We start from the raw sequence: 131,097 nt of genomic DNA on the forward strand, positions 1-131,097 counted from the left end.
AACTGTCTCTAAAGGCGAAAAGCATGAGGCTGACCTGGCTGACATGTTCACCTAGAGTGTTCAAAGCCTCAATAAAAATTAGATTAAAAAAAAAAAAAAAAAAAGGCGAAAAGGGATTTTAAGTCTCACAGGGGTGTTTACGCCACCCCATTTCGCTGAGTGCATTGCATGCAGTCGGTGTACCTACCTACAACCCATTATCGAGCGTGTGTTGTATTGGCGACATAAGTAGTAGTCTCAGTACGTGCCTTCGGAGCTTAGCGTTGCCGCGGAATACAGGCTTACCTAAAATTTAATACAAGTTTTACAAGGCTATAGCCACGTATGGTGCGTGTTGTGTTGTGTGGGCTAGGTTGTATTGTAAGGGGATGTCGACGACTGCGATGGGCCGCCGCCGCCGCGGTAGGCGCTCGGCGTTCGACGTTCGGAGTACGGCGGTCGGCGTTCGGCGCTCGGCGCGTGGTTGGGCTCCGCGCCGCGGTCGCCGCCAACAGTTCAACACGACTCATTCCACTTGGCGCGCTCAGACGAACGGCGCGCCCCTCCATTCATTGCCGATCTGTACGCAACACTGGCACGACGTTGCCACCGCGTTTATTCTCTAACTTTTTATTTCCAGTAACTTTACTTTTATTTCAAGTGAAAGTCTCGAATATTCATATTGAAATCTCGAGCACAGTTTTAAACCTTTAAATTTGCACTTTAACAAACAAAGCTCGGAATGGTAGACACGCGAAATTGTTGAAACAGCTCACGGTTGCAGTAATTTCATATTCTTCGTACATAGGGATTTATGAGAGATCGTGAAGATTGCAACATCACTTTCAAATAGAAGACGACGTCAAAGGAACGAAAATGTCGAAAAAACATCTCCACAATCAAGCCGCTATACCGTTAGCTCCTGCAGTATTCAAGGTAAGAGTTATGTATAAGTTTGTTAATTGCGAATTAAGATTTTTTTTCTCTTTGGTTTTTTAAAACAATGTTTATTGTTTGTAAAACACCCATATAAATCAATTTATCATGGAACCTGTAAAATCAGTAGGTACAGTCAGCCAAGAAAGTGGTCTACCACTTTTCGACTCTATCATTGATTTTGATATTTTGATTGAGTCGAAAAGTGGTAGACCACTTTCTTGGCTGACCGTACCTTCATACCTACAAAATTTTGCACTAATCATAACCAGTTAGCAATAAGCACAGTCAACAGCTTTGCGATAATTATTTAGTAAAATAAGTTTGCCAAGGTACATTGTAATATGATTTTGAACAATGGCAGTAAAATAATTACACTCACTCGGGTAAAACTGAGAGTTTTGAACTCTATTGAAAATTAAATGAGTAACTATATATTATAGTGAGCCCGATTTTACTAGGCAAATCGGGCACTAAATCAGAAAAAATATTAACCGTATATTTAGTATAATTTTACTTAATTACTTTACATTACACGAATAATTAAAACCTAACAGCGCGTGATTTTTCCTTGAATGTGATTTGAAACTACAGCCGTAAGCGGAAAATAATGTATTTCTTGCGTACTGTAACGCTGACGTACTCTACTGATTCGATTACGTTGGCATATAAACTATAATATTTATTGTATTTAGTTATGAACTGTAAGTAGAAATATAAATAGGACACGGGATTCCTGTGCTGTGGGTATGTACGTAAGAACCTAGGTACCGAGTGTAATTTTCAAAATTCTCATAAGGTCAAGTGAGGTAAATGCAACTATGGGGTTATTGCGTCTCTCCGTTCTTTCTCGAATACGATTGGTCGAAACGCCCTCTACTATGCAACGTTTCATTTCCAAGTAGCTCAGGCTTTATTACTAGTATAATAGAGGGCGTTTCGACCAATCGTATTCGAGAAAGAACGGAGAGACGCAATAACCCCATAGTTGCATTTACCTCACTTGACCTTACCTCTACTTGGTTATGGTACTTAACGTTGAAAGAACCATAAAGATAAGGTGAACGTCCCAATATTTGAAGCCCTAATTCCAATAATTGCCACCTTGTTATTATTCATCCCGTTTGCTAAATAGTGGGGCAGTGCGAGTAGGTTAGGTACCATTACTGGGACATTTGCCTTGTATATTTACAAAGGTACCTACCTACCTACACTAAACACTTAATAACAGGCAGTTTTCAAACCATGCTAAGCGATTGTTGGGCAATGTCTACAGATTATGGGCCATGTATGTACCTACTATAAGTAATGAGTGTCTCATAATATGGTATTAATTTTTCACAAAAATAAAGTACCGTGGTCTACTTTGCGCTTACTAAACATTTCAAAGCAGGTATCTACTTTCAATTATCAGTTTGATTACTCATGCTCTTAACTAATTTATGACTATACATACCTACACTGTATAACTGCCATTCGAGTAGGTGCAATTTTATTATAGCACAATTCTAAATTACAATCAATACTTACTGATTAATTTTTACAATAATCGTAAAACAGTAAATTATTGTCTTGACAAAGTTACGTCAGGTCACACGTGTTATAAAGGCTAGGCATTTACTTGCATCACATTGTTTTCTAGCAATTTATCAGGAATTACGTTATGTTATACATATTACATGCCTACATAGTATTAAATATTTCCTTCTTTTTTGGGTCTTAATGTTACTAGAAAGTGCGGAACAACATTGGGTCGACCGTTTTAGGTACGACGTACGTAGGTATGTAAGCAGCGCTTACACCACAATAAAATGAATTCATAGAATAACTAGGTATAACAGTAAATCAATTTAGCAATAATTATCCATTGTATTTTATACATATATGTACTTACCTATTACCTACTTTCAAACCTTTACCGAGACCTAAGTAGTTTGAAACTTCTGACGATTATTTTAAAACTTCCCACTCAACAATTCAACATTATCAAAATAAAAATATCAAGGTTTCCAAACTTTTTTATTCGAGGACCACAATCCACAGTGCATCTTAGATAAACTTGGCTCTCTTACTTTCTTCTTCCTTCTTCGAAAGGCTCTCCCGGGTCTGACGCGGCCCGGAGCCGTATTTTGGGAAACTCCTTTTTAGGGTTCCGTACCCAAAGGGTAAAAACGGGACCCTATTACTAAGACTCCGCTGTCCGTCCGTCCGTCCGTCCGTCTGTCACCAGGCTGTATCTCACGAACCGTGATAGCTAGACAGTTGAAATTTTCACAGATGATGTATTTCTGTTGCCGCTATAACAACAAATACTAAAAACAGAATAAAATAAAGATTTAAGTGGGGCTCCCATACAACAAACGTGATTTTTGACCGAAGTTAAGCAACGTCGGGCGGGGTCAGTACTTGGATGGGTGACCGTTTTTTTGCTTGTTTTCCTCTATTTTTTGCTGATGGTGCGGAACCCTCCGTGCGCGAGTCCGACTCGCACTTGGCCGGTTTTTTTTGCTTGTTTTGCTCTATTTTTTGTTGATGGTGCGGAACCCTCCGTGCGCGAGTCCGACTCGCACTTGGCCGGTTTTTTAACATGTATCTGGATTAAAATAAAAACCCGACAGAGAGTTTACTAATAGCTTGATAGGTAATACTAATATACCTACATCATGTATATTATGAAATATATATCATTTTCTTTGTTTAAAAAATTGTAACTTAAAAAATATAGATATAATATATTATAATGTTTATATAAAAATCTATAGACTGTGTTTTCAGCAAGAACTATAAAGATTGGTAAATTGGATAAAATTTTGTTAGGTGCCAACTAGGTATGTTTATACTATACTACTATGAGTACGACCCAATGTTTACTTTAATGATCACATGTTCAACAATATCCATTTTGGCGATCCATCATAAACTAGATACCTGCATGTGATGTACCTACACTACCTACCTAACCAACGCGCAACACAAATAGCTCAGCATGCCGCGGCGTAGTAGTGAAATTTCTCATGTTTCACGAATACAGCTACCTATGAGTTTAATACTAAATAAATGTCATACTGGGGGCCGATTTTTGAATTTCGACCACTCGATTTCGTGCATTTCATTCAATAATATCTCAACTACTAGGCATTTAAATTCTACTAATACATAGAATGAAATCGAGTGGTCGATACCACTAGATTCTAAATTTCTATCGCTCGTATTTCAAAAATCAGCATTTTACGGTTTTCCACCGATTTTCGAGTGACGAAATCGAGCGATAGAAATTCAAAAATCGACCCCCTGAACATTGTTTTTGTTCTGAACACGTATAATGAAAATACCTACGTATCTGCGACTATGATGATGCAAAATTTGTTCGTTGTCAAACCTTCTTACTTAGAAATTGTAGTTCAATAATTTTTAAGAAAAAAAAACCGACTTCTATGCGGCCCGGTGAAAGATTATTGTAGATGGTGCGCTATGTAGAAAAGGAAGCATTTCGTGTCTGTAAGGCTCGCAGTTCTAACCTAACCTAACCCACTTTTGTTCGGTTCTGTGAGGATAGCAGTTAAAACCTAACCTAACCCACTTAACGGCGCATGCGGTGCGGTGTACGGGGATTTGAGCGGGAGGGGTTTGGCCTCATCATACTTTATACCTACATTTTATGGTAGGTAATCATAGTGGTTTATTTAGTTTAGGTATCATAGTGGTTTTCCTGGTCAAGGTCCGGGTCTGTGTCCGAGTCCGGGTCCGAGTCCGGGTCTAGTCCAGGTCCGAGTCCGAATCCGAGTCCAGGTCCGGGTCCGGGTCCGAACCGGATCCGGGTACGAGTCCGGATCTGGATCCGAGTCCGGGTCCCAGTCCAAGTCAAAATCAAAATTCGAAATCACCAAACATGTACTATGCGTCGTTGAAGAGTTCTGTTCTGATCATCATCAGCAGTTCCAGTTCATCAAATGCGACAGTTTTTAATGTTAATGCTTTATTTTATGATGAAAATACAGAAAATTCTATACGTGTGCCTTTAAGATTTGAGGAGTTCCCTCGATTTCTCATGGATCCCATGTTCAGAACTTGAGCTTGACATAAATATGGCTTAAAAACCTAACTTGCTTAACAAACATAACGAAAAGAAAAAATCGCCAAACGCGAGCTATGCGTCGTTAAAGAGTTTCGTTCTGGTCATCATCAGCAGTACACTTCCTCAAATGTTACTTTTTAAATGTATATGCTTGATTTGTTGATTAAAACACAACAATCACTATATGTATGCCTTTAAGATTTGAGGAGTTCCCTCGATTCCTTATGGATCTCATCATCAGAACTCGAGCTTGACAAAAATGTGGCTTAAAAACTTAACTTGCTTAACAGACATAACGAAGAGGACAAATCGCCAAACATGAACTATGCGTCGTTGAAGAGTTCTGTTCTGATCATCATCAGCAGTTCCACTTCATCAAATGTTACGTTTTTGAATGTATATGCTTGATTTGTTGATAAAAACACAAAAATCACTATATGTATGCCTTTAAGATTTGAGGAGTTCCCTCGATTCCTCATGGATCCCATCATCAGAACTGGGTTTTGACAAAAACGGGACCAATCTGTATGCATATACTTACAATCAAAAAAAAAAATTTCAAAATCGGTCCAGCAATGACGGAGATATGGAGTAACAAACATAAAAAAAAATAAAAAAAAAATAAAATAAATAAAAAAAATAAAAATAAAAAAAAACATACAACCGAATTGATAACCTCCTCCTTTTAGATTTGGAAGTCGGTTAAAAATAAGTTTTTGTCACAAGCTTTTATCGCTGACTTCACTTTTCTTACCACTGTTTCCACAGGCGACTAATATTCGTCTAGACAATTCTAACCACCCCAAACACAATTGGTTTGCGTTGTTTTATCACTGAGTTTCCATGGCCATCTCCTGTCTCCATCATCAGATCAGCTCCATGTCAACATAATATTGCATTCATTCATCAGATTTAGACGTATTATATGCAAAATCGCAATTGCAATCGTTAATAGGGAAGTGGGTCAAATTTATCTTCCAAGATTTGACCCACACTAACAAAATAACATCAAATACTAAGAGCAAGTTAAATAAAAGCTTGTAAAACTGCACTGAAAAGACTATATTTACGTACAGTTACGAAATTGCGGATCGTTTTCTACCTCAAAATCAAAAAAGTGCTCGACATATGTATCTGTGCATGAATATTTATAATCCAGGAGATAGAGTAGCAATACGAATTACGAAAAAAAGAAAAGTCCTCCGAAGAGTAAAAATAAAAACTATCATAGATAGGAATAGGATTATAATGGGTATTAATAGTATTTTATACAATCGTGATATAATGGAGAGCTTTTCAGTCGAGTACCGTGTTTAGGCAACGAAGCTTGCTGAGTTGCCTAAGGAAGGTACGAGATTGAAAAGCTTGATTATATCACTATTGTATACAATACTTTTTCTACGAGTCAACAAAAAAATACTTAAAACTAGTAGAAGAATCATATATGTAGGTAAAAAAACCAAAGTATACAGCTAAGATGCGCGAGCAGCCGCGATACCTTCATACTCGTACGCGACCCGGCCCCCGCGCCCCGCGCCCCCGGCCGGTTGGTCAACGACACCTTCTCGTAACTCATGAGAGTCATGAGGCCCTGGTACTTGCTCCGCGCTTTCGATTGGTCAATTTCATTATAGTTGACTAAACTGTATCGAAATGAATATTATAGTTGCCTAAACAGTATCGAAATGAATATTATAGTTGAGTTGGGTTCCCATAGTAAAAAAGTATGCGATTTCACTTTGGTATACGAAGTCTTAATTCAAGCATTGCAGTCGACGAGTAGAAAAATTAATTTTAGCTTGCGGATAGAGCACATGTATATTTATTAGATACTTACCATTTTAGTACCAATATCCAATATGGTCTTCAATCGTCTTGGACCGGAGGAGAAAACGAGCATACATACCTACACCACTACATAGTATAACACAAAGTCGCTTCCCTATGTCTGTCTGTCTGTATGTATATCTTTAAAACTGAGCAACGGATTTTGATGCGGTTTTTTTTAATAGATAGAGTGATTCAAGAGGAAGGTTTATGTATTATTTGTTAACCCGTGCGAAGCCTGGGCGGTTCGCTAGTTATACATATTATAATGTATTCTTCTAAACAAAACTTGATGCGAAATGAAACGTCTGTATGAAATAAGGTACATTAAGAATTCAGGAGGTACCTACCAAGGCTCGGAACCGGTATTTTCTTCATACCAAATACCGGTATTATTTCGTTCCTTGGTTTATTATTTCATCTTAATGGGACAATCTAATAATACGAAGTTGTTACCTAAATATGTACATGGTCCATGTATGTAACATCTATTCTATGGAATGCAAATAAAGATCTCTATCTCTATCTCTATGATTTAGTCCCACGTAAAGAGCATAAAATAATTAAAAATACTGGGCTATTTTGGGTTAAATAAAACCGGTTCCGAGTCCTGGTACCTACATACTTTTTGAGTTGTTGGAGTGATAATTTTTTATTCAATTAATTAATTATCAACCGGAAGTTGGCTGCCTGCTTCTCAATGTACATATAAGTATGTATGTATAACATTTGTAGAGTCTGTGCGGAAAAAGAAGAGTCGGGGGATTTGAGGGCGCGCCTGTGCTATTTTATTGTTTTTGCTATGCTGACAACACTGGTCACGTGATTATAGTACGACACTAAAGGCCATCCCAATAAAACAAAGTCCCCCGCCGCGTCTCTCTGTTTGTGTGTATGTATGGTATGTTCGCGATAAACTCAAAAACTATAGAACGGACTTTCATGCGGTTTTCACCCTACCTATCAATCAATACAGTCATTCTTGAGGAAGGTTTAGGTGTATAATTTGTTAAGGTTTTGTGTAACCCGTGCGAAGTCGGGGCGGGTCGCTAGTACTAGGTATATAATTAACTAAAAATACATGCTTTTAGGTATGTCCCTAAATACTTAAGTATGAATTATATCTAAATCCAAGTATATTTAATAAAGTAGTTCCATCCTTGAAAGATCAAGTAAATTGTAATTAAATAGTGCAGGAGTGATTGAGCGTGGTTAATTATACCGACCGCGTGATACCCGTCGGCGGCTGCACAGGTACACTACACTTCACGTGTCCATTCTGTCGCGGCGGCGCGTCGGGTGGCGCATTGTTCATGCGATACACGACCACGAGTATGTTATTGTTCAGGTAACATTATTGCCGTACTTACGAGGGGTGTTCAAAATATTCTCGGTATGAGAATGAAAACAAACAAGTACGAAAAGTTTGATATTTTTATTTTTCAATATACTCCCCCCCTATGTTCATACACTTAAAAGATCGATCAATTATTTTTTTTAATCCCTCGTAAAAATATTTTTTATCTTTCGTGTAAAAATGCTCCTCCACTGCCGCCTTCAATGCTTCATCGTCAGAAAATTAATTTCCACGCAGATCCTTTTTAAGATTGGGGAGCAAAAAGAAGTCGCTGGGGGCTAAGTCCGGACTATACGGTGGGTGAGTAACAGTTTTAAACCCGCATTCAACAATAGCTGCCTTGGCAATATGAGCAGTATGGACGGGGGCGTTGTCATGCAGAAGCAGAATACCTTTGGTTAACTTTCCTCGCCTCTTTTCTTTAATTACATCCTTTAATTGACGTAGAATGTTAGCGTAGTACTGTCCTGTGATATTTACACCTTTTTCTTTATAATCGATTAGTAATACTCCTTCACAATCCCAAAATATCGTGGCCATGACCTTGCCAGCTGAAGGGATGACCTTGAACTTCTTGGGATGAGCTGAACCCTTAATGTGCCACTGCATGGACTCTTGTTTACTCTCTGGGTCATAATGATGAACCCAGGTTTCATCTCCAGTAACTATTCTTTGCAGCACCTCATCAGGATTTTCACCGCACAGGTCAATAAAATCGGAACAAGCTACACGCATGTCTTTTTGAAGCCGAGTCAGCATTCGCGGAACCCATCTTGCACTTACTTTTGACATATTAAGATGGTCATGTATAATATCATGTACGGTACCAATAGAGAGATTGGTTACTTGTGCTATAGATTTTACCTTCACTCGACCATCTTCCAATATAAGTTTTTCCACTTTATCAATATTTTCTTGTGAAGTAGCTACTACAGGCCGGCCAGGTCTAGGGTCATCTTCAATACTCTCCCTTCCGCGTTTAAACTCGCTTGACCACTTTTGAATGGTAGATAAAGAAGGAGCAGACTCACGGTAAACACAATCCATTTCCTCTTTTATGGTTTTTTGATTTTTACCCTGTTTTGTCAATAATTTTATCACGCATCGATGTTCTAATTTAGTTAACATTGTCAATTCGCACAGGATGTTCATGTTTGTTCAGCAATTGCAGAAAAACAAAAGACTATCTCGGTTCGAATTATACTTTTTTTTAATGTCAATGAATAAACCTTAGCGGCCAGTAACGAAAGAAATTTTAGAAGAGGTCGTAAGATATCAATACCGAGAATATTTTGAACGCCCCTCGTAGGTACTATGTCTGTGGAAAATCTATAATAAACTACACAGCTGAAGAAAGATACCTTTCATTTTAGTTAATGATGCTCTTATTAAGCGGCCAGATACAAACACAACTTACAGTACTGTACATTACGATACAAGAGCGAAAAATAGGAAATTTCGCAACGAGCGGCGATAGATTAAAACACGACCGAAGGGACGAGTATTAACGTTTTACAGACATACCAACTCATGGTCCTTTAAAATTTTCGACATACTATAGTTACCGCACTTGGGCGGTAAATTAGCGCCATATGTACTGTAAATTATTACAGTAAATATGGTGTTACTAGTTCGGGAATGAGCACTTTCCGTGCCTACATATGTCGAAAGTTTAAAGCGCCATGTGCTGTATTTAAAACATTGTACGATACACGTGCGGAATTCATTCACACGGCGAAGAGCAGGGTTGCTAAAAGGTGGTCCGTAGATGACAATAATAGCTGTCGGCAATTATTATTCATATTATGCCAATCAAGCCAACGATAGGTGACCTCTTTAAATGTTCTGCTGTGCTGCTTTTAGGTATTTTAAACCAACCTGAAAATTACGGAGAAAGAACTTCTCGATTCGTTGAGATTGAGATTATTGTTATTATTCAATTATTGTTTTTTAAGAGCCCGTTAACGATTTTAGAGCCAAAATGTAAAATTGATAGATTTATTTACCTTAGACGAGGCCTCTTAAGTAGTATGTCAAGTCAACCCAATTCCTCAAAGGCGGCTACACCGAATTAGAGTAAGGTCTTAGTTACTCTGCTTATTTGTAATCCTTACAGGATTTAACGATTCTGGAGAAATCGAGCGAGCTCTTAAGGCCCAGTAAGTTGTGTTCTTCTCTCACTCTCACTGACCGTAATGTATCAGGTGATTGATGACATGATGATTGTTTCATTAATTAAACAATAAAAAGCCTTGTTATTTAATTTTAATTAAGTTTAAATAGGTACTTACTTTTTTTAAAAGTAACCGATATGATACAAGGAACGTAAGCGTGATATGATATTGCCAGCTATTTTAGCAGTAATTTTCATACCTATTTTAGCTTTTGTGGATAACTTGTTACAAATTATTAAAGCACCGTTTAGTTTAGACCTATGTTCGTGTTTTTTTCCTCGAGAAAGGCCTCAACCAAGATTGCTAATTGCTAATGAAAATTATGGCAGCTGTATTGTGATCCAAAAGTAGCAAGAAGGTATTTCGTTACAGGGGAAATGGTCCTGTAGCATTGGTTTGAAATCCATCTAGGAGAAGGATACTCTAAAATAAAACCCGGAATGGAGTTTCCGTAAGGCGCGAGTAGGGTCCAACCTGAAATAAGCGGCAGATTCCTGCAGCCGACCTGTCTCCACACGTATTGGCTCGCCTTTCCTGTGGGATAAGACAGTGAAGCCGAGAGGGTAATGCAGGTGCTGGGCATCCCTGCGTTTCCTTAATTCCATCCCAGGCGGTGTAATAGGATATATCTCCGGTTTTACACCATAAATCGTCTGCAATAGACGCTATAAGGCCAATGATGATTGTGATCCAAAAAAGCGGTACGACTTTTTAAAAACTCCGTTTTCTGAACCGCTGTACTAATAGTTTTATATTAAGAACAATTTGGTAAAATGGAACAGCTGATGAAGACCTTAAAATGGTGGCAGTTTTGATTAGGTACATTTTTGGTCTTCATTGTTGTTTATAACAATTTTAGCTTCTTGTTGGTTCTTCCTCTTCTCCTTGCATAGTATTCTGTAAACTTTTGGCATTTGATAAATTACCATAAACCATGAAACACAATGGTTTAATTATGGCGATAATGGCTATAATAAACAGCAATAACTTTGCAAGGTCAGTTGTGTCTGTCTACAAAGAAAGGAAGTTTCAAATGGCAGACTCGTTTAAAAAACTCGTGTGCCAAAAAGAGCGGTGCGGCGCGGTGGTTCGCCAAGGAGTTCTTACAAGGGGAGCAAGTACTGTCAAAGAAGTCAATAAATAAAATGTGCTCTATATCTTTTAAGTTAAAGCTTAATTTCGATCCGCTCGGCAAAGAGGAAAGAGGACAATGTGCCGAGCGAGAGGTACGAGGGGTACCTCTGTCCCTTTCTTAAGTATTTTGCATGTAAGTTAAAGACAACCCATATATTAATAAAATAAATTAACCTGTGAACTGTAGACCTCGCGAACATAACTTAAAACTGAAGAAATGGCTCAGCCATTTTGAATCTTTTCCAAAAACTAATTCGACAAGAAAAACTGTTAGTCATCGAACGCTCACAGAATTTCACGAGAAATACGAAAGCATTTTTGCCCAAGTTTAAATGGAGACTTTCGCTAACGCTCGGTCAATAAAAATATGTAGTAACCTATGTTCTGTTTAGCTGTAGCCACATTAATTCAATTGTCACTTGCCCTAAAGAAATAATAGGACAGGACAGCAGAGGTTTCCCTCAAGCTACATACCACGCAGGGCACGTTTTTTGAAGACGAGAGCGCCTGGCAGCCGGCGCGCGGCGGCCGGCCTTGCGCGGCGCGTGAGAGCGGAGGAGGCGGTCGCGGCCGCGAATCGCTCGCTTACTCACCGACATAACCCGCTTTACACATATTGACATTGATGACAAACCAAACTAAAACATTTGTCTAATAAACCAGTAGACAACACTTGTCTTTTTTCAGATATTTTCTTTTTCACGTTTCATCATTTCAAAAAAGCTCTTTGGAGAAAAAATTAAAGTGTTTGCATCTCTAACTAGTTAAGTCTCCTTTATTTGTAAACAAGAAAGGCGGATTTTTTTTATTTATTTGCTATAACCGAATCTGAAAGTTATTCTTTCTTGGAACCGTATTCTCGCGTTAGCAAACCGGTTTAGCAATGTACACGCGGTTTTATTCGTGCGAGCGTCGCGCTTGGCCAACGGAAATTTCCACAGCGCTCGGGTCGTCGCGGGCGCCGCGTGCGCCCTCTCCCCTCGCCCCGCAACCCGTCTCGCCACTCCGCGGTTCTTCGGAATACCATTCTTATGGCGTTCTCCCCACTAGTCGCCAGATTTAAATTTTGAATGAAGAATGAACTCGACTTTACAGCAGGGGCGATTGTCTCCGCTCTAGTTTGTAAACCGCACCCATAATCTGTAGCGCTGGCGGAAATCATAGTAGGTAAATATGTACCTACATCGATAAACAACCGAATTTCTTGAAACTGATAACCAGTTTCATGAAATAAGTATCATGTGAAAACAAGTGGGAACTTGCTTGGTTCTAGATCAATTATGATAAAAAAACGAAAATAAAATGCGAACTATTGAAATGCGGCTTTTGTATTCACTGCTACCTGAGACCCCAATTACATTCCTGGTATTATAACAATACCCAGAGGATTTAGTTTCTCAGAATCGTACCTACTACCTATTAGCACTTTATTTGTAAAAAACTGTGTTTTGATAAAGCGGTAGATGTAAGCCACTCAGTAATCAGAATATTCCGCCGAGAAGCTTATCACTTGACCAGTTGGTAGAGCCGAATCATAAATATTGTAATCTGATTAGGTATATTAAAACGTACTCTACTTAATTCATTCAGAATCATTTTATCGTTAAATCGTCGTTCATTTAACTAAGCCCAAACGATGAAGTCGTTAATACTATACTGGGTCAACCAAATCTTGTCAGTAAATAGGAACAAAAAAAAAACTATACTCATCCTTTTCTTTTGGGTGCTAGTACTAGTGTTAGACAAAGATAGTATGATTCTCTCTATCTATGTTTGAAATCAAACAGACCTTTGACACACTATATGTATGTTTGTATGGCACTGGATATTATATTATACAGTAGGCATTATTACATTTATTCCTTCCACCAATAGGCCCTGTATTCAGAAACACCCCTTTATGTAAATTCGAGTGACATTTCAAATGTGTCTTACTTTATTGACGGTGCTGCGTTATGTTATAGTTTAGGATTGCGTGTACCTCCCTGAAGGGTGATAACTGGAACTCTATTACTGAGGGGCTACCGCGGAAACCGAATTTCGCAAATTGCGGGCATTTTTCTGTCACTCTAATTACGCCTTCATTGGAGTAAAAGAAAAAGACCCACGCAATTTCCGATATTCGGTTTTCGCGGTAGCCTCTCTGAGCTATCATTGTGTTTCCGTCCGGCCAGCTATCTGTATGTCTTTGGGCTCTATTAACGTATAATATAACTAACCGGTAGACAAGGTACACAAATTTAAATTTGTATGGTTCTATTGAAGCTACAATAATACAACAATGTAAAACGAATTATTAAGGTACCCATACAATAAAAGCATATTTGTGCCATTCTCTATCAAAAGGGTACTTATTGTCGCTTGTCAATATTAAGGTACTTGGTATTTCCATAAAGATTGCATTTGTAATCAACATTATCGACAACCGACAACGTGGTACCTTTTAGTTGAACCGTCACATTTGTTTTTTTATCTTAATAACGGTTAAACTTACAAAAGACAAACTCGGTTGATAATAATGAAAAATATTCTGCTTGCAACAACAAACTTGAACGCGTAGGGAACCCACGGAATATTTACATATCAAACTAAACTTAAAATACTGCAAGTCTCGAAGCCAAAAAAGTTAAAGAACTTATTGTAAGTATAATCGAGTGCTTAATTATTGAAGGGAGGCTCATTAATTATTACCTTATTAGTTTACTAACAACATGTTATTCTGACATTATCAACTTTAAACATTTTTATTTTTAAATAAATAGAACAACTTGTTAGTTGGACAGTTAGTGTTCACTATAATGGGGTTCCATTCGTTACCCTTTATGTACGGAAAGTACATACCTACTCTTTTATTTTTCCCAATATAGTTTAAATATTAAATAAATAAATAAATAATGTCAATATCGCCGCAGTAATGCAGCTGCATTTGCCATCCGAACGTCATCTTAAGTAAACAGGCTTACATTTAACTACATATTTAAAAAAAAAACTACCTACCTACATATTAAAAGTGCGTTGATGTCTTTTATTTATGCTATCTTATTTGTAGTAAAAGTTTCGTTTACTTTATGTAGGTACATAGTCTATTCTTTTTAACCCTGCAACTCCCCGCTAGTATTTCACAAACCGCTTCAGTTATCTCTGTTTCTCTAGATCCGCCCAGAATATAATTCTTTCTGTCCCCTCTTCCGCTTCTAAAATAATAATTCCTATACTTTTCAAGCTGTTCGACTTTGGAATTCTCTGCCTCTTGACTTAAGATGCGCTCAGTCTCTCCTAACTCTTTCAATAGACTACTTGAAACTCCATTTCTTATCTCTTCCTTCATACTTTTTAACCGACTTCCAAATCTCAAAGAAGGAGGTTATCAATTCGGTTGTATGTTTTTTTTTTTTTTAACCGACTTCCAAATCTCAAAGAAGGAGGTTATCAATTCGGTTGTATGTTCTTTTTTTTTTTTTTTATTTTTTTTTTTATGTTTGTTACTCCATATCTCCGTCATTACTGGAGCGATTTTGAAAATTCTTTTTTGATTGGATGTATATGCATACAGATTGGTCCCGTTTTTGTCAAAACCCAGTTCTGATGATGGGATCCATGAGGAATCGAGGGAACTCCTCAAATCTTAAAGGCATACATATAGTGATTTTTGTGTTTTTATCAACAAATCAAGCATATACATTCAGAAACGTGACATTTGATGAAGTGGAACTGCTGATAATGATCAGAACAGAACTCTTCAACGACGCATAGTTCACGTTTGGCGATTTGTCCTCTTCGTTATGTTTGTTAAGCAAGTTAAGTTTTTAAGCCACATTTTTGTCAAGCTCGAGTTCTGATGATGGGATCCATGAGGAATCGAGGGAACTCCTCAAATCTTAAAGGCGTGCGTATAGAGATTTTTGTATTTTCATCAGAAAATCAAGCATTTTTATTAAAAACTGTCGCATTTGATGAAGTAGAACTGCTGATGATGATCAGAACAGAACTCTTCAACGACCCATAGTTCACGTTTGGCGATTTGTCCTCTTCGTTATGTTTGTTAAGCAAGTTTAGTTTTTAAGCCACATTTCTGTCAAGCTCGAGTTCTGATGATGAGATCCATAAGGAATCGAGGGAACTCCTCAAATCTTAAAGGCATACATATAGTAATTGTTGTGTTTTAATCAACAAATCAAGCATATACATTTAAAAAGTAACATTTGAGGAAGTGTAACTGCTGATGATGACCAGAACGAAACTCTTTAACGACGCATAGCTCGCGTTTGGCTATTTTTTCTTTTCGTTATGTTTGTTAAGCAAGTTAGGTTTTTAAGCCATATTTATGTCAAGCTCAAGTTCTGAACATGGGATCCATGAGAAATCGAGGGAACTCCTCAAATCTTAAAGGCACACGTATAGAATTTTCTGTATTTTCATCATAAAATAAAGCATTAACATTAAAAACTGTCGCATTTGATGAACTGCTGATGGTGATTTCGAATTTCGACTTTGACTTGGACTGGGACCCGGACTCGGATCCAGATCCGGACTCGTACCCGGACCTGGACTCGGATTCGGACTCGGACCTGGACTAGACCCACACTCGGACCCGGACTCGGACACAGACCCGGACCTTGACCCGGAAAACCACTATGATACCTAAACTAAATAAACCACTATGATTACCTACCATAAAATGTAGGTATAAAGTATGATGAGGCCAAACCCCTCCCGCTCAAACCCCCGTACACCGCACCGCATGCGCCGTTAAGTGGGTTAGGTTAGGTTTGAACTAGGGTTTGCTCCCGGGAAATACCGGTACCGAAAGTACCGGGAATTCCCGGGATTTAGAGCCAAGCAAAGAACCGGGATTTCAAAATTATAATCCCGGTACTCCCGGGATTTTCGGGACTAAAATTTCCGGTACAATATTTGACTGCTTTCTGTTACTTAGCATGAAATATCATGTTTTATAAAGAAAATAAATATATTTTATCCATCTAAGGCATAATATGATGGTAATACTTTTACGGCTGACCACTACATTAAAATAAATAAAAAAAAAGTCAATGGGTTTGGCAATGCCGACAATATAAAATTGCCTAATTTGATACTTTAAGGAGTTTAAGGGCATAAATGTTTGTACGATTAATAATTTTATACAAACAATTAGTTATTTCATATTTGTATACTAACTAGAAGCAAAAATAGAGACAATTTTGTACTTTTAATTCAAATTAAAACACGGTACTTATAAGAAACTCACAAATGATAATGATATTTTAAATTAATTTAATAATTCTGGCTGAATAATTTGTTGATTTGTCGTATTGATAGTTCTGTTATTATATGTTCGAAGGTCCACAGCCCATTTTGAACGCATGCGAAAATTATCAATTTTTTAATCCTTTTTCACAAAACTTCTTACATATTAAAAAAATGATGATATTACTAAGCCACAATTCAGTTTTTGCCAATCAACAAAGATAGTAAAAATATCATGTAGTTTAGGAAAAAAAAACAAATTGACTTAATGAGTGACTTAAAGACACATATTATGGTACAAAAGAAGTGTGTACCTTCACTGTGCTACTTTTTTATTGTTTTAAGAAAGATTCGTGGTCGTTTTACCCCTTTTTTTTACTGAAAATTGATGTGAAAACTGATTTTTGAAGGCAGTCCCGAAAGTACCGAAAATATCGGGAAATCCCGGTTCCATTCTTGCCCGGTACCGAAAATCCCGGTTCTTTTAAACAGTACCGGTTCTGCAATCCCTAGTTTGAACTGCTATCCTCACAGAAACGAACAAAAAATATGGGTTAGGTTAGGTTAGAACTGCGAGCCTTACAGAAACGAAATGCTTCCTTTTCTACATAGCGCACCATCTACAATAATCTTTCACCGGGCCGCATAGAAGTCGGTTTTTTTTCTTAAAAATTATATCTGGTTACCAGGGATCGGATACCGGTATTTTTTGTATGGGAACGGAAACGGTATTTTTTCGTTCTTTGCTAATTACTTCATTTCTAATTAGGCAATCTAATAATACGAAGTCGTAACCTAAAAACACAACTGAGTCCTACATTTTGAGTATAAAATAATTCGAAAAATATGGTTACTTCTAAGTTTTTGCAAAAAACCGGTTCCGATCCCTGCTGGTTACGCTTTCTCTATGGCTGGCAATGTTATTCACGTATTTATATATTTTTTATTTTTATTTTATTGGTATTCAGGACAACAACAGCCGTAAATATAACTAAGACATATTAATGCTTACATAAAAATAAGGCCAATAACAGTCATCCATTGAATTACATTGTATAACGATTAAAAATAGCAAAGATAAGAAAACAACGAGAATGTACAATACACACAAATGCTCGATACGCTAGAAATACTATAAACCGGTTATACAAAGTTTAAGTAATGTAGTTAAAAAATGTAGTTAAAAATACCTACTTCTGATACAAAACCATGACATTGCATCAGTTGTAAATCAGACACCAGCAGACATTAAAGAGATATTGTAATAAGATGTACATATTTACTTTTTAGGGTTCCGTAGCCAAATGGCAAAAAACGGAACCCTTATAGATTCGTCATGTCTGTCTGTCTGTCCGTCTGTCCGTCTGTCCGTCCGTATGTCACAGCCACTTTTCTCCGAAACTATAAGAACTATACTGTTGAAACTTGGTAAGTAGATGTATTCTGTGAACCGCATTAAGATTTTCACACAAAAATAGAAAAAAAACAATAAATTTTTGGGGTTCCCCATACTTCGAACTGAAACTCAAAAATTTTTTTTTCATCAACCCCATACGTGTGGGGTATCTATGGATAGGTCTTCAAAAATGATATTGAGGTTTCTAATATAATTTTTTTCTAAACTGAATAGTTTGCGCGAGAGACACTTCCAAAGTGGTAAAATGTGTGTCCCCCCCCCCCCTGCAACTTCCAAAATAAGAGAATGATAAAACTAAAAAAAATATATGATGTACATTACCATGTAAACTTCTACCGAAAATTGGTTTGAACGAGATCTAGTAAGTAGTTTTTTTTTATACGTCTTAAATCGCCTAAATACGGAACCCTTCATGGGCGAGTCCGACTCGCACTTGGCCGCTTTTTATTTATTTAAGGAGCAATTATTACCAGTACTGAAATTAAATGTAAAATTAAAAAATGTAAAATTACAATAATAATAATAATAAAAACAGAAACTGATTTTATATTAATTTTCTTTGTACAAAATGGAATATATTGATTTTTTGAATTTATTTTTTGACCCTACAAAAGGATCAGCAGTGCAGAATTTGGTGTTATACAAGTGAGGGATCCGTGATAACACGGCGTTAGAAGCAGAGATGGGCATTAATCGATTAATTTTTTAGTTAACTAATCAATCGATTAAAAATATCAATCGTCATTTTTTAATCGCGATTAATTTAGTTGCGATTAAATTAGTTGTGAGAATGTACAACTAACAACTAAATTAGTTTTAGTTTCAATCGACTAAATTTCACGGTTAAATCTATATTAAAACTATGTCATCGCTGGTTTTTGTATTTTTTATTTAACTTGCAATATGTAACTAAAAGTTGGTATGTATGTACATTGGAGGTACTCGTATGTTGTACCTGTGTTGGTTTGGGTAGAATCTTGCAGCTTTTTTCGAAGCAGATACCTTCAACCGATTGAGCTAAAATTATGTATACACGTTTAATTTGAAATGCTTGAATGACAATGTAATATTATGGGCAATAATATAACGATATATGTGTAGTATATATCGTTATATTATGGATACAGTAACGATAAATAGCGAAAAACTGCAATGTTTACAAGTCGCAAACAATAATGTAGATTGGTGCATTAAGTTGCATACTTAAGTTGTACACGATATTGAGTAAATCTTAGACAAAAAAATTATCAATATTCTGCTGTCGCTGTCAATAATAAAACTCTTTTTAGTGTCACGCGGCGACAAAACAATGGGATAATCCTACTTACCTGGAAGTTGTTTATTGCATTTTGAAGCAAGTGCCGACGCATTTTCTAAAAAAACCACGTTCTATTTATTGCATGAGACATCTGCATGTTGTTTATTATCTATGCGGTCTAATTTGTTTTCAAAGTGTGGTCATTAAAAATATTTCAACCTCTTTGTAAAGAACTCTCAGCGTTAACTATTGTACATTTTCCTTGCGTCATTCTACATTCAAATATATAAATCAACATACATATTTTATTTATTAGGGCTATTGCCAATATATTGAAGCGGTAGCAAATTGATCGATCAGGCTACTCGATGTAAGACTCATACTCATAAATTCATACTCATAGATGGTTTGAGGTCTCTAGGTCATATTATATTATATATTGAACATGTTGTCATGAATTATTTTAGATTCTAGGTGCTTATTACTTATTACGGAAATTCTATTTACCCTTAGATAAGAGAAATTTTACACTCCATAAAAATGGTCAAAATATCGCAAGTAACACATGTGCTATTTCATTTTTATACATGCGTTAAGATGTCCTAATCTGCTGGCTGTCAACATAGCCATACCGAGGTTTTCCATTTAATTTGCTTCTAACATTAGTCGTGGAAAAAATAGTCTAACTAATTAGTCGATTACAAAAATTAGTTGTCCGTAATCAATCGGCAACTAATTTAGTTGCCAACTAAATTAGTTGCACTCTATTACAACTACGATTGATCAGTCATCGTTTTCAATCGTCAGTCGCAATTAATTCTTTTAGTCTTAATCGTTAATCGTTAGTCGATTACATTTTGCCTATCTCTGGTTAGAAGTTAGAACCATAGTTAGTGGAGTGGAAGGGTACATGAAACAGAGTTGTGTGCCGAGTTCGACGTCTTGGAACTCGATACGATAGGCCAGATAATAATTCAGGGCAGTCTAAACGATTTCTAGTTATGTCGAAAAGTAGACTCATATCAGCCAATTTGCGCCTAGCCTCAAGTGAAAGGAGGTTATATTTGCGGCAATTACCTTCGTACCCAACAGATGCTTTCTTAAATTTAAAATTTAAATGAGCTATAATTTTTTTTTGAATTTTTTCGATGCGGTCTTTATGAACAGCGTAACAAACTGACCAGATAGTTGATGCATATTCAAGGATGGATCTCACATATGCGTAATATATTACTTTTAGACATGACAAGCTATGAAAAGGTTTGCAGGTCCTCATGTCGAAGCCTAAACTGCGATATGATCTGTTAACAATGGAGTCAACGTGATTTCTCATTGTCATTTTGGAGTCTAGAATTACACCCAGGTCACGCACAACATCGACTCTGTTCACCGCCACGCCATTAAAGTGGTATGAGTAATTGAATGGCTTAAGACTTCGAGTAAAACTTATACACTGACACTTATTAAAACTTATTGTTATCTTGTTACGGGAGTAATACTCGACTAAGTTATTAAGATCATTTTGCAGGAGTTCGCAGTCTGCTAAAGATTTAACACGCGTGAAAACTTTTTTATCATCTGCATATAGTAAATGGCGTTCGGTTACGAAACACGTATTAATATCGTATATATAAGCATTATAAAAGAGAGGACCGAGATGGGAGCCTTGGGGCACGCCAGAGGGAATATTGATGTAATCAGACCTGTAGCCGCCAAGAACTACAGCTTGGGAACGATTAGTGAGGTAAGATTTGACCCATCTGAGCAAGTCGCCATGAATTCCTAGTGCTTCAAGCTTCATGAGAAGTATAGCATGGTTGACACGATCAAACGCTTTTTCAAAGTCTGTGTATATCACGTCAACTTGACCGCCTCCTTCCATTTCTGTTAAAACATGATTCGTGAAGCAAGCTAGGTTCGAAACTGTAGAACGTCCCTTTAAAAAACCGTGCTGTTTATCCGAGATCCCACAATACACAAGGGGGTAAATTTGTTTAAAAATTATGGATTCAAAAAGCTTTCCTATGGTATTGAGGATGGAGATAGGTCGATAATTCCCGATATTGGACTTTGAACCTTTTTTATATATAGGAATAATATGTGCCCTTTTCCAGATGGAGGGGAAAATACAGTCTTTTAAAGATCGTTGAAATAGAATGGATAGTGGGCATGCAAGGATCTCAGCACAAGAAGATAAATAGATAGGTGGAACACCGTCACAACCAGATCCCTTAGTTTTATCTAGGCTTTCGCAAGTTACATCGATTCCGGACATTGCATCGCACTGATTGCTGCCTATAGAACTATTGTTAGGATTATAAGAGGAGTTTGTAGTGTCAAATACACTCTCAAAAAATGTATTAAACGCATTACAGATATCCACGCCACTGTTGTAGTGATTACTACCTAAATTGAAACAATTAGGGTAATTAGAGCCTCCCCGTTTAGATTTTACATATTTCCAAAAGAATTTAGGAGAACGCTTGATGTAAGATTCGGTGTTGTTAGTAAAACGCTGAAAGCATTCTCTCTGTACATGTTTTTGCCTAGCTCTAAGCATAGAAAATTCGTCATAATCACGTGGGTTTAAAAACTTTTTCCACCTTAAATGAACTTTGTTTTTTTCTTTTATTATCTTTATGAGCGAGGAGCTGTACCAAATAGGGTAAGAGTCATTTTTTGGATATGATATAGGTACAAATTTAACAAAACAATCATTTAGCGTGTTATAAAAAATGTCAACAGCTTTGTTTACGTCGCTTGTGCTTAAAATTGTATTCCAGTCTATACTACTTAAGTATGCATTTATTTTAACATAATCACATTTGAAAAAGTTAAAGCGAGATGTCGTATTATGTTTTAAGGGTACTATAAACAGATTTAAAATATCAATTAAGAGTGGCGGGTGATAAACATCTAACTTAGAAATTGGTTGACATTGGGACACTGGGGACATATGTACCTATATGGTGTATTTATATGTATTTTTATTTTGTTAATATTTATTTGCATTGTAATTTGTCTGTTTTCTGTGTATTCTGTGACACTCGTAGGTTTCTTTAATTGCATTTTCAACACCTTCTGACATGTGTAAATAAACCTAAAGGTTGTCTGGAAGAGATCGCATTTTAGCGATAAGACCGCCTATTGTTTACCCCTGCTTGAGTTTCTATTTTCTTTTGTATTGTTTTCTTTTATTGAGGTGTGCAATAAAGAGTATGTACTTATGATAGATAGATAGATAGATGATTTATTTCATGAAAGACAATTACTAAATAAGTTTGCATACCTACATTATAACTCATTTTTTAAATCATAATACCTACCAACAAAATAATAAATCGTTCAAAAATATCTTCGCATTGACGTGACGACCCTATTGCAATGACAATAGGACCAGTGTCAAGATTGATATATTTGAGTAGATATGAATGCTATTATTATCGTAGCTGACTGTATGCATTAGGTACAATTGGTACGAAGTATAATATTATACGAACATTGAATGAAGTGAAGAGCGCAGCGCATCGTGGGTGGGACGCAGGCGCACTGGCTGCGTTCTCCGGCTTTCACTGACCATTGTTCCGACGTACTTGAAATACCAATTAAATCTGAGCAAAATACATAATATTTTTATAATCTCAACAAACATTCTTTCTTCATTTCGTTTTGAAAACCGCAAGTAGAAACCGTGCAACATATGTAGGTACCTAATGGCAAAAATTATAAAGATTAGGTAATAATATGTTTCTTTTGATCGAAGCTTTAGCGAAGGTCTCCGTTTAAACTCGGGCATTTTGCTTTCGTATGAACCGATGTTCTTATACAGGTCGCAATTCTTAATTAATAGTTTTTTTGTCGATCCAGTTTTTTTTTAATGCGGAAATTGGCATAAAGGACTTAGCACTGATAGCATCTATGACGCTTAAGACCATTGTGAGTTTACTGTGATAACGACTCAACGAACTATTTTTCACTTTTATATTTTCTAAGCTTAACGCGAGGTCTGCAGCTCACAGAGTCACTAGTATTAAACGGCGTCCTATCAATTTTATTGACTATAACTACTTGATCGCAAATATGCACCAAAACAAAATGTACTTAGGTATAATTAACAGAACCAGAATAGTCAAACATTCTAGTCAGTCCCCGTGAACAGTAACATGTCCTCGTCGAGAGTTGAATCAACCACGTAAAGTCTATTTTTTTTTTATTCGGTAGACTGAAATGACAGTTCATAATATGAACATAAAACGTCATTTCATACTATGAAGTGTCATTTTAGTCTACCGAATAAAAAAATAGACTTTAGATACAGCCAAGGTAAATAATAAATACTTATACATATCTTAGATGCAATACCTATGTATTAAGGCAAAATGGTGGCGTAAGTACCTACACAAATAGGCAATCCGAATAGGTCGCACCGATATTTTAACCGTGGACTGTCCTTAATACATTCACGTGACGTCACGATGTTGCGAATAATGGAGCAATGTCTGACATAATCAGATAAAAGATGGCTTTGAATTATGCTACGCCGAGCCAAGCGCTTCTGGGTGCGTATCCAACGTGCAATAGTTAACGCGTCGTAGCGAACGATACGCAAACTGTCACTGTCGCACCTCGCACTAGGGCGGAAGAGTGATATAGACAGAGCTGGGCACCGTTAATCAAAAAGTTAACTTCGTTAAACGTTACTTTTCAAAAGTTTTAACGGACGTTAAAGTTAATCGTTAACTCGAAATCGTAAATATTATACGCAATAGGAAATAAAACTAGTAGAAATAATCATATCGTCGTGTCGTGTGACCGCTCGGTCTCGAATAGTAAGTAAGTTGTCATATTTGTCTCGCTCGCACCCGTGTATCTTATATGATAACTGCTCAGGTTGTCGCGATCGACTCTGTCATACTCTCGTAATAACAAAATTAATACGGCGCACGGGGTAAGCAATATCAGACTCTTAGTCAGTAGTACGATTCGCGCTATGTAAAGTTCCACTGCATACAAACCTAACGCAAAGTAGTCGGAACGTAATCGGCGCGGCGCGGCAGCGCGCGGCCTTGGTGTGAGTAGGTACTTAGGTATTAACGATTAACGGACTTAAGGAAAGTTAACGGAAGTTAACAAGTCCGTTACAGGTTTTTAAAGTTAACTTAAAAGTTAATCCGTTACTCGAAAACTTAACTGCGGTAATTAACGATAACGGATTAACGGACTTCTGCCCAGCTATGGATATAGACTATAGAGAGATAACTACGACATGCTTAAAAAATTATGCCTATGCTAATATTTAACTATGTACTACGCAAGTTTTGAATACTAATTAGGTATATAAAATGTTTTCACAGCAATCAAGACATGAAAACTAGAGCACAAACTTATTTTTGCGATTTCAATTATTTTGAAACCAACAAAAACTGAGCACACATTATAAAAACCTCAGGTGAGGTAAGGTGAAGTGTAAGTAAGTAAGTACCTACTGTAAAATCAGGTAACTTTAGTCCACAACTTATAAGTCTTATAACTATGGTCCAAATTAAACTTCCAGTAAAATATATATAAGTATTTTTCAAATTATGTTGAGTACCTATATAATATAGAAAGAGCATTAGTGTATCTAATCTCCAAAATAAATGTAACGAGTATAGTCGCCATTAGAGGCATCAGCTATAGGCGGAGCGGCTAATAAGATGTTCACAATATCTGTACACGCACTGTAACGCCTTGACAATAGAGCCGTGTTATATTGTTGAGCACCTTGAGTCTTGACCGCTCCAATATATCTGATGGCGACTGCACAAATCATAAGGGCTCGATAAGAATCATCGTTAAATTCGTTAATAATAATAATAATAACTACATAACTACAAGTATTCACCTGTGCCAGTTCTTGAGAATGGTCGTGCCACGCTCTATTGGGATCGATCTATTATCACTGACAGGACTATTGTAGCCAATAAGCCTGATATTGTGATAATAGATCGAGCGCAACGCCGGGCCGTACTCGTTGACATCACCATCCCCCATGATGAGAATCTCGTGAAAGCCGAGAAGGACAAGTCCAGTAAGTACCTAGACTTGGCTCACGAGATAACCGCCATGTGGGATGTTGATTCGACGATCATTGTCCCGATAGTTGTTTCAGCGAACGGTCTAATAGCGAAGAGTCTCGACCAACATCTTGGGAGACTCTCGCTAGGTGGTTGGATCAAGGGCCAGATGCAGAAGGCGGTGATCTTGGACACGGCGCGGATAGTCCGCCGGTTCCTCTCTCTGCGGCCCTGACCACCGGTAGCTTGGGCCCTGCCCCGCTGCCGGCGGCATTCTAGGTTAGGTTTTTTATAATGTGTTTATATGTATTTTTTATTGTTTTGTAAGTGTTTTTATATTTTACTTTTATATTCATATTATAAATAACCTAACGTAAGAGGAAAGATAAATAAAGGAATAATAATAATAATTTAATAATAATATTAATCTCGTGAAAGCCGAGAAGGACAAGTCCAGTAAGTACCTAGACTTGGCTCACGAGATAACCGCCATGTGGGATGTTGATTCGACGATCATTGTCCCGATAGTTGTTTCAGCGAACGGTCTAATATAGCGAAGAGTCTCGACCAACATCTTGAGAGACTCTCGCTAGGTGGCTGGATCAAGGGCCAGATGCAGAAGGCGGTGATCTTGGACACGGCGCGGATAGTCCGCCGGTTCCTCTCTCTGCGGCCCTGACCACCGGCAGCTTGGGCCTTGCTCCGCTGCTGGCGGGACCCTAGGTTAGGTTTTTTATAATATGTTTATAAGTATTTTGTATTGTTTTTGTAAGTGTTTTTGTAATTTATTTTTATATCCATATTATAAATAACCTAATCTGAGAAATTAAATGAATAAAGGAAATAATAATTTATTTATTTCGGACAAACAAAAGTACCCATAGAGTGTTAGTAATACAAGCAAATATCTTAATCTAGTGTTAGTATTTTTACATTATATACAACTGTTATTGAAACTGTATTTGTTATTAAAAACTGGACCATAGTTGTACTTAAGGACTATACAGTGTGTAAGTCCAATACGGGCAATAAATTAAACCAGATATAAGAATTTACCCGTCTAATCATTAATTAAGAAGTTTTTTAAAGTTACACTTAATATGACTCCGTAATGATTTTTTTTCACATGTACCAAGCAGCAATGTACTGCAAACATTAAGAAACAGAAGATGACATGACATTACGAGATACGAGCTTTTTATTGTAACTACTAACAAACGTTGACAGTTACTTTAAAAAGCTCGTATCCCGTAACGTGTGGTGTATTACATTGCGGGCCGAATTATTTTGTATGGTTAAAATTTTCATTGCATTTCTAAGTAAAATGTATCTCAATATACTTTTTAGGTCCTATGCTAACCACCGTTTAAATATTCGCCCGTATTGGATTTACACACTGTATAAGTGTATAGTCACCTGAGTTACGGTACCTGATATGATTGGTTAGGAAACTAGCCAATTTATTTATTAGTCTCAAACCCTTTTGTTCTTTCGACTATTTAATTGTTAGTATCTATCCGATTGAGTTAAAATTTGACATAATTAGTTACAAAAGGCCGGGGAAAATGCAATTATTATGATGACAGCTTCGACCTCATGGAGATTTGGTTATACGTTATAGTTATACGATGGCCCTTGAAAGAAAAGTACGGTCAGAGCGTTAAAAGCTTGAACTTTACAAATCATTTTTGAAGAATATTATATTACTAGCGACCTGCCCCGGCTTCGCACGGGTTAACAAATTATGCATAAAACTCCCTCTTGAATCACTCTATCTGTTAAAAAAAATCGTATCAAAATCCGTTGCGTAGTTTTTAGATCTAAGCATACATAGGGACAGATAGACAGCGGGATGGACCCCCGTCATCCTCACGTAACGACGAAAGGGGTAGGGTAGATGGATCTAAAATATTATACATATCATACTTAACTGTCTGCATGGATCAAAAAATCCGTACTGACATGGCTTTAATACCATCGATTAAACCGCACACGCACCGTATAAGTTACTGATAAGATAAGAAAAACCGCGTCCTTGACGCTGCTTTGCTCGTTTATGCCCGGTCGCAGTTATGATTTGTTCCTGTATGCATGCAAGGTAAAATAAATAAATAAAAATGAGGTTTATTTATTTTTATTTAAAAGCTAAATCATTAATTAACTGACACTTAACAAAATAGTTTCATTGATTTGGTGTTTATAATTATATATACCATCTATTAGCTACGAGCACGACTGTGGGCCACCTGGCAGCATTAGATAGTTATTAATAAAATTGTTAATTTTAGTAGCTTCGTTTGGTAAATGAAAGTTCAGGTTTATGTCGTACGTTCTTCAGAAATTGTTCAGGAATAATTCAACTAGATCGGGTTAACAAAGTAAAGGCACCTAAATATACTACGATATTAACCTAAGGTCAGGTTTTTGTATTTTTATATCATTTTGTCAGTGTCTATTACAATAGGTAGGTATTTTTGAGTGCATATGTATCATAAGATTCATAAGTAACATATTTTTACAACAGTCGAATTTAAATACAAGTAGTAGTTTTGTAGGTGCCAATAGTTTTGATTTGATGGACAGGTTACTGAGGTTTGGCTGTCGTGTTTTATGATAGTTAAAATGCTATTCCAAATGGCGCAGCTCACCGCACCCAGCTGCCGAGCCTATACGTTGATTTTGGCTGCTGAAAAACCATTTAGTATGTGTGGTTTCTGTTAAATGATTTATTAGGTACATTATTACTGATATATTCCCTAATGTATAAATCATTACACACGTAAAGGTGGAACATATGTATTACGAGAACTAAGCTGTTGTAGGTAGAGCTTCGTAGGTTGAATTTACAATGAGTTATGATAATTTTCCTTATTCATCGTTTTTCGAGATCATGTGTGTCATCATGTGATAATTTAATTAGGACATTAGTGCAGACACATATTAAGTTTAAAATAATACAAACATGCTCTTGAGCTATTGTAGTCATAGGCAAACAATGATGTAGACTTTAAAAAATATTGGCTTCAATGTCGCAGACAAAGATGATGTCACAGAAAATTACTTGCAAACAATAAAAAATTGGTTAATAACGCAAAAAACATACGGTTTTTGTGTTAATTGTCATTTGTAAGAAGTTTGCAGTTAATTCATTAATACACCCCGTTATCTAATGCTCAGTTTGGGGGCAAGAGATGGGGCAGTTGCGATACTCAATATCGATAAATAAAATAAGTTGATTTACTCACTTAATATAGTAGTTTATGCAACAGTGATATAATAAGGGTTCTTAAAATTCAAGGGTCGAAGTTACAAAACGAGACGTAGTCGAGTTTTGTAAAAAAAGACCCGAGAATTTTAAGAACCAATTATGAGCTGTTGCATACATTACTTTTTCTATGACAGCTGCAGCAAAAAAAAAAAAAAAAAAGTTATTATTAAAAAAAAAATTGAGTTATTATTTAAAAAAAAAAGAGTTATTATTGTAAATGAAAACATACCTCTTTCAATCAAGATGATCGGAACTTGTATCTTTAAAAAAAATAAAGCAGTTGTATTATACTCATAAGATGACTGCTAGCAGTCATCTTATGAGCCTATAGACAAAGCATTCAAATGACATTGCTTTAGATATCACTGTCAGTCATTTAATTGACACATTTAAGTGCTGGAGTAGAAAAACATATAAATAGATCTGATTCATACTTAACAGAGCTCTGCTATAGTGTTTTTAAAAAATTGTTATGAAATAATAAACTTTTATTTAATTTTTATTTATTATACGTTTATTATACGTTTCATAAAATATTGTTAATTTATTATGATAATCATAATAAATTAATAATATTTTTTCCATATTGCATGACGTCAAACTTCGTCGCCTGCTTGTGAAAATCCATTTCAAAAATGAAAATGATTTTTCGACCTCGACAGATGTAACTGGAAAAAACTGTAATTTATTTAGTTTTTTTTTCGTGTTCCGTACCCCAAATGTCCTTAAGTGTTTTATTTACAAGAATTTTATTTTGACAAACAACCCTTTATAGATAAATATGAATCGACTAATAATGTGAAGCAACATTACTATTTGCCCCCAAACTGAGTGTATCATTAAAATGGCAGCCGAATTATCTTTTTAAGCGTTCATATCGTTATTATTCAGGATTTACCTAATACTCGTAACACAGAATATCGACAAAAAAGTTATACGGTTATTACGAGTTTTCTAAGCGTAGCAGAGATGAGCACAGCATTACCCGAAATTTTTAGGGTTCCGTAGTCAACTAGGAACCCTTACCTATAGTTTCGCCATGTCCGTCCGTCTGTCTGTCTGTCCGAGGCGTTGCACCGTGATCGTTAGTGCTAGAAAGCTGCAATTTGGCGTGGATATATAAACCAATAAATCCAACAAAGTCTTACAATAAAATTTAGAAAAAAAAATTTTTAGGGTACCTCACGTAAAGCGGGGGTGTAATTTTTTTTTCGCTTCTGCCCTACAATGGAGGATATCGTTGTATAGGCCTTTAAAAACGAATACGGGTCTTCAACAACCACTTTTTGATAAAGTGAATATTTTCGGAAATAATCGCTCCGAAAGAAAAAAAATATGCCCCCCCTCTAAGTTTTGAACCAAGGGTTCAAAAATATGAAAAAATTGTCGAACCAGAGCTTCAGAAAGAATAAAAAATTTAATGAACACTAGGTATAGCGAACACGATCACTTTAGCCGTTTTTGAGTTATTACAAAAAGTCTTCTCTTCTTAGTAAAAATTCGTACAAAGCGCTGCGAAAGTACTTGATACTTACTTTTGCTTGTAATGTGCATGATACTTACTAATAGCCCCCGTTTCCTATTCTGACAGAATGGTAACTACGAAACCCTACACTGAGCATGACCCGACATGCTCTTGACCAATTATTTATTTTAGAACACGTATTTTCCCGAACAATCTGATAAAATATAATATCATAGAATTTATCGATAAATTTAATTGCGGAAATATGTTTGACGACAATGAGTAGATGACTCAATACTGTGAACGTTATTGTCTAGATTGCTAATAATTGATATCATAGGTACAGAACTAAGAACATTCTGCCTGCCATGCGACTGTATCCAGAATCAATTTATAGGGTCCAAGTTCACTTTATAACTGTTTGTGTGCTGTTCATGGACGTTTAATTAGGTACCTTCTTCTTTTTATTGAAATGCTTGATATAAAGAACACGATGTATGTATAATTTTTGAAGTGAAAACTTCTTTAGCGGCGCTGGGCACTTTTTGAGGTGGGGAAAAAATGATAAACTCGAGACAGCGTAAGGCGATCACGTGACCGTAAGGGGCGTAAGGTTTACATGGCCACTCATGATTTAGATGGCATTTAAATCAATATGTTATTTGACATTTATGTTGCGGACTCCTTTTCAAGACTCTTTACCTATGTTCAAATAATTTGACGTTGTCATGGCAGTATGTAAATAAACATGTCAATGAAAAAGTGTGATCTTATTTGAGAATGATAATAATATATAATAAATAAATAGAATACCTCCGTTAAACGTATGTATCGTGTTCCCTGAGTGCAACCGTTGTTGCTTGTTTTTTAAATGTTATAAACACTACAATTTTCAACTATGCAATATACATACATTTTCTACATTTGACTGTTTTATGGCAACCCGTGACATGGCAAATCGTGATATGACCGCTAAATAAATATGTATCGAGTTCGTCCACGCTAACTCACCCTTCTTATGGCTCGGGCAGGAGTGCCAAGTGCGCTCAAACTAGCGTGGTTGGAGTCTACTTATGTTGAATCCTTTACTTTACTGTCCGTTGACACTGAGTCGGTGACATCACTACATAAACTACCTAAGGAGTCACAAGCTGTCAAAAAACTAAATCGAATAATATGTATATAGTAAGTATCACATAAAAATTAAAGTTAAAAGCTCGGTGTGTTCTCGGGATTCCCATGAAAATTAAGCCATTGATATTTAAACCATGGTCAATATTGAACGAAACACATATTAAATAAGGAAACAGTGAACATGTGTATCAAACATTAATGAATAATGCTGTAACAGCACTTCGCTCACCGGTTTGAAGCGGTTGTAGACCGCAATATGTGTCAACATGCGCCGCTGACGATTTATAAACACACCGCGTTGTAGCAGTGAGAGCGCACGGACTGGGCGGCTAACACTTCCCAAGTTCCCACCTTCTTTTATGCTCAATTGGTAAAACTTCGATTAAATATAATCAGTATTGTATTTAGACTACCAAGAATAAGTCTGCAACGCTTTTGATAGCATACGCAGTGCACTACTTTATGACATTCATAGACCGACAAAGACAAAGATATTGCCGTCTTGTAACTTGGAAACTTGGACCAAAAAAACTACATCAATACAGGAAAAAAGGTTAGTTGTAGGGTCGTTTAGTTAAATATACCTATATCAATTATGAGGTTGTGTAGGAATTTTGAAATATGTATTCCTACGTGTTCAGTTCGTATTAATACATAAGTAGATATCTATTAAATATACTGTAATTGTTTCTAGAGCGCGCGGGCTAATTATGGTATTACGGTAGTTTGTTCACAAAGATCTGACCATTGACGCTCCGGAAGGTGATGTTACATCGCTATGTAACATCACCTTCCGGATTTTTCCTAGACAGGTATTTCAAGGAAATAAATACTCTACCTAGAAAAACAATAGATGTTTGTGGCTTAGCTAATAAATAACACACGTAATAATAGTTAATAACAATAGAACCGTTACTTACAATCAGTACGCAAAGATCTGTAGTTTTCTATCAGTCATCATATACTCGTATACGCGAGTATCAATGCGTCATAATTCATAATTAACTACTTGAACGAACACTTTCGCGCTCTTGAATTGCAAAGATAAATAAACCCCTTCACGCATCAAGGGAAGTCTAATCACGAGGCCCTTCTCTACGAGCAGAATATGATCATCTAACTAATTCAGAGTGACATCTAATAATGATGGATCTTAATCTCAGTTTCTGCTACAGAAACCCGTGTCTTTACACGGGTTTCTGTAGCAGAAACTGAGATTCACTCAACTCGACACTTCCCCACTCCGGTACCTAACAGAAAGATTTGTATGATATTAACCATTATTATTTTTGTTACCAAAGACAATTTACAAAAAAAAAATTAACAACGTAAGTAAAGTCCGAAAATGATTTCGGAAAGTAAAAAGGAAAAAGGAAAAAGTATGAACTTTTTGGATGGTTTATTGAAGCTTGAATATAGGTGGAACAAGTGTATAGAGTTAAAAGGAGACTATGAAGAAAAATAAATGCATATAAACAAAAACAACTGATTATTTTTTTCATAAACGGGTACTTATCAAACAGCCCTCGTACATATAGGTATTATAGTTTTTGTACTAGTACCGGTTAAACTGTTTCAATATTTTTGGTCACTTTTAAGGCAGTTTACTAAAACACTAATCAACTTATAATTATTTATTAAATCACTCTATATTTATACCATAGGTACTATTTATACTGTTTTTATTACAGTATTTAACACTAACAAAATTTTGGTGGTAACTACTGGGAATATTTTTTTCCCAGTAGTTACCAGTGGTAAAAGGTGGGAAAAAAATTCCCAGTAGTTACCACTGGTAACAACTTGGTGGTAACTAGTGGGAATAACCCGCGCCGACAGCAACGCCACGTAGGTACCCCCCCCCACCGCCGCCGGCGCGCGCGCATGCGCCGAGCACGTGCTCGCTGCGTGCTCCGCGCTCCTGGCCCCGAAACACTTTCCGAACTGTGCGGAAGACACATACTCTAGCTGCTATCTAGCGCTAGCGGCCTGCTTAGGACTCTATTATTGTATGTGTTTTTAATACCCGAGCACATACCGAGATAATCAAGAGCAAACAATCAAATAGAAATTGGTATTGAAATATTGCCGCTGAGTGCATGCTTTCTTTCAATGGGAAATGCTGTGAAATAATTTTATACACATACAATATATACCTACTACATATTGGCATTAGAGTTGATAAATTTGTTGCCAAAATATTGCGGATGATACCTAACTGATAAAAAGTAATTTAATTAGCAATATAAGTGCATAGGGATATCTAGGTAGTTAAGGTTCTTCAGGTTAATAGTTAATAGGTACTCGAAATTTCAAGTCTCTGACGTTGACGTTAACTACTGTTGACTATTATTTTTTGATACACGGTTTTACTGCTGACTGTACTTTCTCTCCTATCCATTTATAACAATTCCTCCTCACCTTTCTAAACTGAAAATCGTAATTAGATTCCAAAAAAAGTAAGACAATGTTGCCACTTTTTACTAGCGCGTCTTGTATTTATGTAAAAATAAGTAAATAAAACTACTTTTTTAAATTGCAGGTGTAAAATTAGCAATAAATAAATTATCTTAGCGTGTTTATTTAAAAAAAGGAATTTACTATTTTACAAACAAATTATTGCAGTGGTAACATTGTCTTACTTTTTTCGGAATCTAATTACGATTTTCAGTTTAATGAGCCTAAACTCAATGTGTGAGTGTTTTTCCATCGAGTTCCATGTATATTACTGTATCATAACATTCATAACATCTACATAGGTGTAGGTATTATTGCATTGTTGTCATCGGATTAATGGAAGGACTGGGTTAGGTACTGGAAAAAGGTTCCTTAACTTAAGGTCAATGTATCTAATCTAATTCCGTCATAGGGGCTATTCCGTCCACAAGCGTGATTTTCAATTGTAGGAAAAAAAACATCTACTTTTGATTGCTGCAACTTAAAGCTGCTTTGTCGATGAAATTATCAATTTTAATTTAATTTTTTACAAGCAGAAACGTCTGCGACCGATGCTATTAAGCTTAGAATAAATTTAAAAGTGGAAAAATTACTGTCTTGGGTGAGACTTGAACTTACGGCCTCTGGATCGATATTCCAGCGCTCTGCCATCTGAGCCAAGACCTCATCCATAGCCAGCAATCTTTCCACCATATGGTGGGCTATGGCATATGGATATCATGGTGGTAAGACAGTAATTTTTCCACTTTTAAATGTATTCTAAGCTTATTATTAAAAGAACACTTCACTAAAACTCCGAATTAGTTTACAATTGTTTATTTTTGAGTTTTAAATAATTAATAACAATACAAATCTCTTATCCCATCGCTTGAGTTTTTCCTCTAAATCGTCATCTCCTGTCAATGTCATTATTCCTCAAAACCGCGGCAAACCTATCTGTCACCTGTCATACATTTAAAAATAAAACTGAAAGATATAGTTTGTCAAAGGACTGTCTCATTTCAAACATAGACAGAGATAATCATACCTACTATCTTTGTCTTACACTAGTACTAGCACCTAAAAGAAAAGGATGAGTATAGTTTTCCTGGTTCTTACTGACTGACTATCCACAACATCTTACATTCGGCCAACCTGACAATCTAGGGGTTTGTCCTCAAACCAATCTAGTATTTAACTTTTTACAACCTTATTTTCCAATGTACCACATGAGTCTTTTTACTTATTTATATATTTATTTACATATTGCCAAAATGCCAGATGCGAACAGTATTTACTACTTCTAGAACCTTATCTAGAGATCTACAAAAACGGCCCCTATTACAGAGCTATTCAAATTTACAATAAAATTCCCGCCTATTTAAAAAAACATCATACAACCAATTTGCAACAAATCTAAAAAAAAAGTAAGCTGGTCGAAAAATATTCAATAGTACAAGTTATCCTCCGCTAACTATGTAGAACGAAATTATTATACACAAAAACAAAACTGTTCAATTTAATACAACTCTACCCATACTGCACCTGCATGCTTATCAATAGACTACTAACGTAGCATATACACTCGCAACTAATATTAGAGTCTTTGTCTACTGAAATATTACCTACACAAATTTTTGGTAGTAAACAAGTTAAATATACGTTGACGTGCACTCAAAGTCAGCTCACATAATTTCTAACAGTATGTAAAGTACAGTCAACGACAAACACATATGTTTACACTTTCTCACCATATACCATTTTATATCAAATTACTACTGACCAGTCACTCCACTGATTTCTTCTAAATGTTGGCTTTTCTAGCTCCTTACATTCCAATATATAATTAATAATATAATTATAATTTGCCAGAACTTCTAGTTTATCAGTATCACATACTTGTCCTGTTTTTGCGATCAGGTATTAATAAATTCACGTACTTAATCAAAGTTATAGGCAAATGTTACAACTAGTGCTAAGAGTATCAAAATATTAATAGGACCATCCTACTAAATTGTTTACGACTTGTAAACATTTCAGTTTTTCGTTATACAACGCTACACGTCGACTTCGCACATTGTCGTAATTATTTACGAGCTTAAATAATAGTTTGCGTGCCTCACTCGGTATAGTCATTATTAATATTATCTAAAATCAACCTCTTATAAACCGCGAACAATTTGAACGAAATGACACAAACTGACAACAGATTTTAACAATATCTGGTTAGAAATGTATAACAATCTACCAAAATATTTAAAATAAACTTCAAACAGAAAGCATGTTTAAAACCAAGGTAAAATAATTTGTATACCTTGTGACAAATTGGACAAATTGCCTTTAGTTGCGGCTGGGCAAGCGAGAAATGTGCACGTGCTAACGAGCTCTCGCACACCGAAAGAGACGACCTTATGTTTAACAATGAGTGTGACAAAAATGGATGTCATGAGAAAATTAATCAAAAATAACAGATTTCTTCGTAGGCACAGAAATAAATATGGAAGTATTTTTTTTGTGTTCCTCAAGTATGAGTATAACCTATCTATCGTTATATAATATCATTGCTCACTAGTAATCACTCAGAATATTAAAGTTATAGCCCGAAGTGACATTCCATTCCGTACCACATTAGTCTCTAATGCGGCCTTCTGAACTTACTCATTCAATGTATAACATCAACAATCTACCACATTAGTCTCTACTTGCGGTCGTGCGGACCTACCCACTCAGTCTAGAACATTAAGAACATTCACCCGACGTGACATTCCACTCCGTACCACATTAGTCACTAATGCGGCCGTGTGAACCTACCCACTCGGTCTAGAATATTAATAATATTCACCCGATGTGACATTCCACTCCGAACCACAGTAGTCTCTACTTGCGGCCTTCTGAACTTACTCATTCAGTGTATAACATCAACAATCTACCACATTAGTCTCTACTTGCGGTCGTGTGAACCTACCCACTCAGTCTAGAATATAAATAATATTCGCCTGATGTGACATTCCACTCCGAACCACAGTAGTCTCTACTTGCGGCCTTCTGAATTTACTCATTCAGTGTATAACATCAACAATTCTACCACATTAGTCTCTACTTGCGGTCGTGTGAACCTACCCACTCAGTCTAGAATATAAATAATATTAGCCTGATGTGACATTCCACTCCGAACCACAGTAGTCTCTACTTGCGGCGTTTGAACTTACTCATTCAGTGTATAACATTAACAACATACCACATTAGTCTCTATTAGCGGCCTTTTGAACTTGCCCATTGTCTATAACATTCACCATATCACCTGAGGTGACAATTAGTCTATCCATATCACCTGAGGTGACAATTAGTCTATCCATGTTTCCAACAAATAACACCCTCAGCAGCAACAAGGCAATACTAACCTTTAGTATTCATCTAAAGGCAGTAAATCATACTTAACATCTGTTCACATAAATAAACATGACACTTTCATAAACAACAATAATTATCTTTACTAATTAGTACATCGAGTTACTTTGGTGGAATAGCTTCATTATCAACGAAATCATTCTATTTTATCAACTATTCTTGCTATCTGTTACTTTGTTTCAGATAAATCAACATATCATATTATTTCATCAAAAAGTCCACCATATTTTAATTTATCTACTGTACCTGAATCATTAACATATATTAATCATCACAATCTTGTACATGAGATATCATATCTAAATATGGATATCTATTCATCGAAAGGCAGTAAATCATACTTAACATCTTTTCACATAAATAAACATGACACTTTCATAAACAACAATAATTTTCTTTACTAATTAGTACATCGAGTTACTTTGGTGGAATAGCTTCTTTATCAACGAAATCATTCTATTTTATTAACTATTCTTGCTATCTGTTACTTTGTTTCAGATAAATCAACATATCATATTATTTCATCAAAAAGTCCACCATATTTTTTTTAATTTATCTACTGAACCTGAATCATTAACATATATTAATCATCACAATCTTGTACATTAGATATGCATGACTATGCAATCAATATCCTAGACATTTTTACATTTTCATATATTGGTCTTATACTTATACCCATTCTCATTTTTATTTTTATTCCTGAGATGTCACAAGTGTATAGTAATGTAAGAAGAAACACCATACATCATTAAATAACGGATTTACCTAATACATAAAAACGGAAAACAATCACAGCTTAAGTAGACCATATCATGACACCGGCAATGCTCTGGCCACGCCAGTAGTAATCTGACCCTCTACAACATCGAACATAGGACTGCACTCAAACAAGCCTCATAATCAGATATCCGTTCAGCCTCATGATGAAAAGCCTTCGCCACGCATGAAAGGTCAGCAAACAGCACCGCAGAACTTCTGCACCTCAATGCGCCTTCCAAGTCGCATGAGAAGACTTGTGTGCTCAGTGACACCTCGCCTTGATGACCATGCGCCTGCTGCTCATGTGCGCAGACTTTTACCAGTACATTCTGCAAACATAATTCAGGGCAATAACTGTGTTCGTCATAACATAGCATGTTCGGATTCAACATTTGAAAATTACGGTTAAACTATCCTTGACTCACTATTTTCTAATAATTTATCAAAATATTGATTGATCTGAAAGAATTAAATATGACCTTGCAGCGGAGACATATGCCCAGCAGTGGGACATTGTCTGGTATTGCACATGCACTAAGATGCACACTTAAAAGTCAAGTCACATACTCTCTCCAGATTCTTGATGAAGTACCTATTGACAGTAACTTACTCATTTGCATATTCACTGACTCATTGGCATTCTTTATCCCTCATATTAAAAAAAATATAGGTTTTTTTTTTTTTTTTAAACATTCAGTAATATCAATAAAATATGTGATCAAAATATTGACCTAATCTGTAGGTCCAATATGGTATTTGACTGTATTTAAAATAAATTATTTCACACCCTGCATGAAATAAAGCGCCAGAAAGTTAATCGAGAAACATAGCAGTTATTTTTAGACAATATTTCCAATTTAAAATTCATATAAAACTATAAAGAGTAAGTGATTAATTTGATTGTGACATCACATGCCAGTGTTTCATATAAATTCCATAGTAGCAAAATCGTTTTGACAGAAAAAAAAAGAAACTGATTTGACTAGTAGTCAAATACCCTATACTGTAACATGATCTATAGCAAGCTATCTTTCAATGTTAATTTTCCACACACAATGTTAATACACTAATAATTTATCTCATTTCAACTTGTGTACTACCTATGTAGAGTCAATATATTAATAACATTAAGTACTTCAAAACATTGTCAGATTTTCCAACAAAACGAGATGTAGTAGTCTATGATTTTTTTGTATGAAACAACCAAATACTTAATTGAATTAAAACAAAGAACTTGTGTAGAGAATACTTAACTTTTGTCTTAGTCGGTAATGCAGTATCCACTTGGTAACTTTTGACATAATACCGTCAGTCATCTCTCACTGCAGATACCTTTTGCTGAAAAGAATTCCTTGTGCCATCCAATTTATTGAAGACTCCCATCGAACAGTTTCAGTAACCATGGAATTTACTTTGAGACATTTCTCATTCAATCAATATATGTCATATCAATCCTTTTATATACAGCACATTCGAGCGCAATCATTCTTCAACAATTTGGCTTTTGTGGGAATGTACGCACCCAAATCATCATCATCTGTACATGTAGTTCTCAATCTTGTTACGTTTCATCTTGGAACGTTTACAATATTTAGGAGCATGCAGTATTACAATACAATACAATTAGCCTTTATTCACTTTTATTGCCTCCAACTTAGGTTTTCTTTTTGATTGTTGTCACGTTGTCAGTCTCCATCTTTCATTTAGGTATTCTTATTCCTAGCATGCTTCTTTCCATGCCGTGTTGACGAACCGCAATCTTTGTATGTTTTTGCCTATGTCCATTCACATCCGCATATCAAGCATTCCAGTAGACAGGTGTTGTAGAGTTTGAATTTGGTTTTCATTACACTTTTGTTTTTCATTATCTCTTTCCTAGATATGAAGCATTGACTATAGCATTTAAAACTTGAACTCGGAACACGATGACTTGTCGTCCCGGCTTCGCTTTTTTTTTATTTTTGTTCTTTGACATCTACGGCCCATTCTTTAACGTTCTTTCCACTTCTGATAAAAGAACACTTCACTAAAACTCCGAATTAGTTTACAATTGTTTATTTTTGAGTTTTAAATAATTAATAACAATACAAATCTCTTATCCCATCGCTTGAGTTTTTCCTCTAAATCGTCATCTCCTGTCAATGTCATTATTCCTCAAAACCGCGGCAAACCTATCTGTCACCTGTCATACATTTAAAAATAAAACTGAAAGATATAGTTTGTCAAAGGACTGTCTCATTTCAAACATAGACAGAGATAATCATACCTACTATCTTTGTCTTACACTAGTACTAGCACCTAAAAGAAAAGGATGAGTATAGTTTTCCTGGTTCTTACTGACTGACTATCCACAACATCTTACATTATCAATTTTGTTCGTTTTTCGAGAAAAACGCTAGTAGACGGAATGCTAGCTAGGTATAATTCCACAAACACTCGCGCGAACCACAAACGCGAACGCACTGAAAAATATATTCAAGTCGATAATAATATCGCTAAAAAGCGTTACCTTCCCTACAATCTGTCAGTAGCCGCACCCAAAATTCCGGGCCCTAAATTAATTACACATTAAAACACTTGTGTAATCTTACTATGAAACCCACCCTCGTATTTTTTTTATGCCAGTCACATATAAGTAAACTACTATTTTAAATTTTGTTTTATTTCATATTCAGATATTTTTTTCATAATGACCACAAGTTTCACTGAATGATTGTTTTGTATCAATAAAACACATCAACTACCCTTGTATAACAGCAGCGCACATTATAATCGTACCGCGGGATTGGCATGCCGGGCTGGCGCCAGGGGGGGGGGGGCACGTAGCCTGCAGACGGTGACGTCACGGGGAAAAACGGCCAGTCCTCTCCCTCACCTACATATTGGAATGGACGACTCATCTGACCCGCCGCGTAAGGTTTCCTTAATCCTAGACCAACATTTAAAGCATAAATATGAATAACAAAAAGTAGAGTCTAAACTTAATCTAAGTACCTACCTAATAGTAGGGGAGCCCAAGAGGGGATTTTTGTGGTTACTCGAGCGTGTCCGATAATAGTTATTTGTTTTATTTTATTACAAGGGGGCAAAGTTGTTGTTTAACCGCTCGTATCTTTTCACCATACCAGTTGGTGTGGTGAAAAGATGTGAGTTACCTTGCTATGTACCTGTGGAGTCTACTCGTACTTAACGATTTTTAACCCCCCACCAATCAACGGACCAACATAGACGGCTAAAAGTCGTTATGGTAGACTCAACAGGTAGCAAGGTACATACTTAACTCATATCATTTCCCTCAATTGTAACCGTCTCAGATTAAGGAAATGCCTGTTTTTCGAAATTATTACCAAGTTATCACACATTGCAAAGTTTTGGTATAAGTACTAAGCATTCTTACGTTGTCATACTTTAGTTATAAAGTTATGCAGAATTTTATCTGCACTTTAGTATGTACATACCTACTCTCAACCTAGCCATAAGTATTAATCTTGTTGATATGCGACAGGAGTCTAATAATCTGGAAGTCACCGAGCGAAGCAAATCAAAGCACTTGGAACCGATTGCGTAAATAAACAGAATAATTAGACGCTTTGCGTCGTTCCAGATCAGTTCCACGTATAGGTAGGTGCGCATAAGTAATTTGTCAGCTCACATTCCCAGTATGAGATGATGAGAGGGGACTGACATCCGCACTGATTGGATTGGCCTTGGTCGTGGTATGATCGGGAAGAGTCTACTGCTTGACTGACGCTGTTAGAGTAACGCGCGCTGTTCTCTAGTAAGAACCGTGTGAAAATTGTACGGTATGCAATTAAAATCGTTTCGCTTTCGATTAGTTAAAAATTATCTAACGCACTGTATATACATTGTAGTGAAACATATACATATACTTAACAGGAGGCTGAATGTTTCAAAATTATAGGTAACTTTGTTGTTATGGGCTTGACATATTCCCTAACATGTAAGAATTGCTATTTAAATATGCTTCTAGCGTCTCTTTTCGGAGAATCGTCTGGCAGCAGCCAGACGCAGTGGAATTAATGTAAAAATCTGTCGCAGCTGTAGGTAAGTATCAACTTCCGGCAAAACAAGGCCGCGTTATTCAGCTACCGTGACGCGCCATTGTGCCCTCGGGCTCAATCATGATTCACGGCCCACAAACAGTTCGATCTACTAAACGTACGTATCCCTCTTCACTCACATCCACTTAAATGAACCCGTACCCCATACCATTTAAAGTGAAACTCGCTTGCGTACACACATTTTAATCTAGGTATTTCTTACATACAAATGGATTGCATATTGTGTCTATATAATATTATTATTTTGGGGAATTGTACTCTCAATTCTTCATTAGGGCCAAATAGTTCAAGATATATTTTATACAAAAAATTTAATGGTAGGTATCTACGTGTTTATCATAACTGATAGTAAGTACTATCACACTGAACTCAACAAATACTCATCCAACCCTTAAGCGACACATACTAACTAGGATATTTTTAGTATTGGCAGCATCACGTGCACGTGCGTTTGTGATCGGCGCGGTGCGTGCTAGTATAGCGTCCGTCGGTTGGCAAGTCGACCAACTTCATATCGCACCGCTCGGCTCTCGACTGGGCCGCGCTGGTGAGCAAATGCGATTAGGCACCAGCTTATTGCCCCCATCCGTAGTCGTCCTTAGTGTAGGGCCCGTCTTTACGAAGTAATATATACTTAAGTCATGGTCTGATAGGTACTATATGTATAGGAGCTAGCAGCAAGCTGAGCATTACGTAGGTACTCGTGTTTTGAAAACACAACATTTTGCAATAGGCATTAGTTATTTTTCGGAGTAGCCTACACGTTACCAAAGATTTATGGCATTATTTACATTACCACCATACCCGAAACACTATCACCATACTATCGTCGCGCGTCGTGAAGTTTCTTATTTCGTTATTTTCCTTGCTTCATCAGTCGACTGTATTATATAATTTGCAGGAAATTTTAGTTTAGATTAATAGTTGTATGCCAACTCAATTGACGAGACATCTCAAATCTTTATTGCTCATGATGTATGTGTAAGATGTCTGATCGTCAGACATCGATAAAGGACTGTATTCAGTTCGCAGTTATTTTTTATAATATTTATGGAAACATGATTGTAGTTTAAATGTGTTTATCAACAGTGGTAACCCATCGTAACCTCTATCTACTCTACTCGTCGACTTTAATGGTTGAATTAACTACCTTACACTGTACTCGACTTAAAAGCTCTCTATCTAATACCTTTAAACGAGCAATTCTTGTTTATGTATTTATATATATATATATATATTTCGGGGATCTCGGAAACGGCTCTAACGATTTCGATGAAATTTGCTATACGGGGGTTTTCGGGGGCGAAAAATCGATCTAGCTAGGTCTTATCTCTGGGAAAACGCGCATTTTCGAGTTTTTATATGTTTTCCGAGCGAAGCTCGGTCACCCAGATATTTACATACATATATCACGATTGTATGAAATACTAGTTCTGATGTTTGATTGTTTATTACGCCTTATTTTAAAAGTCGACGAATTATTAAAACGGTCTCCGATCTAACCCAACCTAACGGCTAATTCAGGATGTCTTTTTCAAAAGTTTAATGAAAATTTCGCAAATCAACCAAAGGACCAACATTTTTCGAAAGTTACTCCGGGCAACCCCGGGTTAAGGATAGGTTACCCAAGGCTTCAGTCACAATAGACAGTGAGCTATTTTATCTGTAGGGGCTCCATAGTTATCTATTTTGTCATCTTAAATGGCTTTGCCCTTCATCAATTAAACCCCTCAAACAAGCCAGTCAACTCGTCGAGTAAATAACGTAGGATTCGTTTTTAGGGTTCCGTACCCAAAGGGTAAAAACGGGACCCTATTACTAAGACTCCGCTGTCCGTCCGTCCGTCCGTCCGTCCGTCTGTCACCAGGCTGTATCTCACGAACCGTGATAGCTAGACAGTTGAAATTTTCACAGATGATGTATTTCTTGTGCCGCTATAACAACAAATACTAAAAACAGAATAAAATAAAGATTTAAGTGGGGCTCCCATACAACAAACGTGATTTTTGACCGAAGTTAAGCAACGTCGGGCGGGGTCAGTACTTGGATGGGTGACCGTTTTTTTGTTTGTTTGTTTTTGCTTCTTTTGCTCTATTTTTTGTTGATGGCGCGGAACCCTCCGTGCGCGAGTCCGACTCGCACTTGGCCGGTTTTTGACATCTTCCTTTTAGGTATTTTTTGTTGACTTCAAACCGAATGACTAGTGACCATCGATAACCCAGCGCTAATAGTCAGTGACGCTACATTGCGCTACATTCATATAGCAAAGATATAGAGGCAGATTGTCAAAGTAAATTTTGTAGTCACACTAAAAGTTTTAATCGTGTGTCGAAAGATGGCAGTAAATTTACTGTGGCTACTAAATTCACTTTGACAATACGCCTCTATTTCAAATTCTCTTATATAGTAGGCAAACAAATCGCCCGCATATATGTTGTTAGAGTTGTCACAAACTTTGCGCCGCAGTCTGAAACCTAAGTGCTAAATCATTCTAATCCGGGTAGATCAGTTTCGCGTAACAACATTTTAAGATGGGGTCTTCCTGATTCGCTAATCGAGGATGTACCTCAGTAGTTATAGTTCACGTAATACAGGGGTAACTACGTAGGTACTTATTTATACATATGTATAACGTCTTTATTATTGGTTATGAGGATTTCAGTTCAGTCTTTACCATATGCGCTTTTTAGTGTCAATTTATTACTGCTTAATCGAAAGTGCGAGCGAAGCGAAGTTCTTAGGGTGTTCCCACACCAATCAACATGGAACAGTCAACTTCCACTGATAGTTTCTACCTAGACAAATTGATCGATCGACGTCGATCGATTCCCTCGATCGATTGGTGTGGTAACACCCTTACATTCAACATGTAACGAAGTGTCAAGCATTTGCAATTTAAAGATTTTGTACTGTTTGATAAATTTGTTCTTTTTGTTTGTTTCGCGCTTGCAATGAACAGAAATATATCTGATTCTTTGTATATCCTGACTAATATTTAGACACTAAGAAGTTGGGTATTTGTATTTAAGACAGAAAATAGTTATTATCTTACAGTTAAAAACGGATTGGCCCGTTAATGACTCGAGCTTGACCGATTCTGCTGCTCATCTGTGATCATTAGCGAGGGTTGTATGTCGAGCGTGAATTTATGCAAATTAGAGCAAATTATGCATAGAGAATATAAATGATTTAATTTTAGATTTGTTTTAAAGTAAGTAGGTACCTAAAAAAAATATTACTAACAAGGACCCAGTAAGTTATCTGAAAATAAATAAAGTTATTTTATTATTATTTCAATTTGTAAAATAAATCACATACCTATAGGTACGGTGCGAAGGCTGGCCATCGCCATCCAACGTGGTAAAACGCGGCAAGTGTGATGGGCTGGGCCGGCTGGGTACCTTTTCACCCGGTACAGGTCACGAAGGTCTTTTAGAAAAAAATGTTTTATTTAGCTTTGTAGTTTATTAATTAATTTAAGTTATTTTTTATGATTGTATATAGGTACCATTAACTTTACTTCATCTGCTGAATAAAATGTATTATTGTCACACTAGGTATAAATTAAAGAAAAAATTACCACGCCCTCCAGTGGCCGAGATGGCTTTATTTCTGTTAAGATGTGTACTTATAAAATGTCCTTAATCTCCTTATAATGGAAGCTATGGTTGGTGTGAAGAAGGAGGTAGGTATAGTAGTATTATAGTACCTATGGTTGATAACACTCAGATTAATAACTATGTATGTATTATCACAAAGTTTTAGTTCGTTTTTAACGTTTCCTTTATGTATAAGTAGAGTTAAATATAGAAAGTTGATTTTGAGCCTGAATATTAATCTTCATTTTTGATGGCATGAAAATAACACGCAAAAATATATCTGAAATTTTGCCAAGAAAACACTAACTTATTAAAAACCTGGTCAAGTGCCAATATAGACATATTAGTTGCGTAAAGGTACCATAATATTTAAATTTTAGGGTAAACGTCAATACAATAGTTCACGAAATATTTTTGAAGTGAAAACTTCTTTAGCGGCGCTGTGCACTTTTTGTGATGGGGAAAAAATGTTAAGTATTAAGTACGTAGGTAAGGAAGTAAATAATTCGCGATAAAGATAATGCAATTTCGGTGATTTTACTACTACTTACTAGGCTAGGTGGCTGTTAAGACGAAACAGCAGCTGAAATTTAAATATTTTAGGTAAATATACCCGTCTCGCTAACGGAAGCGGCTCCTAAAACTAGTGCGATAAGGACAAGGCGAAAAATCCTGCGTAAAAATATCAAAAATCGAGGTTTCGTATTCGACTGTTTCCTCCTCCAAAACTTAACCAATCGTAACCAAATTTGGAAATCTAAATGATTATGAAATTATCTGTGTCGGACAGTTTTGATTTTTTAGCTAATTGATATCAGTTTTGAATACCACGCCTCTCATTGCGGCATAGTCAATTAGGCAATTTTGGCCATTTTTGAAGGGCTCTAGCGCCTTAAAAAACAAAAATAACAAAAAAAGCTAAACGGTCCGACCAGATATTGACAATATTAATCTGTGTTGAAAAAAAATCATTGCTCTAGCTTCAAAACCCACGGAGGAAACAGTCTAGTACGTTTGTATGGAGAAATGACCACTCCTGTTGGCTCTTAATATTTAATTATTTCGTCGCTTCGAAATGCAAGTAAAAAGGTTTGTCTTTCAGTCGCACGTTGATAATGGGTAGGTATTAGGTATATGTATGACGTTCGGTTGATCGCGTGGATAACCGCGTCCATCATACGCTTACTGGCCCATCCGTGGCGAAAACGTTAAACATTTTTTTTTAACTATCTAATTAACAGAAATAACCGCCCTTCAGCAGAGGCTTAACTTTGAAATCAAAGCTGGTTTTAAAGTGTAAATTTCAATGGCAATGTTTTCCTAATAATCATAGGAACAAGGTTAAAATGTCCTGATTACATTATAAATAATTATGATTAAATATATCATAGTCACGACGCTCAATTGTCGTGACTATTAGGTATGTGATAACTACAAAATGATATACCACACAGTTTATTTTTGTTGTCGAGATGACGGGAGGCGTGTCACTCATCGACAAATAGTTTGCACACTAGTTCTTCAGCTACAGCGACCTTCACAATTGATTTAGACAAACTGCGCACATTGACTGCCCGCCTAACGTGTGTCGTCATACTTCTTGACTATATTTCTTATTAGCGCTCGTGACGATAAGCCTTGTTGTTATTGAAATTGCCAACATATGTAGATACCCACCAGCAATATAGTCTCCGTTTGAGCATGATGCTTGTTTCACCTCTGGGAGTCGAGTTATACCAACTAGAATTGGTCTAAAATTGACTCTGGGCTTGTGCTGAATAGAGATATTATGCTGATGTCGTGCTTTCGATTATGGACATTAGCGTCACCTATTTGTAGCAAATATTGACATAGCCACGATGATAACTTGACCACAGGCGTGACAACAATACCTAGGATAAATGCTATAATTCGTAATTGCACTAAATAAGGTAGGTATACTTACCTAAGCATTCAACTGTTTTTTGTTCACTTCAAAGTTTGAGAGCCTTTGTACAGAGCCTACAGTGACTGAAGTGTTCTAAAACCGTAGTTTAAAATGTTTCGATTAGAGATTATTAAACGCCAACAACAGGAAAAGCATAGAATTATTACATGTAGCTATACAATACATATATCGAATATTCGTAATTTATCCTGTTCAAGATGGGTTCCTAATGGTGCTAATGGTTAACAATGTTAATATTAATGTATCGAAGGGAAATGATTCAAGGAGAACTCTTTTGTATCTGTATTGATGTCCAATCGAGCATCTTCGTGTATCCAGAATGTAACGTAATAAAACAGCTTTAGAGTTCAAACTTTGTTGTTTAATGGCGCCATCACCATCGACGAGTTTTCAATTACAACTCATCAGATGAATTGATATATTAGGCATTGCCAATTGATGAAATATCCAAGTTTAGTTTTCATTTTTAGGTTTCCGTTGTCAACTAGGAACCCTTATAGTTTCGCCATGTCCGTATGTCTGTCCGTCCGCAGCTTTGCTTCGTGATCGTTAAAGGTGATAATTTGGCATGGATACATAAATTATACGTGGCGAAAGAACGGTAGGTTTACAAAATGAGCTTTTATTAAAAAAAAATAGGCTTTAACCTTAACCCAATGGTCAACAAACATTTTTTGATTAAGTGAATATTATTAAAATAATTCTTGTTTTCGGAAATAATCGCTCCGAAACTACAAAAGAATAAAAATATGTGTCCCTCCTTCTATTACTTTTGAACCATGGGTCAAAAAATAAGACAAATATCATATAACATATCACAAAAGCTTAACAAATACATACTTTCAATGAAAACTATAGCGAACATGAGGTTATGTAGCATAATTTCTAAAATCAAAGGGTCTAGCAGGCTAAGCTAACAAGATTGGCCCCCGCAAGGGATTTGGTTGTAATTTGAGGTGCAGTAGTGGCAGGTGCCGTGGAGTCTGTAGTAGGTATAACATCCTCTTTCGTTCATTATGAAATAATTAATTGACATTGGTCAATGACGTACATATGTCATACATTTACAACTACACATTTTCTAGCTATTTCTTATGTAGTTTCTTATAATAATGTCTGGAAGCAGGTGTAAACGTCATTGATCAATGTCAATTAATTATTTCATAGTGAACGAAAGAGGATGTTATGTTATAGGTACTACAGACTATTTACCACTACTACTCTATTGATATGATATGATATAATAGTAAACATACGTTCGTAATTGTTTTTTTTTGACATTACGCACCATGATTTTTCAAAATGTATACGTAGTTAAGAATTGCGGCTTATCGAGTAATTTTTTTGATAGTTGTGTCTCCGCGAGAAGTGGCACAAAAAGGAAGCGAAATTAATCAACCTACTATTTAAATGTCTAAAGTACAATACTGCTAGTGCACGAAAATACTAACGATCTTTTTTCCTACGTTCAGTTGACCTAAGTTTAAAATGTATAAACTGCGAAATTTCTAACGACAGTTGTCCTACGTTTAGCTGACCTTAGCTTAAAGAGTCAAACGTACGCAATTTTATTTCCAAAAAACTTCCTTTACAACTTAACTAGACGGAGCCCCGCTTCGCAGGGCTCCTATTTCTGGGTGGTTTGCCCTTCGGGCATCTGAAGCTACCTAACGAACCTAACCTACCTACCTCCCTACGCTTTTTCCTCCAAAGTGTATTGTTTTCACGGACGTCACACTAAACTAAATCAATAGGTAGGTAGGTTATGCCCGAAGGGCAACCCGCCCAGAAATAGCAGCCCCGCGTAGCGGGGCTCCGTCAACTTAGGGTAAGAAGGAAATGTTCTCGGAAATATTGATTTTCAATATATTGTCATTAGGCTTTTTGAACGTAGCTATTTCGAGCACTAGACATATTGACTTTCAAAGTATTGTTCTTAGGTATTGTGTACAAAGGAATATTGATTTTCGAAAACGAGATCGTTCGATTAAAAGTGTATTAGGACATGCGTCTTTAGGAATTTCGTACATTTGACATTTTGATTTTCGATGTTCTGTTTTAGGAATGTCGTACTTAGGAAATGTGATTTTAGAAATTATAACCGAATATATCTATATAACCGAACATGATGGGTACAGCCGTTTTGAGATATTGCTTAGTAAAACCGGACAAGTGCGAGTCGGACTCGCCAACCGAGGGTTCCGTACTTTTTAGTATTTGTTGTTATAGCGGCAACAGAAGAAATACATCATCTGTGTAAATTTCAACTGTCTATCACGGTACATGAGATACAGTCTGGTGACAGACAGATAGACAGACGGACAGGGGAGTTTTAGTAATAATAGGGTCCCGTTTTTACCCTTTGGGTACGGAACTCTACATAAAAAGACGCGCAACTCTTATGCTTGTAATGTACATGACATGATACTTACTAATAGCCCCCTTTAACCTATTTGGTACCTTACTACGGAACCCTACACTGAGCGTGGCCCGACATGCTCTTGGCCGATTTTTTAACTTCCTTTCGGCTGAGAATTTTCAACTTATCTTATGTAGTAGATTATTACCTACCTATTATTACAGAATCCTCACTGTAACTTACGAATACGTGTAAAGATACGAAGGCATTTCGAAAATCAACTACTAGCAAGTTAAACAGCAATAAAATTAGGCCAATAATAGTACAGAACAATAGTGTAGATCGGTAAGGGCTGGCATTACGCAAACTGCCAAAAGATGGAACTATTTACATTTGCGAAAATGTAAATAGTTCCATCTTTTCACTGTATAGGTATTTCGTTTGGACGCCGGGGGATATATTTGCAAGTTTGCCTCATGCGTTCACGAGTGCGTGCTATTTATAAAAGAGCCAAAATAGCCACGACATGTAGCGTAGCGCTAACCACGGCATGGAGCGAGCCCCCGTTCCGCTTGCCAATCGGGACGTCACCGGCTTCGTGACGTCTCCAGCGCTGCGCTGGATGGAGGCCGAATAACATTATACATACATACCTACAATGGTTGATTTGTTTGTTTCAGAAACCTCAAATGCGGCCAATGATAGCCGAGTATGACCCAAAGAAAAAAGGAGTCAGGACTGACTTATCAGATGTCGTTATGGTCAAGTAAGTTAAACAGTTCCTTTACAGATTTGAGCCTCAATTTTCATAAATGATTCATTATTTTGCTAGTAATAATCTACTTTTTGTTGAAGATGTATCACTAGTCTCACTGTGATTTTAATACAACTACATGGCTTTACCGTCACTAGACTACTAATTACAATTCATTAAAGTTTATGACTTAATGCTTGTATTTATTTAAGAAGTGAATAAAAAATGGCATGCTTCATAGCTTAACCTCATACTTGGCCAAACATCACGATGGAGTTGAGTTTTAAAACTTAATAATATTTCAATTTTTGTTCAACAGGACAATGAAAAGAAAATTTTATTTTGAAAATACTGTAAAATCGAGGTTAATTTACGTACTCTGTAATAGTTATGACAGAATTAGACCAACAACTAAGTACGCCCTGGTGTACCTTCTCGTAGAAAACAAGGCATGCAAGGCGCGGGCTTTTTGTTTTTCATCTTTAATTATTTCACAATGTTTTGTTGTTAAAATGGTATTTTATATTGTATGTTGATTGTTAAGTACTTGCTCCTTAAAACGAGCTAATAATGCTCGAGGCCGTTCGGAGACGTTCCGGGAAGACGTGCGCTGCTTCACGAGGTTAAAGTCGGTCTCCGACCTTGACCATCTCGCAATGGACTCTTACACCGGTACATCATTCCATTTTATGGTTTCGATTTTGTTTTTCTAATTTGTTTTGTTTGGTAATGGTAAAATTTTGATACTTAACGATGGGAGAGGCCGCCTCTGGTGACGCTGCGCAGGCGCATACGGCTTCGCAGCCGCGCCGGCGCTCTGTGGGCAAACAATCAGCTGTCACACACATACAATCTGAGGTGGTCAATTGTAGGTCCGTTGATTGAATGGCTTGAGCCCTGTATTATTAATTTATTATGCTAAACTCATGATTTTACAACGATATGGAATGAAAATTGTCGAATTGGGGGTTTCTCGGAAGAAGATCCAGAAACCTGAAATTAGATTTCGCCTCCTATAGGTTCAGGGCACAGAATAAGTAATAGTATTATCATACAGAACGGACACGCACCGCCCCGCCCCGACTCGGATTACCTCGCCCCGCGACTGGCCGCGACACGAATGTGTGCGTAAGTCGCTCTACTGAGAGCATGCCAGAAGTCCGTCAGATACACAATGACGCGTGTACAGACGTGCCGCGCACACATATAAAAGCAAATCATTTTTGATGTATGGCGTGTCCGCCCTGTGGTTCAGGGGGCCTAGTCAATCACTTTTTCATATAAGTGCGACAGAGAGACATTAGCGTTGAATTTTCCAGACAAACAACTACTGAGGACGTCCTCAACAGATTCTTTTATCGCCTTCTAACCCTTAATTAGTAGTGTGACTACTATGTGACTAGTAGTGTAACTACTTAAAAAAACACTAATCAAATTGTTCCCAAAAATTGTGTCATGTCATGTGTATACCTGTCTTGACGTATGTTAGTCATAGGTACTCTTTGTAACGTATAAGTGACCTTTTTTACTAATTTTACTTATTTTTTCCAGGTAAACATAAAATTTTGTTAAATATCAGCAAAAATCATAAGTTTATTGTTTTATTATCGCTAATTATGACTATTTTCATCTGAATGATTAAAAGAGAAGCTAAGTAACCGAATAAGGGTAGCTTAAAAAACATAACAGATGGATACTAAAATAATAATATATTATGTACATATATACAATTCCAGCTATTGCTCTACTGTAGGCAGGCAACAAATAATTATATAGTCAATTAAAATAATATATAGTAGCTACTTTAAAAATACCTTTTTTTGGAAAAAAAGCTGTTACGGATGCAAGTACTACAGACTGCGCTTGACCTGTACTAACACTAACCCAGCGGAGAAACTAGATCATCATTATGATCACCATGTTTACCGGTTACATTTAACTAGATGTCAAATTCATAAAACAATCTTTTTCATTATATATCGTCTTAAAATCGTAAGGTAGTATTACAATGTAAAAGCCATTTCAATAAAAATGATTACTTCGATTTGTATGTGTATGAGAACCGATTTTCGGCCCACAGTGGCGGCCCTCCGTGCGCCATCTCTATTCAGGCTCGGGATTGGCTCTAACAAGAGATTTGTACAAATTTGATTTAGCTTTATATCTCTACTTTTATTTTATTTCCACCCGAGATAAAGAAATTAAATTAACTTATAGTAAGCTTTGGTCTGTCTTAATTAAACAGCATTTTATTTATTTCTGATTTCTACATTCCGATATTAAAATAATGTACAATGTACCTAATTCATAATGTAAAGCTGTATTGAATTTAATGTTGGAGCCACATGTCTGTAAATGCCGAGTCTTAACAGAGTGAAACGCATACGAAAAGTAATTAATATTATTATATTAGAGACCATAATGAATGTATCACACTATACACAACGACACTGACACACAATAACGCAGCTCTAGTAACATGTTTTTTCCGACTGTAGATAATTATTTTTAATTTCAAGTAATAGCCACAACAGCCAGTAACAGACCTCTCGACACGCGGTCGCGACAGCACACCGTCCTACATTCTTACCGATCACAAATCAGCTTCAAAGTGTGGCGCTTTACTTGTTCTAGCTATCACATCATATTCCTATGATTACTTGTTTCATTTGTATCGTTAAATACTACACTCTTATACTCACTCCTAACGTCATCAACTCGCATACAGTATTATTAAGTATGTCATGTTAAATTAAACTGGCTATAACAGAATTGTGGAATGTTTGACAGGTATAAAGTTGACCCTAATGAAATTCCGGTAGAACAACAGGCGGGGTCCACCCTGCCTCTTATGGAAATACCGGGACGGGACATAGAGGCTGATGAAGACTATAATCCGTTTGAGCATCGAAAACTGGCGCACCCCACATCGTAAGTTTGCACCTTGTGCATCCAATTCGTTAACATCCTTGCAAGCTGTAATATTTTTACTAAAAATAGCAGTATAATGTTGTTTTAACTGTAGCAAATCGCCAATTTTTATGGTTCCGTATATACCCAATCTCTCAGTCCGTATATCTATTTATTCATTTTATTATACACATGTTATAAGTAGACGCTTTACGTTATTTAGAATTGCTGTTTCTCTGTTGCTGCTATAACAATAAATAATAAAATATAATTATTTTCATAAATTAAATTTTAAAAGGCTATTAGGGTCCGAACAATATGATACGTAGGTAGGTCGTTAAACATTTGTAATTTACAACGAGGTTGCCGCTACAACAACAAATTGATAAAAATTCATTATAATAATAAATAATAACCGGACCCCTCCAGTATCTCGAAACATAAATAAAAGATAATTTCTATCACTATAACGCTTAACGCTTAACCAAAGTCAAACTTGGTATGATTAACGTTTATAGAGAGAAATATTTGCAAAGTCTGCGCTGAGTTTGCACGGTACGCCTCGCCTCTAAAAATGGTACATGATTGCAATGATTAAATGATTAAATGGTTTTGATGATACGAAAGTTACGGAACTCTTGGGGCGCGAGTTCAACTCGGCCAGGTTTTATATGGGTTCTGTACATTTAAAGGAAAAAACGGACCCCCTTTATTATCAATTGATCACTTTTCTGTTTCTCTTCAGAGCCTATTTGCTCCGAAACTACTAAGTAGATCAATTAAGTTGAAATTTGGGACACATTATGTAACTGTGACCCAAAGACGGACATGTAACGTGAATAAATGAATTTTAAAAATATGTAGGTAGGTCCATTTTTGGTCAATGAGAAAATAAAAAAAAGTTATGCACACTATATCTTCTTATATATCAAATGAAATACAGGGTGGCCAAATAAGAGGTATACATTTTATTTTTGAAATTTTATTCTATAAAACATAAATAATATTAAGTATTCCTTGTTAAATATAATATGTAGGGTCAGCAATTACACATGGAAAATAATGTCAGACAAATGTCCACCTCTAGCAGCATGGCAGATGCGAACCCTTTTCATCACTTTTTCACACATTTCTGGCCTTATCTCGCGACAGTGTTTCGAATATTTTGTTTTAATTGCTGAAGGTTCGTTGGCCTATTAGCATAAACACGTCCCTTTAGATAGCCCCACAGAAAAAAGTCAGGAGCTGTTAAATCAGGCGATCTTGGGGGCCAGTCAATGTCACCGTTTCTCGAAATTAATCGACCGGGAAACGTTATTTTTAATTTTTCTATTGTTTTTAATGATTAAAACACACACACGTTATTCCGTCGTAAAACGCTCCATAATAAATTTGCCGTATCTACACAAACTAATTTTCATGCAATAACTGTCATATTTACCGCCAAAATAAAATGGCGGCAAAAAAAGTTGTATACCTCTAAGTTGGCCACCCTGTAGTTATAATTTTGAGACGTCTCAAGTTTGCTAAGTTTTATAAGAATAAGAATAAATTTTATTATCAATAAAACATAACATAATATTTCAGGGTTATGAATAAGAAGTTAATTGATTTCTTATTACACATTTTCAGAGATCTGGATACACTTATCCATTTACTGAAAGGGTCACTCGGAAGCGGAATTTTAGCCATGCCCATGGCGTTTATGCACGCCGGCCTGTACGTGGGGCTGTTCGCCACGTTCCTCGTAGGAGGCATCTGCACGTACTGCGTGCACGTGCTGGTGAAGACCGCGCACGAGCTGTGCCACAGGATGCAGAAGCCATCGCTGGGCTTCGCCGAGACAGCTGAGGCGGCTTTCTTGGCCGGCCCTCCAGCGGCACATAAGTTTTCGAGACTAGCGAAGTAAGTTCTATCCGTGTGCTTAATATATGAGTACCATTTCAATATTATTACAGTTCATGTAAATCAGGATTTCATGGAGTGTATATCATAGTTTCGGACACGTACTCTCGGAGTATCCTGCTGTCGAATGTTCGTTGATTCGAATGTTGCTGGATCGAATGTTCGCTGGGTCGAAATACTTGTGGCCGAATTATGCATAATCGAAAAATCGTAATCTAGAATTGTATGGGTTCGATTTGTTGTGTATCGAATGTTCGTTGATTCGAATGTTGCTGGATCGAATGTTCGCTGGGTCGAAATACTTGTGGCCGAATTCTGCATAATCGAAAAATCGTAATCTAGAATTGTATGTATGTATTGTTGTAAAGCTCATCGTCTCGTCTGGCATGGCCCAACATGTGTTTGACAGCTTATTTTTTGTCAGATAAGTCATACCGCCATAAGGTCCCATTTCTAAACATTACATTAATTTTTAATCATTTTAAAATTGACATATGAAAAAGTGACTCAATTGAAAAGATAGTACAAATAACAAGGTTTTCGTTGGAGCATTAAAACAAAAACAACATTTTTTGAAACATTTTACAAATCTTCGATTATCTCGGAAACTAGACACCGCCATAAGGTCCCTTTTAATTTGGACAGGCACAAATGTCAAATGCAGTTTTTAAATTGTCTTTACTTAATTTCATTGCTAATTAAGGAATGCTCATGTAGCAACATTCTACGGGATGACAATCGAAACCTCAGATTCGATCCTACAATTTATTATTTCTACGCTTTTCGACCCAGCGAATATTCGATCCAGCGACAGTCGAATCAACGAACATTCGTACCCGAGATCTTCTATGGGATGACAATCGAAACTTCAAATTCGATTCTACAATTGATTATTTCTACGCTTTTCGACCCAGCGAACATTCGATCCAGCGACAGTCGAATCAACGAACATTCGACAGCAGGATACTCCGAGAGTACGTGTCCGAAACTATGATATATTATACACTCGATTTCATGTCGTCTCCGCCGAACAGTCTAGGTAACCTATGCATAGATATTAAATCTCTTTCTTTGCTATACACAACTAATGAAGCTCTTTGAGCCGCTAAAACCTTGCTATATGGATTGTAAAATGTTAACTTTTGACATAGAGCAACCACGTAGTGTATGAAGCACGAATTTGTCTTATACTTTACATATCGTATAAAATAAATTAAACTTAACTAACTATACAATAAACTAAACTAATGCATAAAGTAGAACCTCGCCTACAAAAAAGCAGTGATTTTATTTATTTAATATTTGTATTTTATTTTTCAGAGCCATGGTGAACTGGTTCCTTGTGGTGGACTTATTAGGATGTTGCTGCGTGTACATAGTATTTGTGGCATCGAATGTAAAGCAAGTAGCCGATTTTTACGCAATGGGAACAGAATGGCACGATATGGATGTACGACTCTACATGCTTGCGACTCTACCTTTTCTAATTCTTATTAATCTCATCAGAAATCTGAAGTACTTGGCCCCGTTTTCTATGATTGCGAATTTATTGGTTGGCTGTGGAATGGGTATCACTTTTTATTACCTGTTCCAAGAAATGCCTGAAACCAGTGAACGTGCAAATTTCGCTGGATTCGACAAACTGCCGACATTCTTTGGTACCGCTATTTTCGCACTGGAGGGCATCGGTGTCGTGATGCCACTGGAAAACAACATGAAAACTCCGACTCATTTCATCGGCTGCCCTGGCGTGCTAAACATTGGCATGTTCTTTGTCGTGTCTCTGTATGCTACCACTGGATTTTTCGGATATCTGAAATATGGACCCGACACTCAAGGCAGCATCACGCTTAATCTTCCTCAGGATGAATTGTAAGTATTAATTATACCTACTCACGACACGAGTTAACAATAATGGAGTATACTGAAATAGTTATTTACAGTACATATGGGGCTACTTTTCCGCACTAGTGCGTAAAATAACACTTTTCATGCGATGTCAAAAGTTTAAAGTGCCATATGTACTGTAAAACGTTGTTCGATACACGTGCGAATAGGTAATTCGCAACTCGTGTCGATTTAAAACACTCCCTTCGGTCGTGTTTTAATTTATCGCCACTCGTTTCGAATTTCCTCTTTTTCGTTTTTGAAATAGTTATTTTCGATACAAGTGCGAAAAAGAGGAAATTCGAAACGAGTGGCGATAAATTAAAACACGACTAACACGACCGAAGGAAGTGTTTTAAATCGACACGAGTTGCGAATTACCTATTCGCACGTGTATCGAACAACGTTTTACAGTACATATGGCACTTTAAAGTTTCGACATACGCACGAAAAGTGCTATTTTACGCACTAGTGCGGAAAAGTAGCCCCATATGTACTGTAAAAGTAATTTTACTGTCCTCCTGCTATACTAACTGAATGGAAATAATAGCTAAATGATCTAGTGTATAGCTAGTACAATATTAATTCTAGTATTAACTACGAATTCAACAAAATATAATTATGGCCACAAATATGTAGGTACACACATATTAATTACAAACATCTATATGTAGATAATAGTAGTTTATGCAACAGTGATATAATAAGGGTTCTTAAAATTCAAGGGTCGAAGTTACAAAACGAGACGTAGTCGAGTTTTGTAAAAAAAGACCCGAGAATTTTAAGAACCAATTATGAGCTGTTGCATACATTACTTTTTCTATGACAGCTGCAGCAAAAAAACAAAAAAAAAAGTTATTATTAAAAAAAAAAAGAGTTATTATTAAAAAAAAAGAGTTATTATTTAAAAAAAAAAGAGTTATTATTTAAAAAAAAAGAGTTATTATTTAAAAAAAAAAAGAGTTATTATTGTAAATGAAAACATACCTCTTTCAATCAAGATGATCGGAACTTGTATCTTTAAAAAAAATAAAGCAGTTGTATTATAGACAAAGCATTCAAATGACATTGCTTTAGATATCACTGTCAGTCATTTAATTGACACATTTAAGTGCTGGAGTAGAAAAATATTTTAAGTGGATTGGACAAACCCAAGTAGTTTTTACTTACTCGTAGATGTTACTCATAACACTACAATTAAATATGTTTGTTATCTTTCCAGATTGGGCCAGAGTGTGAAGCTGATGATTGCCGTAGCAATATTCTTTACATACAGCCTGCAGTTCTACGTGCCTATGGAAATCATCTGGAAGAACGTCCGCCATATGTTTGGCGCCAGGAAAAACCTCGCCGAGTACAGCATAAGAATAGGGATTGTGCTTATGACACTTGGCATTGCCATTGCCATTCCTAAATTATCACCTTTCATATCACTTGTTGGTGCGGTATGCCTGTCTTTCCTTGGTCTCATATTTCCGGCTGTTATCGAAACCGTCACTTTTTGGGATAGACCTAACGGACTTGGCTTTTGCAAGTGGGTTCTGTGGAAAAATATGTTTTTGGTTTCATTTGGAATCCTCGGATTTTTAACTGGTTCCTATGTTAGTATTTTAGAAATTATTAACGGTTGAGATTCATATTATAATTAAGTATATTATTATATAAAACTTACTCGGTGGGACCGAGAAGACAACCGAGAAGTAAAAGTATTTGTATAAAATGTAGTTGGATAAGGACCATTTTGAATCATTTTTTGCCTTTATTTTATAACTATAGTTTTATAATTGGACGTATGAAGTTACATCGCCGCCTTAGCAAGTAAAACTAGTCGAGAGCAGACTTCTGTTCACGCAAAACAAAATAAGGTAAACATACTGGTGCTCGACGCGGTACAGTCAGCAGCAATAGTTGCTAAGCGGGCCAGGTGTTCAAATTGATCTTGACGCGACTTTATTGTTAAGAGAATAAGAGCGCGTCAAGGTAATTTTGAACACTCGCCCGCTTAGCAACTTCTGCTGCTGACTGTACCAGTACATGTCATCTTGCAACTTAAGTCATTGGCAATAGAGGTGACAGCAGGGTGTCATCTATTGGGCATTAGCATGTCGAGCACTAGTACCTTTACCTTGAAACATAATAAAAGTTAACCTTACCTATAGTTCGTTTTTTTTAGCATTAGAAACAAGGTAAACAAACTTGACGTGTCTTTTTAATGAAAAGCACTTTTGAATGAATCGTATACACATTCTTTTGCTTTCATAAGTAACACACTGCTGCTAAATAAAAGGAACTATAGTAATCCTCTGGATGCAAAATTGAAGTGGACCGGAGGATTGTTAGAAGAGGCAACTGAGCACGACCTTCTTGACATAATATAAATTGGCGATAGTAGTTTATACAATATGCGAATGTAATTTTTGATAAACAATTATTAAACAACCTTTCTTTTAGAGACAAGGTAAAAACAATTGAATGCATGACTGAACACAAAGGTCTCCAGAACCATCCCATAATATATGGAGGTACTGTTAAGATCGTATTAGTGCATTTGAGCACACTGCCCGAGCTCCGCTGGACTGCGGAGTACCGTCGTCGACACGGACGACCGATCGTTTGTGGGTGTAGGCCTTATTGCAACAAGAAAGGACTACCAGCCAATGGTCGTTACGTTGTGTCGCTGTAACTATGGCACGGTGTCTGTGTTCACATGAAGCATTATTCCTTAGCCCCGAATCTCTGTAGCCATGTAGGTTTAAAACAACTGTAGATAACTTTATATGTACGTGTGAGAATTTTCTAGTGCATTAATGAAATGTGATACATTTAGGCTAATGATAACCCATTAAAACTTGCTTAAAATAAGCAAAAAATATATTTTCTGATGTAGATAAAAACAAGCAGGCGATGATAGCCACTGCATTGCCTTTTAAGATGATCGAAATACTTAGTGCAAAATACAAAGATATTGGTAGTAGTTCAAAAATCATAATTCAAATTATTATGTGATAGTGTGAATGCATTTTCATGGGTACAATGAGTGCTTACTGAAGAAGAGATTTATAGTTGACTTTTATAAGGCGATTGAAAGCATTTAAATGATAGCTTACAAAGCTAATACCTTAGATGTTATTGAAACTACCTGTATAACTTTAGTTAAGGTCAATATACAATTTATTGCTGGAAAGGCCGATAGGCCAAGAACTCTCGTATTTGTATACCGCTCATAGACACAGTAAGAGGCATATGGCACACTGCGGCCGATTCGCACGTCGCTCCGACGTGCAAGCGGGATGTCGCTATAATACGCGCATAGAGTTGTCTCGCTCAAACTTCGGAGCGACGTGTGAATCGCAGTGTGGCATGCCCCTAAGAAAGGAAGGGCTTCACTTCTTCTGCTCTACCCACATTCTGTAATGTGGACTACACACTCCACACAAACGCAAGAGTTAAGCTCGGGACACACTTATCCCACGTACGCAACGTATGCAATATGTATGTAATATGTTTCTAAGCATACAAATTTTAGGGTGCAGATGGCATAATGCATTGCATACGTTGCGTATTACGTGGGATAAGTGGAGCTTTAAACATGTAGACGCGGTCTTCCTTTTATAGACGGTCTTTTCTAAGCTGACCTTAACTCTCTCTTGAAATTATGACTGTAACCTGTAGTCATACGCCATTTATTGGTAGATACACTGTAGAGAATATCCCTCGCCTTTTAACCTAAGTATTTAACGCTTATGGTGCGACTCTGCCGAATCGGCCACTTCTAAATAATCGACACAGGCCTACAACGGAGCAGAAAATGAGATAACATTTTGATAAGAAATAGATTCAATATACGCGCGGAACAATCGAAGCCCGAGTCGGACTCGCGCTTGCCCGGTTATTGTGTTTTTAATGTAGGCTCAATCATAGTTTATACTTGTATTTATTATTAGTTTGATAAAATATATTTAATTGCAGAATATTATTAACATGTTCCTAATAACCAGCAGATTTAATAGCACAGGTACCGTTTATAACCGGCATAAGTTAAAACTTATTTATATTACCTAGGTATAGACCTAGGTAACCATGTACCTACTCTTAACACTTCTTGTGGTAGTACCTAATATATACTCCTCACATTGCCAGAAATACGAGAGCCGATCTGGAAGTTGTTAGGTGCTCCGGCGCTTCTCATGAAATGGCAATTAATTATACCACCTGGGAAACCCATTAGTCAGTAAATAAGAAAAAAAAACTATGCTGTCCACCACTTTTTTTGGGTGCTAATACTAGCGTAAGACAAAGACAGTAAGTAGATAAGGCGTGGTTCTCCCTATGTTTGAAATGAGACAGTCCCTGGCCAAACTATAATATTTAGTACATTACGATACATGTGCGAAAAGTAGGAAATTTGCACATGTATCTTACAACGTTTTACAATACATGGCTAAGTTTTCGATATAGTTACGTAATGTGGTAATTATAGCACTAGTGCGCTAAAGTAGCACCATTATGTACCTACCTACTGTAAATCATGTTCGAATCGCATAAGTGGAGCCGAGCAGCTAACAACATTCAGACCTGCCCTCGTAAAAGTAGAGCACTTTATGTCAGTGATAAACAGTGTTGTGCGTGCAGTTGCAGTTGTATTCAGAAGTATTGTACTTAATTGCCATTTTGTACCATTCTTCGCGCATCTGTTAATTCTAATCTGTTAATGTTTGCTAGCGACTGATGAAAATAGATAAAAAGAGCAGTCTGTGGTAATGTTTTCCTGTGTAGATAATGAGAAGATGTAATGTTGTACGTGTTTTGTCGGAAGCTTAGGCACCTATTACACATCTGTTTTCCCATCATACTGTTTTAATCTTTCTATGAGTTTATAATTGAGTTAACTTGTATGACTTTAGAAAATTTTAAGCATAGTGGCGATTTATTTTTGTGTATTGTAGACTCATCTTGATACATGTCAAATGTATAGGTACCTAATAGTTCTGTAAAGGAGATCATTCCTAAAGTTCATTGGTATGAATTACCGATTTTAGCTTATAATGGTTGTTTTGTTACAGTATTAAAATATACGAGATTTAAGGAATAAGGAGTAGTTTTACTTGTTCTCATCTATTAAGTGTTCTTAATCAATTGAGTAGCTATTCTTAATATTAAAACCTCAGATAAAATTATAAACCTGCAAAAACATAATGTAAAATGAGAGCCAAGTTCAATATTAAGAATAGGTAAGAATGCATCGCAGAATATTAGTATTAATATTAGTAAGTATAAAGAATATTAATATTAGTATTTGTTATAGCGGTAACAGAAATGTACATCATCTGTGAAAATTTCAACCCTCTAGCTATCACAGTTCATGAGATACAGCCTGGTGACAGATAGACGGACAGTGGAGTCTTAGTAATAGAGACCCGTTTTTACCATTTGGGAGCGGAACCCTAAAAATTAATAAATACCCTACGCCATATGCCAAAAATGCCTTACAAGTTATATCCCAGTAATGTTCCTCAACTCGGTTTGGTAGTAACTACTGGTTTTTTTCCAGTAATTACCAGTGGTAAAAGGTGGAAAAGAAAATCCCAGTACCTAGTTACCACTGGTAGAGTTAGACCAAGAAAAGTCTGCAACGATTTTGATAGAACATGCAGTGCAAGTGTTATTTATACATCCTAATTTCATTTGTTTGACGTTTAAAATAACACTTGCACTGAGTACCTATGCTAACAAAATCGCTGCAGACTTGTCTTGGTCTAACTCTACTGTGTATTTAACCTTTTGACCGGGAGACGGCGAAGGAAAATGTCGTGCTGTCGACGCCAGGCGATCGCAATTATTTAAGCGAAATTGAACTTTACGGAGTCCCGCGTAAATCCCATTTACATTGGCGAAGTTGTCGGCTGTAGCCGTCGTTGGCGTCCGTGGCAAGACTTTTCGATGACGGCCACAGCCGACTGTGGCGGTCAATGGGTTAAATAAATAAATAATATTATACGATAAACACAAATCGATCTAGTTCCACAGTAGTATTGAGCTTAAATAAGGCTTGTGAATTTAAGTAATTACTGAAATATTACACAAATTATTGGCGGGAAATTCAAAAAATCTTAGGCTGGTCACACTTTGTGTAGTAGAAATAAAATTATGGTTTTGATACTATAGTTCGTTTATTTTAGCATTAGAAATAAGGTAAACAATCTTGATGTGTCTTTTAATTGAAAAACACATTTTACAAATAAGTTACGGTAAATATGTAACAATTATGAATCTAATACGATCTTTTATAGTCTTCTGCTTTCATAACTAATAGTTATTGATTTTTAAAGTGTTTTTCAATTAAAAGACATGTTTAAATCGCTTACCTTCTTTCAAGTTCTTTCTAATGCTAAAAAAACGAACTATAGAAAATATTTATGATTTTCTGTGCACACGTAAGGTACAGTGGGCCAAGAAAGTGGTCTACCAGTTTTGACAAAAGTTTCTACGAGATCTAACGATCGCTAAGGTTGACTTTTCTAACAGAGTTTAAAGTAAATCGACCTCTAAAAAGTAATTTATTCAAGAAAAAAGTTCGATCGACCTTGTTGTCTCATGACCACTTTCTTGGCCCACTGTACCTAAAGAAATAAGTTAAATATACGTTGACGTGCACTCAAAGTCAGCTCACATAATTTCTACCACTATGTAAAGTACAGTCAACCAGGGATGTTGCGAATATCCGCATCCGCATCCGCAACCGCGGAACTTCCGCATTATTTTCAACATCCGCATCCGCATCCGCATAAAATCGATGCGGATGTAATGCGGATGCGGATGTGGAACAGGTCGGTACAGGAACGTCTTAGCATCGGCGTAAGTGCTAGACTGCTAGGTAATTTAGTCATTAACCAAAAAACCTATTAGAAATGAGCAGTCAAGCGTGAGTGGGACTTATTGTACGGAGCCCTTGGAATGCGAGTCCGACTCGCACTTGGCCGGTTTTTTGAAATAAAAATTACTAAAATGTAATATTTGACGTTTTTTATGGTACTATCTTGACATCCGCATCCGCATCCGCATCCGCGGATGTGAGCCTTTAAAAATCCGCATCCGCATCCGCATCCGCGGATTTCAAAAAATCGGCATCCGCAACATCCCTGCAGTCAACGATAAACACATACGTTTACACTTTCTCGCCATATATCGTTGTAACGGGGGGAAAAATTAAATGTAGTGTAAATGGGTGAATCAACTTTTTAGTGTTCACCATCACATGTACAGAGTCCCTGATCGATAATACAAATTTAAATAAAAGTAATGAGTTTTTAAGTATTCCGTTATGTTCCTATTAACCTCTCAGTTCCCAGGACCTATCAAATCCATACAATTCCGACTCATATTGGAGCCACTGGGAACTGAGAGGTTAATATTATCTAACATTTTATTACAAAACATTTTATTTTGTTTACAATTTACCCGTTCTATATTGGTTGTCCAAAAGACCAAAAGTTGGTTTTCAATAGTAGGACAGATTGTCCCCGTGCCACAGTGCACCATAAAACTTTGTATCATAAAAAATACTGTTGTGGAATTGGTATTTAAACACATAATCATGTTTATGGATAAGTATAATTAATAAAACATACCTATTTATTATATTTGCGTTAGTTGGTTTATGGATAAATTGCCTTTTAATTTTGTCCCTTTAATTATCAACGCCATGCAGGTCAACTGGACAACCATAAATTAGTTATGAAATCTAAATATAGATAACGTAGAAAGATACTTGACAACAAGTTCAAATTTCTGGTAAGCAGATAGGCCTACCCGTCATTTTGATTACACGAAACTCGCGGCGTCAGTCGGTCGAGTACTGTTGGAGAGCGTGGGTGGCTTTATTGCATGTCCATCGGACCACTGGCACTAATACATAAATACTTAACATATTACAATAAATGACATTGTACCAGATACTATTTTATATATATTTTACCGTAAGGGTGAAAAAAACACAAGAAATTTTTTATTATTATATTTTATTAAATTTGTTTCATTTAGTACCCTCTTTAAGATTTATTATTAATATTTCCATTGGACAACCAGATATATCTATGGGACCACTAAGTTGTCCCTTAATTGAAAACCACATATCATGATTTTATTTCTTTTTAAATTCAAGAGCAGTTCATAAATGTTTAAAGATACAATAACACAATATAAAAGAAAGTAGCAGAAGCAAATTTCTTACATTACTATAACTATTTCGCGTTTAAATTAAAAAGTTCCGATTCTGTTAAATAAGAGTTGTCCAGGGGACACTTTTAAGGGATATATTGTGAGATTTCGTGAGATATATGCCATATATAAAGATAACATATTAAACTGCATTGTTTAATGAATGTAAGTATAATACTTTTTAAACAATAATTGATATCTGGTTTGTTTAAAAATACTTTTGGAGAGTGGTCCAAGGGACAGGGCTGATCTGGGCTGTGGTGAACATTTTTAGCCAAATTCACTAAATTCTTAAAGAAACAGCTCTGCTGTATGCATAATCATAAACAAGAGAACATTATCTTTGGAATAAAATATATAAATATGGAAAATAAGAACTAAAAATAAAAATCGACAATTTCATCATGTGGACATTTAAAAGTTGATTCACCCAAATAACACCCACGGGTGTAGAGTTAATAAACCGGATCGAGTACATTGACCAAAAAATGTGTCCACAGGAGAAGTCAAACTAAAGTCTATTTTTTTATTCGGTAGACTGAAATGACAGTTAATTGTATGGACATGAAATGTCATTTCATACTATTAACTGTCATTTCAGTCTACCGAATAAAAAAATAGACTTTAGAGCCCTATATCTCGTTCTAATTAGGGTGACCAATTGACCATAAAACATCTGTATGTGGTATATTAGGAAATTAGGATAACATGGAATATATCAGTAGGGTGTGTCATTTCCTAAATAAAGTGAAATTTTAAGTGGTCACGTTTTTTTTTTCATTTGTAGTCGGCCTCTTTCGCACTCACTCATGGCATAGAGAAAAAAATACATAGAGTGCTCACTCCATACATCAGTTTTAGTACCAAAAAGACTATTAGTCACTGTCTATAGATGTAGACACTGAAATTAATAGTCTGAACTGATGTATGGAGTGAGCACTCTATGTATTTTTTTCTCTATGCTCATGGTATGTTCATAAAGGTAGGCTTCCCTTTTGCCCACTTCATTGAAGATCTGTTTAGCAAATTTGATTTTTTTTTTAATTTTGGTGCCTTTTTCAATTGACGGAAATGCGTGTCCTACCTATATAGAATCGATTGCATATATTATATATATAAATAGTTTGACACACCTTTTCCGTAACAAAATATTATGTATAAATGAGAGTCTGTAATGTTTAAGGAGTTAAGGACTTTGGTTTTAAATTTTGGCAATTATTCTATAACAAATCTTAAATTAAACATGCCAAAATAAAGACACCTACAGATGTGCAAGTTGCGGAAAGTTTCCATAAAATTCTATAAATTTCGGAAATTTCATGAAACTTTCACTAGGAAATATGGGAAATTCAAATGTAAAATTGGAAAGTTTCAATTCACATACAAAAATGTAAGAAAATTTCCGAATTTTTCCTACGTTCAATTTCCGAAACATTTCGCAATTTTGGAAAGTTTCCTTAGGCACATCAGTAAAGACACCTATTAAGTTAAACTTATTTTTACAATACCTATGTTAATAATAAGAATTCTGTGAGACCCATTCACAACGTGCCGACATCATAGTCACCCTAATGAGTTTGACAATGTTGTCTTGTATTTTTATAGTAAAATGTAATAATTGTGGCTTACTTGTGAAACGATATTCCACAATTAGCAATTATTTCACTCCCACAACCTTTAACACAACATTTCTTCGCCATTTTTAAGAAATTTTGAATTCACGTGTTTTGAAAAAATGTCACCAAGTTAGGGATACCAATTAATATTTAAAGTTACTACAATGTCTACCATACTAAAATTTATGTTTTTTTTGCTGTGCATTGCTGCCAACTGCTTTCGAAGACTGGGCTTCATTACACGTAACCTTCGTCAGTTTAACGATCCTGTTGCTATCCAGGCTTGTCTATAATGCACTTGTAAGAAGCAAGCTTGAGACATCATCGATCGTTTGGCATACATACAGTTTGCTTCTTGAAAAGGTACAAAAAGCCTTTTGAAGGTTTTTATACAAGAAAATGTTTGGATATTACCCGTTTCTTTATCCGACAAAGTATCTCCTCGGGACCTTAGGTTACATACAACTCTTTGGAGGTGAGACGTAACCTTAGCTTATTGACGTTGGCGTGTCGGACCCTGCGCGGTGATTCGGCCTGTCCAGAATTGGTGAGTCGACTTGTGTGACTACATGTGCCAGACATCCCCAGGATAGCCCACAGACCGCGGCGACGCGATCTGTTGGCTTTGCCAGTGGGACGCACCGTGTCACGACTGAACTCTCCGCTGCTCCGTGCCCTCGCACAGTTGAATGCACTCTTGGCATTAGCACCCGAGTGCGACCTGTTTGCGTGGCGTTGGGTGTCTGTGAGAAATGAATACCTGAGATTCTGTGAGGTGATGGATGCGAGGCCTACATCCGTTAAGGTGTAATTGTGGATGTGATAAGGGACTATAGTGATTTCTAATTGTGTTATTTGTAATTGTTTGTTTTTACCTGATTGTTATTCGTAATAGTTATATGTACCTGCTTGGTATATGTTAATGTTAAGTATCATGGCGCATTGGATCTGTCTGTAAGGTCATGTAAACATTTTCCAAATAAATAAATAAATAAATAAATAATTGGCAACATAATTATTTACAAATTACTTAAAAGATATTAGAACTGTAATCTGAATAAAGCACTAAAATTGTATAAGAAGGTAATTAATTTCAGTAGTATATAGATTAATTATTATTTCTACCACAATAGTATCTTTTTAACATTGGCAACATGTGCGATTGAGACACAGGGCTCTGGTTTTTCTGTCTCAAGTGGAGCGTTTTCTCTAGTCTGGTACGAACAACTTTCTGTTTCGGTGATAAGGTTCAAAGTATGGCAAAAAATGTGACAGCACGCTCCAGTTAAAAAAATATCTATCTATCTATCTATCTAATACCTTTAAACGAGCAATTCTCGCATATTTATTAATTTATTTATATATATATATATTTCGGGGATCTCGGAAACGGCTCTAACGATTTCGATGAAATTTGGTATATGGGGGTTTTCGGGGGCGAAAAATCGATCTAGCTAGGTCTTATCTCTGGGAAAACGCTGATTTTTGAGATTTTATATGTTTTCCGAGCAAAGCTCGGTCTCCCAGATATTAACTTCATGATAACACCTAGCGCGATAACACCGTAATATTAATCCATCACCAAAAAAATTACATAAGTATTATGCCAAATTACATAAGTATTATGCCAAATGCTAAGTATCAACATATTTTTAGATTACCAACCTTCTAAATTGTTTACGACTTGTATTTCTAGTTCGTAGCTGGTAAACATTGCAGTTTTTCGTTACACACCGCTTCACGTCGACTTCGCTCATTATCGTAATTATTTACGAGATTAAATAATAGTTTGCCGACCTCACTCAGTATAGACATTATTAATATTATTTAAAATAAACCTCATATAAGCCGCAAATCATCCGCAAATAAATCAAATAATTTTAATGAATGACAAATTGACAAGACAACTGACTTTCAGCTTTTTTTTTAATCATAGACAATTGGTGATACAACAAGGAAATATCTGTCAACATATTTGGCTAGCTAGACCAAAGAATACAAGGATATATACTTGGTCAAGCAGATCTTGTCAGTAGAAAAAGGCGCCAAATTTGAAAAATGTAGGCGCGAAGGGATCCCGTCGAAAATTTGAATTTTGCGCCTTTTTTTTACTGACAAGATTTGGTTGACCAGCTATATTATACTACTCTTTGATACAAGGTCACGGTGCGGCGCGGTAGTGTGTTAGGGCACAGAATGAACTATAGCTTGGCAAAAAAGAGTAGAAATTAAAAAGTGGCAACATTGTAGTGTCGTCCCTTTCAAACCAATTTATATAAGAAAACGGGACGACACTACAGTGTTGTCACTTTTTAATTTCTACTCTTTTTTGCCAAGCTGCAGGTACAGAAGATTCACTGTCCTATGTAAGACCAAAGAAAGTTTGCAGCGCAATAATTTGACAGCGAATTAAAAAACTATATATGGCAATGTTTTTAGCAGTCAGTAAACGTCATTCACTATGGTATCGTATCAGAGGGGCTACCGCGAAAACCGAATTTCGCAAATTACGGGGATCTTTCTCTTTTACTCCAACGCACGCGTAATTAGAGTGAAAGAGAAAAATGCCCGCAATTAGCGAACTTCTATTTTCGCGGTTATAGCCTCAGGGCCTACCGCGAACCACGTTCGACGTATTACCTCCATGTCACACTTACGTACGAATTTACAAGTGCGACAGAGAGGCAACACGTCGAACGTGGTTCGCGGTAGGCGCTCTGTTTGTCTAAATCGTTCAAATATTCGTTGTGTTTTGTGATGAAAGGAAAAAACATGGTGAAACCTTACAAAACCGGCGTGCGGGAGTTACTTTTCCGCATGACGAATAATTTTACACTTGTAAATCAGCACGAAGCGATTCAAGCTCAAAAACGACAATGTTTACAAAATTTGGAGTTGATGACGGGTAAGTGGAATGAAACATCATAATACTTGCACCATATGTACTTAGATCATAGATGGTAGTATTTTCAAATTTTTTCAATAAACCGCGAGTGACAATTTGAATTAACGTACGCAGGGCGCCAAAGAGTAGTATAATATATATATGCAAGGCGCGCTCAGCGGAAAATAAAAATCTTTTGGTTCGATGTACATTGCTGCTATTCTTAGCGCAATACTGCTCTTTGAGTGTTGCCCTACTTTAGTTTGCTTTACATTGCTACTGACAAGATTTGGTTGACGGACTATAATTAAAGGTAAAAGTCAACCAAATCTTGTCAGTAGCAATGTAAAGCAAACTAAAGTAGGGCAACACTCAAAGAGCAGTATTGCGCTATGAAAAGCAGCAATGTACATCGAACCAAACGATTTTTTTTCCGCTGAGCGCGCCCTGCGTACGTCAATTCAAATTGTCACTCGCGGTTTATTGAAAAAATTTGAAACGGACGGACAATTTAAAAGCGATGTTAAAACAATGTTAATCAAAATGATGAACAAATTTGAAGATATCAAAAACAACTCCCTATCGTAGTGCTTATATTCTCTTTGTTCCCTATCTATGTCTTCTAAGTTTACTAAAATAAAATCATATCAAAATGCAGATAACTAGATAGTGCATATATTTGTTATTTACAATATAATATGCCACTTGTTAATGTAAATTAGTGTACTCTTCTGGATGAATATGACATACCTGTGTAATTTTTTTGATTGGTATATATTGTAAAATAGGATTACATATTAAAAATAAAACAACTGAGGGTTTTGCCTGTGCAATTGCGGACGAAGTAATGATGACGAACAACTATCGGAAATATATCCTGAAGGACGGTACGGTCGACATTTGTCGGGCATGCCGTCGTCCCGGAGAGTCACTCAGGCATATCATTTCCGGTTGTTCTCATCTTGCGAACGGCGAGTACTTGCACAGACATAATCTCGTAGCCAGGATTATACACCAGCAGCTTGCTCTTCTATACGGCCTTGTGAACCGCGAAGTACCGTACTACAAGTATTCACCTGCGCCAGTTCTCGAGAATGGTCGTGCCACGCTCTATTGGGATCGATCTGTCATCACTGACAGGACTATTGTAGCCAATAAGCCTGACATTGTGATAATAGATCGATCGCAACGCCGGGCCGTGCTCGTTGACATCACCATCCCCCATGATGAGAATCTCGTGAGAGCCGAGAAGGACAAGTCCAGCAAGTACCTAGACTTGGCTCACGAGATAACCGCCATGTGGGATGTTGATTCGACGATCATTGTCCCGATAGTCGTTTCAGTGAACGGTCTAATAGCGAAGAGTCTCGACCAACATCTTGAGAGACTCTCGCTAGGTGGTTGGATCAAGGGTCAGATGCAGAAGGCGGTGATCTTGGACACGGCGCGGATAGTCCGCCGGTTCCTCTCTCTGCAGCCCTGACCACCGGCAGCTTGGGCCTTGCCCCGCTGCTGGCGGCACCCTAGGTTAGGTTTTTTATAATATGTTTATAAGTATTTTGTATTGTTTTTGTAAGTGTTTTTGTATTTTATTTTTATATCCATATTATAAAATAACCTAACTTAAGACCAAAAATAAATAAAGAGAAAAACAACTGATATTAGGTGTTTATTTAATTTAAAGGTAAATTAGATAAGGGTCACTTTAGCTTACACTATAATTCAGGTCATTAAAGCCCTTGCTACACGGTCGCCGACAAGCCTTCTAACCGTCTGACCTTGGTCTGTCCTTGGTCAGTTTTGGTCAAATTTTGTTGGTAACAACTGTCTACACGGTCCGTCCAGACCAAGGCCACGCGGTCTGAGGGGCTTGTCGGCGACCGTGTAGCAAGGGCTTAATTGAAAAAATATAATGAAGTTACCAATGTTACCGGGTCACTTCAACCAAGCATAATACTCTGTAGTATTCTATTGCATCTTTGTAAATAGTCACAACTGATTGCTGAAAATATTAGACATGTGGGCCTATGGACGGTTTCCAGGACACAATTTATGGTCTTGTTGGATAGATTTAGGCATACGTTTTAATTTTATTTATGCCTTTTAACCCTAAAACAAAAAAACTGAACATAATCTTAAAAGTTCGAAAGAGTTCTTCCAGTATGTACTTGTCATAACCTCAATTTTTAGTAATGTTTACCATCAACGAGCATGATTGTACATTGTAGGCCCCTTAGCTTTGCTTATTCTTATTTAATGTATTGGTATTTAATGGTGACAGCAGAAATATCTCTTGAAACAGAAACGATTCAGAATGAAAACAAATAAGGTGACGGCTGTCGTTCACGATCCACATTCCACAGATAAAACACAGATGACACGCATTTTGGAATTATTCGAACACAGTGTTGCTAACCCGCGATTTTTCAAATTTGCTGCCTTTTACTACTGACAAGATTTGGTTGACGGACTTTATTTTTATTATATGTTTATTGTTTGGTTTATTTCGTTTTTTTTTTTTTTTTAAGCTCTGGTGGCCTAGCGGTACGAGCGTGCGACTTGCAATCCGGAGGTCGCGGGTTCAAACCCCGGCTCGTACCAATGAGTTTTTCGGAACTTATGTACGAAATATCATTTGATATTTACCAGTCGCTTTTCGGTGAAGGAAAACATCGTTAGGAAACCGGACTAATCCCAATAAGGCCTAGTTTCCCCTTTGGGTTGGAAGGTCAGATGGCAGTCGCTTTCATAAAAACTAGTGCCTACGTCAAATCATGGGATTAGTTGTCAAGCGGACCCCAGGCTCCCATGAGCCGTGGCAAAAATGCCGGGATAACGCGAGGAAGAAGAAGTTTGGTTTATTTCGTTTTTCCGAAAATTGCGCGCAATTTCTCTGTCAATCTAATTACGCCGTAATGGGAGTAAAAAAGAAAGATGCCCACAATTTGCGAACTTCGGTGTTCGCGGTAGGCCCTCTGTATCTGATAATACAAAAGCTTAATAATTTTGATGAAGCCAAATGTCACATTCTCCCAATATTATCTATCAATATTAGTATAGTATACATATCAATTCAATATTTGGGTAATATGGCTCCATCGATACTGTCGATGATTTCGCCAACGTCAAAGTGTATCCCACGTGGGATCGAATTAATAAGTATTATTTGTAAAAAACTTCAGCCAGTGTACGGTATAAAAGTATAAAATTATGGCCTCTAGGGCTCTAGCCAGCCACGGTTAGAGGTAGAAATACCAAATGCTCTAGAGCACGACGTTGTTCGGTAGTTGGGATATGCAGCTCTTGTAAAGCGATAGCTGGACTTTACAAGGACCCGCGTGGGCTACCCGGAGTTGACGCCAGAATGGTGGTTAAACGCGTTTCATGATTAATTTTTCATTATCTGCACACTTCCACATAAAGAGTAAATTTATGTTCCTAATGCTAACTTGTTACTATTAATAATTAGTGTACCTAATTTAGCTTAAGATTACTCTAGAGCGCACCGCCAACAAACTGTCTCACAGTTTGGCGAAACATTAGATTAAGGTACTAAAATGCTGTATTTTATGTAAAATTTTCAATAAAAAAAAAAAAAAAAAACATTAGTTTACTGCATAATACGCTATCAATATTACACTTTAAACAACATTAATAAGCAAAAACAAAGAAATGAATCACGAGGCGATGTTACCAAAATGGCGGTCGACGAATAACCCTAGTATACATATTAGTAGTGACATCTATTGTTGGAATTAAATTTGTTTTACCATAATGCACAGCTTAATTTTTTCATAGACGGTAAATATGGTAGAAATTTCACGAGTATCAAGACTGTTTAATCCATTTTCTGTGGTGTTGTCACATACTGATTTTTTAAACTACTTTTAATCTAGCGCTGCAGACTTCTTTGGTCTTACTCTATATATTCGCGATTCATGTCAACATCCCTATTATATTATACATACTACTCTATGGTGTAGTAGGTGCAACGAATTCGATTGATCGAAAACGTATCGAAACTATACTGAGTCAAGCAGATCTTGTCAGTAGAAAAAGGCGGCAAATTTGAAATATGTAGGCGCGAAAAGATATCTTCCCATATAAAATTTGAATTTCGCGCCTTTTTCTACTGACAAGATTTGCTTGACCATCTAAGCAAGCGAATTCGAACAGATCTGTAGAGCCCCTTTAAAAAACAATAGATTCAACAGATAGCACAAAACCGATGCATCAAACATGATGTAAAAAAAGATGTTGGTAGTACTGATAATACTTCATTTTTCATTGTCGCCATCTCGTACTCAGTGCGTTCTTCTTTCTTCACTTCATTTTGGGCGGCCATATTGCTCTATTGCTGTGCGTGTGTCTGATTATCACTCGGGCTCTTAGGTAATTATGATCTAATTTCGCATCGTTCTTATTTTGATCTGATCAGATGTAACTTGTTGACTTATCGCGAATTTGCTCCAGTGTGTCATTAATACGTATACAGCTTTAACTTTGTGTCTTCCTACTACCTTGACTCTTGGATTAGGTAGGTATGTGTTTCAATCTGGTGAAATGAACATACACGAGGTGCCTACGTATGATAATTTATACCTCCTGTGATCTACAAATAGTGCATTGTCAAAATATATTGAACACGCGTATGAAAAATAAGCTGAGAATGAATGTTAGTCGGTTATTTATTTGGCGTATAGTACGCATTGTTACTTAAATTATCTGAAAATACACTACATTAGCACGTCTTTGTTTTGGGTTTATGGTTTTGATTTGACTTGTAGTGCTGCCAGCAAAAAACGACTATTATGATTCAAATATACCTCAACTTTAAAATATTTTACACTGTACCCACATAGAAAACTAATTGGTTTGAGTTCAAAATATTACCATAATTCTATAGCTGCTGCTTAGGTCTAATAAAAAATCAGCATCAGCAAAAAGGTGGTATTAGACATAAGTTCCAGTTCTAATTTCTAGAATTCATATGTACCTATTTGTGAAATATTAAATACTTAATTATATTAATCTTTTAACTAAACAAGTTATTTAGTCCAGTGAAATTGTCACCTTTGTGATCTTCAAGCTATTATGAGCTGAAAACAGATATAAGTAATTTCAATCCTGTAACTGTAAACATGATTAACATTTAATTAATGTAGTTGGAATGGCAATACATAATAGGTAACTTGATTTATGTCCAACTCAATTAAAAACTTCACCTATCTTGAATTAAGTTGTTCCTTTTGCACAATGAACATAATTATTACTATTATTAGGACAGCAAAATTTTCATCTGATATTTATCTACTTACCATCAACGCATCAACTGATATGTTTGAAATATTTTTTTTACACTTAACTATAGCGATGAAAGTTATTCTTAGACATGCTCTGGTTTATTTTATTTGTTATAAAGTATGTTTATAATATTTTTTTAACAGATTTACTAAATACTCCTGTCAGTACTAATGTCATACATACATTATGGAAAATCTAGTTAATGACAGCTTATGTTATTTTTGTGAAACTTATTAGTTGAAAAATTGGAACATCTATAGTTCGTTTTTTTAGCATTAGAAAGAACTTGAAAGAAGGTAAGCGATTTTGACATGTCTTTTAATTGAAAAACGCTTTTTAAAAATCAATAACTATTATGAAAGCAGAAGACTATAAAAGATTCATAATTGTTACATATTTACCGTAACTTCTTTTTAAAATGTGTTTTTCAATTAAAAGACACATCAAGATTGTTTACCTTATTTCTAATGCTAAAAAAAACGAACTATAGTATTTATAAAAAAATTATAATATTCTTCCCATAATCTTTTATACATATATCCCAGATACTAACATGACAGTTAAATTGCTCCAATTAGTCAGACTATGTAATCTGTCTTTTTAGCACAAATATGGTACAAAAGCAGGATGTTAGTACTTAGTAGTAGCAATAGCTTTGCTTGCTCCCAGTGGCCATTTTTACTTTAAAGCATAGCGAATATATAAAGCAAAGCGAGGGTAAAACATAATACATATTAAATAATAGTAATAGTGTAATGAAAATATTATAATTTAGTCTAATAGATGCAGTGAAAATTGTAACCAAACCAACTTAATTTTATTACTTCACTTGTCATATACTTTTGAAACGAAAACATGGTCCTATCAAAAATTCATACACTCATAACTGGTATTTACTAAGTTTTTAAAGAAAATGTTTCATTATTAGCTGTTTTAGTACAAACAATATAATAATATAAAGCGATAAGTGGACTGACTTAGATGGCATTTGACATTACAGCTTTAGTATTTGATAGTTGTTTATATCTCTTGCCCATTATATTGAACTTCATTTTATACATACATTTGCTGGTATTTTTTTATTGTTTATAAATAACACTTACATAATTAGAGAAACTTATTTAATTAGAGAATTACTTTTGCATTTGCATAGAAAAGTGCTCACATATCTCAGATATACTTTATAAAAAACTCTGCAGTATAGATATTTGTTGTAATATGAATACATTAGGTTTTTAAATAAATTTTCAAGGTGTTGACTATCAACTAGAGAAACTAATTTAATATCATGTTTTATTTCAGCTTTTTCAGTTTTCGTGTATTGAATTGAGTGATCGTCCAGAACAATGGGCGACCGCAATAACCCCATCAAGTTCGGACCGGAGTGGCTGCGCAATTTGGCACGAGAACGTAATGCCAGCATTCAGGGCTCCAACAGTCAAAACGCGCTGCTAGCCTCGGGGAACGGCGCCAGTCCCGGGGCAGGCAGCGGCGCACCAGCCCGGGCTACCTCTCCAGGCCCGGGAAATCCACTTTGCGCTGCGAATACTCCGCAAAAAATACATCTTGCAAAACTTCGGTAAGTCTAAATATATATTGCTGCAAGGATTTCACCAGCTCCAAGTGATTGTTCCCCTGTTCTTGTTAAAACTATATACCTATATGATATTGCAGTGTCAATTTGCTTTTTCTTTGAACTTGGCTGGGCACTGCGGTGTGTGTGTAAACAATAGTTATTTGTTTTACAAGGGGGCAAAGTTGTTGTTTAACCGCTCGTGCTAATATATGGAATCTTGTGCGTTGAGAGGGTTTCAACGCATGAGGGTTAAAAAAAATTTGCGAGTGAAACACAATTTTAACTGGTTAAACCTGGCCCCAATTTCACCACGGTGACAGGTGCGACAATTGTAAAACATCACTGTTGCTGACGTCACAGGCGTCCATGGGCTACGGTTACCGCTTACCATCGGGCGGGCCGTATTCCTGTTTGCCACCATCATTGTATTATTTAAAAAAACATTATTATATTTTATTAAGGGGACGGTATATGACGTTTTCGATTTAGAGCTCACTTTGTGCAATCAATTTGTTCAAGAAATGTTTAATAACTGCATTAAATTATACGTAAATTTGTTCACGAAGAAGCCGTGTACCGGCTCTTCACGGCATAATATTTTTTATTTGCTGTAATTCTCTACAAATCGACACTAAAAGTATCCAAAAATCAAAATATGGAGTTCCGTTTGAGCAACACGCATTACAGTTTTGCCTTTAACAGTAATTGAGTTGTTGTGTGATTTTGAAAGCTAGATAACTAAACTAGCAAATTATTATCTACTTATATTTTTACTCACAAATACAACACAGAAATTCAATCCCAAATGTAAACTTTCGTACAATTTCCATACATTGACGACATCACTCAAAATTCTTCTTCGAGTCAGATGGCCGCTGGCCTTGGATCAAAGCAGACGTGTACGTCGTCGTAGCTCGTTTTTGGCATTATTTAGACATTTCATCATATACGCATACGAAAATGTATACCAGTAGATAAATTGTATTTCAAAAAATAGGGTAAATAAATTTATTTAAAATTTGATTTGTTGTTATTTACAGGTCGTAACGATCGAAAACAGCAGTAAACTATCCTAAAACAATACGATTACAATTGAATTTAAGTAACTTGTTCCTTCAAAACCCGCTTAAAATTAAAAAAGTTTAAAGACTCGTTTTACTGATTGGGATTGATTTTCATTATGCTGGTATCAATTTTGCGTCATTAAAAAAAAGTATATGACTTCTGTACGTCAATGACATTTGATGTCAATTGTAATCTTGTATTTACGTTAGAGAATATTATATATTCATTTAAATATTACTTACCTATTAATACGAAGCGTAATTCGTTTAATACCTGAAAGTCTTAGTGTCTACACCTACTTTGTTGCCGTTCGTTCCGTCTATATGTGTGCGATTACGTGCTGTTCTCAATAATCAAGAAACAAGCCATAATCTTCAAGAATAAAATAACAGCAAGACCAGCATTTAGTACTAACTAGTTTTTGCGGATTTGGAGACAAGAGATGAAGCTTACAGGCTAATACCGCTGCGGTCTGGTTATTGTTATGTGTATATATCGAGTATTATATAAATTTACTATAAAATAACAATGTTTTATTTCAATGACATTATGTGCGTAGGTATGTATGTTTCGGTGATTATAAGAATTTTGTCCACACAATAATTGTGCAAAGCAGAGACTGCATCATGCTTTCTTTACGGTATAAGCGGTATGGTACCGTTATTATTTATCAATACCGGTTCGTTTTGAAGGTAAAACTATACCGGTTGAAATACAAAGTACGGTACCGGTATAAAATTACAGCAGGGACAACCATTTTTATAGGTGTACAGTCAGCTGCAGAGAAAAGGTACGACCAGATAGATAATTGTATGCAGGGGTGGTACCTTTTCTCTGCAGCTAGCTGTACCTAAACCATCATTGACCGAGCGTTGGCGAAGGTCTCCGTTTCAACTTGGGCAAAAATGCTTTCGTATGTCCGAATTCTTCTCCTTTGCATATCACATTTCTCAACTGATTCTCGTGAAAATTCGGTAGTCCGATATAATTATTCGGTTTCTTTTTTTTTTTGAACAATTTAAAATAGGCAGAAATTGTCATAAAGGACTTAAGCGCCAGTAGGGTCTGTGACACTTAAGACCACTGCGATTATTAGGTACTTACTGGCCCCTATTTCACCACGACCACGGTGACAGGTGCGACAGTTGTCGACATCACTGTTGCTGACGTCACAGGCCTCCATAGGCTACGGTAACCGCTTACCATCGGACGGGCGATGTGCTTGTTTGCCACCAACATTTTAATAAATAAATAAACTCCATTATATTGCCACTAAAAATTCTTATTTTGCGAAGCTAATGACAATTGTCACAAGAAACACGGCAACTGTATCGAAATTGCGACACAGAACTCATTTCCTGTGAAGACTTACCGAAAATTCTTTGAAAAATCTTGTGACAATTGTCACAAGATTTTTTCGCGAGAGAAATGTCTGTTTTATCCGATATAATAAAGTTTTTTTTTAATAATAGGTACAATGACGGTGGCAAACACGAATACGGCCCGCCCGATGGTAAGCGGTAACTGTATTATTAAATTGTACAACGGGACTTAATCGCGTATCTAAGTTTTAAGATTTACCTCCGACGTTTCGAGGACGGCGTTGTCCCCGTGGTCTCGGAGAAGACTGGCTTAAGTTGACATCAGCATCTTCTAACCGCGCGAGTTTTTCGAACTACCCGCACTTGGTCTTGTTTATCCGCTTGAACGTTTTGCGGTTCCGTTGTACAATTTAATAATGTGTAAAAATCGTGAAAGTTTAAATCAGTGTTAGCGGTAACTGTAGTCCATGGATGCCTATGGCGTCAATAACAGTGATGTTTTTGTCGTACCTGTCACCGTGGTGAAATAGGGGCCAGATTACGCCGCGCCGCGTGGAACGTGAGGTGCATTGGGGTAAATGCATACCATTCACTCAAGGAAAATAATCTCCCTTATAAGATCACTTGTGTGTCTACCATTTTGTTAAAGCCAATTTTCACCGTAACTACTGGACTAGTTCAATTGAAATTTAGTACACATATGTCAAGTAAGGAAGTAGTAAGTCGGTGATCCGAAGATGAGTAACGTAAATAAATGAACTTTTAACTTTGCGGCGATTTTTGGTATCATGTGACATATCAGATATAATACATAATTATAAGTAGGTGAGCAAAAATGTACCATAACCTAACTCAGAATTGTATTACATAAATACAAAAAATAGTTCAACGCCAAAAGATTAATGGAAGACCTATGTCCTATAATAGGTGGTGAGTTGGTCTTAAACAAAAAATATGCAATAAAAATGTGTAACTGTGGAACCCATAGTGAATCCTACTCGTACATGATCGGTTTTTATATTATGTACCTATAAGATATTTTCTACTTTATACTTTATAATAGACGTGTGCGCCGATTAAAAAATGATCGGCGGCGGCGTTTGCCAAAAAATCGGCGGCGGCGGCGTGTTTTCGGCGTGAAATCGGCGTGACCTTGACTTTCAGGTTTCTTAAGAAACATCATTAATTAGTTGTTTTTCTTGAAAATTTTATCAATCCAGGTTGCTGGTGAATGAACTACGTATTGTTTTGAATAGACTGTGAGTAAAATAGGGTTTGTAAATGAATATAGCATAGCTATGATAACTTAAATTTCTCTAGTAACTGGCTTGCATTAAGGGGTTACCTGGTCCCAATGACCTTCGATCCGATCGGTAACTCTCAATTTTCTCATGATTTCATTGGCTTATCGTATTAAAAATGACGTACATTAACAAAACAGAGCTCCAAATATCCTTGAAGTTTGCTAGACATAGTGAACTTCTATGGCTTTTATTTATTGGTTTTCTTGTCGTACAAGCAGGAAGCACCAGGCTCACTGAGACGTATCTTCTTTTTCGTTTTCACATTGCTGCCGGGCTAGCACATGATTGGCGTTACAGTATCTCGCGGCGAGATAGACTACCCGTCCCTCTTTTATTAACATAGAAAAAAAGCCGAGTAGTCTATCTCGCCATCTCGCCGCGAGATACTGTCGTGCCAATCATGTGCTAGAGGTGCTGAGGATTACGACCACATGTACTTTGTCTCCATTTCGCGAGGTTAGACTGCCGCAAGCCGACCTCTTCATAACGTTCTCTACCATCTCACACATGCTCCAACTCGAGCACGTTTGCCATACATTCCTAAATGGTCGTTCACACTTTTTGAGGCTCCACGTTTCGGCACCATACTGGAATATTGAAAAGACGAGAGCTCGTACCAAGCGCACTTTAGTTGCACGTCGAATACCTCTGTTCTTCCAGATCTTGTCGAGGTTAGCCTTAGCCATAGCACTCTTAGCCATGCCTTCTTTGCGGCGTATCTCGGCGGTGCAACCAGCGGCACTGGTTATCAACCCAAGATATAGACTAGCTCGCCTTTTCGTAATGGCCTTACTTCGGTTTTGGAATGGTTGATCTTAAGACCTCTCTAGAACTTTCATCTTCAATTTTCTTCAGAAGAGTCGCCATTTCGATGTATTTCTTGTTGTTAATCCCGTCAGGAAGGCGACAATCGTAGCACAGTTTGTTACAAGAAATAGCATCGAGTGACATGATAATGTTGCTTTACCCATTTAATGCTTGCACACTTCCGCTGGGCAAGCATTTGCGCTGTTCGCCAGATTGACAGTGAATCTACAGCGTTGTCACTCTGTCTAGTCTGTCTCTCTCTTCTCGACATTTTTGGCACACGACTTTTGTTTTGGAAAGTCGGGGTCTCGAGAATTTTCGCACACCAATGTTCTCAGATTTTCGCTTGACTCCATTACATGAGCCCTGTTTTCGTTGCCTAGGTACCTAAGTATTTTTATGATGGAGCATTCTGCCTTCATATGTGAGGCAATGTGAATTCCCAATTAACAGGGACAAATCCTACTTCATAATTATCGCTCCCTCGTCTTTCTTGAATACTTAGGATTACTCAGTTACTTTACTTGGTGTGTCGAATATAGCTGGTCAACCAAATCTTGTCAGTAAAAAAAGGCGCGAAATTCAAATTTTCTATGGGACGATATCCCTTCGCGCCTACATTTTTCAAATTTGCCGCCTTTTTCTACTGTCAAGATCTGGTTGACCAAGTATAGTTTATGCAACTTGGCTATTCTGTTTCATTTAATTAATAAATGTTTCATATATTTATAAATTAAAAAATATATATATATCTAGGTGACCGAGCTTCGCTCGGAAAACATAAAAACTAGAAAATGCGCGTTTTCCCAGAGATAAGACCTAGCTAGATCGATTTTTCGCCCCCAAAAACCCCCATATAGTAAATTCATCGAAACCGTTAGAGCCGTTTCCGAGATCCCCGAAATATATATATATATATATATATATATATATATAGAGTCGGACCAAGAAAAGTCTGCAGCGAATTTGATAGCTCACGCAGTGCAAGTGTTATTTTAAACGTCAAACTTCTATGAAATTATGACGTATAAACAACACTTGCACTGCGTGGGCTATCAAATCCGCTGCAGACTTTTTTTGGTCCTACTCTATAAATAAATAAATACATAAATAAACAAGAATTGCTCGTTTAAAGGTATTAGATTGATGTATATTTGACAACTGTAACATATATTATACAAAAAATCCATATTCTAATCCAAATACCAACTCGGAATAGCTAATTAACAACATTCAAGGTCACGCCGATTTCACGCCGATCATTTATCGGCGGCGGCGGCGTGGCAAAAAAGGCCGGCGGCGGCGGCGCGCCGGCGCGGCGCACACGTCTACTTTATAAGTGTACCTACATAATATTTACTTATAAGCAGTTGTCACGTAAAATATTTGTAGATTTTTTTGGAAGTATGTGTCACATCATCATCATCTTCCTCGCGTTGTCCCGGCATTTTGACACGGCTCATGGGAGCCTGGGGTCCGCTTGGCAATTAATCCCATAAATTGGCGTGGGCACTAATTTTTATGAAAGCGACTGCCATCTGACCTTCCAACCCATAGGGGGTAAACTAGGCTCTTATTGGGATTAGTCCGGTTTTCTCACGATGTTTTCCTTCACCGAAAAGCGACTGGTAAATATCAAATGATATTTCGTACATAAGTTCCGAAAAACTCATTGGTACGAGCCGGAATTGCAATTCGCACGCTCTTACCGCTTATTTAAATTCTCATTTAATTGATTTTGAGCCTTATGAAAAGTCGTATAGAGTAGTAAATAAAATTTTACATCTGACTTAATGACATCTGGTTTTATTCGGTTTAACTTTAGAAAACGCGTATCTCGACAAAGCCATAATATAGAAAATTGTCAACAACCAAATGAATTATTAGAATTTAAATACGTCACGTGTGACATGAACAGACAAGGAAAGCAAGATTAAATGTATTGTTTCTCTTTCTTCTTTCAATGGAACGCTTTTCCTAAAAGGAGGCCACTAAACTCAAAATGCTATCTTAAAAAAAAACTTGATGGGTCAGTGACCTGTCCCAGTAAAGTGAGGTAGTGTGCGTGAAGTGCGCTTGTGTGTGAAATGGGGTAAATTGACAGAATCTGACAATTTACCCACCTCTACCGTCACCTTAAGTACATCAGTTATTAGCAGTGATTGGGGTTTTGGTTGCCACTCACAGACCATGACCAAAATATTATTTTATTTACTGCGTATATTTTAGTATTGTATTAGCTACACTTAAACAGCATTCTTTTCTAGCAGTTTTATAGGTATCATGGATTTAAAGTTGTATCCATGTTACTATTTCAACTTGATATGCCGCGTTGTGGCATCCAAAATCCTTGTCACTGGTTATTAATTAATTAGTAAACAGTATTCATAATAATGGAAGCTATATTTCAAATGCTAACAAAATCTGTCATGTTTGTTTACATTATTACCCATTACTATTGGACTCCGGTATATATTCCCTGTTATTAATCTGTTTACCCTAGCTTCTCTCTCTAAATTATATCTAGCCAGCATTTACATGTTTTTTCAACCTAAACAAACATGTACTGTTACAGTGTTACCACATATCGATATATAAAATTTCTTTTCAGGTATGGCAGAGAAGAAATGCTTGCACTTTATGACAGGACCGTTGAAGCACCTTCAGAGTTAAAATCTATAGACCAGCTTTATCAACCGAGAGGCAAACCACCATTTGCGCTACACAATACTTTTGAAGAGGAAATGGTAAAATTATATTCTCATTTTAATTATTACAGGCCAATCATACCATAATGTCATGTATCAGTAAAGATTACGTGTAGTTAACTACATATAGGTATAATTTTTTTTGGAAGCTGTCAATCTATTTATATCTCGGAAACTTCCAAAAAGCGTAAATAAATGTGGCGTGCGCACCGCGTATAAAAATAATTACTTCGTTATTTAGGCCTTTAAAATATGCATTTAAGTAGATATAAAGTTCTCTTATCTTTTCTTTATCGTAGTAATATAAGGAATCTAATAAAAGTGTACTACATTAGGGAAATAAAAACAGGTTAACATTTTACGTTTCGAAACTCAAATATCTTTACAAAAATGGTACACAACACAAATGGCGGATTTCACATTTTAGAATTAATTTCGCGTTGTTGAACGTGTTTATTGAAGAAACATCAAACATTTTTCATGGATGTAGTCCATTTCATTTTTATACTTTATAGCCAACCACCAATTCAGATCGGCACTAAGACCGGATGATTTGATTATATCATGGAAATATTTTTATAGCGGGAGAATCTACGAAGCGGTCCGCCTATAGGAGCACTGACGCCTGACAAGTTTGGCCGAGGAATGGGCAGAGGGCTAACTGCCACTGACAACCGCGGCAGACCACGGATGCCGTTCGTCCGGCAGCCGTCACTGGGAAGGCAAGTCTTACCATCTTACCAGAGTTTACTAAATAAACAACATTGACTACCGACATACTTACAACGTCGCGAGAATCGTCAATGCTTTTTATAATTTCAAAACTATAAAGTTAATTTGGACTTGTATGACTTCAGTTATAGTCCCAAAAGTGGATTTAAAGCATTAAGAGCCCTAAATGTTTAAAAATGTTAAAACTAGATGGCGCCGATTAGTAAGATATATTCTTACTAATGCCTATAATGCTTTTATTATGCTTGCCTTAATCTAATCTATCTAATACCACTTTCTTCTTCTTTTCCACTTTCAATTCTTTAAACGAGCAATTCTTGTATATTTATTTATTTATATATATATTTCGGGGATCTCGGAAACGGCTTTAACGATTTCGATAAAATTTGGTATATGGGGGTTTTCGGGGGCGAAAAATTGATCTAGCTAGGTCTTATCTCTGGGAAAACGCTAATTTTTGAGATTTTATATGTCTCAGATATTTGTACTTAAGTGCATATGATAGCGACCAGGAAAGACTGAATTTACCTTTAGAAGTCGCATCTACGTCTATCTACTCTATCTAGTCAATATATATCTACATTAGCCTAATTTAGTGTCCCACGGCTTGTTGTGTAATTTAGTGCGCCACTCGACTCCGCTGCTTTTGCATTAATTCATCAATGGAATGCGTCCAAGTCGTCCCGCCATCTCCTCGGTCTGTCTGCCTGCACCATCTATGGTGTTCCGAGGGTCCCACTCAGTTACCATTTTTGCCCACCTTTTTGGGTGCATGCGTCAGACATGTCCAGCCCAGTCCCACTTTAGAGTAGCGGTCTTAATTGACAACTACAATTCAAATTTTGGGCGCTGTTACGCGTTTCTGATTCGATCAGTTCTGCGAACACCTAGTATACTGCGCTCCATTGCACGCTGGTAAACCATGAGTTTGGACTTAAAAGCCTCAGTTAGCGAAAGTTTGTGTGTGGTACAAGTTCCTAGCTTCAAATAAAACTTGTACCACACACAAACTTTCGCCCTTTTTTAACCCCATTTGATTTTTTAAATACCGCGTCTTATATGCAAAATTCAACTTTCTAGCTTTTATAGTTTCGGCTCTGCGTTGATGAGTCAGTCAGCCAGGAATGTCATGATATATGTATATATGTAGATTACTACTGCGTTCACAAAACAAACATTTTACATAGAAAGCGACTTACAACCTACATACTCGTAACGTCAATTTTCTAAGTATTATGTCACCATGGGAGTTGTAAAATGATAAATAACACAAAACTGCTTATTCTTTTCAGAACTGGTTAAGTTTGTTTACATTTTGACTACAGTTCATAGCTTTTGTAAAGAAAAAATACTTTACAGGGGAAACGCGTTCCATCAAAGGATACCAGGATATGTAACTGGTGCTGAGGAAGATGCTCCCCCTCTGCCTCGCTCCTGGAGCAACAGTAACGGGGGACCTTCCACTAACAGAACTGTTAGTGAACAATCTGAATGGACACCAAATAAAACTTTCCGAAGGTACAAGTACATCTAAAAACTTGTATCAGTACTGTTTTAGTTTATCTTTTGAGTTTAAACATTATGCGCTTATATGACATTTCCTCATTCGTTAATTATAATAATTCATCACAACGTGTGTCTTATTAATTATGGATATCCGAAATTTTGTAAATATTTTTACTAACCCATCCTTGCTATAAATGTAAATACTTATCAAATATGATGGTACTTGGTTGCAAACAAAGTTCTCAATCTCTACCTCAACTCAAATTACGTTTTTTTGTCAATTAGCAAGCGGCCAACTAATAACACGAATTGGAGGTCACCACAGACCCGCGAGGAAGGCGAGGAATGGCGTTTATCAGATCCTGGCAGGCCTCGCACTAATCAACAAGACAAGTGGGGTGAGCTGTTTTTTACAATCTTAGTCGAATTATTTCTTTCGAGTATTGCCGATATTTTGGCGTATGTCTCTCGCGTTTATTGTAGCACCTACACGAGAGCTTTTTGTGGTATATTATAGTTATTGATTGATATGACTAACCGTTTTTGGTTAATTTGTAGAGCGAGATTGGGGTGACAGGCCTAATCAGGACAAGCCACCATTATGGAACCATAACCGGCGGACGTGGGGCGGGGACGCACAAAACGAGGAAATTTTACCAGAATGGTAATTGATGCAACTGCTTTTTCTTTTATACTGTTTTAATTTGTAATATTAGGCTCCATTAATTTTCCTTTGTTTCATCTAATGTTGAAAACAAAGTGTAATTTATTTAATAACAGCAGCGTGGGTCAAATGCGCTGCATAGGAAGGGAAAGCAGTTGTCTGCTCGGTGTGTACAGGGCCTAATTGCAAGTTTTTGATTAGATTTAGGCTAAAGTTTTCTTTTAACGTAAGTGGGCTTGAGTATGTCTGCACTGTCTATGTGGATAAAAAAACCAAAATGTTACATCTGCGAGGGGTTCACAAATTAAGAACGTCATTCGTTATTGTTTTTATTAGTCCAAATGTTAGCATTTATTTTAAATGCATCAATGAAATGTTTAAGGGCAATGGACAACGCAGAGGCATGCGCAGGCACGTTTGATGCGTCGGGGGCTTTCCATGGCTATAGTAACGATGACACGAACTTGCCGAGGAACCAGGAAGCTTCGTATTGTAAGTACCCTCCCACACTATTAGAAGTAGGAGTACAATTGTAGAAGCCAAAGGATCGTTTCGAATAAGCAGAATAAGCTGTCAATAAGGATGAGGTTAAAGTCGATATTGCTTATCGATGAATTACGCTTGCTTGATGAAACAGTTTTGTAAATAATTTCATTTATTTCCGACCAACTTATTATTAGAGTATTATGCATCTGCATGTATTTTTTTTTTTTTTTTTTTTTATTTATTCAGGTAATTACAACACAATATCTAATCTTAATTACAAAAGTATCGGTAAACCAGTAAGGTTTGTCTCGATACTCCATCCGCGGTAGATTTTATACAACAATAGAATATCTTTTAACTTAAGAAACTACTTACATTCATAACATGCTCAACTTAATCTATCATTTAAATTACAACAACCGACACCACTGCACTGAGCGCTAAATAAATAACATTTTTCCTTATCCTATTGTTCTGCCGACCGGCCGCTCTGGCCGGACCGGACTGCACTCGCCTGGGCACAGGATGCTCCAATTTTGTTTGAGTGTTTAATTATTTTATTACGTACCTATAGTTAACTAATAACCCTACCAATGATTTCAAATTTTGTAGTTTAATATTTGAAATTACTTACTATTATTACTTATATAATAATATAAATACCTATAAGTGCGAAGTTACCTCTGACTCTGCCTGTCGGTCTGTCTGTCAAGTCATCACGCTCTAACCACTGAACCGATTTTGATGAAATTTGATATGGAAGCTATAATTCTTAGGAAGCGAAGGGTGGGGGGGGGGGATGCAATACGAAAGTACTAATTCTAATTCTACAACTAATTTTCTTACAGCTGATTCAATAATGCTCTTTTAAGGTAGTTTGTAATATTGTTAGGTGAAATTTCTGCCTTCCATTCAGTTGGGAGTTTATTTATGAGATCTGGTAGTATAAATTGCGATGTACGTCGTCCATAGAAGTTTTTAAATTGAGGTTTCTTTAGCACGCTATTTGTAACCCGCCTGGTCGTTTTTGGATGATCAACTATATGCTGTATTTCGATCCTAAAATATTGTTCTTTCAGCATTTGGTATTCAAATTTCGTGTGTACTGGTAATACTTTGCACATTCTAAAGAGGTCTTTGTCAGATTCACGATTATTTTTAACATTGAGAGGTACAACAAGCTTAAGTAACCTAACCTGTAAATTGTATATTTTGTCAAGATAAGACTTAAAGGTGCGACCGTAGCTACTTAGACCGTAAGAAATAATGCTTTCAACAAGCGCGTTATAAATATCTAATCGTATTTTAAACGGGATTCTATTACGTAAGATATACATTTTTGCCATAACTGCCCTTAACTTACCACATACGAGGTCAATATGAGCATCCCAATTAAACCGGTTGTCAATTATAAGGCCTAGATATTTTTGTTTTAGAACTTGTTCCAACTGTGGACATTTGCAGCTATTCGTTGAGTCTATTTTTCTTGAGTGCAGACAGTCGTGAACATGACCTACAATGTGAATTGCGCGCACCGTTCTCGATTGGCTATTGTATCTACCGATTGCTATATTTGTTTTAGAATTAGGGGTGAGCTATTAAATGAGTACTTAATAGATAACTGATTATCATAGAATGCAGAAATACGGTCTATATAATGCCCTTTTATATGTACCTAATAAAAATACTATCTACCACTTAGCGACAAGACAAGAGACATTTTATTTTAAGCTTTAAAATTGTTATTTTTACTTAGGAGTAGCGTATGACTGCATTGTAGTTACTAATATGAACATTGTATTTGTTTTATTGTTTTAGCTCTGACGAGATCACACACTCACGGCAGTTTTGCTAGGTTAAAATCTGTAGAAGACGGTTCCGAGGAATGGTGGGCTTCGGCAAAAGCAAAAAAACTGTCGCCGAAAAAGTTTGATGCCAGCGAAATCAAATTCAAAAAGGTAGAATAGTAAAAGAGAATGGTATAATAGGTTAAACAAACTTTCTTCGAATGAGACAGCTGCAGTAGATGTCGCTGTACGTTGTACGTAGTGAGATAGTTGTTGTCAAAATGATTAAATTAGGCCCACACCGAACGAGCCGCCTCGTTCGTCGGAAATGGCTTCGCGAGGCAGCTCAATCGGTGGAGACGTGCCTCGCTCGAGTCAATGCATCCTAGGCACGTCTAGACAGACAGAGCTGCTCCGCGTGACAATATCTTCGCGAGGCAGGTCGTTCTGTGTGGACCCGCCTTTTGACAACTAAGCTACCACAAAACATGGCGCCTTAAAGCACCATCTAGTTTGGTTGCCAAATTCTGGGGTCCGATTTCTTCCTGGAAACAACTCTTATACTTTTAATCATGTTTGGTATATGAATAATGAATACCATAATAACGCCTTTTACACATAAGTCAGATCAAAATGCATAATAAAGTAAACTGGTTTAATTTTCAGCAAGTAAGTGTTACAGCGACAGAAGATAGCGGCAACACCAGTTCAAGCTCAAAACAAAGCAGTACTAGTAAAGAAGACAGTAACATGGCTCAAGATGCACAGGAAAACCAAGTGACCTCACCAGATTCGTCTGATAGTGGCCAGACAGAAAATAATTATACTAAAAGTAATGCCTACAGGCCCAAGTTTTCAGAAAACAAAACTTTTGATGCACTAATGAGGTCCGATATAAACATGGAGGAAGCGAGTGACGAGAGAGGGAACTTCCAGTCGGTGACTATCAAACCTAATAATAGTTTGCGCCAGAAACATCAAAATATTGTGGCATCGGTAGCAGATAACCCAACTCATCACGTTCGGAAAGCGGGTTTACACCCAGGGATGCAAGACGTAACAGCCGGTCAAATGCCTGATAAGTACGTGTCTTTCGTTTTTTTTTTTGTTGGTACTCTTTTGTAGACGGTTTCACACAGCTTGCTTTAGCATAACGTCCTTTTGACATCGTTATTTTCTATAATGTATTAAATGATATATTTTATGACTTAATTATTGGTCTGCTATCTTATCACACTGCCGCCGTAACCATATACCGCGCATGGATAGTAGAGCTCTACAAAATTTGAAGGATACATGTTTCATATTTCAAGGTTCTATATTTTTCAGGTTTAGGCTGTGTATTGTCTGTCAGCCAATATCAATATAACGCGACTGTTTTATATACTTATTCAGATATACCATTAGATCAGTCAATGATGTGTACATCTTGTTTTAGGGAGCACTCCAAATTTGCCGGAAAATCGCCCGAGGATGCTCTTGTTGATGATATGTTTGAAATTACATTGGAGGATAAAGATCTTCTTACTAAACTGAATGTATTGAATACGGGAATGTCAGGCAAGGTTTCTATGGGCAACTCGGCGACTCCAGTGTCTAACCCCGCTATGCAAAACCGAGCCGTAAGTCCCAGTCCTCAAAACCAAGGCAGTGTGTTGCATAACCCTAACGTATCTATGGTAGGAATGCCTGGGATGCATTCAAATCCAATGCACACATTAGGAATGCAGAGTTCTGCAACTAAAGCACCAGGCTTGCAGTCTCCGGGAATGCACCCACACGGGCTGCTAACTTCACCTGTGCACCCCGGAATTCAGGCCCATGGTTTGCCATCTCCTGGTACGCAGCCATCTGGAATACCCTCGCCTTCCATACAAAACTCAGGTTTACAAACATTAGGGCTGCAGACGTCTGGGCAAAAGAATGCGGGCATGCAGTCACCGGGAATGCAGAATTCCACCTTACAGACACTTGGATTGCAAACGTCAGGTCCGAAGAACCCAGGAATGACTTCGCCTGGAATGCAGACTCAAGGACTTCAGACACCCGGTATGCCATCACACGCGCTACAATTGCCTGGCATGCAAGCTCCGGGCATGCAGGGTATTAGTATGCAGTCATTAGGAATGCAATCAACTGCTATGCAGCCTGGTGGTCTACAGAACACGGGCAACCAAACATCTTCAATGCATAACATAGGAATTTCCAATACAGCACTTAATTCTGCAATGAGACTACAGGGTCCCAGATTGTTAGAGCAAGGGCCAGCGAATAATTCCATGGGTATCCCTCATCAACGAATGTCACCCCCGCCCTTACTTCTTAACCCTACCATGGCCAACTCTGCCATGAGTGCAACCGGTATTCATCAAGGTTCTACAGGGCTGGCAGGGTTTCAAAATTCGTCTGCTATTCAGGGGATGCCGAATACTAGTAGTTCTCTCTTTGGACTTGGACAAAATCCAAATAACACCCAGGTAATAAATGAATAAACAACTTATTTCCCACATTTGAGTCATTCTTAAAACATTGCATTATATATTTATAATGGATTTCAGATGCCACCATCTTCTGACATACAAATGCCAAACCACGCGCAAAATAACATGTTCCCGATTCATGGTCTAGCACATTCAGGGTCTCAGGCGCCATTTAATTCTTTATATGGCAATATGAATATGATGCGGCAGTCACCTCCACACAATACACCGAATTCCCAGAGTTTAGCTGATCATTGGTATTACGAAGATCCTAAGGTAATGATCGTGAAATATATCATTTTGGAACGAGCGGATTTTTTTTCGCTTTGTGATGACAATGAATTGTATCTACATACCATTTATTATGTGAAATTTAAGTAATTTTCTATTTTGAAAGGTTACTAAGATATAAATCTTAACTATGATCTTTTCTTGCAGAAAACTGTACAAGGACCTTTTTCTTCCAAAGACATGTACAACTGGTACAGGGCAGGATTCTTTACCCCTAGTTTGATGGTGAGACGCGCATGTGACACCCATATGCGTCCCTTAGGTTCTTATGGGTCTGTGGTACCTTTTGGCCCGGTGGTACGTATGGAATTTCTATTCGTTTTTATTTTTTATGTGGGTGAATTAACTTTTTAGTTTTAGTGTCACTCTTTGCCATTTTATGGTATTTAGATTTACCTAACGAGCATTTTTGTGGAAGTTATAAGCCCTTTCCATAATCAGAACGTGCCTAGTAAATACTAAACGCGTTATACTTCATTATCTTAGCATTAGAAAAGGGTTAATAATCTTGACTCGTCTTTTTATGAAAATCGCTTTATAAAAATAGTAAATATTACTTATGAAACCAAAATACTTAATATACTTTTAAGTTCATGTAATTAATTAGTTTAGTTTAATTTAATTGTATACCTAAGTACATTATGTTACATAGGGAAGAGCGGTGTTACCCAACACGGGCATATTTTTGCTTACAGGGTAGCTCCATCCCTTGCATCATAAATATGTGTATTTTTTGAAATAAACAATTTTGTATTTTTTTTGTATGTATGCTATATACTTACTCGTAATTGTTAATATTAGCTGCGGCTTATGTCCTGCCCCAAATTTCTACGCAAATTTTGTCAAAACCCCTATTTGTACTCTACTGTAGTGTATTTCAGACTTTGATTCGTCATTTTATAGGACATGGCTTCTTTCTCAATGAGCAGTGGCTTCGGAATGCGCAACCAGGGGCCACACGATTCTATGATCAACTCTCAGCCCGCTCTAGGATTAGATGTAAGTATTTAATACTATTCGGAATTGTACATTATTTTATAATTCCGAACAGTATTGTATTTGTAGGTATAAAGCAGCGGTCGGCAACCTTTGTCACCTCCCACTACCTACTTACTTAACTAACCCATACTAACCATAATATAAACACCCCCTTTAGATTTACCCCTGAAATTTGGCCATGTGATTTAGTCGTGATCGTCTAGTCTAGCGTTAGGACCCCTCGAAGTGAACCGCGGTACCCTAAGTTCTTTAATGAGTATCAGCTAGATTTTGGACTCTGATTTTATTTACAATTACCTGGACTTTAGGATAAATATTTTAAGATATTGGAAGCACATTTATTATGACGCTAACGAGTAACTTACTAGAATAATTTATTAAAATACAGAGATAGTACCAAAAGTTACCAGAATTTATTAGTGTAATGTAAATGGAGTTATATTTTACTTCAAATAATATTATTTAGGTAAATGCAGCATATATGATGATACTGATATAAAAGAAATATATTTGGTAAAATGAGTTTAAAAATGGGGTTGGTAAAAGCCTGCTACAATCTATTAAGCCTCCGGGATAACATATGAGTAGCACTCCTGGGGTAAGCCCATTTACACCCTAGCATTTCAAGTTAATATTATTAACTACCAGCTTCTATACGAAATATGCTACCCATACGCTCGATGCAGGATTGGGGGCTCCTAGTCCAATCAGCAAGGTCAATTGGAACTCCTATCCTACTCTTTAGCCAGACGGGCTATGACCAACACTTCGGAACCTATGCGTGCCTAGATGACTATGAAGAGAAGTGTCAAAGTATCCATCAGTCATCAAAATTACTATTCTTTTTTATTTCAAAAACTAGGGATGCGAATCCCATTTCCATTCCCCAGAACTAAAATATAAACTGTATTTCTAGTTTTTTAGAAGTATGAACGAAGTACTAAGTTTATTTGTTAAAAATATACTATATTTTATGAGACTGAAATATCAAGATGAGCATTATTTCACTCAAAATATCCTTCGGATTACTCTTGCCTGCCAAAGGTTCCCTAAAACAGCTAGTCGTCGATTTTCTATCTCCGAATAGACTGTGTTCCTAATCCCAACTTGATATTTATGATTTTATTGTGTAAATACCTTAGAAACATGATTGTAATACTCAGTACCTCGTCTTTACACCAGAAAACCAGAATTTCATAAATAAAAATAGAGATAAGATTTTACGTTAATTATTTTCCCCAAATAATTTAAATATTGGAAGATCTAAGCAATTCAAACCCTATACCTATTTACGCACAATTTTAGTATAGCGAGACCGTAGTTGAAGTCCCTTAAAAAGAAGAAATATATCAGTTTTACAGACCAAGACTAAAACGAACCCTAAATTCCGAATAATTAGTGTGTGATTTTACCCTAAACCTACCCTTGTCCCTACTCTAGTATAACCAAAGCACAGTTCGTACTTACCATCGACCTGGTACTTTGGAATATACGCAAGTGTATCCCTACTAAGAAGCTGTAAGAGTTCGGCGAGCGATTCCGAGAATGCAACCTAACAGCTCGTGGACTTGTCTCCCCCCATGGCGGGTTGCACAAAGGCAGGGTGGCAACATGGGTAAGACAGGGCCCTATTATGTATATAAGTGGTATAAATAAATATATTTAATATACGAAGCCTCCAAATACTGTAGATTTCAAATGGGCCCAGATTACTCCGGATGATGCGCACGTGACATCCCCATTATTCATCTAACAGCTGGACATTGGAGAGCTAAGGAGGGCGACGTTTTTCACCTTCTATGTTGGTAAAGAGAAGGTGCCAAGATAACCCTCATCTTGGAGCAAAAAGACTCCTAGACAGCTCACATTTAACACCGCAAGGGGTGAGCGGTCCAGCCGGACAAACAGTCAGTCCAAACAATGATCTGGTTTTAAAATATATAGCAAAAGACCCCATAGTAAAACACTAAAATAACTAGGTTCAATTTTACGAACCAAACTACTCACAAAATCAAACTAACTAAACACAGAAGTGAAATTCCCTTAAACACCGTTATCTAAGTTCAGTTTTATGACGATATTGTCCCCACAAAACCAAACACAGACACGCTTTCCAAGCCCCTGCTATGCAACGATATTGTCCCTGCATAACGTGACGGCACTTAGAAAACACAGTGTAGAAAACTTCACTATAACTACACACAGCAGCAAAGAATCCCCGCAATAGCCTGAGTTCAGTTTTACGACGATATTGTCCCCGTAAAACTAAACACAGACACGCTTTCCAAGTCCCTGCTATGCAACGATATTGTCCCTGCATAACGTGGCGGCACTTAGAAAAACACTGCGTAGGAAACTTCACTATAACTACACACAGCAGCAAAGAATCCCCGCAATAGCCTGGGTTCAGTTTTACGACGATATTGTCCCCGCAAAACTAAACACAGACACGCTTTCCAAGTCCCTGCTATGCAACGATATTGTCCCTGCATAACGTGGCGGCACTTAGAAAAACACTGCGTAGGAAACTTCACTATATTTAAATCCCGTACACGGTAACAAAGAATCTCCACAAAAGTCTAAGATCAGCTTTACGACGATATTGTCCCGTAAAACCAAACACAGACACCATTTCCACGTTTAAATTCACCAGGATAATTCCCGGCAAAAACAAACATAGTAACAGTAGTAGAGGAACTTTGCTCACCGAATATTTAAACGCCCGAGAACCAGAGTCACTGCTAGCCGATGGTTGAAGAATGAATGAATACCGGCGGTCCGCACCTGCCTTTTATACTCTTTTACTGGCGACATACTGGCGACATAATGGCGACATAATGGCGACATACTGGCGACATAACGGCGACATAACGGCGACATACTGGCGACATAACGGCGACATAACGGCGACATAATGGCGACATAATGGCGACATACTGGCGACATACTGGCGACATAACGGCGACACAATGGCGACATAATGGCGACATACTGGCGACACACTGGCGACACAATGGCGACATACTGGCGACATAACGGCGACATACTGGCGACATAATGGCGACTGGCGACATACTGGCGACATAATGGCGACTGGCGACATACTGGCGACATAATGGCGACATACTGGCGACACAATGGCGACACAATGGCGACACAATGGCGACATAATGGCGACATACTGGCGACACAATGGCGACATACTGGCGACATAACGGCGACATACTGGCGACATAATGGCGACTGGCGACATACTGGCGACTGGCGACATACTGGCGACTGGCGACATACTGGCGACATAATGGCGACATAACGGCGACATACTGGCGACATAACGGCGACATACTGGCGACATACTGGCGACATACTGGCGACATACTGGCGACATACTGGCGACATAATGGCGACATAATGGCGACATAATGGCGACATAATGGCGACATAATGGCGACATAATGGCGACATACCGGCGACATACCGGCGACATACTGGCGACATAACGGCGACATAACGGCGACATACTGGCGACATACTGGCGACATACTGGCGACATACTGGCGACATACTGGCGACATAATGGCGACATAATGGCGACATAATGGCGACATAATGGCGACATAATGGCGACATAATGGCGACATACCGGCGACATACCGGCGACATACTGGCGACATAACGGCGACATAACGGCGACATAATGGCGACATACTGGCGACATACTGGCGACATACTGGCGACATAATGGCGACACAACGGCGACATAATGGCGACATACTGGCGACATAACGGCGACACAACGGCGACATAATGGCGACATAACGGCGACATACTGGCGACACAATGGCGACATAATGGCGACACAACGGCGACATACTGGCGACATAATGGCGACACAACGGCGACATACTGGCGACATAATGGCGACTGGCGACATACTGGCGACATAATGGCGACATACTGGCGACATAACGGCGACATAACGGCGACATAATGGCGACATACTGGCGACATACTGGCGACATACTGGCGACATACTGGCGACATACTGGCGACATAATGGCGACATACTGGCGACATAATGGCGACATACGGGCGACATAATGGCGACATACTGGCGACATACTGGCGACATAATGGCGACACAACGGCGACATAATGGCGACATAATGGCGACATAACGGCGACATAATGGCGACATACTGGCGACACAATGGCGACATAATGGCGACACAACGGCGACATACTGGCGACATAATGGCGACACAACGGCGACATACTGGCGACATAATGGCGACATACTGGCGACATAATGGCGACATACTGGCGACACAATGGCGACACAATGGCGACACAATGGCGACATAATGGCGACATACTGGCGACACAATGGCGACATACTGGCGACATAACGGCGACATACTGGCGACGTAATGGCGACTGGCGACATACTGGCGACATAATGGCGACTGGCGACATACTGGCGACATAATGGCGACATAATGGCGACATAATGGCGACATAATGGCGACATAATGGCGACATACTGGCGACATACTGGCGACATAATGGCGACATACTGGCGACATACTGGCGACATAATGGCGACATAACGGTGACACAATGGCGACACAACGGCGACACAATGGCGACATAACGGCGACACAATGGCGACATACTGGCGACATACTGGGACAAACATTAATCAGAAAGTACCAGGATACCATGACTGAGGAAGAGGTTATTTGCCCCGTACCTATTAGCGATATGCAACCGACGACCAGTGATTTATTAAGACAAATGTTTACCAAAAGTACCAGGCTACCATAACCGAGGAAGTGGTCAAAAGTCGTAAAGTTCGATGCTACCAAGATCTATCCCTTTCACGCTTGCGTCTTAGAGAAAGACGGAGATATTCTCAATGACGTCTACGCACACATTCACAGGCAATAATCGGGTAGTCAGTTTGAGTAGACTAAATTGTAATAAAAAGGAACGCTTTATGGCCCCTCTACACGCACGAACCTGCAAGCATTATTTTACTTTGGGATACTTTTAGTCTCTTTCCGAAAAACACTCCCGTGTGGAAGTATTCTATGTTCACCAGTAGCAAACATACTCAAAACATAGCGGGAAGTTTAAAATCTTAGGAGTTTGTGGACTGTTTGTATTAACGCTGTACTAGGAGTTCAGACTTCAATATGACCGAACGTCACGCTGTCAATGTCACTGTTATTCTAATGCCAAAAGTTCACATATTTGGGTTAGTTTCAACTTGTGATGGTTATTTTACGTAAGTTATTAATCTAAATAGCAAAAAATTTATAGTGGGTTATATATTTAACGAAACCACAAGTGGTGAAATACGAAACGTGCACTTCAAGTTGTAATTGTGACATTATTCATTGGAATCATGCATGAAATACGCGACTGAAAGGGATTTTAGTTTCAAGGTATTTCTTTCTAGTTTGTGTGTTTTGTAATGAACAAATTAGGTTAATACTAGGTATGTAATAGGCATACGACCAGTCACACCTTTTAGCAGCCAAGGGCCACATAGTAGTTAACGAAGTTGACGCGGGCCGTACTTTGTTAATATTTATGACTGTATTAGACATTGTCGTTTGTCAATATTACATACAAAATAGCCAGGGAGGCTCGCGGGCCGCAAGTGACAGGTACACGGGCCGCAGGTTGCCGACCGCTGATATAAAGTGTTCCTGTGCCAATAAGTTTCGTCACGAGCTTTCTATGCCATCGTACATTCACAAGATTTTACTAACTAATTACCCGATTTTTTAATTTCATAATTTGTGAACCTGACTCACACTTGTCTTTGCTCTGATTACTAGGTACACTGTTTGTCTAATATGAAGGTAGGCAAATATATTTCGGCCTTTATAAAGGTTAAAATGTATCATAGCATAGCAGTCTGTACCGACGTAGGTGTCGCGATATGCAGACCAAACCGAAACCTCAAATAAACGTTATATCTAAGCCGTAGGTACTTATTTTGCATCTGTCATCTCAATAAACATATTTTTAGGTACTGTTTGGTGTTTGTCAATAAACGGTTGTCAGCCTTGTTGACCTAACCATTCTCAATTTATTTAAATATTTAATCCCATTCTCATTACGTTTTAATGCAAAAAATGATTTTATTGGTAACAACTTTACATACCAATAGGGTGTTACCGGAATATGAATAGTAGGAAACATGCCACGGTGTAAAATGGGCATTTTCTAAAATTAATATTGAAAACCCGATATTCACGGATCCTGGTGTTTTTGGGTTCTTTCAACTCAGAATCAATAGCATATTCAATCCTGATGATAAAAAAAAAATGTCCCAAAAATTTGTATGAAAATTGTACATTCCACTACGTCACGTCCATACAAGTGAAAAATTTTCTCATAATAAAACGTGACGTAATGGAATGGACATTTTGGGACATCTTTTTTTAATGAAAGGATGGAGAGTGCTGTCGATTCTGAGTAGAATGAACCCAAGAATATCCAGATTTGAAAGAATCAGGTTTTCGATATTTATTTTAGAAAAAGCCCAAATATAATGTCAAAGTTATGAGACTTAGGGCTTATTTAGACGGCGCGCGAACTCGCATGCGATTTTAGTTACATTGCGGACCATTGAGGTTACAACAATTCAGCCGACCGATCAAATAACGCAATGTAATCAAACTCGTATACGATTTTAGTTAAATTGCGGACCATTTAGGTTACATCAATTCAGCCGACCGATCAAATAACGCAATGTAATGAAACTCGCATGCGAGTTCACGCACCGTCTAAATGAGCCCTTATTCTCTTACAAAAGCTCGCCTCGCACCAATCTAATACATCTACTTAACACTGAATGGCGCTGCAATAAATTATTGAAAATATATTAATTCGCTTAGTCATACGCGAGTCAAAGACTGAGAAAGTGGTATTTAAGTGAGCTCTCTGATCGAAGATTCAGGGCAAACAAATATAATTTTACTAACGTACATACGAGGGGCGGCTGAAATATTCGCGGCCTAAGCTAGAAATAAAAGAAAAATTAAAAAAAAAAACTATGCTTCTTTTTCCCCCGCCTCTTTGGCAGTTTAAATATTGCCGCCATTTAAAAAAAAATATTCGTTTTTCGTTCTGTGCGCGGATATACTTAACAATGTCTGTCGAATGCGGAAATTTTGACAAATTTGAACACCGCGCGGTTATTAAGTATCTTGTAAAAAAAGGAAAATCGCCTAAAGAGATTTTTGATGATATGACGGATACTCTCCATCATTTAAGCCCTTCGTACACTATGATAAAAAAATGGGCTCGTTTATTTCAACAAGGACGAGAAAGCTGTGAAGATGGTCACTGACGAAAATGTTGAAAAAGTGGAGAAATGTGTTCTGGCTGACAGAAGAATTAAAATCTCGCAGATAGCGGAGGAACTACAAATTAGTAAAGAAAGGGTAGGACATATTTTACATGAATGTTTACACATGAAAAAAATTACTGCGCGCTGGGTACCAAAAATGCTGACACCGCTTGACAAAGAACGGCGACGTAAAAGTTGCAAAGAATTTTTGGATCTAGCTGAAGGGAATCTTGACGAAATTTGCAACCGAATCGTAACCGTAGATGAAACGTGGGTTCGCCAATACGATCCAGAATCAAAACAAGAGTCTATGCAATGGTTAAAAAAGGGCGAGAGGGCACCAAAGAAATTTAAAGTGGAAAAGTCAGCTTCAAAGCTTATGGCGACCGTGTTTTGGGACAGTGAAGGAGTTTTATTAGTTGATTATTTGCCAAAAGGGACCACAATGAACGGTCATTATTATGCAAATTTATTGATTCAAGCACGTGACGCAGTCGTCCAGAAGCGACGTGGGAAACTTAGCCATGGAGTGTTGTTTTTACAGGACAACGCACCAGTTCACACTTCCCGTGTTGCTAGGCAGGCACTAAAAGACTGGTTTTGGAGAAATCAATCATCCACCCTACAGTCCAGACCTGGCTCCGAGCGACTATTTCCTTTTTTCAAATTTGAAAAAAGATTTACGTGGTCGCCGGTTTGCCGATGACAATCAGATCAAGGCTGCGGTAGAGAGCCATTTTGAAGCGAAGGAAAAAGATTGTTTTTTCGGCGGTATTAAAGCATGCTCGAAGCGAAAAGTGCTTATCACTCCATGGGGACTATATTGAAAAATAAAAACATTTATTTTAATACTCTCTTTCATTTTTTTTCTAAGGCCGCGAACTTTTCAGCCGCCCCTCGTACATAGGTAATTAATTGCAAACATTTTTTTTAACCGATAACATAATAAAGTCATATTTTCTGTTAAGGATTTTTTATATGGATATTATTGCTACTGCTTAATAGTGCATAATACGGCATTTTTAATTTATTACAAAATATTGTTACATGAGCATACGCGTCACATGAACGTCATTCTCGTACTTATGTAATTTACAAAACGACTGATTACATTCTGTGCATAAAATGAGTTGGCCGCGACATTACGTCGGATACGCGGTAACGGACGCCTACTGGCCGTCCCCATCCTACTCCGTAGACGTCGGGTGTACGCTGGTTTGGTGAATTCTGAAGTCGATCTGAGCAGGCCTACAGGCCGTAATTTACCCACCACTGCTCTAGCGCCTGCACCTGGCCGCTAAGATAAAAGGATTAGACAAAAATGAAAATTTAGGAAAAATTGCTATTCTATTATTTTATTTTAATGTAATTAATTATTTGTTTATCAATTTTATCATGGCAAGTATTTTAACCTTCATACTCACTGTTCTCCGTAGTGATAAGAGATTGGAGAAGCAAACATAACAGATGTAAATGCCTTGATTTTAGGTTATATCAAAGGTGAATGTGGGAGATAACTCGATGGATAATCTACAATTTGGCACTGTCAGTCTAGTTAGGAACCAACCTTTTGGCCAACAGCAAATGGTAAATTATATTGCTTGTAGGTACTGTCAGTAAATGTTGGTAAAAGCGATTCTAGAAAGCTTATTATGAGCGCCTTTTAAGTGGTTTTAGTTGCGAATTGTATTATTTTATTTTTATAGAAATAGTAGGTATAAAAATGCTTAACAATAGTACGCTGATGACATGCTCGCGACCACAATTGTGCATGGCACGTTTTTGTGTAGTCAATAACGACAATGAATGATTCTTACAGGTGGATTCCTTGTGGGGGCAAACCTCTTCGTCTCCGGATCTCATGTGGATGCAACAGACAATGAATGCCCGAAGCGACATGCGAGTTAATCTGCCAATGTTTTTTTGGGATCAGCAGGTATGGCCATATAACGTAACTATTCGTAACATAGTATTACTACGATAGAATAATAATCACAAATCTAGAACATTGAACGAGCAAATAGAATAATGAATTCGCAGACACTTCTCTTCCGAACGTTTTTGAATAAGAGGTCCAACAGAGTGGCAATTTTGAACACAAAAATTAAAAATATACACGCTTTATTCAGTGTCAGTCAAGATCAACAAAAACAATGTAGCCAGGAGTGTTATTTGTAGTTATGTAGTACATATATTTCATTTGAATTTATACGTCGTTTTTATACACTTATCGTCGGGTAACCACATAAACTCACTAACTACAAAAAAGCTACGGTACTGATTTGACTAAAACCGGCGTATACTCAATTAACCCAAATAAAAACCGGCCAAGTGCGAGTCGGACTCGCGCACGGAGGGTTCCGCACCATCAACAAAAAATAGAGCAAAACAAGCAAAAAAACGGTCACCCATCCAAGTACTGACCCCGCCCGACGTTGCTTCTTAACTTCGGTCAAAAATAACGTTTGTTGTATGGGAGCCCCACTTAAATCTTTATTTTATTCTGTTTTTAGTATTTGTTGTTATAGCGGCAACAGAAATACATCATCTGTGAAAATTTCAACTGTCTAGCTATCACGGTTCGTGAGATACAGCCTGGTGACAGATGGACGGACGGACGGACGGACGGACAGCGGAGTCTTAGTAATAGGGTCCCGTTTTTACCCTTTGGGTACGGAACCCTAAAAAGGCATACTTTATTCAATTTGTACCTAAGAGCCAAAAAATTTAAATATCTACAGAATCGCTCCGATAGAAACACTCAAATCGCTTGCTGAAATACTGCATTAATGTCACACCTCATTTACATATATAAATTAAAAGGGATTCATAAAATCCAATAATAATCATAATATTAATTTGTTCGTCAGTCGTCGATACCCACTCACTTCAGCACCGCAAAGTCCCGAGCCGTCCAATCTTCTTAGCCTAGGACGCCATATTGCATGGCACTCTGACACACCTGTGCTCCTCAAACTAGACTAACTTCTGCTGTTCCGATTGTTTCTTCTGTTATAAAATAATGCCACCATGAGATATATCTTGTTAGGTATTCGGGGCGACTCACATTTTGTAAAATGATGTGCAAAATTAGAAAAAATTGACTGATAGCATTTAGTGTGCGGCGTACTTCCCTCCCTGGTTGGCGGTGCGGCGGGTGCGATACGTTGAACAATTTATATATATTTTGCATTTTCATCTATATTTTTTTTTCCTTTTATTTATCTCAATCTCAAATGACTATTGCTATGAGCTTTATATAAATAGTCTCATGTTATAGTATAAGATGGTCCTTTTATGGCCGTTCTTTTAAGTCTAGTCTCTTTCGGTTGGTCTTTATTTAAACATTTATTGATAAAATATGTTTCGCAGCGTATTTTTATCAATTAAATGTTACAATTCTAAATAAATTAATGTGCGAAACTTCCAAGAAATATCTACAAATATATTGCGTGGCAGCTACGTTTTATAAAAAAATAACTGTCACAGGGATCATCATATTCATCATTCATCTAAGGCATTGAACTTATAACCATAACGTGGCTAATCTTAAGAATACGCCCGAAAACATGAATTTAGTCTTTATAATTTTGAATGTCCGTATACAGTCATCAAAAGTAGCGGATCAGTCTACGCGTCAAAAGTATCTATCATTCTATGAGATTAAAAAAGTATATATGTAGAACAATTAGACCGTTACAAATACGTTTGAACGAGAACGAGAAAATTTGATTCTGCGCTAGAAGCGACAACAGCTTGCCAATTTCGAATTATTATTGCTAGTCACTATCGGTGTCGAGTGTTTATTGCTGTGAATATATGTATCATTCTAACAATTAAACCTAAGTAATTATGGTACCTATATTATTAAACACTATATATTATTTAAGGTCGATACACGGTATGCTTTGCACGCTTTGGTTTATAGGGCACCTGCGGCGCACTTCACATTGTAAGGTCGCGCGTAGCGCGCTCTTATACATAGGGCGCCCTTTACACTATGAGATCCCTATAAGCGGCATTTGCAATAACTTTCGGCGGAAGTTTAGTAGTAGGTACTGTTACTGGCAATGACTATTTTTTGAAGTCAACGTCAAAATTTCGTCAATAATCAGATCCTGTAAATACTTTACATGTGAGCGTTGGTGTTCAAAGCAGAGACAAAGGACACAATGTATGTACGCTTGTACAGTAACCACAAAGTCAAAAGGTTAGGCAATTAAACATGTATATACCTTTCCTATTTGTACAAATACGCTTCTATCTTAGGTGATAGGTAGGAGACATTTATTTCAAGAACTAGGTAGTTCAAATTAATGTCCGTGAGAGTTAAGTCTCACTGACGTAATTTAATACATATCACTTTAGCTAGTGATATCACGTTGTATATATGTGATATTTATGTGATGCGTGATGACACACCTTTTTTTTACATAAGGCAACATTGAACATTTTAGTGCAATATTTAGGAGGCCAAAAAATTATCAAATAAACGATTATAAAACGTAACTTTATGAGATTTACTGATAATTATTTGTTAGAAAGTACTTGTTTTACATGATTACTTCTTAATTATGATCTTTGAAATTATTTTAAACAGATGAACTCAAAGAAATTTGCGTAGACGCCTAGTAACGTTAATTTTTCTCTGGCCTGATCTGCTAACTAAATAGAACTATGAAATGGATTTATACATTTTTCATCGCTCATTAAAATACAGGCTGAGCAATAAAGAAATCTGTCAGTAAGTCTATTAAAACCGGCCTTCTGACTCCTAACACCTAATTACCGTATAGTTTCAGATTTCCCCTTAGCTAACATTTTAGTTGCTCATTCTGTATGCAGTACTCGTACAGAATATTTCCGTATTTTTGTACTTGTACGGGCTTATTAGAATGGTAAATCATGTGTTAGTTTTATGATGCACTATGATTCGTTGGTTTACGTCGAAAAAATAGCTAAATAACCCATATGGTTTTCAGGCTTGAAAATTATCGAAAACGGAATAAGGATTGAAGATAATAATGTGATGCCACAAGACTGTTCGTACCCAGATATTCACGTAGAACTTGAATTGATGCTCCAGCTCTACAAAGAAATAATCGACACCGAAGGTTCGGTTAAAATCAATTATTAACGTGAAAACAAGAGTTAAAGAACAAACAATAGACATAACTGTATAAATCCACAGAAAGCCGTAACCAATTACCAGTAACATTGGAATTGCGCATAAACGGCAGGCGAAGAACTGAAAGGGTTTTTGTACTTTCTTAATTTTACCTTTCTAAATGTTACTCGATGCTATCAATGTTGAAATGCATCGGACCGCTGTTATGAAATATGTTTCATTATGAACACAAATGGCAGACTTGTGTATTTCTAAAACTGCTCATAAGGATGTTTCTCATGGTTTTACAATGTCTGTAAGTCATGATCGCTTGAGCAATTCTTTTTATTTCGTACGAATATGCAGAGTTCCCTATTACTGAAGTAAAATATTCTTTGCGATAGATTTGCACCGGGTGTGCGTCCGTCTTGATTAGAAACAAATCCTTACCTTATATTTATACACATACGTTATTCATGTATTGAAAAAATAATTAGGGGTTCAAATTCGTTAGATCTGTAGCAACATGATTAAATGATTGTGCAATAGGCTCTTTGAATTACGCTATTGTAATTATTTCATGTCAGACTAAGTTAACGGTATATACTTATGATATTTTTTTACATTAAGATGTTTTTCGTGGAACCAATCTCGTCAAAAACGTAGTCTTTTACCTCAAAATGCTGTGACAATGATGAACATTGTTGACATTAATCAAAAGTATATGATGTTATGCTCTTTCAGTGTTTTTGTTTTTTCATAATAAATTCTTAAGAATACATAAACAATACCATTGTTACGATAAGTCTATTTCGGTTAACCCGTACGTTCCACAATAGTATTTTATGCAACCGTTGTTTAAGAGAGGTCAAAAAAGGCGAGTGGCGTGAGTAACAATTTGAGGCGAAGCCGAAAATTGTTAATAAAGACGCCACGAGTATTTTTTGACTCAGTTAAACAACGTTGCATACAATACTTTTTCTACGACCAAGCACTTACTTTGAAACAAAATTGTAAATTTAACAAATATTTTTAGTTAAACGAAGTATCGTAAAAGTGCCAAAAAGATACTGCGTGTATGCACAAATACTTTTTTGGGGAATAGACTAAAGACTTGTCTTGACAACTATAAGATAGGGGTTTAAAGATGTGTGCACGACCCTTTAAATGACAAATAAAAGTACGGGAGTAGAAAAATAGATTTACGCTTTATACTGACTACGTAGTTATAGTGTTGATTTTACCTGGTTTATAGTTTTGTGAAGTTTATTATGGGATCTATTGTTAAAAATCTGTTATGGATTATGGCTATGACGTAAAAATTAACAATAACGCCGGTCGTGACATATGTTTACGTTGATTTGTCTTACTGCTCAATGCTATTAGGTGCAAAAGTTAAGGAGTACTAATATCTATATATCTTATATATTTATGGCCACTCGAGCCAGCTCGAGTCACTAAGTAAGCTAATTCTGCATTGCATTTGCGATGACAAAGTGTCGCAATGTCGTCATTAATGTTAAATATCTGTGATGAAAATCTTCACTTTGTCCTGTTCAAGTCGGTTCAAAGTTAGCTTAGATGGACTCTATTACACTAAAGCAATGCTTTTATTAAAACGAAAGCAGGCAAATTGCATTCACGTTTATTAAATTTATTATATTAGGTCTGGAAACAGGACTATTACCAAATTATGAAAACCAGTTTCGCACATATTGACATACCGGACACGCATGTACCAAAAGGCAAGGTGGAGTGTTGTGTAGAAAAACTGTGAATGTAATTTAGGTACATACAATAAATAAGTACTGTTAATAATATATGTGGACCAAGTTGATTGTTTTTTTTTAGATTAAGTTACGTTAATGAGAAATAAACTGGGTGTTTATCCTTGCTAGTCTCATTTATTTTAATAACGTGGTGAACTGAAAAATTAAAAAAAAAAACCAATAGTTATATGCTAAACGCCTTTAGACCTTATTTAGTCAACTGGTTAATGCTTGTATGGTTTTTGGGTTATACTTAGCCGAATAACTGCGCATTATTTTTTGTTCACGCATATAGCTGGATTGTTAAACTGCGTATGAATTTCCTTAAAAAACCGACATTATGTACACGGGCTCGAACATTTAGGAACGTGATGGTGGAGGCAAGCCTCCCTCTTTTGATTCGTCAGAGCTCGTACGCAGACCAGACGTTTTTAATCAGTTATATTATATATGCAAGGAATATTTCTGAAGGACTTATGAGCAGCAGAAGTTAGCAAAGTTTAATACAAGGTCATGGTGTGTCAGGTTTTTGCCACCTAGTTTTACCTAGGTCCTACTCCTAGAATAACCTTAATCATATAGGGTACTCGGGAAGAACCTATATCAAAAGATTAGGTTCATAATTTGGCTAAGTGTATTTAAAAATAAAATATTTAACAAAATTTTACATAATTAGTCATAGTAATCTGATTACGACTTCATTGTTTAAGATATGAGTCGCGTACCTTGTCTGACAATAACTATGCCTATGTCTACGCTAGACTTAACAGCGAGTGAGTCTTGATGTTTTTTTTTTAAAGTAAAATTACCATATCCTAAAAACCGAATATGCAGAGTCCAGTGTACTTGTTTGACATATTGGTCACAAAATGCGACCACGAGTCCGCTGTTAAAATCTTTCCTTCTGAGAACCCTATATGTGGCCAAAACACCTCCTGAGAACCCTGTAAAAACAGTAGCCGGTAATAAATTCGATTAATGTCCTTCTTGACAAAGTCAGTCAGTCAAATAATGCCTAAGCGGATATTTTTATTCACATCTAAATAATTTATGATATCAATAATAGTAAAGTTGAATTAATCATAATAATGATGACGCCTTTCAACGCAAGACAAGAATCTAATTCCTGTTAATCGGGGTATTTATAATTATAACTAGTATAAAAGTAGTTGCGTTCGTGGTTACGTATTACGGGCCACTCTTTAAAACCAAACGTTATCCGGTCACGTTGCTCATGTTACATATTAACATGGAACAGGAGTCAAAAAACCAATCAGCTCTCAACTAATTATCATCTCGACTAAGAATTAGATTTATTTATGTCAACTCAGAACTTAACATTCAATTCAATATTATATACAACTCCATGTGCACATCTTCTCTTGTTGTAAATCTTTGTATCGAAAACTGTTTGGAAGTAGAAGTTGTAAGTACATACCTTTTAAATTACTTTACAATCAACTATTTTCGTATGGTAAACAAAATGTTGGAGCAAAGTAAATGATTATCCAAATACTATTTAGTTTTTAATCATCAATTAATCATTTATTAAGCTTACTTCAATTTTGTAACTACAGTACTGAGGGTGTTAGAAAGTCCTTTGGGTGGTTCGGAGAAACACGCAGTTTTACTAGCGCCTATGTTATTGACAATCAAATTTTTTTTAAATGATACCTTAGGGATTTTCTAACACTTCCATGTAGATACCGCTCATTAATTTATTTTGTAACTTGTCATTAAAATTTAACCACTGAGTTACAATGTAGGTATTTCAATCTCTGGTAATTTTCAGACTTCAGTCACGTCTAATTCCATGTTACCCGAGGAAATTGTCAAAGAAATGAAAACAGAAGACCAAATTTTAGCCCAGTTAAGAGCATCTCAAAGCGGAGGGTCAATGGCCAACATGCCGTATTTGAGCGAACAAAGCAACGCTCCCGGAGCGACTCCAGCCAAGCCAGAAGAAGACCCCGCAGTGATGAGCGCGACGCCTAACTTGGAAGAGTTGCACAAGTTCATGCAAAAAGATACATTAATGGCTAAGACGGATATCCCAGAACAAAAACCGGATATCAAAGAAGAATTTCAGGTAAACTAGTGTATTTAACCATTTGAATCCCGCAGGGCGGCGTAGCCTACAAAGGTTACAAAATAAAATGAACCTTAATATAGTTTGAAAAAGTTTACTGTTGCGTGTTATATAAAATAGTCGATGGCGATCAAAACGTTAAAAAGCTATCAAATACCCAACAACAAAATTTACACTCATATACGGCGGTTATCAAAAGGGCGCCGCTTCAGTGAGATAACTAAGACTATCTGAAAACGTAGTACACGCACGCAAGCACGTACACGTTTGCTTGATCTATTGACTCTATTTTAAAAAATCGGCCATGTGCGAGTCCCAAGGGTTCCGTACATTAAGTCCGACTCACGCTTGACTGCACATTTCTAATAGGTTTTCCTGTCTTCTATAGATTAAAGAACTATTTTGTGTATTTTTTTTTTTTCAAAATTGTAGACCCAGTAGTTTCGGAGATAAAGGTGCTAAAATGGTCGGACAGACAGACAGACGCACGAGTGATCCTATAAGGATTCCGTTTTTTCCTTTTGAGGAACCCTAACTAGCAATGATATTAGCTCTTTTTGAATAAACTATTTAATCGAACTTTTTTTAACCAATTAAAAAATCTGTTCATTTTTACTTATTCTTATTCAGTCTTAGGTGACATCTGTCAGCGAACCCTTACTGTTTGAAACATCCTATAGGTTTGCGTTACCGCCAAAAGGACTAATACTGGTTATCATTAAAAAAAAAATGATTTTTCATGTGGCTGTGAGGGATCAGGCATCATCAGATTTTTCTGATTACATTCCAGGCGGTACTTTCTTTTTTTTGACACAATATTTGTAAAATAATCATATTTTTGTAGAATAAATCCGACAAAGCAAATAAATTGGAGCACTCACTGGAATCTGTAAAATCTAACGAAATTGTGCAGATGAAACAACAGGAGTCCAAGCAGACGAAGCCAAACAAAGCAGACATTGAAAAAACTACAAAGAACAAAGAGAACAAAACAAAAGCCAAGAAAGTTAAGGAAGAAAAGAAGGACGAAGGAACTGACACCGCCAAAGAAGAAGATTCAAATAAAGTAGAGGTAAGATAACATAATCAGTGTTCGCTATATTTTATTGTATGGGAATTTTCATAGTTCTTTGCTCAGTGATCTTAATCACTCTGTTAAGCGTGGTAGGTGCAACTGGCCCGTAGTCAATCGTTGCGTCACAGACATTACTGTCTATCGTTGTATTGTGGGCACAGAATAAATAATAGTACTTGGTACAGAAGATTCACTCCCTAACTAAACGCTTCTTTTACGACAGATATGACCGCTAGGTGGCGCAAGCGCGAGCAGGCGTCCGTTCCTTAGCGGTGCGCGACAACTACTATGGCTAAACACCAAAATTGGTGTGGGCCGCATGTACTTGTAGGTACTTGTAGCGACGCGACGAAATCGGGGAGTGAGCCACGGCTGTTGTGGGTCACATAACTGTGGTATAAATAAGTAGTCATCTAATAAAGCGGTCCGTTTTAAGTTCTTTTATGTTAATTGCGAAAGTATGGTACAATAATTTCTGCCATGTATTTTTACATACCATTTTTACTTCTTATCTCTTTTAATTAGGATTATTTAATACGACCAAACAATAAAAATGGCTGTAGGATTTTTCCTTCACATACGTTCCCATCGTATTTCCGCCTTGGAATTTAAAGAAATACATCGATTTTACATTACTTCAACTATTACAGAGGAAGTCTGAAGACTCGTCACCTTCAAAGAGCAAAAAAGAAGAAAAAGTCAATAAAAAGGAGCTTGAAAAAGAGAAAAAGGTAAGTCATAGAACTACACGAGGCACGGTTTTGTTGCTAACAACAATCTCAATGTTGTTGACTCAACACTTAATTTAGTTCTCGGACAAGTCTTTACTTTAAAATTTAAATAATACACTTTTAACTAAGGGTAATGTTCAGTAATACGCTTAGATTTGACTCACATACAAGAAGATTTTGTAAAACATGTACAGTAGCAATAATGTCAGTCCAATTCACATGATATCTATCATATGATATGTATCATAGGTATCAAAATAAAGATAAAAGACTCTTAAAGTTACACTTCTACATGCAAGAGAGGCTAAAATTCTATAGCAGTTTTAAAACTACGAGTTATTTTTAATGCCGTTAATTTCTGGTTTTATATGAATGCTCTTTGTAATAGGAGTGGATCAAGGAAGGTTTCACCATTGTGAAGGGTCCCGAAAAAGTGCCGAAAGACAAGAAGAAGGCTGAAGACATCAAATTAATCGAAGAGGCCGATCGAAAGAGGTATTTATTACGATAACAATTAAGTATAATGGTGTGCGTCAGGCTGGCGGGTAGACCTCTAGGAATTTCAAACGATTTTTATAAACATAATATTGTACCTCCTGCAGTGTACCTCAGTTCAGTGAACCTTTAATATAACTAAATATACAGAGGTATATTGAGTTATATTAAAGGTTCGAGGTTCGGTTGAGGTAAAGCCGCAAGCGAGCTATTTAAAAAAGTTAACCCGCTATCATGATGCTTACGTATACATTAATGAGGAGGGAGGAATAATGAGGAACCTGGTATAGTCAAGGTATTACATATAGACACGGATAAAGTGTCAAAAATAATTATACACCACCTTATTGCCCATACTTTGAGGTAGTGTGTAGGTACATCTTTTTGGCATTTTGTCCGTGTCCATATTTAATACCTTATTTAGTACGCATACATACACCCCAGGCCAAAAGTATGGCAATAAACATATTATGACAATAAAAACTGTAATTTTCAATTTATTCTATTTATTGACAATTCAAAAAGAAAAGAGTAAAATGATAATAGAACATTTTAAAAGTAAATTACTTATAATTTTCTTTAATAAAACTGTAAATTCAACCTTTCGTCATAGAGAAAAAAATACATAGAGTGCTCACTCCATACATCAGTTCAGACTATTAATTTCAGTGTCTACATCTAGCATCGAGTAGCGGAACTATCAGTACTGCTACTTGACAATAGATGTAACACCGACCGGAAAGTCTTATCTCAACAGCATAAGACTTTCCGGTCGGTGGCGACATCTATTGTCAAGTAGCAGTACTGATAGTTCCGCTACTCGATGCTAGATGCTAATAGTCTTTTTGGTACTAAAACTGATGTATGGAGTGAGCACTCTATGTATTTTTTTCTCTATGCTTTCGTAGAAAGACAATTAAGAAGGTTGATTTGTATGTTATCTCAAATTTATATTTTTTTCGCATATATTAGGATGTTTTAATACTTTAGGTTTAATCTTATAAAACTGCCTAAAGTAATTTTTGCGTTACCAATACACAATAATTATAATGCAAATATTAAAAACTAGCTTTTGCCCGCAGCTTCGCACGCGCAGGAGAGTTTTTTTTTATGAATTTTGTAAAATCCTTTCTTAGTGGTCCCCTAGACCTTTTAAGGAACCTACTTGCCAAGTTTGGACTTTCTAGTCCCAGCGGTTTGGGCTGTGCGTTGATTTAAGTCAGTCAGTCAGGTCTTTCACGTTTACATATTATAGATTAAGAAAAATAACTTTGTTTCAATACTTTTGGGGTGTATATGGGTGAATAAAATAAGTAAAATCAAAAAACACAATCTTTACAAAGTCTTTGACTACTCCATTGTTTACGGTCTGTGAAAGCAAAATTTGTGCTAACCCTTTTCCAGGCATATTACGATTGATCGACCACATACGCGCCAATAGAATTTCAACCTTCGCACTCTATTTAAGGTTCAAATTAGATTTGTTTTTCGGAAAATGGTTTTTTTTTTGGGAAAACCTTGTAGATTAGTGCGGCCTGGAAAAGGGTTAAAAATTTAGTTACTCATTTAGATTATGTAGATTATGATTTGAATGACAGGAAAGAAGAGGAAAAACTCGCAGCTGAAGAAGAAAAGAAGAAAAAGCAAGCTGAGGCACTCAAGAAGCAACAGGTAACAGTCTCTTTCCAAACTTTTAAAGTATTTTTATCTCGAAATTTAAGTTTAAAGACTTGAAGATGGTGATTGATCGAATTTAACTTTTACCAGGAACAAAAGCAGCAGCAACGAGAGGCGAGCGAGATTATAATAAAGAAGGCCCCGTGGTCGGCGGCTGCGAATCTAGCCCAACAGGCGACGACCAAAGATGGGCTGAGCCTAGCGGAAATACAGAGGCTCGAGCGGGAAAAGAAACTGGAACAGATGAAAGAACAACAGCAGATGATGCAAGCCATCGCGCAACAGCAGGCCGCGGCGCTAGCGCGCGAACAGGTTGCTCTATTTTGTTTTTTATTCCATTTAAACTTTCATCTCTCGACTATTTTATCCTTAGAAAGATTTCTCACTTTAGTATTTACAGTGTTTGTTTAATTCTTCTAGGAAATGCAAGCTAATTTGGGTTGGGCGAAAAAGAAACCTAATCCGGTCGGAGCGGGATTGTCTCTGGCCGAAATACAGGTGGGTTGTGTTGTTGTCATCAAACATTGAAAGTCTTGTCTATTTTGCAAAAGGAAAAGTAGTCTCCTAATGACATTTATTTCAAGTATTTTTTACTTCGAATTGCCTTCGCCCACCGTATAATTGGCCGGACCCGAGCCGCGAGTGATATAACTGTGTATGCGAAGCGTACATTTAACTCCCATAGGGGTTGTTGGATATTTAGAATTTTTGAGAAGTCCGAATGTGATAAGTAATTCGTTTGTAAAATTCGGACACCTTAAAAATTTCTAACTAGAAAATTTGATTATCTAAAGGCGGAAGCTCGCAAGCAGTCAGCAGCGGCGGCCGCGGCGGCGGAGGCGGCCGCGCAGGCCGCTGCGCAAGTGCTGGAGGAGGCGGCAGGCCCGGCGCAACCCAACCACGTGCCGTGGGGCAACACCACTCACAACGGAGGTCAATATCATTCTCACACTGAGTACATCGTTTTAACATTATGGATCTGCTATACATATGTAAATAAATTAAAATACCGCGTGGGAACACATCAAGCAACAAGTTTCGAGATGCTGCTTTTTTCTAATTTGTTCCTACGTGACTTTATACCAACTTTTTGGAATGAGTTACAGATTTACCGACATTGTATTTACATAAAATAACATTAATGTTGGGCTGTATGTATATTCAGGCGGTTTCTGGGACTCGCCTGTCACAGTTCAACCTCCAAAACCCGCCGAAAAGCCTCAAGAGCCGCAACGGGTCGTGGAACAAAACGTCAAAAATAAGAAGAAGAATACTCTCAACGTACATTCGAAAAAAGAAGCCTCTCCCGGCGCCGAGTTCGACACATGGTGTAACACCGTGCTTGTTTCTTGGAGCGCCAAAATCGATGGTATGTACTTTTTATTCTGTGAGTCTGTGGTCTATCATTTGGTGTGTATCTAACATAGGTTGAAAAGTTTGTGCTAAGGACTAAAGAAGGAAGGAGTGAAGGAAACAGGGAATACGTTTTTAGTCGCCACTCTTACCTAAACCGGTTTCAATGAAATTAAACAATTGAAGACACCCACATCCACATTCATCTATTTTTGTCTGAATTTTACAGTGCCTACGTTCGTTGGCTTCCTCAAGGACATTGAATCGCCGTATGAAGTAAAAGATTATGTAAAATGCTACCTGGGCGAAACCAAAGAATCCAGCGACTTCGCCCGCCAGTTTCTTGAAAAGAGGTATTTATTTTCCAAGTGTATTGTGTAAGTTTCATGATATTTATGATTGTAACCGTAAGCAGTTTAATGCTGCATATTTGTAGCCTGTAAATAGGTAAATTAATAGTAGTTTGTGTTACAAGTAATCAAAATGATATATTTCCGTCAAGTGCGTACATTGAATCCTGAATGAAGCGATGGATTCTACAATAGAATCCCGAATCTGATGCTTAAACAGATTATTTAAGCTAAAAAAAATAATGTGCAAAGAAATGTAAAAATAGTGTGCTAGAACAGAAAAGTGCCACTTTCTTCTTCTACTTCCTAGCAGGGAAGAAAAAGCTCTTTTCCGAATAGGTGGTGTGAAAATAAATATATTTTTATATATAACAATATTTCGGCACAAGAAAGTTAAAAAAATCCTTAAATGTGTGTGATGTACTGATGTGGCCAGGAGTGTGACAGGTTCGCGTATAATGCTAACAGGTCCGCGTTGCTCCGCGTCGGCATGGTGACGCCGTCCGACGACCTGTGCTCGCCCGCCGTAGCCGTCAACCCGCGCACCACGTCGGGCTCCGACTATCAGGAAGTAAAGGTGGTTACATCGCCCATAACCCGTATTACTTCATTATATCCCGTCGAGTAACAGTTTTAATTTGTCATTCATTTTATTTCAGGGCAAAGGTAAAAAGACAAAGAAGAATAAAATGCTTAAAATTGATGCTCGCATCCTGGGCTTCTCAGTGACCGCAGCCGAGGACCGGATCAATGTCGGCGACATTGACACGGTGTGAGCGACGCAGGTTACGTACTAAGTGTTCAATATAACTCGCCTTGTGATAAACCCGCCGGTTATTGTGTAAAACACGCGTGAGTTCGCGATCTTACGATAACAATCTAATTTAATGCAAGTCGGCGAACAACGTTTGACAAATCATTTGTCGCTGCTTGTTCGTATACCTAGTTCAAGAGTTACAAAGTTATGACTTGTGCTCCATGCCAGAAACCTGATATTTCAAATGAACATTAAGCTAGCTAGTAAGACAAACAGGGAGTGAGATGTCAGGAAAAATCTTATTTAACAGCGGCGGCGCAAGTCCAGTTCCGACAAAATGTGTTTGTTGGTAACTTAAGAAGGAAGCCATGTTTGCCATTAATTACTAAACGACTTGTTAAGACACTTGAATATTTAACTAAGATATTTATTTTTGCCTATGTAACTTGACCTGATTGACACCCACTACAAGGGAGCATATGCAATACAAATGTGCACTGAGTTGCTTTTTTGTGGGAATATTTCTGATGCCCTTATGTTTAAAATATTGTTTTACTACTGCTTTCGTGACTGCTTCGTTTTACACTTTAATTAATTGGTCTGTGATTTTAACGTCAATTTTAAACTGAGGCGATATGAATAATCAAACAATAAAAATACTGGCGTTTCTTAAAGTTTTTTATCCGTTTTAATGGGGTTGGCCGGTCGAAGTACATATTTTACGCGCCAGCATAGATTTTTCTGTCTATTCCTAGAATTGTGTCATATCATTGTTTTTATTTTTTTGTTTTATGACCTGGATCGCCCAACCCTTTAAGCCAAATCTCATAAAACAAAACTATGCAAACCTTTGAAAGTAACCAATCCCATTATGACAATGTATGTTTTTTTTAAAGTTGCATCATACTTACGCAATCTCAACGAATTATTTAACAACGGGATTGGTTGATAATTATTAGAAATTAAAATCGTTTATTCAGTATAGCTTTGGATTCCTCCGAAAGTGGTGCCGTCATATGACGGCCGTCATCTAGCGGCCGCAAAAGACGGTCGTCTTTACGGTGACGACACGTGGAAAATACCACGGCGTCATAATACACCGTCAGCCACCAAGGTCAAAGCGGCAAATTTGAAAAATGCAGGCGCGAAGGGATATCGTCCCATAGAAAATTTGAATTTCGCGCCTTTTTCTACTGACAAGATTTGCTTGACCATCTATAATTTACTTGGAGGATCAAATATCATCAAAAGAGGAAAATAATCGTAGTACGGAAGATCATTTATTCAAATCTCGTGTCATTTATTAAAACTGGCTTCACCGCTATCTAATAAAACGTTCACGAAACTATCGACACCGTCATGACAGCCGTCATCCAAATGACGGCACCGCTTTTTTACGTTTCGTTGACAATCAACCACAGACTTGTCATTTTCGCGCTCGCGCTTGACCTTGGAGGATACAACTAAACGGAGTAGCCATTAACAGGCTTTCCCCTCTGTCGAAAATAGGCGGCCAACGGTCATACACAATGTATGGACTGACGTTTATCTGACATGGCTATTTTTACGTTACGCATACATTTGACGTTCCCCTCCCCCGCAAAAATCGGCAGACTGTTTTGTACAGAAAATTACAGACATGGCGTCTCCGTTTGATTATATCCTCCAAGCGCTTGACAGACAGCTGAAGTGTGCGAAAGGGAAGCCATCACGTATATGAACATCCCATGAGTGTGAAAGAGTTAGACTACCAATGAGAAAACGTGACCACTTTTGAGTTTGATGACGGCCGCAGTCGGCCAAGAGCGTATCACCGTAATTTTCAATTTGAAAAATATACACAAATTCGGAAGAAAACTATTTGATAAAGTAATACAATGAAGATAGTGTCTTGTAGTGTACCGGATTTCAGTGTCACGGGGCCAAATAAACCTAGCAAATACTAATTTCAGAGGAATAATGATATTCCGAGCGAAATTTTCTTAACGATATTTTGTTAAATTAACAGCATAAAAAGTGTAAGAAGCCGGTTTATACAGTTGATTATAAGTTTTTCTTCCTTTGTGTGCTAATATTTTATCATATTACTCAATAATTTAAAATATTTTGTGTAAAAATATAAACTGTTACTTTACGCTAGGGCTTGACAAAATGTTCAGATAACAGTATCGATAACTTGTCGGTATATTAATAGCTATTAGTGTCCGACCGAAGGTTCGGTTTCGGTTAGTTTCGGCCAAAAAATCATGTTTCGGCCGTAGTTTCGGTTTCGGCCAAAAAACGGCCGAACCTTTCGGCCGGGCCGAAACATACGCAATGGTACTTCGTTCTATGAAACTAAACTATGTGACAAAGACCAAAACTTGTGGAACAAGTAGGACAACAATATTAATACATATACGGATTTATGTATACAGAAATTAATCGGTTTATTATTAAACACAATTCCACTAATGATGGGCCCACTGAACGGTCGACGCAGTCTTAAGAGGCTGTCAGTACCAGAGGTCGGATAGGGTGAGCTATTTACCTTATAATTTGACAAGTCTTACGTCATATTATAAGGAAAATAGCTCACCCTATCCGACCTCTGGTCAGTACCTAAAACGCGCACACTGTCTAATTGTATCGTAGTAAATGAGATAGTACTGTCGCATCACGCATGTTACTGGGCCTGGGCAAGGGAATAATAAGAAAACTCATCATCTTCCTCGCGTTATCCCAGCATTTTGGCCACGGCACATGGGAGCATGGGGTCCACTTGACAACTAATCCCAAGAATGGGCGTCGGCACTAATTTTTACGAAAGCGACTGCCCTTCCAATCCAGAGGGTAAACTAGGCTTTATCGGGCTAGTCCGGTTTCCTCAATGATAAATATCAAATGATATTTCGTACATAAGTTCCGAAAAACTCATTGGTACGAGCCGGGGTTTTTAATGTTTGTACCTGCGACCTTTGGATTGAAAGTCGCACGCTCTTACTCACCGCTAGGCCACCAGCGCTCAAGGGAATAATAAGAAAACTATTGAAATAAAGATAAATGTGGATTATTTGTGTAATATTACTCGTTAGCGGTTTAGGTATAAGTAAATGTTTTGACAAATTGATTTTAATTTCAGACACATAAGTCAAGAAATAAAGACATTAGAACCGTTTAATGATGATTTTAAGACCAATCTTTGCAATTATTTTCTATCCAGCCGATGTCGTTCAATCATGTATCGAGTGCGGCCACGGTCTTAAAATATAATAAATATTAACAAAGGTATAAATATATTTTTTGCTTTACTATATCAAATAGTTTTTGTTAAAAGGGGCTACCTGCGGTTTTCATCGATTTTTGACAAGTTTTGAATCATATCTCCTACTTTTGCACTACAGATAGATTTTTATAAGACAAACGGCTATCGGTTCTTCAATATTTATCTCCATTAAGTAACATCAATTTCAAGGACATTGGGTGTTGACAGCCCCTTAAAAGCGGTTTTATGACATTTTTTCAAGGATTTTAACAAGTCTTCAAAAGTTTCGGTTTCGGCCGAAACTAGAGCCAAAGCCGAACATTCGGTTTCGGCAAAAAAACATGTTTCGGTCGGACACTAATAGCTATGTAATCATTTCTTCACAAGACATAATTAAGATATTAACCTTTATAACCGACTTCAAATAATAACGATTGTTATACCTTTTTGAAGGTGCAGATGTTTAGCAGTAAATTTAAACTTCACTTTCCAACACAGTAAGAGTTAGACTAAGATAAGGCTGTAACGATTTTAATAGCACACGCAGTGCAGGTGTTATTTTATACATCATAATGTCGTAGAATTTTAACGTTTAAAATAACACATTTGAAAAAGTCGTCGATAAAGCAATCAAACACCGACAGATTATTAATATGTAGTAACATGACATCACTATTTTTGATCTCACATAGACAATTTACGCACACACTTGCATTTCATTTTTGGTCGCACTTTTGAAGATTGACAGTTGTTCTTGTTGACCGAAGCGTAGCGAAGGTCTACGTTTTGACTCGGGCATTTTGCTTTTGTATGTCCGGATGTTCTCCTCTACAGGTCACAATTCTCAACCGATTCTTGTGAAATTGTGTGACCAGATTCTATGAGTAAATAAAAAAAATTTGTCGATCCCGTTTTTGGAAATTTTCAAAAATGGAGGAGTTGTGATACCTCTCGCTTAAACAAATAGTCGTATCGGTATCATAAGAGTATTTTCTTTTTGAGACATATTTACATAGTAAATGGCAAAAAATGCAGAAAAATTGTATTGCTGGTTTAGGCGGTATTTAGATATTTAGTTTGTACTCGAGAATGAGTAGCCGTTTTTCGTCAGCTTAGCTAAGAACTATCATGGCGCATTTTGTAAACAATCGCTTTTTTGTTTGCACACAGAAAGTCTGGGTTCGATCCCCAGTAAGACATAACTTTTTGTATTTTTTTTTCACTTAAATTTCGTATTTTTTTAATAAATTAAAATCTTTGTATTGTTGATTGATCAAACCGCTGTGTGGCGCTGTCATCGTGCACGGTCCCAATAAGCTATGCTCGCGAGGTCTACAGCTCACAGAGCCACTAGTCTATTCTAATTCTATGCAATCAACGCCGTCTAGGAAACCGCGCTATCTTGTTTACATAGACAACGTTCTAGTGACGTCATTCACCGCTATATGACGGCACCGCTTTCGGAGGAATCCAAAGCTTAACGCTTCCTTCCGCTATCTGCCTCCTCTTATGCCTAAAGTAGCGTTCCAGATTGATTTTCGTACATTGACCCGCCTGTTGCTATCTCCATTGCACGCACAGTGACATTGGCAACCGGCATCATGGGTGGGACAGCAAACTAATTATGCGCGTGCAATAGAGATAGCAACAGGCGGGTCAATATATGAAAATCTAGCTCTCTACTCTACTCTAAAAAGCGCTCCCTTAAGCTTTGGTTTCCTCCGATAGCGGTGCCTTCATATAGCGGCCGTCTCCATACAAATACTACGACATCCATATTTAGCCGTATTATTTAGTATGGAGACGGCCGCTATATGACGGCACCGCTATCCTAGGAAAACCGATCTTTACATTTTAATTGCTGGGTAAACGTAGCCGGGATATTTCTGGTGGACCCAAAAACTAAGTGACTATTTTTTAGATACATAGCAGTAAATAATAGACAAATACAGAAATCCCGTAATCTGCAGAATTACCAATTAGTAGCTATGTAGTAAAGATGAATACCTAATGAGTAGGTAATGAGTAAAGACGTCCCGTTTTGTAGGGATACGGTCTCACCTGCTAGTTAGAGAATCTCCAATGTCTTCGACTGACGACCTTGTTACTCTCTTAAAACGGCGATGACAAATTGTGCCTTGAAGTATGACTATCCCGACCATTCGTTGGGATTAATGTAATATAATTTAAAAAGTGTCTATAATAAATATTACCATCCTCATGTAAAGCCTTAAGCGATCTGCGTTGGTAAATTGTAGCGTAGATCGATTAAAGTACCTACCACCCCGGACAACTTGGGATATTCGCACCTGTTAGTACCAAGTTGGTACTCGTACCACTGGTAAGAGCCTTTTTATCACCTTTTACCAATGTCAACAACAGAAAAAAAAACAACTTATTGTTATTACCAAAGTGAGTTGGTAGTTAATAGATTACCTATGATATTTTCTCTCAGTAGTTACCACTAAAAAAATGTAATATTCTGATAGAAACTAGGTAATAGGTATTTCTATAATTGTAGGTATTTATCACTACATAGTCGCTTCCCGCTGTCTGTCTGTCTGTCTGTATGTATGCTTAGATCTTAAAAACTATGCAACGGATTTTGATGCGGTTTTTGAAGGTTTTTGTATAATTTGTTACCCGTGCGAAGCCGGGGCGGGTCGCTAGTAAAATATAAATTGGGAATGTTTAACATCGACAAGGGATTCACTCACTCAGACAATTATGTGTGTAAAAATAGCTCTTAATATGTTACATACAAAACGCATTTGTTTGCGTTCAAAGCTCATGCCGCCACTGACGTGTTGTCGCCTTGGGGTGGCTGATGTGATAGGGCACGCCAATACAGTGCATTTATAATATGGGTGATGATCAGTGATCGTTAATTTTCCAGCAATTTTGGTGCAGCATAGTAAAAATAAAGGATTACCTTCCATTTTTTTCTAGGGAGAGGATTGGTTAAGGTTAATATTACTGTTATTAACCCTAATTATCTATTCCACCTAGAGTAGGGCATACAGATGCTTTTAACCAACAATGCTGCACCAAAATTGCTGGAAAATTAACGATCACTGATGATGATATAAAAAGTGAAGAATGATTAACATAATTATGATCAATAATGTCCACAGCAGTCGAAGACGTGACTGTAAATATTTGATTGTTGACTTAAGCATTTTAGCACCTCGGCTTAAACTGCAACCCCTATGTTCATAAATAATTACAAGCCTCAATTAGTTAATTTATGTTGTGTCCCTTTCACACAAATACTTATGTTAAAATGACAGCATAAGACAAATAGCTAACTCAGGCTTGTAATTACTCTCTAATACGACTAATGCATATATGTAATATAATGTTATCGTTTGTCGGGCATTTAATAGGTCTTACAAAAAAATTATACTTCCACTTGTTATTTCGTAAAATGTAATTTACGTGTAACGGGCCGTTTTTTTAGTACCTAGCTTTTGTCTATGTATATGATTTAGTTTTATGAGACATGCTGAAGTCTCAACAGGGTTGCTCTTGGATGGAACTCGCATTAATTGATCGCCATTCCCAAGAGCACTGCTTTCTACAATGTGTACCGACGAGTAGAGCGTACTTATCACTACATAAGTATAAAACAAAGTCGCATCCCGCTGTCTGTCTGTATGTATGCTTAGATCTTTAAAACTACGCAACGGATCGTAATGCGTTTTTTTAAATAGATAGAGTGATTCAAGAGGAAGGTTTATGTAGCTATAATATGTTAACCCGTGCGAAGCCGGGGCGGGTCGCTAGTTCATTTAATAAATTCAGTCGCTGGTTCATTTATTTCTTCGCTAAGCAATTAACTTAATTATTTTGCTGTACGTATTAGAGCCTCTCCAGTCTAAACCACTAATCGTCACAAAAGCGGTGGTCATGCCACGGTGGACATACTTTTAGTTTAGGTAATTCCGGCGGGCCTAGCACACTGGCCGTCATGAAAGAGGTCGCAAATATGTGCGCACGATTCGAGTGATTCCGTCAGTTGCGCTTGGCTTGCGGTTTATGTTAACATCGCTGGGGGCCGATTTTTGAATTTCGATCGCTCGATTTCGTATATTTCGTTCAGTAATATCTCCACTACTAGTGAGTAGTAGTGAGTAGGTACTACTGTAAGAAATAATAATGGCGTAATGACCACCATACGCATAAACCTACCACAGCGCCAACCGAACAAATCTATGCTTCGGCGGCTCTCAATGATTGTACTATATCTATGATATTTGTATGGTTTTACAATTTAGTGTTTTATTTTCTAGTCAGTTTTATTCGTCTATAATTTATAAGAGGCATCAATTTTAAATATTTTATCAAATGTACCTATATAAACTGCAATTTTTATCAACCGATTCACAAACGTCTAGTTTAACCTACTTAAATATTTTATTGTGCGGGTTAAGCGGACGTTATAATTTTTTTGCAAAGTTTAATAAATAAAATGCACGAATAGCTTAGTTTATTTCTTAGCACGAGTGCTGTATGATCACTACACCTTATAAAACAAAGTCCCCCGCCGCGTCTGTCCGTTTGTGTGTATGTATGTTCGCGATAAACTCAAAAACTACTGAACGGATTTTCATGTTGTTTTCACATATCAATAGAGTGATTATTGAGGAAGGTATAGGTGACATAGGTGTATAATTTGTTATGGTTTTGCGCAACCAGTGAGAAGTCGGAGGGGGGGGGGGGGAGGGGGGGTCGCTAATTTGTAAAATTTGTAATTATGTAATGGTATTATAATTAGCTCATTCTGCTAGGTCATATCTGCGACCTCTAAGGTGCGCGAGCTGAGCGAGCGAGCGGTAGCGATAACACCGACTCATTTTTTTTATTGTCTGCTTAAACCTGCATTGGGTGGAATAGTTATATATCAATTCAGCCTAAGCCTTTTTAATCCAAACTAGATTATTTTAGCCTAAAATAGATCCTGGGTAAAACAAATTTGTTCTTGCTCGGCCCGAAATCGAGGTTTTGGACAACATCACAATACGTATGTAGGTACTGAATACGAAATGTTCGTATTAAACATTCAAAACAATTGATCACTGTTTACTTTGCAATGACGATTACGGCCAACACTGCTATCATTCCTATTTAGTCTGGTTATATTTAACATAACATAACCTACCCCTTTACCCACCGCGATATCGTTTTTCACCTAAACCTAAAATAAATTAAAGTTAAAAAACGGAAGTTATGTTTCTGCAAAACTAATTTTAAAACATATAAAGAACAATAAAACAAATCGTAATACTACAACGAGTAAAAAAGTACATTTGTAAACTGTTTATACGACAACGGTTTCACTCACTTGAATTTTTAGTCGCTATTGGCGCAGTGCATGAGTTGCAGTCGCCGCGAGCACTCGAGCCTGAGGATGGACCCCCGAAGGGCCCGAAACATGTCGCCAATAACGACTAAAAATTCAAGTGAGTGAAACCGTTGTCGTATAAACAGTTTAAAATATGTCTCACGAAAGTTTAATATCGAAGTACATTTGTGTAGTGCCATTGAAAGCCATGACTGTCCGATCAATGTTTATACAAATTTTAAAACTGTACATCCAGCTGCAAAAATGCATGGTCACTAAGAATTAATTCCATTCATAATGTGTCCATGCAATTTTGCAGCTCGCAGTATAAAGTCGAACTTAGGGCTTTTTACTGTTTTGGTCTCCGTTTGTTGTATGATGTATTACTGAATCGCGATTAGAAAGGGATTGAGATAGCTGTCAATCCATATTGATTTTGACGTAAGTGTATGGAAATCTGTTATTTCTAATCCCTTTCTGATCGCGGCATGATAATAGTTGTAGGTGGCCAAGATAACACGGAGTACAACAAAATAAAACCTCGCCAGGGCCATTGTTGTCTTCTTGTGTTTTCATTGAAGTCATTAGAGCCGCTTGATGAGGATATAATTATGTATAATATACCTACCTACACAAATATGAACTATTGCATTATATATATGACCTAAACAATAGCTCGTAACATAGTCAAACAAACGTAAATAAACGTATATTTAGACATTATATATAACTTTCCACATATATGTTTCCATAAAAAATATTCAGGTTATTTTGAGCCCTTATATAGTAGTTTATGCAACAGTGATATAATAAGGGTTCTTAAAATCCTAGGGTCGAAGTTACAAAACGAGACGTAGTCGAGTTTTGTAAAAAAAGACCCGAGAATTTTAAGAACCAATTATGAGCTGTTGCATACATTACTTTTTCTATGACAGCTGCAGCAAAAAAAAAGAGTTATTATTAAAAAAAAGAGTTATTATTTAAAAAAAATTGAGTTATTATTAAAAAAAAAAAGAGTTATTATTGTAAATGAAAACATACCTCTTTCAATCAAGATGATCGGAACTTGTATCTTTAAAAAAAATAAAGCAGTTGTATTATACTCATAAGATGACTGCTAGCAGTCATCTTATGAGCCTATAGACAAATCATTCAAATGACATTGCTTTAGATATCACTGTCAGTCATTTAATTGACACATTTAAGTGCTGGAGTAGAAAAAATAAATTAATAAAATCATTAATCATCATTCACTTGTCCCATTTATATGTCCCATATATTCAATACAAAAATGCTCGTGCCTCACACTGGTGGAATCCCCCCTATACTTAGGTTGACTATGAAGAAGCAACATTACATATTTATAATTGTTGTAAATTTTGGTACGGAATCCTCATTATTCCACATGGCGGAAGATGTTCATTCGGCTCTATTGTTGCTTTTTAATGTAGTATGCGCTATAATCGCTTTAAATAACTGTATCAAAATGTTCACAGAAATTATGTAAATAAATATATTGTTTTTGTATTATATGTATATTGCATTTTTAAGAAATAATAAACAAAGCACATTAATGTGCTAGTTTTTATATGAAGGTATAATTTTTAATCTGTATATAAAATAATTTTGAATTAAATTAATTTTATACCGGGAAAAGTACATAATATTACATATTTCAAAAAGTTGGTTACACATAAAATTGATGATAAAAGTAAGTATTACCTAATCATGTTATTGAGTGGAAGAGGTAGTCTAAGAAAAAAAAATGTGCCACGAATTTGACAGCTGAAGTAGGTGTTGTTGTACGGACATGGGGCTTTAAATAATCCATATGCGATTTGTCTTTTGACAACTCAGTTAGGTACTCAGTTCGGCTGTGTCTTAACTCCGGGGCACGATATTACCTAGGCTTTACACCTTATCTACTCGTACAATCCGTTCAACTCATCATGCATGGCCAACCAAGTCTTACTAGCTACTTACTTAAAATGCCATGTGTTACAATAGGTATAATATATAATTTAAATAATCTGTAATAAATATTATGTGTATCACATTATACGAAACCCGGTTATATTTAAATTCCTCCATACATATTGTTGTTTCACCTAAGCTGTTCTGGGCCAGGACGTGTAAAGTACGTAGTTAGGCCAACCGGAATAATTGCCACTATGGGGTAATCGCGTCTATTACATTTTTATAAACAACGTCAGTTACTACGGTCAAGGTATACCTAGGTGAACCTAGGTTTTCGAATTTTAGCGTCACGTAGACCCACGGTGCATGAAGTAAGTCAATAAATCCTTTTATATTCTGCATCTTCTTTAGAAGTTTGATGATAATTAATAATTAATTAGTAATAAATGTGATCAATATTCGTTTGCTAAGACGTACCTACGATCCACTGTTTTTGTTAATAATGCTTTTGTTTTGAAAAAAAAAACGTCAAATTCTTTGAGGTTATTTTTATACTTAGCAAAATGCATCAGTAACTTTAAGGTAGTTGCGTCTGTGTAACGGATTTGCCCCAATAGCTGCGGTCAACAACCTTTTTCTTAAAGCGTATATTCGGGCTTTTCCCGTTTAAAAAAACATGTATATCATTAAATGCCGCGTAAAAGTTTCTATACGAATTCTCTTGGAAAATACTTTCAAAAATATTAATATTTTTATAGACTAATTAAAATTTCAAAAATTAAAAAATATTGTACCCCTGAAGCCTTTGGCCCGGTTGACCTTATTTAGAAGGAAATCAGCTATAGTCTAAACCAGTTTTCCATATCGCCTCAGTGAAAACGCTTTTTCACTAGTTAAAACTAGTTTTCCGTAAAGCTTCGGTGAAAACTAGTTTTTACTGGGATATTTTAGTCACAACTAGTTTTCGCAAAGTGCCTTGGTGAAACATAGTTTTGACTAGATGATACACATATATGGGTTTAACACAAAACTGTGATCACGTCTTTCCTGTCGACATACCCAAAAGTTAAGGGCTATACACAGTATGTCCAGTTCTGACGAATACACAAGTTTTCTCTCCTGATTTTATCATACTTAGGTATCCCAACAATCAGAGTAACTTACCTACCTTTACCTTACCTTACCTTGCGTACCTTTTCTTGTGGATAAGGGTTAAATAAGAAAATTAACCTTTATAGCCCTTTTTTGGGTAAGTCTACAGGAAAGACTTGAACATAGAAATAACATAAATAAAGTTGTATTTTCCTAGTTAACATAAAATATATGAAAGTTGGTTCTGACGCACGCCGGCTGCTGCAGCAGCACGGTCGCTTCCCGCGCTGTTTGGTCACTGTTAACCTAACACGCTTCTCCTCGCTTCGCTAGTCGTCGCACCTATTTTTTGACTGTGGCATAATACCGTGAAGACTAGTTTCACTAGTGAAAACGCGTTTTTTCTAGTCAATAATTAGTGAAAAGTAATGAATATAATTTTGAATGGTTTTCACCTAGGCACTAGGAAAACTAGTACCTATTGACTGAAAAATCCTGGCGAAACTAGTTATTACAACGGCACTTTGAGAAAACTAGTTTTAACTAATGAAAACGCGTTTTTACTTAAAAAGGGGCTTTACGGTAACGGTGACGGTGACGGTGTATGTTAATACACCGTCGTTAAAGTGGAGTCCGACGAGGCAATTTTTCACCAATCTGATGAAATTGTCCGATCGAATCAGGCCGTGCGGACGCAAACGCCAATTTGATTCCTCGATCAAATCAGCAGGTGCGGACATAAAAATGCCAATTTTCGATGTTAGTATCTATGGAATGCAAATTGGTGATTAAATTGTGTACATGTGGACGCTAGATGAGATTGGCGCCAATTATTTTCCTGATCAAATCGGTCGATTTGCCCAGCTCGTCTGGACTCTACTTAAGTCCGTTAATTTCAAGGGTGCGTTCCAAGTAACTTTCTCAAAGAAACCGGTATTCTAATTAACTCAATTTTGGGGATAATCAATGATTTATTTTTATCTGATGGCCTTATCGGTGCGCTGAACCCAAGTAGTCGCCGAACCTTAACCAACGTTAATTGACCTTTAAAGTTCATATTTGGGCGTTTTCTAAAATAAATATCGAAAACCTGATTCTTTCAAATCTGTACATTCTTGGGCTCATTCTACTCAGAATCGACAGCACTCTCCATCCTTCCATTAAAAAAAGATGTCCCAAAATGTCCATTCCATTACGTCACGTTTTATTATGAGAAAATTTTTCACTTGTATACGGACGTGACGTAGTGGAATGTACAATTTTCTTACAAAGATTTGGGACAAGTTTTTTTATCATCAGAATTGAATCTGCTAGTGATTCTGAGTTGAAAGAACCCAAAAACACCAGGATCTGGGAGAATCGGGTTTTCAATATTTATTTTAGAAAACGCCCATTTCTATTATATGTATGTACATATTGATAATCCCAAAATGTATGATGGTGTATAAAATGAAAGATACTCTATTAAAAAATTGTTTCAAGTCAATGTAATAAATATCGCCACCTCTTTTTTTCTGAGTATATCGAGTTGTGTCCAAACTATGTCTTTTCGCTGTTCTTGAATTTCCAGCGGATTCTACAGTTGTGTGCATCGAACCGCAAAGAACTAAACTCTATTTTTTTATTCGGTAATAATAAGTTTTTGGCAAAAATTTCATTTTTGGGTCAAGCTTTTATCGCTGACTGTACTTTTCTTACGACAGACAATTAATACTCATCGAGACAATTCTAAAAACCCCTAATACAATTAGGTTGCGTTGTTTCATCACAGAGTTCCTATGGCCACCTCCTGTCTCCATCATCAGATCAGCTCGATGGTACCATAATATTGCATTGTCACCCGACTTACATGTGTATGCAAAATTTCTGCTCAATCGGAAACCGGGAAGTGGATCAAATTTAACTTGCAAGATTCCATTACATAGTTACATACAGGTCGACCTAATAAAAGCTTGTTAAAAAATAGACTAACTGTCGGCATTAGTGTAGGTACTTTTAAAATGTTGGTTGACAGTTTTATTGAAACGAAATCTATTGAGTGCAGCAACAGTGAGTGAGTGTAGGTATGTACTTGTATCCTAACATGCATCACGATTTCAAATGAGGCCGAGTCGCGGTTGAATCAGCCGACAGATGCCCTTGTCGAACAAAAAAGGCACAGTTTGGATAAAGTAAACATTATAGCAAGCAGGCCTTAGTTTGTAGTTACCGCTAGGTGTTATAAACAAACATTTTTATAAATGCCTAAAAATGAAACGCGAAATCCATGTAAAATGGTGTGGATAACTCTTCTCTTATTTTAATTATGGGCAATAAGCGTATAATACCAGTTCTAAACCTCTGTATTAATTTTGGCGTCGAACCTAATCTCTCGCAATACTTGCTGGGCATAACTATTAAACTATTATTAAGTAAAGTATATTTGTATTTACCTATGATTTGTTTTAAAATCATCACTAATGTAATAAAACAATTGTGTCCTTGAAGATAATCAAATGCATGTGAAATAATCGTATTTGTTATATTTAAGTAATTAGATGAAATTCTTACAACCATCATTGCAAATGGACAATTGTCATCTCGTATCCTATGCCGTGCCAGACCAAAATATATACATATATACAGGGTGATTCAGGAGACGTGAGCAGGATCAAGCCTACGCATACAGTAAGTTATAAACAACGGTTTCGTACCAGTATTTGTGAGATTAACTTTAATTTATTTTATACTCTTTAAAAAAAGTGTTAATTTATTTACGACATTTATGGTCACCCTCTGTTTTATCCATAACAAGTGCCAAATTGAATGTCATCGGAGTCTGGTTACTTTTGAAAAATCGTATCTCACACATTTTCTTCATACTCAAAGTGCCTGTCATAACGGTTAAAAAGGTTTTATATTTATTAATTAAATGTTGTAGGGTATCCATGATTGCAGATAATGAAATTTGTCCTTGCCAAAAAGTATAAAAACAGAAAAAAAGCGTGATGGTTTTACTTAAATATTGTGGTGAACGATTCTTTTACACTTACTGATTGTCTAGGCTTAGTCCTGCTCACGTCTCATGAATCACCCTGTATATAAATAAAATGTTCTCTTCTGACAGTCCTTGTCACGAATGTCACGAAATGCTTGCATGAAAGTGAAAAGCCTAGCTACACAATAAAAAGTATCTACTCATATTCATGGTAATCCTAAGCTCATTGCACATTTTAGTTTACTTATTGCGAACGAGGAGCATCGTTCTTTAAATAATTTGACATTACCTGAAAACTTATGATGGTCGTATTTATGCATCGGTACAGTAAAGCTTTCGTCTCTTTCTAGCAAGGTGCCAGCAAGATACGATTGCTTTAAAACTAGGATCGCATAATAGGCCCGCTGATGCATTTTCAAACGCCCGTTAGAAGAATAGCCCGGTGTTGCGGCTCAAATAAAGTCGGCCTAAGCTAACTCTGCATGACCATTTTCAATGACAATGTTGCAAAGACATTATTAATGTCAAATTGCTATGAAACTGTGACAATGTTTACAACGACACTCTCTTACTTCGTTCTATTCAAGTCGGTGCAAAGTTAGCTTAGGCAGACTCTAAAAATGTTC

At 36.9% G+C, this 131,097-nt stretch overlaps 2 protein-coding genes across 2 annotated transcripts; both read left to right on the top strand.

Moving 5' to 3' along the window:
* The first annotated feature begins 512 nt into the window (after positions 1-512).
* Positions 513-59,213, top strand: LOC134661174 (proton-coupled amino acid transporter-like protein CG1139). Its single transcript, XM_063517135.1, has 6 exons — positions 513-915; positions 50,602-50,687; positions 53,466-53,606; positions 55,218-55,490; positions 56,811-57,362; positions 58,600-59,213. The coding sequence occupies exons 1-6, from the start codon at positions 856-858 to the stop codon at positions 59,006-59,008; spliced, it is 1,521 nt and encodes a 506-aa protein (XP_063373205.1). The 5' UTR covers positions 513-855; the 3' UTR covers positions 59,009-59,213.
* Positions 59,214-74,443: 15,230 nt separating this feature from the next.
* LOC134661195 (GRB10-interacting GYF protein 2) lies at positions 74,444-116,116 on the top strand. The gene is made up of 28 exons (XM_063517164.1): positions 74,444-74,641; positions 76,710-76,977; positions 84,084-84,219; positions 84,763-84,925; positions 85,509-85,521; positions 86,272-86,430; positions 86,704-86,816; positions 86,977-87,082; positions 87,465-87,574; positions 89,387-89,526; positions 90,022-90,437; positions 90,794-91,832; positions 91,914-92,111; positions 92,274-92,423; positions 93,030-93,125; positions 102,314-102,430; positions 109,163-109,459; positions 110,304-110,531; positions 111,185-111,265; positions 111,654-111,760; positions 113,359-113,431; positions 113,528-113,749; positions 113,858-113,935; positions 114,232-114,370; positions 114,603-114,806; positions 115,020-115,143; positions 115,609-115,717; positions 115,800-116,116. The coding sequence occupies exons 2-28, from the start codon at positions 76,745-76,747 to the stop codon at positions 115,914-115,916; spliced, it is 4,968 nt and encodes a 1,655-aa protein (XP_063373234.1). The 5' UTR covers positions 74,444-74,641; positions 76,710-76,744; the 3' UTR covers positions 115,917-116,116.
* Positions 116,117-131,097: the final 14,981 nt, after the last annotated feature.

Source organism: Cydia amplana, chromosome Z (assembly GCF_948474715.1).
Source record: "Cydia amplana chromosome Z, ilCydAmpl1.1, whole genome shotgun sequence".
NCBI classification, from domain to species: Eukaryota; Metazoa; Arthropoda; class Insecta; order Lepidoptera; family Tortricidae; genus Cydia; species Cydia amplana.

Coding starts and splice junctions, on each gene's coding strand:
- LOC134661174 (XM_063517135.1), top strand. CDS start 856: ATGTCGAAAAAACATCTCCACAATCAAGCCGCTATACCGTTAGCTCCT. Junction 53,607..55,217: donor AAACTGGCGCACCCCACATC/GTAAGTTTGCAC, acceptor ACACATTTTCAG/AGATCTGGATACACTTATCC. Junction 57,363..58,599: donor AATCTTCCTCAGGATGAATT/GTAAGTATTAAT, acceptor TTATCTTTCCAG/ATTGGGCCAGAGTGTGAAGC.
- LOC134661195 (XM_063517164.1), top strand. CDS start 76,745: ATGGGCGACCGCAATAACCCCATCAAGTTCGGACCGGAGTGGCTGCGC. Junction 102,431..109,162: donor TGTTTTTTTGGGATCAGCAG/GTATGGCCATAT, acceptor GGTAATTTTCAG/ACTTCAGTCACGTCTAATTC. Junction 113,936..114,231: donor TGTCTCTGGCCGAAATACAG/GTGGGTTGTGTT, acceptor GATTATCTAAAG/GCGGAAGCTCGCAAGCAGTC.